The 144,179-nt window shown below is 35.3% G+C and overlaps 1 protein-coding gene across 1 annotated transcript; it reads right to left on the reverse strand.

Moving 5' to 3' along the window:
• Nucleotides 1-33,984: 33,984 nt before the first annotated feature.
• Nucleotides 33,985-93,089, reverse strand: LOC141489988 (protein unc-93 homolog A-like). The gene is made up of 9 exons (XM_074190298.1): nt 92,281-93,089; nt 73,396-73,595; nt 64,068-64,249; nt 63,058-63,287; nt 56,689-56,814; nt 52,385-52,596; nt 50,227-50,362; nt 47,692-47,823; nt 33,985-35,209 (listed from the first exon to the last, which is right to left on the reverse strand). The coding sequence occupies exons 2-9, from the start codon at nt 73,480-73,482 to the stop codon at nt 34,944-34,946; spliced, it is 1,371 nt and encodes a 456-aa protein (XP_074046399.1). The 5' UTR covers nt 73,483-73,595; nt 92,281-93,089; the 3' UTR covers nt 33,985-34,943.
• Between the last annotated feature and the right edge of the window lie 51,090 nt (nt 93,090-144,179).

A 144,179-nucleotide genomic window follows, 5' to 3' on the forward strand; every position in this document is an offset into this window, starting at 1 on the left:
CCTTAGCTTATAAAGGTCATGGTCTTCCACTGTATCTTGTGACCATTGCCAATAGTTTTGACCTATGTTTTGCCACTGGACTCCAACGATTCTGGAGGAGTGAGGTTGATGACTTCATACAGCTATGCCTCACTTAAATCCAGTTCATTTGCAAGTCAAGAGATCACCATCCAGATGACATTGGTCCTCTTCAAGAATGAAGGATAAACAGCAACGGTAAGTGGGGAGAAAGGAGGAATGGTAAAACTCTCCTGGAGAAGAGGAGATTTAAGCTGAATTTTGAAGGAAGTCAGGAAAATTAGGAGGAAGATATGGAGAGTAGTGTTTTAAGACAGCAATATTCCAGTGCAAATATACAGTTGAGAGAATTAATATATTTAAGAAAGAACAAGTAGACCAGTGAAGCTGAATTGTAAAGTGCATAGACAAGATTAAAATATGAATAGAAAGGTCATTCAATTATTACTTTTCCCACTTAATGAATGATTCTAAATCTTAAAGAGTTCAATGACTTACTCAAAGCCACCAAACAAGTAAATGAAATGGGTGGAAGATGATTCCAAACCTCCTGGATCTCATTCTTCAACATGCTTCAGGTTGGTTGCTGGACTTTGCCCTCTACTGAAACTCTTCTTTCCAAGTTTTCTCATGACTTCCACATTATATACAGTTACTTTTTCCCCCCCAAAAAAATCTCAGCTTCTTTGACCCTTGTATAGCATTTGGCACCAATCTCTTCTCAAGATTTCTGTCATATTTCTGTTAATACTCTCCTTGTTCTCTTGTAAATTTCTAATTGATTTTTTTCTTGATTGACTTTGTTGAGCAGGTAAAGATAAGAGAGCAAGTTTCCTGTGATGAGTTCAATTTACCTGGGTCAAAAAAACTTCAGCCCATGGTACCAAAAGTGTTGGCAGACTGGTGGTGCAGTGAATAGAGCACTGGTCCTGGAGTCAGGAGAACCTGAGTTCAAATCTGGCCTCGAATACTTAATATCTACTTAGCTTGGGCATGTCACTTAATCCTATTGCCTTGTAAAAAGAAAAAAAAAGAAAAAAGAGAAAAGTGTTGGCAGATGATTCACTGCTGGTGATTTTTTTAAAGTTAATGAAGAACGAGAGAAATGCCAAAAAATGTATAGAGAAGGACAGATTTTGCCTCCATTTTTTTACCAAAAGAAAGAGAATGTGGCTAGTCTGTTTCAATTTGATTTCTGGAAAAATTCTATAAGGTAAAAGCAGTGTATATGTGTACATGTAGAGAAGTGATCCACAATGATCCAGCAAGACTTCATAAAGAATATGATCATGCCACATTATGCTCAATTACTTTTCCAATACATTTATTAAACTGTATAATCAGGGAAATACTGTAAATAAGTGGTATTAAACTCAAATAGAAACAGATAACAAAACCATATATGATTCCTAATAGGCAGTATTTTGTCTTAGAAAACAATTTTATCTGCCTCACTTAAATCTAATTTGTGCAAAAGTCAAGACATTGCTCTTCTGATGTCATTGGTCCTTTTCGGGAATAAAACACAACAATAATTATATTTCATTGCATTTTTATTTATTTTTTTAAAAAATATTATCAAATTACATTTTATTCTGATATATCTTACTCTTGGGACTGTTATGTTGTGATCCACTGGCTGTGTGTTTAACACCTCTGCTGTTGGTGATGGCTTAAATTTTATTGCCGAATTTGATAAAATTTATCACATTTGTTGGAAAAGTGATTATATGTGATATTGATGATGGTATAAATATGTGAACCAGAGTATAGTCATTAATGAGTCCATATTAATTGAGAAGGTCTTCAAGACACCTCAGAGATCTGCCCTTGATATTGCAACATTTGGCATTTTATCCATGACTTGAAAAAAAGGATTAAATGATTACCTTATCTTTGTGCAAATGGTTTTGGTATGGATAACTAACATTGGATAAATAGTCAGGATTCAGAAAAATTTGGATTGTAAGAAAATTGGACCAAAAAAGAAATGAAATATGACCAAAAATATATGTGAAATTTCATCTTTAGGCTAAAAATAATCAACTTCATAAGTATAAGACAAGAGAGGCATGATTAGACAACATTTTATTATTTTATAGTAGAAAGGATTTCTAAAGCTGAGAAACTGAGCAAATTTCCAAACACAGAAATTTTTCCAAAATTCTTAAGATTAGCATAATTATTCATAAGACTCCAGGCCTTTTCATGATAAACAAATTTTGGTTATGCAAATTCTCAGGAAAGTCATTTGCCAGTCATAATTCACACAAATAATAGAGAAAAGCATCCTGCCAGTAGTTGCTATCCTAGCTGGCCACTGAATAGGACCATAGGCTCACAGAGTGTAGTGCTGGAGAATTAGAGCTCGATCAGCAGATGTATCCGAGTGGCAGAGAACCTGAGTTTGAATTGTGACTTTCCTATTTACTACTTGTGTGAAATTGAGAGGTTACACATATATTCTATGCCTTCCTTTTCTTTTTTGGGAGAGATATGGACTACATCATATTTGAAGTCCCTTCTACTCTAAATCTATTTTTTATCCTTTGATCCTTTATTTTTGTCTGACCTCTTCATTTTTCAGATGAGGAAAACAGGGGCCCAGAATGTCAAGGTCATTCTTTTTTTTGTTTTGTTTTTTTTGTTTTTTTAATATTTATTTATTCTCTTTTTGTACAAATAATTTTTATATATTAATAAAATATTCTTGTTTAAGAGTAAACAGAATACCCCCTCCCCCCACAAGATATATACTCACTTGAACGATAAAGGGGAGAGGAAAAAAATTAAAATAAAAAAAATAATATGGTGGCTAGGTGGCGTAGTGGATCAAGGTCATTCTTGAGGACATGCCTAGACTAAATAATTTAGGAACTCAAACCCAGATTTTCTGACTCCTAATCTATTGTCATTTATTCTACTGCCACCCTGGTTCCTGAAACCATTTAATCTGGAAACCACTTGTGATTACCAAAAATAAAGTTGTTCAAACTTCTATATTTTATGGATATCTTCAGAAACTAGACTAATATTTTTGTTGAAAAACTATAGTCACCAGAAATAGGGGATCCCTAAATAGTTTTCCCCTACCTTCATAATATCCTCTTCTTTTCTCTTGATACTGCTACCATCTTAGTATAGGTCCTCATAACTTGGTGCCTAGATTATTACAATAACTTTCTCAGTGATCTCCCTGCCACAAGTCTCTTCTCCCTTTAATCCATTCTCTAATCAGCTGCTAAGATAATCTTTCTAATAAAAAGGAAAATAAGCTGGGGTACATTTATTCTATCTGATTTAGCAAATAGATATCACTACTTTATATTTCAACTTATCATTGATGCTATCACTTCTACCATGACAACCTAGACTTACAGAAGGCTCAAATTGACTATGAACATCTACAAACATACTAGGATAGAGTCCTGATACTGGTATTGTGGATGGCCAAACTGGTTATTATTTCTAGACTTTATAAATCCCTTCTGTTTTCCGGATGTCTCCATGGATGAAAAAAAAATAAGCTTAAAAGTTGCTGACCCTGGGTTCAGCTTTTTTCCCATGTCTGACCTTAGATCAACCTAAAGAAGGAATTTATGTGACTTCTCTAATCCTTCTTATCTGAGTCAGTCACCTGAGCTATCATCATTGTTAGAGAAAGTGTCAGGGACTCTCATCTAATCAACAGAATTGATGTCTTTTACTCTTGCTTATCAAGAAGACTGGCATTGTCTTTATGGGACCTTGAGAGTAATTTTATAGACTGGAAAATTGCCTATTCTTTAATCACTTGATTTGGAAGGATTTTCCATTGGTCTATTTTATTTTTTATTTATGTTTATCCCTGCTTACCAAGATCTCTGAGCAGAACTCTATTATTTTGTCATAGGACTTGACAATGGTGTTAGTCTATCATTTGTTTCTACCAGAAATTTTCTGAACTTGGGTTCTAGCTAGTCAGCATGTCTTTCTGTTAGCCTGATCTCTCAGTCAAAGGGTGATTTCATTTGGAGAATTCAATTCTCTTTTGATACTCTCTGCCACCACTTGCTTCTAGTTTCTTGGAAGCTTTCCCATAAAATGTATGAATTACTATAGAATTGAAATATTGAATCCTAGACCACTGCCTGCCTTATTCATCTACTCTCTTGAATAATGGTATTAGCTATTTTTTTTATTTAGGGGTTTTTTGGCAAGACAATGGGGTTAAGTGGCTTGCCCAAGGCCCAAGGCTAGGTAATTATTAAGTGTCTGAGGTCAGATTTGAACTCAGGTCCTCCTGAGTCCAGGGCTTTTGCTCTATCCACTGCGCCACCTTGCCACCCCAATGATGTTAGTTCTAATCAATTCTGTAACACCAGAAATTGTTTCCAAACTAAGATCAAATTAATGTAACCCACATATGGGTAGTCCTTTTCACTCACACCACAGGGTCTTGACTCTAAGTAAGCTATAAAAGTATCTTTTACAAATGTTTACTACAGTAATTAGAATATAATTGTCTTGAAATCTACTGACAAGATCAGAAGAAGAATAACACATCTTTAACTCACACAATTTATTTCTGTATAAGGCATCATGAGTCAAAGTATATATAGATTGTGTGGATGGTTGTTTGGAGGTTTTGGTTAAATTTAATTTAAATTAAATTTTTTTGAGAATTTTTTCCCTATAGACTTCATTTGTAAAGGAGGGGTAAAACCATTTTAATAAAAGTGACTATGTAAAAGCAAAACAAATTTCTAGATTGATGGAAGGGTTGCTAATAAGATCAGTCTTAGGAGATTCAGGTTCAGGAATAATTTCTGCCTCTGACCCCACCATCCCAAGTTGGGTCACTGGACAATAGCTTCTTCCAAGTGAAATATGTTTTCACCTCTCTATGACATCCAACATGCAATTGATAATCTAGGACACAGCTATAACAGAAAGTAATTTTGCCTCACTGACTATATTCTGCTAGTGTTTTAGCATCGACCTGATAAGGCTCCTAGTTCCAGAATCCTTTGTTGTTATGAGAATAGCAGTTCTATCCTTTGTTTTATTTGTTTTTCAGCAACTCTGGACAACTAAAGGCAGTATTTTGCCTTCTTTTTTTAGCCCAAACAGATGAAGATATTCTGGATTTAATTTTATCAGGTTCTTTCTGAGAAATTAGTATTTTTGCTCAAATAATCATGAATTCAGGAGGCCTTTATCTCTAATCTGCTGCTTCAACAATCCAAATACAATAAAAGAACCTTTAAAAAAATAACAACAAACTGCCTTCTACCTCTCAAATCAGTGCTTACCTGGGACTAACTTCACATCATCTTTCTTCTGACTTCACAATTCCCTTGACTATTAGTTTTCAAAGCTTTTTCAGAAAGATAGACACTCATCTTGATCCTAACAAGTGCTTGGGGAATTAGCATAAACTGACTGTAGATTCTCTGAAGTGCCAAGTCACAATTTCAACCTTCAAGAATTCTTTTATTGTAGCACTGAGGTGGTCTCGTTTTTTTTTTCCCAGACCACATACCAGATCTAAAACTGGTCCTTTAAACTATTCAGTGGTCTCCTGTGTTATTTCACCTGCTATAATCACCTGCTACTGATGTAATGTCTCTGAGGCATATTGTATGGGGACTTGAATGATTTCCCATCAGTGAGATGAGGCAGATTTTCCTGAAAAGGATCATAACTTGCCATAGGAAAGTCTTTCTTTTAGCTTTTAATCAGTTAGTCAACTTTTTTGCACTTGAGTCAAATGGAATATTAAGGGAATCTTTCCCTTTGCAAGAAGGCCTTACCTTTTATTTCTATTCTTCTTTAGTGTGAGATATAGAAATTGGTTTCTAAGTATTCTTCCTAATTTATATCCCTGGTCAGTGATTTAAGGAGCTTAAAGACTTAAAAAAGTGAATCTCTCTGTCTCTTTGAAATGTTTAACAAGTATTTATCATCTTTCCAAAACATTCACTAGTACTCGTAATGTTACTTTTATTAATTTGTCTCCAGTACACATATAAGCACCCCTATTATTAAAAGTCATTGGTGGGATTCCAATTTTAAAATTTCACTCCACTGGTGTAAAGTTTTAAAATCCATACTAGGGGACAGCTAGGTGGCACAGTGGATAGAGCACCAGCCCTGAGTCAGGAAGACCTGAGTTCAAATTCAGCCTCAGCACACCTAGCTGTGTGATCTTGGGCAAGTCACTTAGCCCCATTGCCTTGCAAAAAGCAAAACAAAAACAAAAACAAAAAAACCAATAGAATCCATACTAATTTTTAAGATCAAAATGATCAGTTACTTGAGTGATATTTGTGGGACTTGCCATATGTCATCATTATCTTTAGGCATGAGAATTTACCTTTAGAATTCTTTATTTTCATATATTTAAATGAAGCATAGTCAACTCATGTCTAAATTCCCCTTGTGAAACAAATTATTTCTGAGTGTTGTAGAGAAGAAAGGAGTGTCTCTCTGCCCTATTCATGGATTCTCTGAAGTATATGTGCAGCCAACATCATATCAAATGTCATTTAAATTCTTGGGACCTTATTTCCTGAGGAATTGAATTTGGGAAGTGTCCTTGCCTTGAGACAGAGTTGGAAAGTCTAAATGTAGGGGAGCAGCTACAGGAGATACAAAGATTGGTATCACTGTAACTAGGCAGTTATTGACTCTATGGTCTCTTGGGATCTTAAGATTTAGAGCTAGAAAGGGACTTTAACAGATTATTCGTTTGATATCTTTATTTTATGGATGAAAGACCCAGAGATATTACATAATTCACTTACGATTACTAGGGTACTAAATGGTAGAACCAGGATTGAAAGTAAGATCAACTGATTTTATATCCAGTGTTAATATATGATACTGTCTTCATCTTTCTTGCTGGGTATATGTTACTTATATCCATCTGAAGGAGAGATGTTGCTTCTTTTGGAAAGTACAGATAAAAACTCTAGGGTTTCCATATTCTTTATGAGTCTTCATGATAGCAATAATTTGGATTCAATGGTGTCTGTGAACAGGTGGCTATCCATGGTAGCTAAGATCTTGAATAGAATTGTCTAACTCTTACAGTCAGTAAAATATTTATTAACAAAGTTCCATAATATCTCTGAACTAAGAGAATAATCTGTATCTGAATAAAAATCCCCTCTATAATATAATATGTTGTATAATATAATATGTTATATAATATAATATGTTATATAATATAGTATAATACAATGTAATGTAATATAATTAATATAATATAACATGACATGACATGGCATAATATAATATAATATAATATAATATAATATAATATAATATAATATAACTAATATAATATAATAATGCTTTGGGGGATAGCTCCAGGAAGTCTCCGTAGCCTCCTTAGATTAGTGACTATTTCCCTAAACACTATTTAAGGAATGCCCTAGTCATACTTCATTATCTCTTCTCTGGCTATCTTTCTGCACTTACCTCACTTAATCAGGCTTACCCTTTCCTCTCCCTTCTTTCTTTATCCCCTCCAATTCTGAAACCTTGAACTATGATCATATCAACATTGTGTTTCTGACTCTCCTAGGGTTACACTCATCATCCCTGTAGCTTCAAAATCAAAATTCTCTTTCCTGGATATCACTTAGTTATGTGTGTTGTTTTGCTCACTAAAATACAAATTCTTTGAGAGCAGGAAATAAATTTTTTTTATTTGTATTCCATGAACTTAAAATAGTTCTCAGAATGTAGTAAGTGCTTAATAAATTATGAAGTTCTTTGATTATCCATTAAATTGTTCATTAAAATTTTTTCCTTACATCTTTTCCTTACCTGAAATTTACCGCTTTGCAACTTCTTACCATTGCTCCTGGTTTTGGCATCTAAGATAAGTAGAAGTTGAATACTTCTTCCATATGATAATAACTCTTTAGGTATTTGAAGACAGCTATCTAGTTCCCCCCTATGTTTTCTGTTCTCCAGGCTCACTGTCCCCACTTACTTCATATGATTCTTATATGACTTGAACTCAAGATCTTTCATCATCTTGATTGTTTCTCTTTAGTTCCTCTCCAGATGTCAGTGTCCATCAAAGACTAGCATATACCTAGAACTGGACACAGTGCTGCCCTTGCTTCAGACCAACCTGAAATTAGTTTTGCTGTTTTTTTATCTGTCATATATCACTTTTGACTCATAGCTGAACTTGCAATGCCCTAAAATGCCTTATAATCCCCTAAATTTATAAATTAAAATGGATTTTAGAGATTATCAAGTCTAATTCCCTCATTTTATCTATAATGAATCTGAGGCCCAGAGGGTCATGGCACTTGCCCAAAGTTATGGACAGAGAAAATTTTAATACATTTTATGATTCTAAATCCAAAATCCTATCCATTGTTCTAAGCTACCCTCCAATCCCATTCAGATGAATTGATATCCAGACTCACCACCTTAATTTTGAACTTGAGTAAAGGGAGCTTTTTGAGTTCTAGTATTTGATTTTATCTTTATCCCTACTAAATGTAATCTTTAATTCAATCCACTGTCTTAGTCTGTCAGCTTCTTTCTTATCATCCAGTGTATTAGCTATCCCTTTTAGCTTTGTGTCTTCTGCAGATTTGATAAGGTTGTCATCTGTGCAATTATCCAAGTCATTGATAAAAATGTTCAACAGCACAGGGTCAAACAGAAATCCCTGAGGCAGCCCATTGAAGACCTTACAAATTCACATCTAACCACTAATGGCTGCTACTTGACTCTGTCTATTTAAATAATTTTTAATTATACTATCTCATCTAACTCTCATTTCTACAACTACACTATAGTAATTTATCATATACTTTGCTGACATTTGGTAAATTAGATATACTACATTCCCCTGGCAAATTAATCAACCCTATTGGAAAAGGAAATGTGATTAGTCTAGGGTGATCAATTTCTTGATCAAGCTATGCTGGCTCTTTCTCATCACTGCTTCATTTTCTGGATGTTCATTAACAACTTATTTAAAGATATTTTCCAAAATTTTCCCATGAATCAAAGAGAAGTTGCCTGGAATATGGTGTTCAAGATTCATGCTTTTCCTTAAAAAAACAAACCACAATAGAATATTGTTTGCCCTTCTCAAAATTTATGAAATCTTTCTTATTGGTCCAGTTCTTTTAAAAATCACTAAGTATGGCTCAATAATCACAAATTCCTTTTATATCAATATTCTAAGAAGAATTTCATTTGTCTGTATTGACTAAAATTTATCAAGAACAATTAGATTATCTTTTTTTCTACTTAGCTTCCTTATTTTGAAAACCTATTAGAAAAGCTACTTCATTTTCACCCTTCTTCTGCTTGATTCTATCTCAATTCTCTTAAAATGAAATTCTAGGTCCTTCATCCTAATCTATCAAAAGTGGCTTCTCTGAGGCTACACAGGGAAGAGTTCTAGGTGTCCAAATATTTAGGAGATAGCCTGTTTTCCAAAGATAAAGTCTGTGCCCTGAGCTTGGCATGACAATAATCTTTTGTGTTCTGAAATAATTTCATCCTTTGCCAAAGATTATAGCTTAGACTAGCATTATAAACACCAGGTGTCACTGATTTAGCTCTTCCTATTTCCCAAGGCCATCCATCACTTGTTCACAGTCTCTGTCCTTTGTCATTGATGATATTACACTCCTATTTCCATTTTAAAAAAAGCCCTCTGGTTTTATATCGTACAGGATGGCCATGACTCCCCCAAGACTTGAGATAATGACAAAGGCAATGAGACAGTTTCCAAGGGAATACTTGCATTGTTTCAAGAAATGCTAATCATGACTTTGGTCCAACATATTAAGCCCTCTTTCTTGGGGTAGGGGTTCCATCTACAGGCATCATTTTCTTCATTTTGACATTAATTAATCTTTTGTTTGTGTACTGACTCTCCTGCCTCTTGTCTGCTCTGTTTGGGCTCTGGTCAAAGTTAGAGGCCAGATCCAGTAGAGTTAACATTAATTGGTGTCAGATGTGGGGTGTTACATGGAAAAGTGTTAAATGGACCTTCATATACTAGTGGGAATGGACTAGGTGCCACTGAAAATTTATTTCTCTGGTCTGACACTCCCATCATCTGATGAATTCACACCCTCAAATCCTCTGGCTTAACTTTGACTGACCTTAGCTTTCTTTGTGAGGAAAACTCCAAGACCCTTTCTTGAATGAGATCCTCCCTGGTCAAGAATGAGGAATACATTTGTTCTTTTTCTCTCTACATGCCTCATGGTTTATATCAAGAAATGAATTGCTGGCTACGAACTGCAAATTTTATAAGTGTATATCCAGCTATGGACTGTGAGTCCTTTTCTTTTTTAAATGCATGTCCAGTTATGGACTGAGAACTCTTTTTTTTTCCATTTGCATCTATTTTTATCTGTGTATCTTTATAAATTGCATAATGTCTGTATTGTGTTTGTGCTGTGAGCTAGATTTTATTATTAACTTGAAAGACTTAAAGTACAGTCATAGCCAGAAAAATTTCTAAGGACTGTAACCAGAGTTGGGCCACTAGGAAAGATTAATAAACTTTACTAATCCCTTTTGACTTTCTGTGGGGAATAGGTTATAATAAAAGAGGAAAAATCTATAAGACACTTTTTTTCTGAGGTCCTAACACTTACCATGTTGGGACTGCACAAATAAAGTTAGATAATTAAATTGTAGAACAGCTAAAATAATCGTATTAGATTCTGGAGGTTTTGCGTTAAGGAGTTTGTAAATTAATCATATTAAGATTACAAGAGAAAATTCCTGAGATTTGGGGAGCAATTGCATGAACTTACCCCCTTCTGAAACATCCCAGTAAGTTTTCAGTTATCACTCTATAGAATTTATTTTAAAGAAAAATAAGATTAAATCTGATAAAAAAAAATTTCTTCTAAATTTTTTAAAGTAATAGACAAATTAATGACTTCATTGTGCTAGGGTAGAAAGCCCAGAAATGAAGAGAGTAAAGGAAAAAATAGGGTATATAGCAGTATTTGGAAGTCCCTTCCTTGACTTTTCAGTTTTTGCCCTATTTTGTTATAGTTCAAGTCTCTCAGTTAACCTCTCTCATCTCAGATCAACTTAAGGAAAGAATTGTTGGGAAACTTGATTTCTGCCCCACCTAGTAGAAGTGGGGAGGGGCAAGGGCAGCAGTCACCACAGTAGGGTCTCACACACCTGCCTTAACAACTTCTCAACTCCAGTCTTTGCAGCTTTTCGGGGATGAAGAGTGGAGAACTAGTCTCTATGATCAGCATTCCCTGAGCCCTACCACCAGAAACAACCACCAATGGAAAGGCGCCATCACCAATCACCCCAAACCCTACCCTCTGCTGCACCACTCCCAAAGCTTAGTCAGTCAGTGTCTCCAAGGTGAGCCCAGCCCTTGGCAGATCCTGCCCAACTGCTGCCTGGGAGAGGACCAGTGTCTCTGGCAGCACCTAGTGTGGCAATATGAGGTGGGAGAGTTAGCCAACCTCTGCCCTGGTGAACCCACCCTTCTCTGTTCCAGTTGTGGAAATGTATTAGCTGTGTAATTATTGCAATTATCTCTCTCAGTTTCCTGATTTGTAAAGAGAAAAATAAAAATGTTATTGTGAGATCAAAATGATATAATTATTGTAAAGTTCTTAACAGTGATGGACAAATGCTAAACACTGCAGTATTATGATTTCTTTAAATGAATATAATTCTATATTTAATAACTTTAAAGTAGTTTTTAAAATGCCAAAAGAAATGAGATCAATGATTCTTATAGGTGATAATTTAGAAATGCAATTGATATCTGAAGTTTCTTGTTTGTGTTATTATGTCTTCTAAAATTATATTGTAAAATTCAAGAGACCATTATAAAATAAAATTGCTGTAAGACAAAGTAATTTTAAGTTGGAGGTTGTCGTACATGAATCAGACTTTCAAAAGGAGGGATAAAAAATGGATATTTGAAAATTTAATGAGTTATATTTAGTTACTAACAGGTCAAATAAAAATAATATTTATAATAATAATAGATTTTATTTGAAAATTTTGGCTATTATGAAAGTGTATCAAATGGTTTAAAAATGTAGCTTTAACATATTAGCAATAAGTTTGTTGGGTGCCTGAATTCCCAGAATATGGGTAGTTTCAAATTATAAATAAAGGATCAATGAAATGTTAGCTATTAGGGAACTATCAAGGAAAGATATTCAAGCTCTAAGCTGAGGTTAGTGAAATTTTGCTATTTAAAGTAAAAAATTTCTGAAACTATAAATTTACTATTGTTTTGAGTTTTGATTGCCAGTTTTTGAATTGTCATAAAGCTAATTGTAGAAAATGTTATATTTGGTAGTCTGGGGACTGCTCACTTAAGGTGGAAAGGTTGTGGAATGACCTCAAAGTCCCATTGGGCTATTTATTTTCAGGAAAAAAGAAAATTGGTTAAAATTGAACCTTGACTTTAATTCTGTGTGATTTCATGATTGGCTGCAGATGTGAGTCCTACCTGAAATCAAATAGAACTAAGGGAATTTTTTTTTCCAACAGAGCTAAAGGAGTTTATCTCCCTCTTTTATAATGTAACTATGTCCCTCCTTTTCCTTTTTTATAGCAAATTTCTATACTCAAGAAAAATTATAAATATAGCACTAAATCTATCAAATAATATTATTGATACTCAGCTATTATCATAGGATTCAATTATGAACATTCTTATCATTTTAGTCTATATTTATGGTTAAATTACAATGTAGGAATAATGTTGTCCAAAAGAGAAAATGATTAGACAAGGTAATAAAATAAAGATGAAATGTAAAAATTTTCTAATTAAATGGATAGCAAATTTTGAGAAAAGTAGCAGTATTAGACTGTTTTCTCAAAGAACTACTTAAAGGTATTCATGATTGACTGACAAATTTATCAATATAGAAATTCAGATTTTAAATATGTTTTGGTAATTACAAAGTTTTATTAATTAAGGATTAATTGGGTTTTATATATAAATTATATTAATGATGGTACAGAAAGTGAAAATATTTTCCCATTTTTAAGTATTTGATAATTTTAAAAGGCAGAAGAATAGGTCATAAATGAATTTTCTAAGAAAAAGCACTAGAACCAGGCTTGGAAGTGAATCCTTTTTTTTTTTTTTTTTTTAGGTTTTTGCAAGGCAAATGGGGTTAAGTGGCTTGCCCAAGGCCACACAGCTAGGTATATTAAGTGTCTGAGACCGGATTTGAACCCAGGTACTCCTGACTCCAGGGCCGGTGCTTTATCCACCGCGCCGCCTAGCCACCCCTACTAGAGCCAGACTTGGAAGTGAATCTTATCAAATACTATATAAATTTCAAAATTTAGCTAAGGATAGTGACAGCAAATTATATAAACTGAAAGTTTCAAAAATTGGAGAACCAAATTTAGATGATTGTATTAGATTAAGTCAGAACCTCTAGATTTGAAACTGGAGAAACAATACCGATTTAAGAGTTGTTCTAAGGGGTGGCTAGGCGGCACGGTGGATAAAGCACCGGCCCTGGAGTCAGGAGTACCTGGGTTCAAATCCGGTCTCAGACACTTAATAATTAGTTAGCTGTGTGGCCTTGGGCAAGCCACTTAACCCCATTTGCCTTTAAAAAAAACCCCGAAAAAAAGAGTTGTTCTGAGATTAAAGATTTTAATATTTGTTTTCTTATTCCCCTTGTTGACATGTCAATCTCCCTTCTCAGAACTAGTCCATTTTGAGCCCTCTGAATAATTTGATCTGTAGCCGACAATGTAATTATGCAATTATGTGAATTGTGAGAAAAACTTGTTTAAACCTGGATCATCTGAAGTAAACCCCATTTCTGAATGGACAGATCCATGAGCAGCCAAGATCCAGATGAGACAACTGTCCCAAGATCCCAAATGAGAAGCAACAAATTACATGGCACATAGTTCCCTAATAGGTCTCCTCTGGGCATTATGCCAGGTTATATACCTGCTTCTCTTTTATTGGCCAAAAAGGTAGGGATTGTCTCAGACCAAGTCCCTTTGACCAAAAGAGGGAAATGTCAAAATATTTTGGAGATTTCCTGTTTTCCAGCTAGTAAGATGCACCTTGAGCTTTGCAAAGCAATAATCCTTTGTGTTCTGGAATGATCTCAGTCTCTGGCAAAGAGAGTGGGTTGGACCAGTACCAGGTGCTCACTCCCCATATTTCTCAGGACCATTCATCTCATAGTCACAGTCCCTATTCCTTGACACTGACAGGTATTTCATGACTGTTCCCATCAAAGAACTCTGGTCCTGCACCCCAAAGAATGACCATGCCCCTGCAACAATGACTGCTTCCACAGGATCCAAGAACACCTGTATTGTCTCAAGAAATGCTAAACATCAGAAATGTATCAACATCTAAGAATGACTATGCCATGTCCAGTCCAGTATATAAGACCTACCTTTGTTCCAGCACATTAAGCCATCTTCTTGGTATAGGAGAGTAGGGCATGATGCAGGCATCATTTTCCTCGCTCTAAAATTAAACTTCTATCCTTACTCTCCTGCCTCTAGACTCTTCTCTTTCGACACTCCCAGGTTTAGAGGCCAGTTCCAATCCAGTTGACAATAGGTGAATAATTAGATGTTTTATATCTTATTTTCTTCCGTATTTATTAGATGTCCAGATAAATTTATTCTTTCTCCATTCCTTACTTATGACATCTCCAATCTCATACTGACTTTTTCACATCCATTTTTTAGAATCTCTCAGTTCCTTCAAGATGGAGCTCAAAAAAAAGTCTTTTCTGATCTCTCTCTCTCTCTCTCTCTCTCTCTCTCTCTCTCTCTCTCTCTCTCTCTCACTCACTCATTGCCAGTACCTTTCCTCCCTAAATATCTTGTATTTATTTGGTATTGGCTCCTTATGATTTATTCTATGCTGAGTAGTACAGTAGAGATAGCACTAGACCTGGAGTCAAGAAGACCTGAATTCAAATCCAGTCTCAGATAATTACTAGTTGTGTGACGTTGGGCAAATCATTAATTTGTCTGTCTCATTTTCCTCATCTTAAAAAATCAGAATTGGGGCAGCTAGGTGGTACGCTCTATGGGGACAGAGTACTGGCCCTGGAGTTAGGAGGACCTGAGTTCAAATCTGAACTCAGACACTTAATAATTATCTAGCTGTGTGACCTTGGCAAGTCACTTAAACCCATTGTCTTACAAAAAACAAAAAGAATTTTTAAAAATTTAAAAATAGAATTATAACAACATCTGACTGACAGTGTCATTGTGGGAATCAAATGAAATATTTGTAAACTACTTTACAAACATTTAAATGTATTACTTTTGTTGTTGTTGTTAACATACTTCCTTTCTACCTCAACTGAATTTGTTCCTTCAAAGCAGAAAAAATTTTATTTTATGTCTTTATATCCCTAGCACCTAGTAGTGGTGCTTTTCATATGGTTGGTGCTTAATAAATGTTTTTCTTTTTATTTTAACTTTTTTATTTATTTAAGGTAATGGGGTTGTGACTTGCCCAAGGTCACACAGCTAGGCAACTATTAAGTGTCTGAGGTTGGATTTGAACTCAAGTCCTCCTGACTCCAAGGTCAGTGCTCTATCCACTGTGCCACCTAGCTGCCCCAATAAATGTTTTTCAATTAGTTGATTTCCTGATCAGTCCATAGTATAGAATGGGCAGTGAAATGCTATCCTAGAAAGCATTTTTAGGACATAACTTCATTTTTTCCTGGAATTTCTCTAATATTGACTCTATGTGGGTTCAATAGAAAATACAATCTGAAAGAATTATTTAATTCAATCTCTTTTATCTTATTATGGATATTGTTACATACTGGATTCCAATATGTTCTTTATATGAAATTATAGAAGAAGCAAAGGGTTGGAAATTGGTGAACACAAACCACAGAATCATTAAAGCTAGTTTAGTCCTATCCTTTGGACATTGCCCATAGATACTTGACCTTGAAGCAGAAAGGATCCAGGTGGCTCCTTCCTAGTAGACAGCTGTTTCTAGGCATTCTTCAGATTTATGTGGATTTGAATTTGACCTGTGGTAAGATTAGCCAGACTGTCACTGATTCTTAACTTGGAATGAATGGATGAAAAGAAAAAAAAGGACATTATAATCACAGAAAGCAAGGGAAACAAGAAATTACTATCAAACAAGGGACATACATGTAGAATCATTCCTCTTAAAATCCAGCAAGTGGGTCACTCATCTCACTCAAGAGGCAATTTTCTTAGACACAACCCCAATTACAGGAACAAATGGGATAAACCAGAACCTTCTGATAGCAAATGTCCCAGGGCCCAGTTCACCTTCACATATGTTCTATGGGATGGGATGACCCCAACTCTGCAAATAGGGGATTAAATGAACCTACACATCAAAGGCTACTGATTGGTCCTCATATATCCTGGAATCTAAAGGTTTCATGAATGGATGGGCTAAAGTCAAATTATCAGAATGGTAAGAAGCAGTATGATTAAAAAGCACCACAAAATTCTTCTAGGTAAATTCTGCTAGATAATATACTCTTTCTACCCTTGACCTATCTCCATTAGTAATGTGTATTTCAGGAATAGATGGTACAATGTACATAAATGGCAGATAGCAAGGTCCTATCATGGTGTATGTATAAGTAGAGTTCTTAACCTAAGGTCTGTGAACTTTTACTTTTAAAAAATATTTTAAACAACTGTATTTCAATACAATTGGTTTCCTTGTCAATTCTATATATTTTACTTTATGTATCTAAAAACAAAACTGACTGCCAAAGGTGCCCATGTCACAAAAAAAGATGAAGAATAGCTGATCCAAAAGAACAATTCTTCAAACATGCTATTCCCTCCTCCCAATGTACCTCTATTCTGCCCAAGGGAATTTAAATTTAAATAAAATTAAAGAGAACTTAAATTTCCTTAGGTCAAGAATTGTTCTATTTTTCTTATGGTTCACTGTGTTTTGAGAAGTAGTCTAGCATAGAGAGTGGGTCTCAGAGACAGAGCCAGAGTCAGAAGGACTTAATTTAAATTCTCCCTCTGACAAAGACTGACTGTATGATCCTGGTCAAGTCACATCTTCTAAGTACTTTGGAGTATTCACTAAGATAGTGGTTGGTCTAGCTTGGTAGAGGAAGATTCCTCATCTGGGAGTTTCCTATTTCAATAAAATCACAGGTCTAGTTCTTAAGGTTCTATCTTATCCCTATGGGTCTCCTTTCCTTTACCCCCCAATTGCTCCTTGAAATCAGTAACTGTTTGGATTTTGGTAGGAGTAAGGAGTAAAGTTAACCTTTTTGTATGTCCAGTACTTATCACAGTGTTGGTACATAGTAGGATCTTAATAAATTATGGCTGACTGGCTATTACTGTAGAACAATTCATAATAAAACAGTAACAATATAATAACTAACATTCATATAGTTATTTCTATACTATTTATATTAAATAGTGTGTATTTTTATATAATGATGTATCCTGTTAAATAATTCATAAATATCTTATTTCATCCTTACAACTCTGGGAGGTACATACTCTAATTATGTTTATTTTACAGATGAGAAAACTGAGGGAAACAGAGGTAAAATGACTAACCCAGGGTAACCCATCTAGTGATTGTCTGAGGCTGAATTTGGATTCGGCTTTCTGATTCCAGGGGTGGGATCATATATACATACATACATATATATATATATATATATATATATATATATATATATATATATTCTGCACAACTCAACTGCTCCTATAGAATTAACACTAAATTTAGAATAATGAGACATAATTTTATGACTCAGTGGATAGAGTTTTGGTTCTGCAGTCAGGAAGGTCTGAGTTCAGATCTATACTCAGGAACTTACTAGTTGTATGACCCTAGGCAAGTCATGTAACCTTTGCTTTAATCCACTGGAAAAGGAAATGTCAAACTCCTCCAGTATCTTTGCCAAGAAAACCCCGTGGACAATATGCTCCTCACGGTTGTCAAGAGTTCGACATGACTGAACAACAATCAGTTACTTTTGAATGAAGTCACTGAATGTGGGGAAAGCCATCATTTATTTCTTAGTGGTTTCTGTTCTAGAAACTACTGAAAAGATTTCCCTGGTGAGATATGAGAGTGTTCTCTCCTTGGTTGAACTGAGATTTTATCTTGTTCTCTAGAAGCTCAATTATTCTTGTATGTTTTTCGTGTACCCTAATGTGCATTACTTCTACAGTTTCTGTTTTGCAACTTGTTTAGATAAAAATCTGCTTGAAATTTCTCTTTTGTAATATAAATCTAACACATAGTAGGCTCTTTAATGCTTGCTGCCTGTCAAACACGTGGTGGGAAGGAGATAAGTTGATCAAGAATAATCTGCTACTCTCCTAATTTGGGGAAGGGTGACATCATTATCATCATCCTGTAATAATTATATGTAATACAACATAATATATAATTATATAATAATAGCTAATATGATTATATCTAGATGTGTAGAGTACTTTCAAGTACTTCATACCAATACCTGATCTTCAATGTTTTCTCTTCCATTAGCTTTTAGAATCATGATCTCTCTTGGTTTTCTTCTTGCTTTATGATCTTTCTTAGTTTACTTTACTAGTTTATCTTCTTCCTCCTCCCTCACCTAAGTGTTGGCGTCTCCCAATGTTATCTCTGACCTTCTTTCTTTCTAGAAATTCTCCTGGTAATGTCATTCACTATCATGATTTTTATTGACCATCTGTATTTAGATGATCCTCAAATCTCTAAAATTGACTTTTCTTCTGAGCACTAAGCTTAAATTTCTAGTTGCCTGATGGATATCATCTGGATGCCCCACTGACACTTCAAAGTGTCAAAACAGAACTCATCTTTTTCTAACATTTTCCCTTCTTTGTTTCCATCTGAATTGTCCTAGGAGGCTTTTGAAGATTATCTGGCAAGATAAGGCAACACTGAGGTCCTTTCTTGAACTAAACTGCCAAACATTCAAACTCTGCTACAGAGAACACAACTTAGATAGACTGGCTATGTTGTTCAATGCCAAATGAACATTTGCATAAATGACTATTTTAGGGAGAACTCACACAAGGAAGATGCTCACATGGTCAAAAGAAGTGATACAAGGGCGAATTCAAGCTCTCTCTGAAGAACTTTGGAATTACCTTCATTTCATGGGAGACACAGACAAAGCATCTCCCAGTATAGCAGGTCCTCATCAAAGAAGGAGCTGTTATCTGTAAGTGAAGAATTATAGCAGCTCAAAAGAAATGTGAGATGTGTAAGTTTAGAGACATCTCTGCTCTAAATGGACTATTTGTAGAGCTTTCTGAGCTTGTATTGGTCTGATTGGTCACAGTCAGACACACTGTACCTTGACAACATAGTGATGTCATTTTGGCCTTTTTAGAAAATGAAGGACAACAACTAACCTTCCACAGGCAATTTATTTCCAAAGCCTGACAAATTTAACTATAAATTGTCATTTAAATCTATGCCTGCTTTTCCATTTTTACTGTTGCCATTTTTACTTTAGCTAAGGCACTTATGATGCTCCCCTGAACTAGTCAATGCTTCCCAATCACTCAGTCTCCTTGATTGCAATTTCTTCTCTCTACAATTAACCCACTATGAAAATGATCTTTCTGATTCACAAATGAACCAATCATTCTCCTTCTCAAAAACTTTTAGGTAATGTTCATTGCTTAACGAATAAAACATCTGACTTGACTAGATGTGCTGCAAGCTGAGTCTAGTCTAGGCTCCCTGTCCCCTCCTCTCATTTAATACTTTAGCTAAACTAGCCTCCTAATTGTTCTCTGAGTTCGACCCTCTTTTGGAGTCATGATTTCTAAAGGAACTCACTGTCATTTCACTGATTTCTCAGTACTAAAGCATGAAAAAGAGGATTCTTTTAGTCTATCTTCTTTTCTTATTCAGAGTGTTCTCTGATGGGTCCAAAATTCTTACAGTACTTTTCACCTAGGCAATTGATTTAGCAAACTAGACAGAATGTACAATCAATGAAAAGAAAAGGAATTTAGAAATCATCAACTCCTACCCCACCCCATTTGACAGATGAGGAAATAAACCCAGTGATAAACGAACTTACCAGATTCACACAGTCTGATGCAAAGTAAATTTTAGCCCATAGAATCATAGATAAGATATTGAGTAGTAAGTATCCTAAACATCATCTTTTCCAATTCTCATGTTGTAGATAAGGACCTACATTAGACCAGAGTAGTCTAGTGACTTGCCCAGATTCTTACAGGAACTAAGTAGAGCCAGAATTTTACTTCAGGCAGTGGTCAATGTTTGACAACTCACTCTCTGGAGGAAATGTACTGATGACAGACTTTCAATGTTTTCTTAAGTTTAGAGTCTATGCAATCTACAATAAAACAATAACCAAACCCTGATTGAAAGGCTTTGCCCATTTCTGGTCACATTTCTGTTCACATTGAAAGAAATGAAAATAGGCAACGAGGAAACAAAACTTCCTTCTTTGCAGATGATATAAGTATACTTAGAGAATCCACTAATGAATCCAATTAAAAAAAACTACTTGAAACCATTAACTGCTTTAGCAAAGCTGCAAGAAATAAAATAAATTCACATAAATATAAAAATTTCTATACATTACCAACAAAGCCCAGAAGCAAGAGACAGAGAAATTCTATTCAAAACAACTGTAGACAACATAAAATATTAGGAAGTCTAACTGCCAAGACAAATCCTGGTACTATATGAACATAATTTCAAAACACTTCACACAAATAAAGTTAGATCTAAATAACCAGAAAAATAACAGTTGAGCATTTACATAAATGACTATTTTAGGGAGAACTCACACAACTTAATAAAATAAAAATGACAATTTTACCTAAATTAATTTACTTATTCAGTGCCATCTCAAACAAATTTTCTAGCATAAAGAGAGAAAAATAAATTTATCTGGAAGGATAAATGATCAAGAATATTGAGGAATTAATGAAAAAACCTTCAAAGATAGATGGACTTGCCCTACCAGATCTCAAACTGTATTATAAAGCTGTAGATCTGTGGAATAGGTTAGTTTTACAAGTACTAGCAAATAACTATACTGATATTCTATTTGATAAACTCAAAAACTCCAAATTCTGGGATAAAAACTAGCTGTTTGACGAAAACTACTAGGAAAACGGGAAAATAGTATGGTGGAAATAGGGCACAGAATAACATTTAACACTATCAAAATATGGTCAAAATGGATACATGATTCAGACATAAATGGTATGTTGGACATAAATGGTCTGTCGGACATAAATGGTATTCAGACATATGGTATGTCTGAAGCCAATTAGAAGATCAAGGAATCATTTAGCTGTCAGCTCTATGGAGAGAAGGAGAATTTTCGACCAAAGAAGAGATAGAGAACATCATGAAATGAAAAATGGATAATTTTGATTACTTTAAATTGAAAAGCTTATGCACAAACAAAACCAATACAACCTCGATTAGAAGGAAAACAGAAAGCTGGAAAACAATTTTTATAGGCAGTATTTCTGATAAACATTACAAAAATATATAGAGAACTAAGTTAAATTTATAAGAATAAAAGTAATTTCCAACTTGATAATTGGTCAAAGGATATAAACAGGCCTTTTTTAGATGATATTAAAGTTATCCCCAGTCATCTGAAAAAATGCTGTATCATTATTAAAGAAATGCAAATTGAAAAAATTCTGAGATATCACTTCACACCTGTCACATTATCTAATATGACAGAAAAAGGAAATGGTAAATGTTGGAGGTGATATGGGAAAACTGGGGAACTGATGCCCTTTTGGTAGAATTGTGAACTGATCTAACCTTTCTAGAGAGCAATTTGGAACTCTGCTCAAAGGGCTATAAAACTGGGCATACCTTTTGATACCACAAAACCACTACTAGGCCTGCATCCCAAAGAGATCACAAAAAGGGCAAAAGACTGACATGTACAAGATTATTGATAGTACTCTTTTTTGTGGTGGCAAAGATTTGAAAATTAAGGGAATGCCCATCAATTGGGGAATGGTTAAATGAGTTATGGTATATGAATATAATGGAATATTATTGCTCTATAAAAAATAGTGAGCAAGCAGATTTCAGAAGAATCTGGAAAGACTTATATGAATTGAGGCTAAGTAAAGTGAGTAGAACCAGGAGAACATTATATACCTCAACAGGAGCATTGTGAGATGATCAACTATAATACAGACTTAAATCTTCTCAGCAATACAATGATCAAAGATAATTCCAAAATACTTGTGTTAGAAATGCCATATTCATCCAGAGAAAAAAGTATGGAATCTGAAGCATACTATTTTTCACCTATTAAAATTTGTTTTTTGCATTTTTTCTCATGATTTTTCCCCTTTTGTTCTGATTCTTCTTTCATAGCATGACTAATACAAATATATATGCAATATGATTGTACATATATAACCTATATAAGATTATTTGCTATGCCAGAGTAGAGGGAAGATGGAAAGGAGAAAACTTTAAAAAACTTTAAAAAAATGGATGTTGAAAAGTACCTTCACATATAATTGGAAAATAAATAATTAAAAATATAAATAAATAAATATTCACATTGAAAATTCAGGAATTATTTTTGTAAGTGGGTAAGAGCTTGCTCCAGCATGCCCATCAGTTCAGATAACTTTCCATTTCACTCCTGTTGATTCATTAGCAACAGATAGAGCTATGACTCTTAGTATCTTATATCTTGATAAGACCTGGAAAATTGATTAAAATTCCTCCTAGCTCATTTGGAGTTCAGTGTTCAAGTATTTCATCTGGTGTAGAACTAAGGAAAATTCTGAAAGAATTCTAATTTTTAATGGAAGTTCTGTCAAAAAGGAAAAAATACTGGCAAACATTGGGAGAATGGTGTATTGGTATAGTTGATTAAAAAAGGAAGATCTGAATTCAAATCCAGTCTCAGACACTGGCTATGTTACCTTGGCCAAATCACTGAACTTCTCAGTTTCCTCATCAGTAAAATAGGATAGCAATAATATCTATTTCCCAAGGCAGTTGTGTGTAGAAAATGAATTAATATGTGGAAAATACTGTATAAATGCTTTCTGTTTATTAAACATGCTTGATGAAAGAATTTAGGAATCTTTTTATATGATGAAAGAGTTAACACCTCACCTCAATTATTATAGGAGCTATACCAGTCTATAATACTATTACCCACTATTATTTACCTTTCTATATCAAGATCATATTATATATAGTCATGTAAAAATTTGGTGAATCTCACTACTTTAATTCAATGGTCAAGTTAAGTTGTACGTCAGGGGCAGTAATAAATGTTCTTAAATGATTGTGGCTTTGTCTCAACTTCCCACTCCCTAATTTTCTTGTTTCGACTCTTTAGAGTTTACATGTATAAACAATTTGGAGCAACACAATAATGGAAGAAAAAAAGATCTGCCTACAAAGGCAGCCTGCAGATGCATTAATTATTCCGAAAGAGAGTGTGATATTTGATTTAATAATAATAAATGGAATTTATATTGCATCTACTACATGCTGAACAATGTGCTAAGGAATCTGTAAGTATGATCTTATTTTAGCCTCACAAAACCCTGAGAGGTGATGCTATTTACTATTCCCATTTTGCAGTTGACAAAATTGAAGGAAAGAGTAGGTAGTTAAGTGCCTTGCTCAAGGTTACACAGAGATTAAGAAACTGAAGTGTTCTCTCCCCTATATTACCCAGCTACCTAGATTTGCCCACCATGTATCTCTCTTCTTGAGTAGCCACCAACCCAGTAGCCATCTTAGTTCCTCTTTGGTACATGTATGGTGTCTCTTCCAATAGCACTGCTGCTGCTTCATAATTACTGGAAGATAGTATATAAATACTTAGTCTACTCTTCAATCTTCATGGCAAATAGCTTTAGTCAATAAGGCTGAACAGTTGAACTTTAATACTACCTGGTGTTTTTATTTAATTTTGGCTAGAAGATAGCCAAATTAGTCTATAAATATTTAAATCACCATGTGCTGGTCATGTTAGCACAGGTTCTGTGCTAAGTGAAAAGTAAGGTAAAACAGTCTCTACTTTCAAGGAACTCAGAGTTAAATGGAAAAGGAAATAACCAAGTGGTTATGTACAATCTACAAATTGGGAAAATCAAGGGAGGGAAGGTACTCGAACTGGTGGGGATCAAGAAAGGTTTCTTCTAAATGTTGAATTTTAGAGGGGACTCGAAGCTAGGAAAACCAGGAGGCAGAAATAGGAGAGAAGATTCCATGTATGCATAACAGCTAGTAAAAATATCCAAAATTGGGAAATATAATAACATGTGCAAGGAATAGGAAGACTAGTATTACTGGATCACAGAATTGGTGAATGAAGTAGCAAGAAGGGTGGTGGTATAAAGTGTAGGAAGACTGGAAGGGTAGGGGGTAGTGAAAGACTTTGAATGCCAAATAGAATGCTATTTGATCCTGGAGGTGATAACTTTAAGAAATTGAAAGTTATTAAATAATGTAGTGAAATGGTCAGACTAGTGCTCTAAGAAACTCATTTTGGCAGCTGAGTGGAAGATGGAATGGAATAGGGAGAAATGATGCAGAGGCATTAGTTAGCAGGCTATTACAGTAGTTCAGGAATGAGCTGTACCAGTGTTGGTGGTATTAGAGAAGGGAAAGGGGAGTAGACCAGTTATATCACAAAGATTTTTTTTAAACTGACAAAATTTGACAACAGACTAGATGTAGGGTAGAGCAAAAGAGTGAATGAGAAGTCGACCCTAGTTTGGAGAGATATACCTCAAAAGTAGTAGGAATGATGATGGGAAGAGGGAAAAGCTATAGAGAAAAGTTAATGAATTTAATTTTGTACATGTTAACATGCAAAGGAGATTAAAGGGAAATAGAGGATCTTATTGAGCATTGTCTTCTCAAGATATTTATACATAAAAAAGAGGAGAGATATGAGATGATAGTGAATGAATACAGACAGATTAAGTGAAGGTTTGGGGTGGGGGCTTAGGAAAAACATGAAAAGTTTGTAGGCAATAGGGAAGCAGCCAATAGAGAAGGAGAGATTAAAATTAAGTGAGATTATGAGAGCAATGGGATTAACATTCTGCTATTTTTTTGGTATCACTGTACATATAGAGACATTTTCCTTGTAAAAGGAAAGAACTACCTCTTTGAGGGAGATAAAGAGAAATGAGGATATAATGCAGAAGGCATCTGGGAGAAATTAGTTGAAGATGAGTATGGATAAAGAGGAACAAGCATAAATATGGAATACCCCTCAAAATTTTGCAAATCTAAAATCTGTCACTCTTGAATTCCTATCCCATATACAGAAATTTCTCCATCTTTAAACCACCCATATACTTATAGAACACACAGGTACTCAACACATTTTGGTCACAAAGTTCACAATGCAATAATAAAAATTAAAAAGTTTCAATGTGGAGTAGCCCACCTCCAATCATCTCTCCAAATGTGTCCCCACTTGTCCTCCTTCTTCCTTATAGGGAGAATATTCCAAACCATTGTATTCTGGTAGATGACAAAAAAGGAATAATAGAATGAGAGGAAATGAGTCCAGGAGCCTAGCTCTGGACCAAGTAGAGTCTTCCACCTCCTACTCACCAGGCTTGCAGAAGTCACAGGGCTCATTTAGACTCTCTCATTCTAGTCTTATCTCTTCCATAGGATCTGAATGACTTCTGCAATGCCATTCTCTGATATCCCAATCCCTGACCTATAAAGTCTGAAAACACAACAGTTTGAAGCCACCACAGCTCATAGTTCCATTCCTACTTACTTCATAGATTTTCACCATCTTGGTCCAAGTGCAATAACAGCAGCTTGCTTCCCATGCCCATAGTTACATCTTTAATAAAACAGAAGGATGTTTACATCTTTGAAAGAACAGAAGGATGTTTACATCTTTTAAAGGAACAGAAGGGAGATGGCATCCTGGATGCCAACTTCCTGATTTTTCTCCATTGATCATTATGCAAGCACTATTTTTCAGAGTTATATAGTGTCAGATCTCTCCAATTATCATAACCTTGTGCCAGAGGTAAACAATTTTAAAGAGATAGGAGGGCATGATGTAGACACAGTGGCAAACTATTGCTAAAGGTAAAGAGCCAGATAAATCCCCATTGGTAATTCTCCAGAAAATGCAGAACTACAAAGAAGTTGAGTCAGCAAGTAGATTTATGCAGCCACAATTAGTGCTCTGGGACAAAGCTAATGACACAATTATAAGGCCAGGGTGGTGAAAACATCATTGTGTTGACCTTTCTTAGACGTCTCTCAGTTCCTGGTATTGAGAAGGGAGTTCCCCTAAGGATCTGGCAATGACCTTGGTTGAGAACAGAAGAGGTGTGATCATGGTGACATTTCTAGCCTTTCAGGGACCTGAACATGAACCTACCTTCTGTCTCATTGGATATCCAGAATTTGTGCCTATTATTTTTCTCTTTCTTCTTGTCTGGATTTTGTTGCTTTTATTCTTTTTTTCTTCTAAAATAGAAAATTTGTATTCTATTTTAGAATAAGGTATTCTATTTTAGAGTTTTCTCAAATATTTCTGGGGAAAGATACAGTGACTACAAAATTATAAAGAATAATAATAAAACTTCCACCATGACTGTGATGAACCAGAAGGAAAACATATAGTTAATCTCTTAACTGAGAAAGCTCCCCAGGAAGTTTTGCAACAAAAATGTTGCATAGTAATTCAAATTGAGTGAACATTTATTGAACATATGTGCAGAACAAATACGAATCTGCAGTACTTGTCTAAGAAGTTGCCTTTTCATCCCCATGGTTAATCCAATCATATTTCGGCTTATGGATTCCCTGGACCTAATGGAGCTCCCAGAGTTTGCACACCTAGACTTGAATTAATACAAATAATGAATCTATCACAGTGGTTGCATGCATTCAAATTCATACCATTTGAAGTTATAATTATATAACAATGATAAAATTGAAACACATGATGCAAGTTTAAATAATGTTACCACAACAAGGAATTCATTATTTGCACTGAGACTGAATTGTATTTATGTATCTGTACTCAAATATTAAAAAATAGAAAGGAATTTAATGTGAAAGGAATTTAAACTTTAAAAATTCAAGATAAAATAAGTGATTGAGAGACTCTTGGAGTCCTTAAAGAGTTCATTTGAAAAGTTTACAATTTACTCACTTTTAGGTCAATTATGATTTCTATTATTAGTCATCTAATTAAATTTCTTAGATTTAGAAGTACTCTGCTACCAATTAATCATGATTTCTATTTCAGAGTTTTAGTTTGTTCCCATGTGACCTATTTCCTTCTCATTACCATTTGGAGTTCATTTTTAAAAATGGAAGCTCAGAATCTTAAAACTCTTTTTTAAGTTTTTTGGGGTTTTTTTTTTGCTTTTTGGCAAGGCAATGGAGTTAAGTGGCTTGCCCAAGGCCACACAGCTAGGAAATTAGTAAGTGTCTGAGGCTGGATTTGAACTTAGGTACTCCTGACTCCAGGGCCAGTGCTCTACCCACTGCACCACCTACCCACCCCAGAATCTTAAAACTCTTAAAAATGAATTTGACTAAGATATGATTTGTATAAAAGAAGACTCATTTAAGTGTACTGCTTCACAATGTGGATCTATAACCATTATTAGATTCCATATTCCATAATATACTTTGGAATTGGAATAGGAGAATGAACAGAGGACTGTGAACATAGCTATGCTTAAAATTCTGGGTTGTTTGCCTTTTCATTTTGGTTGCTCCTTTGATTTCATTGGTGTAGAGAATTCTTGTGAGGAAACACCTTTGCAATCAATAGTCTTAGAATTTCCTAGGATATTTAGAGGTTAAAGGATTTAGCCAAAATTAATCAATCAATATGTATTCAAGGCTGAATGTTCTAACTCCCTTGTTGGCATTTTATATACTATGTCATTTGACCTCTCCCAAGATAATAATCTTGCACAACTTGGTGGCATAATAAAGTACAAGACTTGGACTCAGAAAGACTCATCTTTCTGAGTTCAAATCTGGCTCAGACTATTAGTAACTATCTGACCCTGGGCAAGTCACATAGTTCTGTTTGCCTCAGTTTCCTTAATTGTGAAATGAGCTGGAGAAGGAAACAGAAAACCATTCTAGGATCTTTGCCAAAAATAGACCCATTGGGCTCATGAAAAGTTGGACACAACTGGAAAATGACTGAATGGCAAGAATAGTATTGCTGCCCAAATATAATATTTCCTAGCATGCCCATTATGTACTTCTTTATTTTTTCTGTAATATTAATTAAACATGTTTACTCATTTCTAATTATATGTGAAGCAGTGTGCTAGAGGCTCTTAAAAATGGGAAAAAAACTTCCTTGTCCTTTAGAAGTCCATATTCTAACAGGAATGTAGTATGTATGGTATTAAGGGCAGCTAGGTGCAGTGGATAGGGCACTGACCTTGGAGTCAGGAGGACAGGAGTTCGAATCCTGATTCAGACACAACTCTTATTCACTGTGTGACCTTAGGCAAGTCACTTAATCCTGATTACCTTACATCCTGGACCATCTCCAGTCATAGTGATTCATAGCTGGCCACTGGACTCTGATACCTCTAGAGGAAAAAGTGAGCACACCCCACCTCCTCACAAATCCAATTCATGTGCTCGTCATGGCCTCACCTCCCTGACCTCATGGTCTTCTTTGAGAATGAAGGACAAACAGCAACAACAGCAGCTATGGTATTAGTAAATAAGTTCTTGGAGTCATTGCCTTTGTGTTGATTACAGGACTCAAAAACTTTATTGCAATTTAAGTATGAATTGAGAATTCTCAACAGCTGTAATCAGTCCTCCTTTGATGCCATGTTTCTTTAAAAAAAATCCCAATTTATAAGGTTTTTAAACAAGAGTAACCTAAAGCAAATTCTGAAGTAGACATTCTTTGTCTTAATGTTCCTTATCATCCATGTCCTCCCTCTTCTCCCCCTCTTTTAAAAAATTCTTCCCTATATTTTCCTTCTTCCTTTTGGGTTCCTAGTATTTATATTCTTGTCTTTCCCCATCAAAACCACAAAAAGACTGACAAACATTTATACTTTATATATCATATAAATATGATATATATCAGTATAATATCAATGATTTAAACTTTGGTATGAACTCAGGTCAAATCTTACCCTAAAATAAGGTAAGATTTGTAATAAGAGCCTAATCAATCGAAGCCATTTTCTCAGAGGTGTGAGAAGGAATGATTTCTGATGATCTCCTGTTTCTTTACTTCATGGTTAAGGGAACTTGACTGCTGAAGCAAGTCTGAGAGAGAGAGAGAGACAAAAGATTCCCCAAAGGGGAACTTGACCTCTTTCCTGACTGTGATTGAGGGAAGTCTTTAGGTGGAAAGATATGCCTTGGACCTTAATGTCTTCACCCAGGTCCACACATGACTATGACTATGTTTCTGTTCTTTCCTTCTTCATATGGTTTTTTTTTTCTGGATCTTAGGTGAAGGAGTATTGACTAAACTATGACTTGTTAGCTTAGAAAGGTCAGGAGAGAAAAGCACCCAGAGATCCAGGAGTTGGAGTCCATGACAGATGCTCAAATCTTATGAGGAATGAAATCCTAAGCAACTTGCTTGTTTTGATATAGAAACGGATTGAAGGAAACCTAAAGAGAGTGATGGCAGCTCATCCATCAACTATGTCACATCCAGAAAAGAACTCAATGGGGTGAATGCTATATAGAAACAGCTTTAATACAGAGCACATGCTCCCCACAGATTGAGATAGCACAAGAAAAATTATGTCACTGCTTTGTGGGGTTGTACCTTTGGTTTCGCTATGTTTTCTCAGTAATCTACTTTGTAAGATTTTGATTCCCCTTCATAAAAATTGATATTAATTGGTTAATGATGTTGAGGATGCTACTCAATGGTATTGATTATATAAGAAAGACACTAAATGTAAATGACAATTGACATTGTGTAAAAACATACTGTAATAAGAGTTCAAAGACCCTCCTGGGTAGCCCTTGTCTTCTTAGTGCAAGTAGAGATTGGGATGAGGATTCTCAGAGTTTATATGACCTAAATTTTAAAACCTTATCATTATTATGAAATAGAATGTATTATCACTTTTTCATAAATTTTAAACACAGCATATCTTTGAGGCAAAAACTTTAATAGAATTTCCCAAAGCCCAGGAAATCAAAGCAAGCTATTTAATAAACCTGTTTTAGTTGAAGAATTTGGCCAGGTTTCTAAGAATTCCCCTACTGCCTTTAATAACTCATAATACTCAAGGTCCTCTCTTCTTTGGCAGCTAATTGTGAGGCAAGATATGCAAAGGAGTTATTGGCAAGTTATGAATCATACACAAGAATGGGGAGAAGTGATTGCTGTCTTAACTACTAAATAAGTTTCATGGGATCATAAAATGTCAGAGGTGGATCACGAAAGATCATCTAAATAATGTGGGAGAAAGAACAATGGATTTGACTGATAACAGAGGACCTCAGTTCAATTTCTGATTTGAATGAGAAAAACTAGAATGGAGGACACATGATGTGGAAATTGCCCAGAATCATTCTGACTTTTCATTCTGGATCCTTGGTAGCTTATCAATTTCTTTTCTAACATGGATCAACCAGAATGGAACACATTAATCCAGAGACTCTGACCAGGACAGAGTATATGAAGAACTATCAGGGCAGCTAGGTGGTGCAGTGGATAGAGAACCGGCCCTGGAGTCAGGAGTACCTGAGTTCAAATCCGGCCTCAGACACATAATAACCTAGCTGTATGGCCTTGGGCAAGCCACTTAACCCCATTGCCTTGCAAGAGAGAGAGAGAGAGAGTGAGAGAGAGAGAGAATGAGAACTATCACATCCCTAATCCTCAATATTATGCTTCTCTCTTTGTTTTTTTTTTTTTTTAGGTTTTTTGCAAGGCAAATGGGGTTAAGTGGCTTGCCCAAGGCCACACAACTAGGTAATTATTAAGTGTCTGAGACTGGATTTGAACCCAAGTACTCCTGACTACAGGGCCAGAGCTCTATTCACTGCGCCAACTAGCCACCCCTATTGTACTTCCCTTAGTGAAATGAAAGAGTGTCTTAATTTTCTTGACTCCCAAATTACACTGTTATATCCTGTTTTGACCTTTCAAACTGCTAAAAACAAAGATTAGTAAATGAAGTCCCAGAGTCAATCCTTACACAATGACTATTTTTGTACAGCCAACAAACATTTTTATATTTTGTATTTAAAAATGTAAAAAACAATTCTTAGCTCAAAGGAATAAAAGAACAGGAGCTGGATTTGACTCTAAGATCATAGAATACTAAACAAAAGATTTTTTTTCCAATGAAACTGTTGTTTAGCTATACCTTTCCCAATCTACACTTGTAAAGTTGATTTTCTTAAACTCATCCAAGATTTTGCTTATCTGCTCAAATGCATATTAATCACATTTGATATTCCTTCTCTCTTTTTGATTTATAGCTAGGATAAACATGTCACCATTGCCATCATCTATGCATTGATAAAAATATCAGGTTTTTGCTCTCTCCCTAGAGATACTGGTGTAAGCCTATGTTTTCCAGAGGATATAATATCAAATTTCCAAGCTCTCACTTTCCCCAAATGATCATAGCCTATGTCCAGAGATAGATAATAATTCTAAGAAGATGAGGCCATGATATGGACACAGCAGGGAAAGATTAAGAATCTGATTTCCAGAATTAGTTGCTCCAATCTCTCTTCAATTGACTAAGATATAAACATTCTAGTTGTCACAGTGACAAAATAGGTAGAGACCCAGATAAATCTCTGTTGACAATTTTCCCAGTACCAAGTACAGATTCTTGGGGCATTCCAGCAAAGAATTTTTTTTACATTGACATTGCCCATTAATAATTCGTACTAATCCCAAATCCCCTTGACGACTCTCATCTCTCCATCTCGTATAGAAGTAGAGTATGATTAACTTTGTCAAATGTGGTGTAAAACCTACATAAATATGATTTATATAATTCATCTGAGGAGCTAGTATAATAAGCTGTACCAAAAAAAGGAGATGGGGTTAGTATGGTTTAATGTATTTCTGATTTAAAAAATCATACTGTCTCTTTGTCATCTCTGCTTCCTTTTCTGAATCATTTATTCAACAGTATTTATGAAAAATCTCTTCTGAGCCAGCAAGGCACTAGGTGCTGGAAATACAAATATAAGAATGAAACCCTCAAGGAGCTTGTGTTCTATTAATATTGCTTTTAAAATACTGTTTCTGATTTAAGCAGGAATCAAAGTCCAGTGTCCTGGTCTACTGTTGTAGACTCTATTCTCCTCCTGTTTCTTGAAAATAAGGACAATGATCTTCCTTAATATTGTAAAATCTCATTATTTGTATTCTTTTCAAGATCACAATCAGTGGTTCAGCCACTATATCTTTCTTAACTTTCAGTACTGTATAATCTCATTCATTTGTCTCCATTACCTAGAGTTCTTTGAGTCTGCTAAGTTTTAACTTGAAATCTTATGTGCCCTCCTTCCCATTAAATCAACCAACCAGGATATATTAAGGCTCTACTATATGGCTGAGGATAGAAAAACAAATATGAAATTGTCTTTATCTTTCAAGAGGACAAAGAGGGTGGAGGGTCGAGAAAAAAAAAAGCAAAGAGCTATGCTAAATTCCCTTGGATTGGGTTATTACTCTAACTTTCAAATGAAAAAGTTCTTTTTAAATGTTTATCTGTGTGATTGTTCAGTCACATCCAACTTTTTGTTGAAAGCATTTGGGGTTTTCTTGGCCAAGATATTGGAGCAGTCTTCTTCTCCCACTCATTTTATAGCTGAGGAAACCAAGGAAAATCAGGTTAAATGACTTGCCCAGGATCACACAGCCATTAAGTGATTGAGGTTATATTTGAACTCAGACTTGTGACTCCAATTCTGGCACGGTACTACCTGACTACCCAATGGCTACATCTAGCTTCCCCTTTAATTTTGAGATTTATTTAATACTGCAAGTGAGCAAGAGTTATAATGTAGATCTAAGTTCTTGAATGCAAACAGTGAGAGAGGGGAATTTATCCTTTAGACTTTTTCCCTCTTCAACAGAAGCTTAGGATGGAGTTTAAAGCTGAGAGATTGTAAAATCTAATTTTCTTTCTGAATACAAATGAAGAATTTATGTATACTGTCATTATTATTGAGAGAACATGGAGAAGACAAAAAGGAGATATCTTCTTTTCTGAAGAAACTGATAACATTTTCATTAGTATTTTAAATTTGTAAAATGCTACATTTTTATCTCATTTGATCCTCCTAACAACGACCCTGTCAGATACAATAGGTACAATTATTAACTTCATTTTTCAGTTGAAGAAACTGAGGCAGATTTAAATGACTTCCTCAGGATCACACAGCTAAAAGCTGTCATCTTTGAACTCATTTCTTACCCAATGCACCACCTACCTAGCTGCCTCATGAAACCGAGTACTGAGAGAAACTAACTGATATAGGACTGTGCTTTCAAATGTTAAGAGAGGATAGTTGTGGTTACAGTCACAGTTTGAGTTGACTTGGAGTGACATTCTCACAGAAAAAACACTATAAACGATTTTTTATATTATCATTGCTTACACTGTTAATCAACTTTATTGCTAATATATAAATATGATATAAAAATACAGGAGATGAGTGGTTTTTATATATAACCATTCATTTATTGGAAAAGAGATTTTTCTAGTTTATTAAAAAATAATATTTAATGAACTATGAGGAGGCTCAAAGTACATAATTAATGAGAAAGAGGATACAATTTATAAATTACAAAGAAAATATCAAAACATATCTGGATGATTTTAGAGATCAGGAGAACAAAATTGAATCAAGGTAAAAGTCAAATAAAAAAGTAAGAAGTGACCTAAAAATGAGTGTGGCCATCTCAGAAACCTTGAAGTTACAAACACACACACATGCGCGCGCACACACACACACACACACACACACACACACACACACAGCCTGAAAACTTCTCTTTGTGGATGATCTTGGTCTAATTTACTAAGCCCAAAAATAATATCATTCCTTCTCATCTAGATATGTGATTATGTAAAAGACTGGCATAGCAGCCTCTCTAGTTAAAAAAAAAACAAAAGAATTTTTATAATGGCTATTTTTATAGCCTTTGACAAGAAATTAGATGGTTAGTCCATTAAGCTAATCCTCTGGTCTCTACTACCACAAGCACTACAGTTAGATGATGAGTTCAAGTCAGATTTGAATTGGAGGAAAGGAAAATATTATATTGTTATTTGGAAAATTCATTAGCACTTTAATGATGCCAAGCTATTTGTTGGCATCAAGACTCAACTCTTTTATACAACATTTCTTTCAGAGAAGCTGTATAGTTTTGAATCGCTTAACATGGCAATCTCTAAAGAATCAAAATTTTCAAGGATTGGCCAAAATAGACTGAAGTCCATTTCCAACAATGGCCCATGTGCAAGAAGTGGAATGTGAAATACAACTGAAGAATTGTAACATAAAGGAAGTGGACCAATGAATTGAGAGAGAAGGATTATAGACAGATAACCCTAGTATTATACTACTGTTCAACCCCCCCCAATATAAAAAGATCAAGAGTAATGTTCCAGAACATTGCACAAATTCCCTATAGAAGATCTATGGAAGAGTATGAACAAGAATTTCCCACAATGAAAAGATTTGGATGGGTTGTGACCTGTAGCAATGGAGGGAAAGAATATTCTCATCCAAGAAATCACAGATACATTGAAGTATTGTGACCAGTACTGAAATTGTTCTGAGGAAACTAATACTTTGCTATTGCTACAGAACAAAAACCCTCCCGAGGCCTTCTTATTGCTTCTCTTCAAGAACCTTGGGGTTTTTATAGATTTGTTTGAATAACTACCTCTCCTATTTGACTTTCAATTTTTTCAGGAACTGTCTCAGGTGGTTTCCTATGTTCCAAGTACTCAACACACCCATAGGAAACCATTGACACCAACAGTACTGTAAGTAGTATATAAAGCTTGATCTTGACACACAAAAATGTGCTGTATCCAAAAGCAATGACAAATCCAAGGGACTCCCAAAGGCGGTAATTGGCAAATGCAGCCTCCTTGTTCTTCACAAATAAAACTCCATAGATGGCTGCAAGGAAAAAAAAGAAAGAAATGATAAATTTATTCTAAAACCATGCTATTTTTTTTATTTCTGAGACTAGAAATCCATACATCACCATTCCCCAAATATTCCCATCAAACTGTGTGTGTGTGTGTGTGTGTGTGTGTGTGTGTGTGCTTTTAATAAATCTTCCATTTTGGTACTAGAGATAAACAAATTACTGTTATATATTCGAGCTATTTTTTTCTATGCTTCCCTGAAAATGAAAAATAGTAGCATGCTGTTATTAACTCATTACTATTCGGTTCAAATATATTATTTCAAAAACAAGGACAAACAAAGGAAGCAATAATAACAATTAGCACCATCCATCTATCTTTTCACAAAAGTAGGAATCACCCACACATTCCAAGTTTAGAATTTTGAATTTCCTTTATCTGATCATCATCTTTTTATTTTTGCATTTTCCCCATGTTTTATGACCCAATACCCTGGTCTTTTGTACCCAGGAACAGTTTCATTAAATATATATAAATGTACATATATATTCATATACATATATATTGCATATATATGTGTATATATCATATTATGCTGTCCTTCAAAAAAATAATGTCTCATCTAAAATAATGTCTCATCTCCCTGATAATTTAGGACAAAAAGAGTAAGTATATTTTCCATTTTGGTGAGAAACCACGAAGAAAGCCTTTTCTGGGATGGTAAAGGGGACTTATTAAAACTTGGGACTCCTATTACTTTACCAGTAATAGGAGTCTGTTTTGAAAGGAAAAAAAAATTAATCCACCATTTAACTGAGATATAAACAGGTTGATTGACATTATAGATAAGAACCAGTAGAATTGGGAGATCACTCCCATGAAATAATAACCTCTAAGAACATAATTTCTTCTAGGTGTTCCAAGACCACTAAAGTAGACAGATAATACATCTATAAATCTCTTAAACTTTGCTCTTGATTATTGTGATCCTTTTGTGAAACTCTTTTTAAGTTCCAACACTGATGAAAATGACTTACAAGAGGTAGGATAACGTTAATAAAGTGATTATATTATAGGATTTCTTTTCATCCCCACAAACCTATGAAGTTGATGCTATTATTATTCTTACTAACCAAATCCCAAACTATCTTTCTTGCTTCATTAGCCATTACTCATTCTGTCATACTGTATGATAGGAGCAAACCATCTCCCTTCTCTAGCAGTTGTACTGGCCAACCTCCCATACCTGGAATGTAGTTTCATCTTAATATTTTCTCATAAATGACTTTTTTTAAATGCCTTCAAACTTTGCAAAATATTTACGTGTGATTTCATTTTATTTCATTTTATTTTCACAATCACCCCAATCCCCATTTAAGAAAGTAGGAAACTGGAATTGAAAATGCTTAAGTGACCTATCCAGGGTCACACAACTAGTAAGTATCTAAGGGGGTATTTTAACTCGGGTGTTCCTGATTTTTAAATCTAGTACTCTATTCACTGTATGGCATAGCTATTTTTTTCCTGGACTTTAAGGGAATAAAGAAGAACACCTTATCTTATCACTGGCTTCTGTTTGAATGAACATAGGTTGTCTAAGCACTGGCATATAGTAAATGGAGTATTATCTTTTTGCTTTCATCAATGTTTCTGAAATAGCGGAAATGAGCCCTCTCTTTCACAACTCTCAGACATACCTTCCTAAACAGCAGGTTGTTTTTCCTCTCTTTGCCTTAAGGCACCTGCCAACAGACTACTTAGCAGCTGTGCAACCTCATATCTTAAATGCCAAAATCTTTTGAGAATTATCTAAAAATAATCAAATGGTGCAAAGTACTAGGATTAGTATACCCCTGGGAACATTTTTTTTAACTGCTCTTTCTTTTTTTACAGAATTCTTTAAAATTTAGACTAAACACAGAAGCAAAGAGGGGGAAATTTTAGTTGAAAGCCTTTATTTAATATTGAAATTATTATATTTTAATGCCATTTTCCTCTTTATAGTTTATAAGAGCTCAAACCAAATACAGTAATTAAAGTGGCAAAGTTGATTTTTAATTTAAAATACTCTTATTTTTAAGTGCAATGATTGGTTTATTTTTAAGTGCAAGGATTGATTTATTAAACCAAAATTTAAACTGTGTGAACAAGTCATTCAATTAAGACAAGATAAGGTACTTCCTTGACTCTCTTGTTCTGTCTACCAATGCACAGAGTCTAGAATGTGAAGAGATGGGTTTATAAGTCTAGGGATCTGAATGATAGTCTAGCTCTGCCATGCATGGTTACTGAAATAAACCTTATCAGTCAGTCAATAACAAATAACAATAAGTTCTTATTCTGTATACCAGTCAACACGTTTAATCTCTTTGAACATTTGATTTCCTTATGAATGGGTATTAGAGTTGATTTCTCAGGTGCTTTTTATCTCCAAAATACTGTTACTCTTTGGTGATTCTAGAAATTAGTATCTATAAAAAAGGACCTCAGGAAGGGTAAGGAAGAGCAAGTGTCAGTTACTTTGAGATCTTTGAATTCAAACAAATATTTCTGAAAGAGAGGAAAACAATTAGTAAGTAAATTAAGAAAGGGACTCTCTGCCCTGTGCCTTGGAGACTGCATGCCCCTTAATGACAGTTAAGAAAGAGAATTGATTGAGTTCATTGGTGTGGTTGGTTGGAAAATGTGTGGTCAATGTCAAGTTAAAAGAACTAGAAGCTATCTGAAAGATATAGAAAGGGAGGGAGGATGCAAGGAGGACCTGGTTGTGAAGTAAAATAATTTCACAATATTAGTTAAGGAATGAAAACTCTCTGAGATTTAGTAAAGTCTACTCTAAGAAACTGATAAGCTTAATTTCTGTGTATTTGCACTTGAAAATTAAAAATATATTTTGAATACAGGTATGACAAGTGCATTTGATATGTTTAAACCCAGTTAAGGTTTTCATTGTACTTCCCCCCCCCAGCTAATATTCTTATTATTTCATATCATATATGATGCAGCAGAAAGATGACATTTGTTGAATTGTTATTTGAACTTATAAATTAATTAAAGTTTGATATCAGTGGATAAGTCATAATTCAAGAATCCGTAAAAAAAATGTAACAAAAAGCAAAGAATACCACCCTTCTCTATCCTCCCACAAACTGAAACAGTAAATCTGTTTGGCCAGGGTTTTGGCCAGAGAGAATCTTCTGAAGAGAAAGAGGAAAGAACCCTTTATATCCTCTTCCATCTGAGATAAGAAATTGCCACTGGTTTATAAGAAAATATAGAAGAAAGTTATGAAGAATTATATTAATCCACTTCTAGGAAAGTATATGAGTGACTGATTGTATAGAATAAAAGAGATTTGTGAGGCTAATAACAAGTGAAATAATGAATACTAGCCAGTAGAAATATCTTACACATAGTAGGCACTCAATTAGATTTGTAGAAAATGAATAAGTAGATTCTCCTGAGATTCATAAACAGACCAGTCTTGCTTGGTTCAATAACCCAGAAACAAACAAATATCTTCTGTCAAGTTGATTTGCAAAGGAAATTTCACTGGATTAGGAAATTTCACTGGATTATATCATGGTCGCAAAAGAGACAGCCAAATAGGAGAAGAAAAGGAAACTTAAAAATAGTGTAGCTCTCCCGTCTGTTTATCTATCTCATGTTCCTGTATAGGCAAATAATTGAAGTGTGAAAGACATAAAATCTCACTCCAAATTTCAGGGACATAGAAAATTTCATCATAAGGGAAACTTTGGAGACATGTCCTGGGAACTCAAACACTCAAGTGGATTTGTGAACTCATTGATTTGAATTTGTTCTGAAAAGCACATATTAAATATAGATGACAAGGAAACCAAATTTTTGGAACCCATCAGTTCTGAATGATCCTTTTCAGCAGTCTATTAGGCGAAGGGATATTTGTAGATGGTATTTTTGTATCTTACAAGTAATACCTCAGCCCATGAGAGCTTCCATGACAATTTTGCTCATCTTTTATTAGCTATTGAATAAAGAGATTGAAGTTGTCACACCCCTACTCTAAGGACCAAAGAATTTCCAAAGCGCTGTGAGAAATAATAAGTAACTGATTCTACAATTGCACTAATAAGGGCAATCCCCTTTCCCAATTTTTGTTCATTTTACTTCTGTCTGGAGATTCATCTCTCAGCTGATCTTTGAGAGGTGATGATTGAAAAGGCAAATTAACAAAACACTTTATCTGAATATTTAATTATAGATAATAGGATATATGTTTTATTTTCTTTTTAAAAAGCCCAAGATAAAAAAAAAGAATTGTAAATCTGACAAAATTAATTAAAAAGTAGGGAGATTAAAAGGTAATTTCAGAGAGTTGGAATAATGACAAAAGTTACATGCAATTTCTAATGCCATATTGACTTTACCCATTTCTTTTTAATGGACACAAACTTACAGAAAGAACAAAGAGATCAAAGTTCAATTCAGTTATTAATTTAGAAATAAATCAAAATATAATCTGAACTAATATTATAAGTAGAATGTTATTAATAATGATTATTTATTAGATATTACTGTTTTTAAAAAGTAGATTTTTGTAATTAAAGATGGGAAAGAATCTAGTACCTGGGGAAATCAGAAAATCATGCTTGAGTTGAGTTTTGAAGGAAGCCATATTCTAAGAGTTGGAAGGGAAGGGTTTTACAGCAAAATTGTATGCTGAACCTGGAATCAAGAAGACCTAAATTTAAACCCAGTCTCATAAACTCAGTAACTGTGTGAACTTAGAAAATCATTTAACCCCTGCTTGCCTCAGCTTCCTCAACTGTAAAATGAGATGATAATAATATCACCCACCTCTTATGGATGTTGTGAAGAACAAATGAGATAGTAATTGAAAATAGTTACCACAATTCCCAGTCCAGAATAGGTACATTGCAAATGCTAACTATTTTTATTCTTGTTATCATTATTATTCTGGGCAAGGGAAGGTAAAAATGGGAGCAGCCTGTGCATTGAAAAAGGGAGAGAACTGAGTCAAGGAGATCTATTTGGACGCAACTACAACCATCCAGGAGAAAGGTGAAGAGGGCCTCAACAAGATCAATAACTCTGTGAAAGAAATTTACAAATGCCAAGAGATATTGTGGAGATAAAATCAATAAGATTTAGCAACTACTTCTGTAGGTGGGGTGAGAAATCAGAGATGACTCCTGGATTGTGATACAAAGACCATCCCTTGTCAAGTCAAAATGATTCTTCCCTTTATAACCAAACTTCATATTCCTTTGTCCTTTAATCCCTTAGTTTTTGCAAATCTAATAGTGGAGACTTGTATACCACAATAGCACTACACCACTATAGTCCAGATAATTCAAGAAAAAGAAGATCAGATTACTCTGGTCTCATACACTGAAGGTATATGTTACTGAATTTTTTTGGTCTAAATTATATATTCATTTGCTTTCATTTTCAATGTTCTTGTAAAGGAATAAACACTTAACCTATGATTTTGATAATATAGGAATGTCATAGATGAAGAAATTTCATTCACCAATGAAAGTCAGAACTTTCTCTGAAACTTAAATACTTAGAGAATTGCCTTAAGCATTAAGGAATTAGGTGACTGGTCCAAGGTCACATAACTGTCTGAAAAAGACCTATAATCAAGAACCTTCTTGGCTACTAGATCAATATTCCATCCACTAAATTGGCCCCAATATTCCATCCACTAAATTGGCCCTCTATTCTTTGAAAAATGAAAGAAAATTGTGATCACTCAGGGTTCATTGAAGCCATATCATTTTTTCTGTATCCTTCCCCCAAATACATATAACACCCACATAAGTGTGCATGTATGCATTCACACACACATATATACACACCTACACAGAATCTAGAATAGAGCTAATATTGTGAATATTCAATAAAAGTTCAAGCTACTTCAGGAAGTTAACAGGATACTTTAGAAATAGTGGACAAATTAGGGATAAAAATGAAAGAGCTTTAAAGGACTTCAGAGATCATCCAGTCCAAATTCTCTTGTCACAGGAAAATAAATGAGTCCAGCAATGGTTCAATGTCTTCCTCTGGGTCAAACAGGTAGCTAGTAAGGGGAAAAAAGTCAGCTGAACAGTCATTGTGAAATGTATCTAGGATTAAGATGTATATGAATAGATAGTACTTTATCCTTTTCTTTTTGCCTAAACCAATATTTGTTTTTAGATAGTTTTCCAGGATTGTGAAAAGACTTGCAAGAAGCGTTTCATTCTTGTGCCAAACTAAATAAATTATGGCATCTAGCCATATGTATTTGACCTACTATTCTGTAAGTAACTTCATTTAAATGTTCATTCCGTATTTATGTCTAAAACAAAACCACTGATATCTAAGAGAATGTAAATTGGCATCAATTGTGTGTACTCTAGGGAAGTCAAAGGCCCTTTGTTATCTGATTTATTACTAGTTTAGGTACACTGAAGGCATAAACATGTTCTGATCATGAGAACATGGATAAGCCCAGAGAGCAATAGTTAATTCATGTACCTTTAAAGTTGGAAGAGATCAAAATATCTTTTAGTCTAAATCTCTTCTCCACTGACTTGGGAAAACTGAAGTCCCTAGAGATTAAGTACTCATAGCTGCATAGCTAATGAGTATTATAGCAGGTACTTAGGTTTCTGACTTCAAGGGCTAGATATCATTCTGTAGAATCCATTGCAGTTTTGCAACCTTTTAGGTGGAAGTAGGAAAAATAGTAACTTACAACTTCTAGGGTCAATGCTTATTGACCTAATTTCATGAGAACTTAATTCATGTTCCTAAATGGGTTCAAATAAGAAAAATTATTTTGGAGTTAAGGACACAGTTATGGTATTCGAAGGGATAGCAAAGATTACGGCAGTTTGGGAAGTTTCTTGATTTGTGGCAGCTCTTCTCTTATTGCCAACACAAGCAATAGTTCTCATGACAATATTAATTTCTAAAGATTATTTAATAGGAATATTGTGTGTGAATATGTGTCTGTGTGACCATGAGCAACCTATGCCTCAATGTTCTAGGCAAGTCTCAAAAACAGTAAGCTACATAGAAGATGACAACTTGCTTTGGTACCAACATCTAGGTGGGACAGTGGGTAGTGTGCTAGACCTGGAGTTAGGAAGACCTGAATGAAAATCTGACTTCTGACAATTATTAGCTCTATGACCCTCACTCAGTCACTAATATTATCTGCTTCAGTTCCTCCAATCTGAGATGTCATCGTCAATAGTTGGTGAATTCCTACCTGATAACTTGAGGAGCTTCAATCATGTTTACTATACTTCCTATTTGCTCTCTGTTCTTCTCTCTACACCATTTGTTTTGTGTTTTGTCATTCTCTATTTGAATGTAAACTCCTACTCCTCATGAGTAGGGACTGTAAATCCTGCTTTTATGCCTCCCATAAGCAAAAACACTTAATAAATGCTCTATCTGATTCATTATATCACTCTTCTTAGAGGACAAAGATCAACATCTGTTCTATGAAGATCTACAATATCTTTTAGAAATAATACACACACACACACACACACACACACACACAAACACACACAAAGATGTCACAATTATCATAAGGATTGGAATGCTAAAGTAGGAAATCAAAAGAAAATTGGAATAACAGACAACTTTGGTCCTAAAATACAAAATGAAATAGGAGAGGGTAGAGACGATTACAATTTTGTTCTGATAACTGGCTAATCATAGCAAACAGTCTTTTTCAACAAATTAAAAGGTGACTCTTCAAATCAACATCAGCAAATGGTTAAGATTAAAATCAGTCTGATTTTCTACTTTGTAGCTAAAAGTGAAGCAACTCTCTCAATCTGTTAAAACAAGAGCTGGGGCCAACTGTGGCTCAGATCATGATTTTCTTATTGCAAAATTCAGACTTAAAGTGAAAAAAAAAATAGGGTAAACCTTCCATATAGATCATAGAGATGTGACCTAAATAACATCCCTTATGGATATCAAGTGTAAGTAACAAATAGATTTAAATGATTAGATATGGCATATCAAGTACTGGAAGAACTTTGGATGGAAATTGTAACACAGTAGAGGAAGTAGCAAAGAAAAAGAATTCCAAAGAAAAATAAAATCGAGCAAAATTTTACAAATAGCTGAGATGAGGAAAGAAGGAAAATGAAAGGAAAAGAAGAAAGGGGGAGAAATATACTTAACTAAACACAAATTAAGAGAATTAGCAAGGATTATATCTCATTTCTTAAATGAACAATGTAAAGAAATAAAAGAAAACAGTAAAATGGAAAAAAATCCCTTCAAAAACTTAAGAGATATCAAGGAAATGTTTCATGTAAAAAATAGGCATGATAAAAGACAAAAGTGGCAAGGGATTTAATAAAAGCAGAAGAGATGGCAAGAATACAAAAAAGAACTATACAAGAAAGAGTTTAATATCCCCAATAATCACCATAGTGTGGTTACTGATATAAAGTCAGATATCCTGGAGAATGAAGGCAAGTGGACCTTGGGAAGCATTGCTTACAATAAGTCTAGTGGAGGTGATAGATTCCATTTGAGCTATTTAAAATCTTAAAACATGTTGCTATTAAAGTGTTTTGCTCAGAGCCATTTGGAATCATGCCCAAAAGGCAACAAAAATGTGCATCCCCTTTGATTAGCAATACCACTACTGAGTCTATACCCTGAAGAGATCATGAAAAACAGTAAAAATATCACTTATAAAAAAAATTCATAGCAACCCTGTTTGTGGTGGCAAAGAATTGGAAATTGAGTGAATGTCCATCAATTGGGGAATGATTTAACAAACTGTGGTATATGTATGTCATGGAACACTATTGTTCTATTAGCAACTGGGAGGGATGGGAATTCAGAGAAGTCTGGAAAGACTTGCATAAACTGATGCTGAGTGAGATGAGCAGAACCAGAAGAACATTGTACACCCTAACAGTAACATGGGGGTAATGATCAATCATAATGGACTTGCTCATTCCATCAGTGCAACAATCAGGCACAATCTGGGGGTATCTGTGACAGAGAATACCATCTATATCCAGAGAAAGAATTGTAGAGTTTAAACAAAGACCAAAGACCTTTAATTAATTTATTTTTTATTACCTTTAATTTAAAAGAAAAACCATTATCTTATTATGTAATTTTGATATCTCTTATACTTTATTTTTTTCTTAAGGTTTCTCTCTCATCACATTCAACTTAGATCAATGTATACCAGGGAAACAATGTAAAGACTAACAGAATTCCTTCTGTTGGGGTGGGGAGAAAGAAGCAACATTGGGGGGGAAATTTTGTAAAATTCAAAATGACTAAATTTTTAAAAAAATAAATGAAGTGATTTGCTCAATATGCCAGAAAATTTGGAAAACTCAAAAGTGGTCACTAGATTGGAAAAGATCAGTTTATGTCCCAGTCCTATAGAAGGGCAATGCCAAGGAATGTTCAAATTTAACAAACAATTGCGATCATTTCACATTCCATCAAGACTATGCTTAGGATTCTGCAAGTTAGATTTTAGCAATATATGAATCAAGAATTACCAGAAGAATAGAAGGCTGGTTTTTGGAGAGGCAAAGATACTAAGCAACAAATTACCAACATTCATTAGATTTGAGAAAGCAAGGAAGTTTGAGGAAAAGGAAAAAAAATATCTACTTCTACTTCATTAACTACATGTTTGACTACATGGATCACAACAAAACATGACAAGTCCTCAAAGAGATGGGAATATTAGATCATCTTATTTGTGTCCTGAGGAATCTGTATGCAGGCCAAGAAGCAATGTTAGAAATGAGCAATCATGGACATGATTGGTTTAAGATTGGAAAAATAGTACAATAAGGTTGTATGTTGTCACCTTGTTATTTAACTTATATGCAAAGCACATAAGAAATACCAAGATGGCTGAATCAAAAAAACTGAATTAAGATTTCCAGGGAAAATATCAATAATCTCAGATATGCAGATGATACCAATCTGATGGCAGAAAGGGAAAAAGCATTTAAAAAAACCTCTTGATGAAGGTGAAAGAGAAAAGTGTAAGGGATATCTACAGAAAAACATTGTACACCCTAACAGCAACATGGGGGTGATGATCAACCTTAATGGACTTGCTCATTCCATCAGGGCAACAATCAGGGACAATTTGGGGCTATCTATAATGGAGAATATTATCTGTATACAGAGAAAGAATTGTGGAGTTTGAACAAAGACCAAAGACTATTACCTTTAATTTAGAAAAAAAACTTATCTTATTATATAATTTTGCTGTCTCTTATATTTTATTTTTCTTCCTTAAGGATATGATTTCTCTCTCATCACATTCAACTTAGATCAATGTATAATATGGAAACAATGTAAAGACTAACAGACTGCCTTCTGTGGGGAGTAGGGGGAGGGAAGCAAGATTAGGGGGAAAATTGTAAAACTCAAATAAGATATTTCTAAAAAAAATTTTTTTTAAATGTAAAGGGTATCTTGAAGCTTAAAATAAAAAAAGCCTTAAGATTTTGGCAACTGGTCTTATAACAATCTGGCAAATAGAGGGAAAAGAAAAGGAAGCAGTGTTGGATTTTATATTCTTAGGCTCAAAGATCACTGCAGACAGTGACTGCAGCCATGAAATTAAAAGATGCTCCTTGGAAAGAAAGTTATGAAAAATCTGGAAAGCAAACTAAAAAACAACAAAATCATCTTGCTGACAAAGATCCATATAGTCAAAACTATGTTTTTTTCCCAAAAGAATTGGACTATAAGGAAAGCTGAGAGCCACAGACTCTGCACTTCAAATGTAGTACTATAGAAGTCTTTAAAGAGTCCTTTGGACAGAAAAGAGATCAAATCAGAAGAAATAACTAAGACTATTCAGTGGAATGTCAAATACTGAAGTTGAAGCTTAAACTCATATTATGAGAAGACAGGACTTGCTGGAAAAGATCCAGCTGTTGGGAGAGATTGAAGGCAAAATGAAAAGGGTTCAGCAGAGGATGAGAAGGACAGATAACATCATGGAATCAACAAACTTGAACCTGGACAGTGTTTGAGAATAAGTAGCACCTGGGATGCTATCTTCCATGTCACAAAGAGTTGAACTTGACCTATCCAGGTCACAAAGAGTTGGACATGACAATGATTGAAGAACAATAGTAAGATATTCTAACAATATTAAGCTATTTTTCTATCTCTCTTCTTTCTCAGTCAGACTGAGAGAAAGCTTCCTACACTCATAACTTCTACGTCCTCTCCTTTTGTTCACTATTAAACCCTTTGCAATGTGGGTTCTGATTACATCACTCAACGGAAGCATTTCTCTCCAAAGCTGTCATTGATTTTTTATAATTGCAAGATCAGAAAGTCTTTTTTTCTTTATCCTCATCCTTCTTGAATTTTCTACTGCATGTGACTTTTTTTTGCCACCCTCTTCTGCTAGATACTGTCTCCTCTCTGGGATTTCATGACTCTAATCTCACTAGGATGTATTCCAATCTGTTTCTTCCTTCTCAGTTTACTTTGCTAGCTCATCCTACCCTCTATAGTATAGTCTATACCCTTTAATAGTGAATATTCTTCAGATGCTAATCTGGATCTTATTCTCTTCCTTCTATACATATTTTCTTATTAGCCAGCTCCGTTTTCATGGATTTAGTTATCATTTCCATGAAAATAACTCCCTAGTATATGTATGTGTATATATATATATATATATATATATATATATATATATATATATCAAGCAGTAATTTGTCCCTGAGGTTCAGTCTCATATTATCAACTGCTTATGGGATATTTCAAACTAGCTGCCCCAGACACATCTCAAATTCAACATGTACAAATAACAATCATCTTCCCCTCCCCAAATCACTTTTGTTTCAAACTTTTTCATTTTTTGAAAGACCACCATTCTTCCTATTTCTCAAGTTTATATCTTTGATAACATGCTGAATTCTGGCCCTTTCTCATACTATGTATTCAATCAGTTGCCAAATCCTTCAGATCTATCATTTCCCTAACTCAAGTAGTTCCTTTTGCATCTAAGTTATTGTATAAAGTCTGTTTGACTTTTAAAGTCTTTCTGACCTCAATGTATCTTTCTAGCTTCTTTGGACATTACTCTCTTTCTGCACTCTGTGATCTAAGCAAATTAACTTTCTATTCCTCTTATATGTCATGTTATTTCCATTCTCTTATAGAATCACTTTCTCCCTTCAAGCCAACCACCACTTTACACATAAAGCCTTTCCTGGTCATCCTTTAGTGCCTTCTCATTCTAATTATTTGGCATTTAACCATCTTGGATTTATTCTTATTTATTCTGTATATAATGTATGCATATACTTTTTGTTTCCCAATGAGAACCTAAGCTAGAATAGGGATCATTTCATCCTTTGTTTTTGTATCTCAAAGGCACTTAATAAATGATCATTATTTTATTTCTCAGCTTTGCTTTCCCTCCTAGAATCCTCCAGTTTTCATAGTGTGAAGAATGGGACTTACCATTGTTTTGTGTCTGAAAAACAGCATCTCCAACTCCCCAGAGGGCAGCAATTACAAAGAAGAGAGTCTGTGAAGAGGGATTAGGTCTCCACAGCAAAAGGAAAATTATGCTGGTGATGTGTATCCCTGCCCCTATGAATTTGAAGGAATGAGAAGGAAAATTAAAAAGGAAACGTGATCATTGCAAATGAGTGAAAGAATAGGAGGTAGAATTTAGATATGCAGAAGGAACATTTTCCCTGATCTTTTGGTTTCCTTGATTTGAACACCATTTCCTTAAAATACCCCTAGGTGTTTTCTTTGTCCAGTTTATGTGTAGGTTAGTGTGTAACTACTTCACTTAGTCTAAACTGTAATTCAGGCTTTTATAAGCCTCCTTTTGGTATTAAGACAAAGCATAGATGCTCCTGGGATGAGGAATTTCTTATCAGTACAAATCCACCCTAGAGTTTCTAGGTCTTCTTTGGGTATCCATGGATTTCTTTGTCTTTCTCTTATTTGTGTTTTTTTTTCCTTTTTTTGTGTACTTTTAGCACTTAGAATAGTACCTGGTACATAGTAATCATAGGGAAGGTTCTTGATTGGTTGGCTAATTGATAAGGATACTGTCTCTGAAGGCTAAACTGAAAAATACCAAAATGGGAAATTTGGGCCTGAGACACCCAATGAGTTACTAAGGATCAGACCCAACAAGAGAGCTCATCAGAAGTATATTCTGCAATTTTAGTACATAGGATAGTTGCCAATATAGAGTACAAAGTAGGAAAGCAAAGGTAAATTAACTTATCAGAACCGAAAAATCTTTCCAAATTGAGAGCTCTTTCTATTATATCATGCTACCTCACAATATTTCTGACAATTGCATCTTCCAAACTATGTCAACATCATGGCTTCCTTTAAACATCATGGCTCTTTAAAATGTAATAATCATGTCTTTGGAACAGGAAAGTACTGGTCCACATGCCTTACATAGAATTTCCCCATTCTCTAATTCTTTCAGGCCTTGATTACAAATATTTTTGGTTTTTTGGGGTTTTTTTTTTTTAGTTTTTGCAAGGCAAGGGGGTTAAGTGGCTTGCCCAAGGACACACAGCTAGGTAATTATTAAGTGTCTGAGACCGGATTTGAACTCGGGTACTCCTAACTCCAAGGCCAGTGTACTATCCACTGTGCCACCTAGCCACCCCTAGAAATATTTTTAACACTATAGTTTAAAATCCTTGGTTATTATCACATATATTGAGCCCTGTTCTCTTCACTCTTGTTGCTCAAATCAAAAGACTATTCACTAACAGTAACGGATAGAATAAAATTGATCAAAGTAGAAGCCTTAAATAATGTGGAAAGGAAGTATGCAATTTCATGGCAGGCTGGAAAGGAAGTCTATCAACATTTGTCAACATAGAAACATTAATAAATGGATTTAGAATTGATTTTAATGATGTTTTAATAAATCAGCCTTTTTCCAATTTCTACATCAATAAAAACAAAAGCAAGAAAGGGAAAAGATCCTAGATTCAGAGAAAAAAAAATACTACCTTTGGTGAAATTTTTTACCTCTAATTCCTATCTCTGTGACTACAGAGAAATAAATCCCTTTACTTCCTAGGCCTCAGTTTTTTATCATTAAAGTATTCAGGTAGATAGATGTTAAGGTTCCATCCAGCTAGACATCCCCTAAAATCACCTCTAGATTTCTCCTCAGTTTTATTGGGGTTCTACAGCATAATACCATTATCATATATTTTCAGTAATATCTAGATTAATTTTGTTCCTCCAATCCTGGTTCACATTTGGCAAATTTATGCTATTGACTATGAAGTGTATCAGTTGGAATTTCAAGTGTTTCCATGAGGATCTAAAGAGTTAGTTGATCAATATAAAGTGCTTCATTAAAAAAGTGTAATTTCACAGAGAATTACAAAGTACATCTTCTGTTGTTATAATAATCCTAATATAAGTAACATATATAGATGAACATGTGTGCATATAAGTATGTATAGATAAGTGCTTGCTAAACAACATCCCTGAACAATAGTCTCCTAAGAATTTAGAATTGAATGGTATTTCATTCAGAGGGACCAAACTAAGGGCCTATGAGGTATGTGACCCCTCAACACTCCCAAGTGCTGGAGAAACCAATTAAAATATAATTGAGAAATATTTATCAAAATAAATGAAAATGTAATAGAACATAAATGATGTTAATATGTGGTTTTCTAAGTCAATATGCTACTACAGGAATCCATATATATAGTTTATTTGTCCCCATTTGTATTTAAGTTTAAGCCTAATGACCTCATCTAAAGCCCCCATTTTTACAACTGAGAAAATCAAGACTCAGGAAAAAGAGAGAGAATGGAGGTAAATGTTTCCCAGTTACATGAATTGTAAAGGACCTAACAAGAAGCTAATTCCAGGTCTTCTAAATCTAGGACCAAAACACTTTCTAAGTAAATGAATAAATGAATAAATAAATGAATGAACACATAAATAAATAAATAGATAAATAAATAAATAAAAAGTATAACAAACCTAGTGCATACAAAACCATTCTGCCAGTGTACTTGGAAATCTTTCCAAATATCAAAGAGCAAAGGGAATTGATGGCTGAAAAACAGATCATCACAAATCCAACATAGTGTATCCCCAGGGCACAAGTAACATATGACTGAAGAGAAAAGAGACAAATGTTAAAATGATGTTTGTACTTATGATTGTTCTTCTTTATGGATAGGGACTGAACCTGGGATTTCATGGCCACAGAGAAGCTCCAGATGAGAAGTTGACCAATGCAACCTAGCTTTTTCTCTATAACTTACAATCCTAAAAGGTTACTTAAGCCTTCAAAAATAATTTGCCCAGGGCCATACAGTCAGGATGTGTCAGAAGCAGAATTTGAATTCACATCTTCCTGGTTCCAAGGCCAGATCCAGCCACTTTGTGGCTCCTGACTTGTCACAGACAATTAAGCTTTTTTTCCAGACGAGTTCTAAATCATCTTCTAAATCCTTTTATTTGATGGATGACATGGTAATTTAGCCTGAAATTTTTACTATTTAGGTCCTTAAAGGAAAATGTTTATCTTTGCATTTGAAATCTTTTTTGGAGTTAATGGAAATAAGGCGAATTTAGAGTTCATTGACAAAATTCAACTCAATTCTCCCTGTCTAAATAAATTCACTTTATTTTCTTCAGGAGTTTTGCTGCAAAAATGACTGAGAGAGAGATAAAGAAATAATAGCTTCACTCTATTTGTTTTGCTCTTTCTTGAGTCCAAACTCTGGAGGTTAACATTTGTCCTTTATTAGGACAACTGTAAAAGTTAACACATTTTTAACCTAATTATTATTTTTAAGGCCAAAATTCAGTGAGGACTGCCCCCTCAGTACTGAATAAATGTTAATTGAATTGAATTAACCCCAAGGAAAAATGGAGCGGAACAATTATTTCCCTATTTCTCTCAAGCAGGCCAAGACTTTATATGACTTTCCTTAAGTACCCAAATGGTAACAGACCAAAATTCCAGGGGAGAGAATGGGAGATGGGAAGGTATGAGATCTTCCAGATATCCTCACATTGTATGGATAGCAAAGGAACATGTGGACTACCCAGCCCTCATTTTTAATTAATGACCTGCCCATATTTCTTCTAATATCCACATCATCTCTATGTTCTTGACTGATGTTGTTAGAGTGTATGCATACCTATTCTTTTACCCCTTTGGATAATCCTCAATCTTAATTCTTCAATTATAGTAGTATCACATGGTTCACAGTCAAGCATCACCATAAGAATATTGACAACTAAATTGTTAAAAAAAAAAAAACTGGCCCTGGAGTTAAAAGGACCTGAGTTCAAATCCAGTCTTAAAATTTTAATAACTGTGCAATCACTTAAATTCTTATCTACCTCCTTTTCCTTATCTGTATAATGGAAGAATAGCAGCACCTTCTTCACATGGTTGTTGTGAGGATCCAATGAGAAAATATTGTAAAGTGTTTTGCAAGCCATAAGGCATTATGTAAATACTAGCTATTATTTTTATTATTATTGGAGTTGTTAATTGTAATAAATGAAATGGAACTTATCTCAAGAATTGCTTCAGGATCATTAAAAATGCTTCTTAATTTCCCCCAAAGAAACCCAGTCTCCTTTTCTCCTCTTATTCAATTCAGGCTGCATTTCACTGTTTGTGTAGGGTGTCTATCCAAACTATGGTGCTGATGGTCCTAATCTGTGAGTCTTCTATTCAACAGTCTATCATAGTTTAGTAGGCATTCTTTATCTACTTTTTTTCCCTTATGATTGGTTCAGTCAAAAGTTTTCAAAGTAATTATACTTTTCATGAACAATAGTTCAAGTTTCAAAGCAGTGAGGATGTTATCCACAAACAAAACCAAGTGGAAGATCTAACAATTTATGATAAATCGCTCTTCCATTTTGGACAATACATAGAAAATTTTCCATGACCATGTCAAATTTCTTTGGTGAACCTCTGTATCCCTGTTTGTTTCTTCACATGATATTATTAGATAAAAAAACACATTGAAGACTAACAGTATCCCCTATATCTGCCTTGTATCTCAGCAAAATCCTCTTACATTTTTGATAGAAAAAGCACATACATCACCATTATACATATACTTTATATAGCTATAAATACTAATATAGTTTTCATTTTCTTCCCTACCTTTGTATAGTCACCAGCAAGGAATCCTTGCTCAAATCCACTATACATTGTCTGAGGAATGAGGAAACACTGCCGCTTATCTTTAAGATGCCGGAAAGTTGCCAGTAAATGGGACCAAATAGGTTCTTCCTTTTCTTTTTCATTTTCTTCTGAATCTTTTGAAATTGGATCCAGAAATATAGCTACCAGTAATACTGCCAAAATACCACTTCCTATGGAGAAAAAAGGTATGTAATTTGACAAGTGGGTTCCAAATGTGGCTTTTTTTGTTACATTTTTTGACTGTCAGAGAATATTGGACCCACAACTTTAGAACAATTGAACTCTATCCAACAGCAAACTGAACAACCTGGAGGTATGTGAAATAGCTAATAATATACAGAAATATAATGTACACAAACAGAAGCAGCACTTTGCTAAAGAATTTCCAATGAGATCTCCATAACAAGAGGATCTCAAATTGGAGGATGAATGTGAACTCATTGGGGAGGTTGTAGAAGCAGTTTTGCTTGAGGAAGAAATTGGGCTCTTCTGTCTTTAACATTGTAGAAATCCATGGTACTATTTTTCTTCACCTTATTCTTACTCATACTGAAATATATTTACTCTTTTTCTTTTTTATTATATCTGTGCATAGATGCATAGATATATGCATACATAGATACATATATGCTGTAGGCATGTATTATTTAATATATACATACATGTGTATAATATATACCTATGTATGTATACATATTTCTTCCAATTTGTTTCAATAGGTTTTACATTTCACTACTTGGAAAAGCTAGAGTGTGAAAGTTTTCAGATAACTAAAAACTATATTTCAGTGATTGTGGTCCACTTTGAGAAACTCAAAATTCAATATGACCAGTTTCACCCCTGCTCTCTGAGGATCCACATTTTAAAGCACTGCTTTCATTCATTCCTACTCTGTCACTTGTGCTTGAACAAGTCAGTGAGTTATTCATTACCAAATATATCTTTACCACCTCTCCTACCTACATGTCTTTTCAAAAATCATATTAATTCAATAGTGTGAGCGAATTAGAATAACATATAACCAAGGACTATTTGGAAGTCTCAAGGGATCTTGTCCACTGTCATTTCACTAATCTAGCATCTTTATAATGCAAAGTTATTAAATTTTACAAGTTGTAGAATGAAGAGGTTTCTTTTTTAGTCCTATCCTTGAGTTATTCACAGTTCTCTTTATAGATTTGCTAATTATTACAGTACATTTCTAAGATAACTACATTAGCAGATCTCTCATTCATAAACATTGAGATAGAATTCCATTTTCTTCACCTATTGAATAGAATTCTCTTCTCATGGTTCCATCATGCTATTAGAATCCTTAGTTTCAAAATTGCTTTATAGGATGTTGAAGAATTCTCCTAAAAAGGAGACAAAGTGAGATATAGATAAAACTTCCAGGGATGTTACATATAAATATGTGGAGTCTCAGATCTGTCTGCTTCTAGTTAAAGTTTAGGGCCACTCAAAGAACATGGTCAAAAGAGGAAAAAAACATACATTATATGCCTTAAAAAAAGAATGACTTCTTGAAAGTGACTGTCATAGGAACGCAAGGTTTTAGGAGACGGAAAAAATGTTTTTCTCATGATGACATACTCATTATTTTTCTATTTCCTAAGTATGACTTTTTAAAGTATGACTTTTTTTAAGTATGACTTTTTATTATAAATATATGTATCTTCAGGGAAGTTGATGACTGAAATTAACTCAATAATAGTTTCTTTTTATTTTATGTTATTTCTATTTTGTACTTTTAGACTTTAAAAGTCAATAGATCTCTGGATTTTTCTAATCTGAACCAATCTGTGGCCTAGGGTCACCTAAAATTTTTTTGTTGTCTATTAAACAGACCAGAAGAAGCCATCCAGGAAGGTATTAAAATTAGGACTTGGGGATATGCTCTTCAAGCAAAAACAAAGTCACAGTGATTCATTTACCATATTTCCCCATGTATAAGATGCAGCCTTTTTCAAAAAATTGGGGGTCTAAAAACTGGGAGTATCTTATACAGTGTTTGTAGATCTTTTTTTACTTGCATTTCCTGTTTTTTCTCACTTGTCTTTGTGTTCTTTGTTTCACATTTGTTACTGGTATATTAGGTTATATTTTTCTACATTATGCCAAGAAATGGCTCAGAAAAGATTTTCAACCAGTGTTGAATTCAAGTTCAAAGTGATCCAGTTTGCAAAAGTCAATGGAAATCGTGCTCCTAGATGAAGTTTGGTTGATCACCAGCTGAGAAAACAATCCAAGACTGGCTACAGGAGGAAACCCAACTGAAAATGCCCCATGAGAGGCAAGTCAGTCAAATGGCCAGATTTGGAGGGAATTGAAGAGATGGATTGAAGAGCAAAGGACCATTGGAATTACTGTGTCCACCAAGATGGTTCAGCAGGAGGACAGAAGAACTGCTGATGAAAAAGAAGTGACTGGTTTCAAAGGACACAATTGGTGCTTCAGGTTCATGAAATGGAATGGACCGAGCATGTGTCTACACACCAGATTTGCCCAGGGAGGGCTTGTAGTCAACCCCAGACCAGTACACAGGCAGAAGAGCCATCAGATCCTCTCCTTAGATAAGCATTCGTCATCAAACACAGATGAGGATGAGCTGATGGGTGGAGTTTTGACAGTGATGAGTTGTATGAATTTTATGATGAATAAAATGTGAGTTCAATAACTTAATGTGTTACATTTTTTTAAATTTGGGGCCCCAAAATTAAGGTGCATCTTATACATGGGAGTGTCTAATACATGGGGGAAATATGGTATATTCAGGGAAGAAAGGAAAATAATGGGATAGATCTCTGTTAACAATTAGGAGAGTTAAAAAATGAACTCACTGTAATAGAACAAAGAAGGAAAACATAAAAACACTAAAAGCAAGTATGCACAGAGGGTTTGAAGAGATTTTAGAGATCATACTATCATAATTTTAGAAATGTAAACTATTGTCGAGGTTATCAAGTGCAATTCACTCATTTTGCAGTTGAGAAAACTAAGGTCTAGAAAATTTGGGATTTCCCTAGTTTCCAATAACTATCTAGGGGAAAGGATAAAATTGAAACCCAATCTGGGCCCATCCCATTTGTACTTTGGTTCCATCTTACCCCATGGATACCACAAGAAACAAAACAAAACATTTTTTACAAAATATTTGAGAAACACTGAAATGTGATCTTTTCCTTATACATCCTTTTTATGTGACTGACACAAAAGCTACTACCTTTAGCCAGAGAGATCAGTAGAGATTTTTATATGACTATATATCCAGAATTACTGGAATTAGAACAGGATCTTAGAATGAGTGATGAATTATTATCTTATTATGCTTAAAGATCGCAATCACAGAAATGAAACATGGCTCCTGTTTTCTGATTATGTGGATAATTTATCACCTCTGTTTTCACTGTCTAATCTCAGGCAAAAGTGGGACCTCAGAAAACTATCTCACAAAAGTCTGCTCTGAACACTTTGCAAGTGTTTGTAAGTATTGACTCCTTGACTCTTATTAGTAATTCCTGAGCCCTCATCATTTAACTTGTTTAGAATAATTCTCTGGATCCTGTAAACACCACCTGGCAAGCAGGAATCTACAGGGCAATTCTCTGAAGACACAAAAGGTAAAAGTTCTCCTATGAACAAGAGTCCAAGATCCTGGATGGAATACAGAAGAGAATGGGTACAACCATCAAATGCTACAGGACTAAAATGCCATGATAGATTGAACCTATTTGTGAACTTCTGGAGCTACAGAGAGACTACCACCAACTGTAAAAGCTTTGGCTCACTGAATCTTTGATTCCTTTAATCTAATAAATCAGTGGGCTTAGCTTTGCCAACAAACTGGAATAGAAATAATTCTGATATCTCTAACTTCACTTGCAAAAGACTCAGCAAAGAAAATCAGCCCTTCACAACATATCAGATCTCTTCTAGGAGAGAAATAATATAATTTGGGGGAAAAGAGGGTGACCTTTTCTGAGTAAATACAAGGAGGAGGAAGAGAATTTCCATTGCCCAGCTTCCTTTCTAATTGATAAATGGTGAAGTAAATAGAGCACCAGCTCTGGAATCAGGACCACCTGAGTTCAACCTAACTTGATACCTTCTAGTTATATGATCTTGGGCAAGTCACTTAATTCTTATTGCCTTGAATTCAGTTATACAATTCACTGGTTAGTCATGGTATCCTCTCCCTGATATCATGGTCTTCTTCAAGAAGAAAGGATAAAACATCATCATCTTAAGCTCTAGACACATACCAGTGAAAATGCCCACCAGGGTGTAGATTAAATCATTTGCTGGGCGATTAGTACTATTTGAAGATAGGTTAATTTGAAAACAATCTTGTGCTCCACAATTCATCAACTGGTCTTCTGTGATTTCTCCTGTAAAATAAAAACATAAATACATTAGACAACTGACTATTGTCCCACTGGTATTAAGTAATAAACAAAGGAATAAAATCTCTAGAATTCGGCAATGTTAGATTAAGACCCTACGTAATCCCTTGACACCAATATTTCCAAAATCCTCTTAAACCACTTGTAATTAAACAATCACTGGGCTATCACTAGAGCTCTCTTCAGATGCCTCATTATGGTTTGGAGATGATCTTGGTTCATCAAAGACTATGCCAACCAACTGGAAACTCTGGCACTCCTCCAAGTACTGCCCATAGATCAATTTTATTGGCAATTCCCTTATCCTTTGAATTGTTTCATCTCCAAATATGGGACAACTGATAGATTGCTTATTATCTGAGGACCATCTTTAGCTATGATTTATCTCCACAAAATTCTCTAGAATTTATTTTTCATGTGTAGTCTCTCTGCTGTCTCAAGGTATAGAAGACAGAGACCCTAGGTTGTAGTTGAAGAATAGTTTGTAGACATGGATCAATCTGAACAGCATGTAAACAAATCTTTTGAAAGGGATAATATAGAGGCAGCTGGGTGCCATTGTGACTAGAAACAGGAGGACTTGAGTACAAATCCAGACTTATACATTTAATACTTGCTTAACTGTATGACCTTGGACAAGTCACCTAACCCCATTTCCTTGCAAAAAAAGAAAAAAGGATACTATGTAGCAGGACATCTCTGAGTCAAGGTCAATATGATTTTTTGCTTTCTGTTTTACTTGGAGATTTCTAAGCACATCCTGGTTGTAGCATTTCCATCATACGTAAACTAAAAAAATTCATTTAATCTCTCCAGGGCCCTATTTTTTTAAGGGGGAGAGGGAACTTATATGGTTTCTTCTTGTTCTAAGTCTATAATCACCTTCAAAATGTTGTCCTCATAAGATTCTAAAAACCAGAATTTAAACTAAATTTTGGAATGATTTCTCAATAACTGGATCTCACAATTGAAAAAGTGCTAAATCTGGAGTCAAGAGAAGTTGGGTTCACATCTGGTCTCAGAAGCTTACTGTGTCACCCTGTGCAGGTCATTTAATCTCTGTCTTCAATTTCCTCATCTATAAAAAATAGTGATAAAAATAGCACCAAAATCTTAAAGTTCTAAGCATATCTGTTTGTGTTTGTGTGTGTCTATGTGTGTAGGAATGTATTTAAGTGAGAAAATAGTACAGTAGAAATATTGAGGAAAGTGGATTCTCTTTCTTTACTCAAATTTCCTTCTAACCACTCTGTCTCTCCTTCTAATTTTTTTGAGTCATAAATCCAATAACCTTTTCTCATTCTACTAATTCCAAGGCAGCTGATTAACCTTTTGAATAACTCTAAATTGCCTAAATTTGCCATTTGGCAACTTCTATTCCTCCAATTCTTCCCTTGGTATCTAATCAGAACAAACATAATCCTTCTTCCATGTGCCAACCTCAAAAACTTGAAGACAATTGATGATTCTCTTCCTAGTCTTCTCTCTGCTTTCCCTCTTCTGGAAACATTCTCCAGCTGATCAATATCTCCCTAAAATATAACACTTCAAACTGAACTCAGTAGTCCAGATCTGGTTTGATTAGAATAGAATATCTATCATAGTATTACTGAATATTAATTTTTTTTCCTCAATCAACCAATCAATTAAGCCTTTTCCAGTCATTATGCTTGTATTCCTAGGGATACAAAAGCACAGAAGGAAATAATCTCAAAACTCAAGGAGTTTACATCCTAATGGGAAGAGAAATTCATTTATAATTATATACCAACAATGCAAATGAAAGCAAAGTGATATAACACATGACAACAGGAAAAGTTTCACAAAGAAAGTTCTCCTTTCTTGCTTGAAAGAAGAAAGTGACTTTTGAAGAAGGAATCAGGAGGGAGGAGCATAGTTACTGCAACTGTATGGAGGCAGATGTTGTGGGATTATATATTAAGACTGGGGAGAAAAGCAGTTAGTCCAGAATGCAAACTAAGGGAAAGAAATATATAATGAGATTGGAAGATTGGACCCAAATTTTAAGTAACTCTTCAAAAAGTGAACAAAGAAGTTTATATTTTGTATCTGCAGCCATAGGGTGGAATTGATTGAGTAGAAGAGTGATATGACCAGATTTAGTTTATGAAAAATAACTCTGACCTTAGTGTGGATGATGGACTGGAATCCATGTCTAAGATCATGTTATTATCTTTTTAAGTTCACTAAAATTCATAAATTTTTTTCTAACAAAATGCTTCACATTTTCTGAAGCACATATAAAAATATTGTCACAGTATCAAATCCAGATCTTTGGGGTATCCCTATAACTTTTCAAATGAATATAAACCCATTAATGACTGCTCTCTCAGGTTCTGGCCATTCAGTCATTTAAAGTATCCACATATTTTTATTTTTATCTATCTCATATCTATTTACCTATTCCACAAAAACATATTGATAGACTTTATCAAATGAGGAGAGCATGGTATGGTAGAAGTCATGAGAAAAAGAGAGGATTAAGAATTAAGGGGTGTCAAATATTATAGAAAGATCAATGAGCATGAGACCACCAAAAAGGAAACAACTGGATTGTGCACCTTGGAAGTCATTAGAAAGTTTAGAGAGAAGAATTTCAATACAGGATAGGTCCAGGAGAAAGTCTACAGGGATTTGAGGAATGAGTACAGTGAAGTGGAAAGAACATTGAAACTTAGACTAAGGTTAAATTCCAGCCTTTGGTCAAGTCATTCAGCATCTCTGAATCTCCTCTAAGATCCCTCCCAGCTCCAGGTTTAGGACCTCTGGATTTTCTTGAGTGTGTCCTGAAGAATTGCTACCTGTCAAGTGGAAACCATACTTTTTTCTAATGCTTCACATTTTCTGAACCACAAATAAAAAAGTTTAGAAGTGAAAGCAGGAGGGGGCAGCTAGGTGGCGCAGTGGATAGAGCACTGACCTGTGAGTCAGGAGGACCTGAGCTCAAATCCAGTCTCAGACACTTAATTGCCTAGCTGTGTGATCTTGGGCAAGCACTTTAGCCCCATTGCCTTGCCAAAAAAAAAAAAAACCCACACAATAAAAGAAGAAGTGAAAGCAGGAAGAATATTTTAAAGGATGGCAAAGTCAAATGAAGGTTAGCAATTAAAAATATTCCAGGGTACAAAGTATGGTGAGGTGAGAATTAGACGATGAGTCTAAAGAACTAGATTCTATTGACAACTGCATCATTATTTGTCATATGACACTGAACAATTCACTTTTCTAGCCCTCCATTGTTTCATGTAGAAAATAAAACAGATTGACAGATATGATTTCTCAGACCTGTTCCAGATTTTTATTCCTTAATCCTCTAAAAAATTATGCTCATCTGTTTGAATGTTGATTAAAAATGAAATTTCCTTTCTACCAATAAAAGTATAAATACCACAACGAATGCTATCAAGACTATGAACTTTAATCTTAATTTGGATTTTGCTATTGCAATATTTATAGACAAAATGATATAAAGTTGATTTTTAGTCAACTACGTAGAAAGTGATACAGCATGTCTCACCATAATGTGAAGCAGCTTTCTATCTATTAATTAAGAAAAAGAAAATCTGAATAGTCTCTCTTTTAAGTAATACTGCAAGGTGTCACCCTCTTAGACGGCCCAGGTTTATGAAGGGATATGCTTGAAAACTTTAGGCTGAATTCTATGTCATGATTCTATGGCAATGTGAGGGTGATGAGAAAAGGAAAGGAAGTGTTGAGGGGAATATATTTTGATCACATTTTCAAATGTTTAAGACAAACTCATGCTTCCTCTTTTCCAATTCTTCTTGGCAGATGACCAAGCACCTTCATTAAAGTACAAAGGGAAAAAACCAAAGAGTTATTATCCTAAAGCATTTCCAACTTGGCAACATTATATGTGGTCACAGCAGTGTGAAGTGACAAATGTGTCACTTTCTTTAAACCTATAAGTTTTAAAATTCTTCCATATGCTTCTGGCAGCAGCCAGGTTGGTATAACAGAAAGATCCCCAGGCTCAGGGCCAGAAGGTTTGTTCAAATTTCAGCTGTCATTTCCTAATTGGGGGCTAGGAGAACATTGCTAAAGCTCTCTGAGTCTGTCTCCTTATTCATTAGGTAGATAAAGTAATTACTTGACCTTTCTAGTCTTTTCATACTCATCAGGCAGGCTACAATTCAACTACACTGGTTCACCTGCTATTCCTCAAATATGACTCTTTCACCTGAGATGATTGTTCTTTCTTGAAGAAGATCATGACATCAAGGAGATGATACCATGGCATGCATGTCAATTAGATTTGAGTGAGGGATTGCTGTGTTGAGTTATCAGCTTCACTTTCTCCTCTGGAGTCATCTGGATCCAGTGGCCAGATATAAATTGTGACAAAATCAGGGTTAAGTGACTTGTCCAAAGGCATACAGCTAGTTAAGTGTCAAGTATCTAAGGTCTACTTCTGTGTACTACTTAGTAGCCCCAACTGCTCCCAAATGTAGATTTTCTTCAGAATCCCACAATCTTGCAATGCTCTCTTTTTAAGCCTTCCTTGTAATTTTCCTGGCTTCCTTCAAAACAGTTTAAATCTCATCTTCTGCAAGAGGGTTTTATTATTCCTCCTTTCTTACCAATTGCTATTCTTGAAGAATGGGTGATGTCTTGACTTGCAAGTGAATTTGTATTTAAGGGAGGCAGAGCTGTGCAAAGTCATCAATCTCACTCTCTCCTCCAGAGTCATCAGAGTCCAGTGGTAAGACATAGGTCAATACTATTTACCATGGCCCCAGATATGGTGGGAGACCATGGCCTTTATAAGTTAAGGTCATTTCAGGGACTCAATTTGATGGAGGCAATATCCATTCAATAATAAAAGCCTAAGGAAAAATTAAGGCAGTTTCTCATTGGAGTTTCCCTTTGATTTTCACTATCTTTTTCATGCATGGTTAATTATATGTTGTTTCTTCCATTAGAAGAGAAGTTTCCTTGAAAGAGGGAACATATTTTTTACTTTTTTTGGTATTCATAAGTACTTCATAAATAAACTCTTGATGACTTACTGACAAGATTTTGATCCTGGGATGAATAAGAGTGTGGAATCCAGGATGACAATGAAATTATAAGGGTTGTGCTATTGGCAATAGGCATTTACCAGTAGACCATGAGGAAACATATCCATTAGATATTTTTTTCCATTGGAAAAGGCAAGGTGGTGATAGAGATGGGGAATAGAGCAAGATTCCCTACAGTCTCTCTTTTAAGGGGTTATTAAATGAAAAATATCTTAAAATGGTAAAGTATTATACATTTAAGCTATTATTACTAAATTAACTTCCTTTATCTTTGAATTTTAAATACAAATGGCTATAAAATCCATAATACAATCAATTTCATATCTAGGTTGTGCAAAGACAGTTGACAATGGATAAAGTAGTAGAATTCATCAAGGAGAAAGTTTGATATTGAATAACTCAGCAGTACTCTTCTTCAAGATAATTGGCAGGCTCCCGTTCTTAATACAGTCAATAAAATACCCAGTTGATTTGAAGATAACGATTATGTGTCCCTTAAACCTAATAGAGATGCTATTTGTGTGTGGAAGTGGGGAAAGAAACTAATTTTATATTGTGTAAATGTCTGAAAGGGCAAACAAGACTAAATAATCCTCCAAAAATCACTGTCTTATTGCACTCAACATGGATGGAAATGGAAATAAAGAAATATCCTGAGACAATTCTCTAAAGAATAAATTGTCAAAACTCAAAAGCAAGTACTGTTCAAAGGAAGAAATCCAAGCTATCAACAACCATAATTCGAAAATACTGTCAAATCACTAATAATCAAACAAATGATCAGAATGGCAAAGATGACACAAGTGGAAAATAGCAAATGTTGGAGAGATGGAAGGAAAACAGACATGCCAAGGCATGGTTGGTGGTGCTTTGAATTATTTGGAAAAGTCATTGAAACCATGTCCCTAAAGTCACTAAACCATACATACTATTTTATCCAACAAGGGAATGTGTTTTGCTTAACTATGTGAATTTGTTATGAGAATTTTAATTTCCTTTTTTGTCATTTTTTCAATCAGAAGAGTAGAATAGGAAAGAGAAATAAAATAGATATTTGCTCATTTAAAATGATAAAATTATTTTTAAAAAAAATTGAATCAACATGTCTCCCTTCTCCACAGAAGAGCAGCCATTTTTGCAAAATATTTCAACCAGCTCCATTTACCTATGGGAGGTTCCTGCTGAAACACCAGAGATGAAATCAAATTCCCCCAGACGCCAGAGGATTGAAATATGAGATAGAAGATGCCAAAATAATGGTTGATGACATCTTTCTCAAGTTTTCCTGTCTTCTTTGCATGAATATTTCCACTTATTGTAAGGTAGGTAGACTCTGCAGACCACAGTGGGGCACCTGCTATACCCAAAATGACAGCAGTGGAGATCATAGTATACCTACAAAAAAGATAATCTGTTAGTCAACATAAATACTGGTAGTATCTTTGAGAGAAATCACGTAGCTCAACTCAGCTTTGTTTGAACTCCCAAGTTGCCTGTCCCAGGATAGGCTTGACTATTTGAAATTTCATCAACATTCCAACTCAGCCTTGAACACTCAGCATCCTCCCAAATTGCTCAGCCTCCTTTCTCCTCTGATTGTCAGGCTGGAGGGTAAAGGAAACACTAAACTTGATTTGACCTGCCAGAGGTCAAGTTATCCCCTGCTATTCTTGTCCTTCCCTTTCCAACTACCTCTTAGATTATAAACTCCTCAAGGGCAAAGAATGTCTTTCATTTTCTTATTTGTATCCCTAGCCATGACCACAGTGTCTAGTATAGAGTAATGTTTTTAATAAATATTTTTACAGTTGAATTGAAAAGATAGACAAATCATTTACCATTTTACTTAAAGAAATGAATAAGCAACCTATATTTTAACTGAGGTATATGGAGAGAGAAGTCACTAAGTGCTACTGAGTTCTGGTATTGAAAAGATCAGTAGATAGTTGCCAGGCATTTCAAATAAAAGTGCTGAAATGATAAGAAAGCCTTAGTCTCCTAGGCTGGAATACTGTATGATGGTGTTAAGAATACAAGGAGGAAGGATACTCTGAGACAACTCATCTTTTTCTGGCATCCTCCATTGCTGACCTCTCCATATATTTGCCCTATACTAGAGAGCAACAGAATGCAATTGGTTGATGATGAGAGATTTTACTAGAAGAGGAAGCATACCAGTTGGCATAGAAGTTTCCCACAGAAAAAGTGATATAACAACACATGGAGGCCATAATGGTCCACTTGCAGCCAAATTTCTTAATAAGAAGAGGAGGAAGGAACATGGAAGATATGATAAGCGCTCCATAGACCACACTGAGGGTAACCACCCCTAGTCCTTCAGCATTATTAAGGCTGCTCTGTAAAAATGAAACAAACAAAAAAAGCTAGTTAACACAAATTCAAGAGAGAGGCAAAAGAAAAGAGCATTGTTATCTGGGGATTTTTCTGAAAATCAAAAATTGTTACTTTTTTTCTTTTTTAATATTTTATAGAAGGGCATCTAGGTGGACAGTGGAGAGAGTATTGACTCTTCTTGAACTCAGACACATAATAATTTCCTAATTGTGTGACCTTGGGAAAGTCACTTAACCCCATTGCCTTAAATTTAAAAAATTTATTGTTTTATATGCATTTAGAATCTTTCCTTCCCATTGTCTCCTCCATCCCCAACTTAACAAAGAGGTACCTGATCATAAATCTAGTTTAGCAAAACAAACTTCCACATTGGCCATGACTAAAACAAAGTCTTTAAATTCATCAGTTCTCTGACAGGACATAAATGATATCTCCTTCTCTCAAGTTCTATGTGGTAGTCCAAAAAAAAAATACCCACCCAAATTTTATATTCTTATTTTTGTAGTAGCAAAGAACATTCTGTTACCACAATTTATCATGAATTCATCTTATATATTAAAAGGATTTCTAAGACCTTAAAAAATCATACAGGGAATGGAAAATTTGTGCTTTATTTGCATGGATACTCTATTATCTGCATCATCTTAAAACTGTCTTCTATTTTCGTTATTGAAAATCACAATCTTTAGGCTTTCCTTGTACCTTTCCAACTTTTCCCCCCCCTAAGTTTTATTTATTTTATCTAATAACACAACCAGCCTCCTTTACTGTGAAAAATTTCCATGATGCTATCCTTGGTCTTTGGTTTTCCATTCTTTGCACACAATTCCCCTGAGAGTTCAAGTACTCTCGTAACTTTAATTCTACTCTATGTCTCATAGTTCCTCATGGACAGTCCCATTTTCCTCTTAGCTATAACACTTCAACAATATGCCCCTTGCCTTTAATTAATCATATCCAAGATTGATCTCATCATGTTTCTGCATCAAAATTGGCTATAATTCTCCATAATTATCTCAGGAATCATCTGTGATTCCTTCCTTTTGCTGCTCCCTCCATATTCAGTTAGTCACTAAGTACTGTCAATTTTTCCTCCATATTATGTTTGTAATTTCCCTCTTCTTTCATCAATACCATTGCCACCATCTTGGGTAAGGATATTTCATCTTACACCAAAGCTGTAGTATGATTCTATTATTTTTGCTGCCAACCTCTCCCAACTCCAATTTGTTTGGCACCATTGCCAGATAAATCACCCTAAAACATGGAGAAAAATGTTTTGGTAGAATAAAAAGCATGTGGATCTTGGGGTCCAGAGATGTTGGTTGAAATCTTAACTCTACTAAATAATACCTGTATGTCTTTTACCTATCAAACGTCTGCTTTTATACCTATAAAATGAGGTGATTGGAATAAATGGTCTACAGATCCATTCTTATTCTAAAATCTTGACTCTCATTTATGTCTGTTCCCTATTTGATAAACTTAAATGGCGTTCTAATGTCTGGATAATAAATTCAATCTCCATAATCAACAATTTAATGCCTTCTGGAATGTAGCTCTAATCCATGCTTTGAACTTTTCCTAAGTCTGTAAAATTTTGCAAATAGATTTTTCTTTTAAAGTAGTGCTACCCTTGGTGTCTGGCTAAAGCAATTTCTGGGTTCTTTTAGCTGCTTCCTTATAAGAATGCCACTAAGGTTGACTAAACTTGCTTTTATAGAAAATGATGTATTCTGAATTTGGTTCTTATTATTTACTGTTTCTTGACATTAGCTATTTTTCATAAGTCTATATGTCTTAACTCTCAAATTAGATTATAAACTCTTTTTTGAGGGCTTATAAATCTTTGTATCCTACACGTCTTACACATAATAGATACTTAATAAACATATATTATTTAATTGATTGGCTAAAACTGTGGGCAAGTCAGGTCCATAGAGGAAAAAGTCAATCATAACTTATGTTGGCACAGCACTTAAGCCTTCTCAGAGCAAGGCAAAAGAAATAAATGGAAGAAAAGAAGACCAACAATCATAATTAGCCTAAAACTGTGGGCACAAAGGAACCTTGCCATACAAAAATCACGTAGATAAATCACATAGTAGCAATTTACATTTTATTAAGTATAGTCTCACATATATATTGGGTTCATTGGAGTGGTTAGCACTAGTAATATTGCCTCCATTTTACCAATGAAGTAACAAATTAAAGTTCAAAGTGAAAAGGATTGAAAATACTCAGGGTCACACAATCAGATTCACAGCCCTGATTTCTCATACTCTTCCATGTTGTTTCTATGGGGGTGGGATAGGGAAAATGTGCTAATCTTAATTTATTATATTATGAATTGGGAATAAAACCCAATATTGGGAATAGAGCCAGAGCTATTCATACTTAAGACTGGTTTCCTATTCTTGAGGATTAGCTATTGAATTTATCCCATTGTATGCTACTGAAAAGCCTATACTATTTCACTAAATTGATATTTTCTTCATCACCCACACCTTCCCCAAAAAAAGCTGTATTTTGGTCATTTGAGTTCAATTACAAGTGGGTAATAAGAGATTTCAATCATTAAAAGTAAAATTTTAAATGCTAAATATACTTTCTGTGTGAAAGAGCCCACTGATATTGAACCAATATTAATACTGGAAATATTCCATCTGATAAGACTTGAAAATACAATTGTAGAAACTTCTTTCTAGATTGTTTTCTATAAACAGACCTGGGACCTTGAGCACATAGAACTTCATCTCCTCTCTTTTGGGCTCTTCCTTTTAGTCTTTTTCTTGCCATATTCCCTTAATAATTTCAATTAGTGATATAGCTTGTTCAAGCACTATTAAGTGTTTGCAATGATTCATGTGCTATGCTGAGCCCTGGCAAAACAGATAAGGAAAAAACAGTTCCAAGATCATATTCCAAAGGGAGAACAGACATGTAAATAAATAGGTACACAAAAGATACCCCCTATGGAGAAGGCTCTATAAGCTGTTTGTTTAAAACCCAAACTATTTAATTAAAGTCTCTGGTCATTACCTAGACCCTTTCTCTTCTTAGGAGTTTTTGCTTGGGACCTCCCCTTACCTTCTGTTTATTTAATGGTTATGGGCCTCCAAAGCCTAGCTATACATGCTGACTCATCCAAGCTTCCTGTTCACTGCATGTAATGAAAAGAAAGAAAAGCAAAGAAACAAATAAATAAAGAAGCAAAGCAAAGAAACAGTAACAAAGAAAGAGGAAAAAAAACAAAGAAACAAAGAAACAAGAGAAAGAAAGGAAAGGAAGGAAGGGAGGAAGAAAGGAAAGAAGGAAAGAAGAAAAGAAGGAAGGAAGGAAGGAAGGAAGGAAGGAAGGAAGGAAGGAAGGAAGGAAGGAAGGAAGGAAGGAAGGAAGGAAGGAAGGAAGGAAAGGAAAGGAAGAAGGGGTAGTTAGGTGATAACAGTGTATAGACACAGGCCCAGGAGTCAAGAGGCCCAGAGTTGAAATTCAGTCTCAGACACTTGGCACTTAACTAGCTGTGTGACCATGGGCAAATCACTTAATCCTATTGCCTTGTCACAAAAAAAAAAAAAGGAAAGGAAAGGAAAAAATAAACTGACTGTGCTGATTAGTGCAACCTAATGACTGCCAATCCTAAATTAGGTTTTAGAACTGGAAAGGCCTTTTTAGATTATCTAGTGCAGTTCTATTCTTTTACTTCACAGATTAGGTAAATGAAGCTAAGAAACAAGTCAGGAAGGAATTCATTTGCAGAGCAAGGATACATAGACAAGTCTTTTGACTTCTTAGTTTTTATTGGTCTGAAGTTCTTGGTGGTTTCAGCAAATTTTCAAGTCATGAGTTATTTAGAGGGCAACATAGAGAGACACATGGTTGGCAGTGAACTCAAGCTTATTCCCAAGGAAAGATTGCCTCCAAAAGCTTCATTTCATCTAAGAGTTATAAAGTCTGAGAAGCAGTTGGGCTCATTACATAAGAAGAGCAAGAGATCACAGAAATATAGACCCTGTGTAGCTAGCTGGCATGTTTGGTATAGTTCCTACAGTCAGGAAATCCGGAATTCAAATATGGTCTTTGATGCTAACTTGCTCTGTATTTTTGGTCAAGTTATTTTACTTCTCTTTATGTCAGCTATAATAATAGCTCCTCCCTCTCAGCATTGTAAGGATGAAATGAGACTATTTGTAAATCACACAGTACAGTGTCTGAACATTATATGGGCTACATAAATGCAAGGTATTGGTATTATCATTAATCTCTTGATATCTATACAATGTCAAGAGAACCAGAGGCTTCTATCAAGTTATCATCTTGGGGAAGATTTATAAGGAGATGTTGGCAAAGGCCCCACAGGATGAGTCATAGGCAGTGATGGGCAATACAATCTACAAAGTAGATGGAAAGGAGTGTTCTAGACCTGGGTTGCAATGATAAAAAGAATACAATCCCTTATTTCAAAGATCTTCTAATCTAATAGAGGAGATGATACCACAGATAATAATTCATCAAATTATAACATGGTTAAGTGTGTAGCAGGTCAAAGAGAATTGACCTCTAGAATATTCATAGAAAGAAGATAACTTCTTGCTGGGGGATAGGGAAAGGCAGACCCTGAGGGGTACAGAGAAACCTTACCCCTTAAGTCAGAGCAGCCAAATAATGGCCCCAAAATCAAGCATAATCAGTGAAAATATTAATGCTGATTCTAGTTATGATAGAACTTTATTTTGAATTTTAAATCCAGAATCCTCTGCATTTTAAATCTAAATTTAAAAATCTAAAATCCAAATCTAAATCTGAAGCCTATTTATTATCTCTCTAAGCTCAATTTCTGGGGAAAGAGATAAATTTGCAGTATCATTCATACCTAGTATCCATACCCAGACCTGACCCATATCACAAAACCAACTCTATTTGGGGATAAACTTTGTTATTTCAAGTAGTTAAAAGGGACACTCATATCTCCCTTATTCCATGACTACCTTTTATAAACTTTGCATCCTGTTAACATGGGCCTATACAACATTAGACTCAGTTTCATTAAAGCTAACAAAAGAAAAAAAATACCTCATTCCTTAGACATGGTTATTAAAAGAAAATATCAATACCTACTTTTATATTGCTAAATTTTAAATAGGAAAGTAACTTTAAAAACTTTAATAGAAAGGCATTTCTGGGAAATTGGAGCATTATTTTTTAAATAACTCAATATTATCTACTATAGTTTGATTCTTTAAATTTAAGTGAGATAGCAGCCTAGAACTAAATAGAAAACAGGTGTTCACAAACTCAAAATTGAATTTGAATTTCTTAACAAATTGATTTCCAGGTTTTTTTCTTTTTTGTTTTACATAATAGGAGGGAGAGCATTTAGGTTTTTGCCTCCCCAGCTCACTGTCACTGAAGTTCCAGATTCTGAACAAGCTCCCTGACTCAGTGTTTGTGTCTTCTAAATAGTTCTTTGCATTTTCCTTTAGAGTCTAATAAAGTACTTGAATGTCATAGTCCAAAGCAGTAGTCTCCAAGGTGGGGGATGTACATCCCACTGGGTTTTAGGGGATGATCCAGCAGAGTGTGTGAAGAAAATATTAGGGGATGGCTAGTGGCACAGTGGCCCTAGAGTCAGGAGTATCTGAGTTCAAATTCGACCTCAGACACTTACTAATTACCTAGCTGTGTGGCCTTGGGCAAGCCACTTAACCCCATTTGCCTTGCAAAAATCCAGAAAGAAAGAAAGAAAGAAAGAAAGAAAGAAAGAAAGAAAGAAAGAAAGAAAGAAAGAAAGAAAGAAAGAAAGAAAGAAAGAAAGGAAGGAAGGAAGGAAGGAAGGAAGGAAGGAAGGAAGGAAGGAAGGAAGGAAGGAAGGAAGAAAGAAAATATTGGGACTGAGGATAGTAGTTCTAGCTGCTAATAGTTATCATTCACCTCTTCCATTCTCATATTCTCATTCCCCTACCTGTGCCCCAGGGAGAAATTACAATAAGCTAATAGCTACCTGAGCTCCTCTAATAGTACTCCTGACCCCAACCATTAACTGAATGATCATGCTAAAGTGATATGATCTTAGTTTTGGAGCTAAAAAGAACCTTAGAGGTCATCAAGTCCAACCCCATCCTTTTACAAGTGAGGGAACTGAGGCACAGTCAGGCTAAGAAACTTAATTAGATTCATATATTAGTAAATATTTTATAATAAGTATCTGAGGTGGGGTTTGAACACACATCTTGCTAATTCCCAATCCAGTCTCCTATCACTATGCTACATTGCTATTCAAGCTTTTGAGTCTCAGTTTCTCTCACCTGAAAAATTGCAATAATTCTTGTAGTTACTACTTCAAAAATTTGTGAAGTTCGAATGCAATGCTTTTAATGCTTTGAAGTCCCATGCAGATGTCAGCTATTATGTTGCTCACTAGATCATGATATTAGTGAGCACAGGAAATAACAGCAGAATCCCTTTTACCCCAAACTACCTTTCACATTATAATACTAACCCTCAAAAAACTCAGTTGTCATTATAGTGTCAATGGATGTATCAGTTTAAGCTAAAATAGCAATTAAACTAAATAAAAGCTAAAAAAACATTTTATTTCAGGGATACCTCGAAGAGGCACTGCTTCAAATGACATCTTTTCAAATCTCTTTCCTACAGAAGTATTTGAAATATCTTTAACATAAAAAAAACTTTCATTGAACAATCTTTAAGGAAAAAAATCAAGCAAAGCATATGCCCCCAGAAGGATATTTCATTTCTTACTAAGAATAAATGACTGATATATCTTTTACTGCCAGTAAGTAGTTTTTGATAGAAGAAAGTATTAGGACTGAAAGAAGGTATAATGTGGAGGTCACAGAAAGGATAAAATAAAGCCTTGAAATAAAACTGTATCTGCTTCACACGTTTTCAGATTAGTGTCTAATCTGAAAGCATGATCTAAATTTTATATAATTAATAGATTCACATAATAGAATCTGACCTCAAAATCAAGTGATTCAAAACACAGGAAGATTCATAATGATTTGTTTTACTTGTATTAAGTGCTGTGAAAGAATGGGGCAAAATTGTATTCCAAATCAGTAATCCTTGGTCTTTGCAGTGCCAAACCCAAGAGTTCAATACAAGTTATTTCACAGATACACCAATGCACTGATGGTTGAGTTATGAACTGGTCCAACTATTCTGGAGAAAAATTTGGAACCAAATCCAAAGGGTTATAAAACTACATATCCTTTGACCAATCAATACCACTATTAGAGCTATACCCCAAAGGGAAACAAAGAAAAAAGCAAAATAGTGCATATGTACAAAAATTTTACAGTGCTAATTTTTATAGTGGCAACAATTGTAGACCTAGAGGATGCACATCATTTGTGGAATGACTGATTGGTCATGAATTCCTATTGTGTTATAAGATGAAAGTGATGACAAAGTGAAGTGAACAAAGCTAGAAGATCATTGTACTCAGCAATAGCAATATAATAATGATAATCAACTGTGAAAGGCTTAGCTACTCTGATCAATACATATTGTTGCTATTGTTCAATTAAGTTGTGTCCAAGATATATTACCAAGTCTTTGGGCAAAGATCCTACAAGTAATAGGAAAGAAGAAAAAAGAAAATAAACAAACAAAGCAAGCAAAAGGTTGTTTGTCCTTCTTTCTCAAAGTAAACCATGACAAATCAGAGAGATGATGCCATAACTTGCAAGTGAATTGAATTTAAATGTAAAGTCACAATCTTCACTTTCTCCTTTGGAACCATCTGGGTTTAGGGTTCAGATGATGATAATGATGATGATGGTTGTCTTTCATTCTCAAAGAAGAGCATGACATCATAGAAGTGATGCCATGAGAAGCACCTGAATTGGATTTGCATGAGGGGGAGCTGTGCTAAGTTATCACCTTCACTTCCTCCTCCAGAGCCACTCTAGGTCCAGTGACCAGATTTGAATTAGGATGACTACAGATGGTACAGCATGTGAGACAGAGTTAAAATGACTGCCCAAGGTCACATAGCTAGAAAGTGTCAAGTGTCTTTGAATTCTCATCCTCCAGTCATCAAGGCCGGTGCTCTATCCACTGCACCACCTAGGTGCCTCAGGGGTCAGATACAGTCAAGAGGACTGGACATGGCCCTGGATGTAGTGGGAAATCTTGAGCTTTTCAACCTTTTTGTATATCTCCTTCCTCACTTAAATCCAATTCACTTGCATGTCATGGCATCACCTCCATGATGTCTTGGTCTTTCTCAAGAACAAACGACAAATACCAGCAACAACAACACTTGTGTCCAAATCTTTGTGATCCCTTTTAGGGTTTTCTTGACAAAAATACTAGAGTGATTTGCCATTTCCTTCTCCAGCTCATTTTACAAATGATGAGGCAAATAGGGTTAAGTGACTTGCTCAGGGTCACATAGCTGAGAAGTATTTGAGGCCAGATTTGGTCATGTCTTCATTACTCTTTCTATTGTGCCACTTAGCTACCACTTTCCTACCCCCTGATCAATCCAATGATCCTTGACAACTCCAAAGGATTCATGATGAAAAATGCTATCCATTTCCATAGAGAGAGGTAATGAACTCTGAGTGCAGATTGAAACAGATTTTTGTCCACCTTATTTTACTTGGGTTTTTCCCCTGTAACATGCCTAATGTAGAAATATGTATTGTATAACTTTATAAATACCATAGGTCTGCCTTCTCAATGGGTGGAGGAGAGGTGAAAGGAGGGAAAGAATTTGAGCCTGAAAATAAATTTTTTTAATTTAATTTTTTAAAATGTGATTTTTTTGGCAACACCCAGTGAGAATGTAATTGGGAAAATAAATAAAACAAAAACAATTTCATCTTAGAAGAGCTTAGAAAAATGAAAAGCAATTCAATTGAAATCTATCCCATTTCATTCTGTCCATGGAATATTGTTCTCCCCTCAAGTTAAGATTAGTTCTAGTTACATCTGATACTATCTGTGTGACCATGGTCAAGTCACCTTGATCCTTAGTACCTACAGGTACTAGAGGTACAGGGACCAAGCAATGGATAGGTAGACATGCCCTTTGAAGACTTCAAGTTAAATATATATATATATATATATATATATATATATATATATATATATATATATATATATATATACCTACCTGTAGATTCTGAAGAGCTCCATAAGCTGTAAATAGAAACAGGAATCCAAAAGCTATGACTAAAACATTCTTTAAATTCCTTTCCATTTTGTTGATTGAAAACTTTCAACTTTAACAGAAGGTGCAAATCTGTAGCTCTTGAACTTCAGTAGGAAAAAAAATGGAATCTGGGCTTTGAAGAGGCAGCTTCCCTTCTTTACCTAAAGAGAAAGAAATTGTATTAGCCATTGGGGTCAGTTAATAAACTTTCTTATGATGAATGCATAATACTACCACACAACACTGTTATTCATTCATTCACTTTCTTTAGAACTCCAATAGGAATTTTCCCAACAAATGAGATCATGACTTTTGATAAATGGTATGTTCTTTCTTTCTTTTCAAGTATACAGTCAAATAATAAATTTCATATTGTGAAATGGCTCAGATGGCATCATTGTATTGGGCAGAAATTGGTATTATTCATAAAATAGTCAGGCGGTAAATTGAAAAACTATTGATTAAGTCCCCTGCTATGAGGATGCTTCCATGGAATATAAGGTCTTCTGTGGTTGGCATGAGTTATTGCTAGAGTGCAGTGTTATTATTCCAATAATGGTAGCTCACATTTTTAGACAACTTAAGGCTTATAAAGTGCTTTCCTCATGTTAACCCTGTGAATATTGCTAGTCAAAGATCCCCTTAACAAAGACTCCTTTGTCTTACTGCCTTGCAAAGGAGGGAACTTCTTCACAGAACTCCTATCTAGTATAGTCATTACTTGCATGTCATGGCATCACCTCCATGATGTCCTGGTCTTTTTCAAGAACAAAGGACAAATAACAGCAGCAACAACGACAAGTTATGTCCAACTCCTTGTGATCCCTTTTGGGGTTTTTGCAGATACTGAAGTGGTTTACCACTTTCTTCTCCAGGTAGCATATAATATAGTCATTATAGAGCCCAAGTTAACAAGATTACCTTTCTGAGACACAAGAGGTTAAATGATGTGCCTTGCTCATATATCTTGGGATTTTTAGGGCTAGAGAAGTAATTGGACTGCTGTTTGAACCCAGCTTTCTTGTAACTCTTACTTCTAATGTTCTTTCCACTATCCCTTGACACCTAGGTAGTATAGTATATAGAATGTTGGTCCTGGAGTCAAGTGTTCAAATCCAGTCTCAGATACTTAATAATTATCTGTCTTAGGAAAATTCATTTAACTGATATCCACCTCAGTTTCCTCAATTGTATAATGGGGAGAGTCATAGCACCTACCTCCCAAAATTAATGTAAATATAAAATGAGATCATAATTGCAAAGTATTTAGCACAGTGACCAATAATAAGACATTAATGAATCCTTATTTCCTTCCTTTCACCTGAGATAATTCAGAACAGCAAGCTGTTCTATCATTGCAGCCTATTGTAATGCAAAAAGAACTATGTTTGAATTTTAAGACTTGTTAAGTCATTCAGTTGTGTCTGACCCTTGGGACCCTATGAACCATGCCAATGCTGTCCATGGGTTTACTTGGCTAAGATACTGAAGTGGTTTGCCATTTCTTCCTCCAGTCTCATCTTTTGTCAGAATTTTCCCCTATGACCTGTTTGTCTTGGGTAACCCTGCATGGCATAGCTCAGAATTTCATTAAACTCCACAAACCCTTCTGCCATTACAAGGCTGTGATCCAGTTGAACAAAGTTCAAATTATAGCTCTACCATATGAATAATGAGCAACCTGACTAGGTCACAGTTCCTTAATCCATAAAATGAAAGAGTCTGTCTTTTAGCTCTAAATTCGTGATTCTATGGCTAGGAAAAAGATATGTATGTGGTTATTTTTGTCATATTTACATTCCCTTTTAGATCCCAATAATTAGTGGAGTATTAATAGAAATGAATCATTGGGAATATAGAAGCCTAGATTTGGAAAAAGACTGAATTCATGTCTCTTCTGGCATATCCTGATTGTGTGATCAGAGAAGTCATAACTTCTAAATGATCTAAGCAACCTTTTCAAGACTTTAAATGGATAGTGAGCTGCTAATCTTCTTTGGCAAAGAAAACATCCAGACCAGAAAATCCTTACGTTGAAGAAATCACATTTCCAAATGCCTTGAAAACCAAAAAAAAAAAAAAAAAAAAAAGTGGGAGGAAAAGGAAAATGCCAATAAGTCTGCAGGAAAAGGAAGGAGATGTAGCTATAACACATTCTAAAAATTGCAAATATTAGCTGATAAGTGATCTCTAGTCCATGAATCATAAGTTTTACACAAAATTAAAATTGAGGCACCTTGATAAGAATAATATCCTAGACTGAGACTAGGAGCAATTTGAGCACAAAGACTAAGATTTTTTTTCAAATGGCACCATAAAGGAGAAAGTTCAGTATGCCTGAGAATTTCTCTCAAAGAAATATTCTGATGCAATATGCTAGGTAATACTCACCTGCACTCAACTGAAATTAGCTGAAATTACAGAGAGAAATGTGATTAAGTTCATGAGCTGGTCTTTAAGTGATCTTTTTTATTAAACAAAATTTTATTAAATAAAATCATGTAAACATTGATTCAACACTATTCATCTAGGTTTATATAGTAACCATAAGTTATTCATCTAGGTTTATATAGTAACCATAAGTTATTCATCTAGGTTTATATAGTAACCGTAAGTTATTCATCTAGGTTTATATAGTAACCATAAGTGCAAATACTATTTGGAACAAGATTTTAATTACTATAATCATAGAATCTAGGCTATAAAAAGACCTGAGAAGTCATTTAGTCAAACAACTTAGCCTATTTAGGAATCTTCTTTACCATATCCTTTATAAGAGGTCATCTAATGGTCATGATCACAAGACTTTCGGGGTAGTGATCTCACAAGGCAAGTCATTCCATTTGATGGAAACATTAATTATTAAAAATGGGGTTGTTTTATGTTGACTCCAAATTGTTTCCCATTTCCTCCCAACTGTACTGCTTTGAGACTTCTTTGGACTCGTCAATCATACCTTATTTTCCCAGGAAACTTACCATTTGGAAATCTCATTGTGCTACAAAACTGTGCTCCGCTGATTGGACCCTCTGGTTGGAGGGCAGGGCCATGAACTCCAGTCTCTCTACTTAAGAAACAGACTAATCACAGTCTTCTAACTATATCACACAGGTTACACTAGATACTAGGATGGTTTGCCATTTCCTTCTACAATTCATTTTATAGATGAGGAGATAGGATTAAGTGACGTGTTCAGGGTCATACATGTACCCAGGGGAGGCTAGGTGGTGCAGTGGATAGAGCACTGGCCTTCGAGTCAGGAGTACCTGAGTTCAAATCCAGCCTCAGACACTTAATAATTACCTAGACGTGTGGCCTTGGGCAAGCCACTTAACCCCATTGCCTTGAAAAAAAAAAAACTAAAAAAACTAAACATACATGTACCCAAAGATTAAGAATGATGAATCAAAAGTAAAACTATTTAGTATATACCAGCAAAAGTAAATAAATAGGAAAAATCCTATTTGAGCTCCAAAATAGATTGTGTTCCAGAGCACCTGACAGAGGATTACTCCCCAGATTAATTCAGATCCTAGAGCATTTTCCTAGCTATAAAAATCCTTAAAGCTCCATTTCTCACCAGCTGTACCTCACACCAGTTTTACTCTTTAACTGTTGTTCCTTTCTATTGTTGCTGGTCTGTAGAGCTGTTGTTAATCTGTTGCTGGGCTGCTTCCCTGCTGACTTACTGCCATCTGCTGACCCTATCACTAGCTGCTAGGGTTTCTGCTTTCATTGGAATGCAAGTAAGGACTCTTTATGTGATGATATTGCACTGGTTAAAACTGCCCTAGAGAGGAAGCAGAGCCAAGGTAACAAAGAAAAGGCAGGGACATGTTTGGGCTCTCCCCCAGACCTTTTCAAGTACCTCTAAATATTGCCTCAAAATAAATTCCAGAGCAGTAGAACTCAAAAAAAGGATGAAGGAAAACAATTTTTCAGTCCTAGATAAAAACTTTGAAGGTCAGCAGGAAAGGTATATTACATCAGGGTGAGACTGGAATCCTCTCAGGCCAGCAGTGGAGTCCAGCAAAGGTCACAGGGCAGACCCGGACCCAGCAGTTTCTGCATTAAATGATCAGAGGGCTTGACATATGAGAATTACCTACCCAGCAAAAGCTACTATAATTCTTCAGGAGGAAAATGGATATTCGGTGAAATAGAGGACTTTTGAGCATTCCTGATGAAAAGACCAGCATAGAATAGAAAATTTGACTTTCAAATACAAGACTTAAAAGATGCATAAAAAGGTAAACAGAAAAGAGAAATCAAATGTGTAACATCTAAAAACTTCCTAGTTATTAGGGCAGTTAGAAGGAAAGCACAGGGGGTGGCTAGGTGGCACAATGGATAGAGCACTGGTCCTGAAGTCAGGAGGACCTGAGTTCAAGTTTGACCTCAAATACTTAATAATTACCTAGCTGTGTGGCCTTGGGCAAGCCACTTAACCCATTGCCTTGCAAAAACCTAAAAAAATCAAAAAAAAGAAGGAAAACAGGTGTGTGCTAGATATGATGAGATAATTATATAAAAAAATTTAAGGGATGAGAAAGAAGAATGTACTGGGAGAAGGGAGAAGTAGAATGGGGTATATTGTCTGACATAAAAGAAGGCTGAAAGGGTTTATGGTGAAAGAGAAGATGGAAGAGAGGAAAGCACATGAACCTTGCTCTCATTAGAATTGACTGAAAGAATACTATGCACTCAGTCGGATGTACAAATCTATCATTATACAGGAAAGTAGAAGAAAAAAGAGGACAAGGAGGGATGAGGTGCTGATAGAAGGAAAGGCAGATAGAGGGAGGTAAAAAAAATCTGAAGCAAAACACTTGATAATGGAGAGAGTGGAGAGATACAGAGAGAGAGAGAGAGAGAGAATGGTAAATGGGTGAAATAGGATGGAGGGAAAGACATAAATAATAATAGTTCCAGAAAAAATATTTCTAGAAAGTCTCTCTGATAAAGACTTCATTTCTTTTCTCAAATTTAAAGAAAACTGAGTCAAAATTATAGAAATATCATCAATTGGTAAATGGTCAAAGGATATTAATAGGCATGTTTCATACAAAGTAGTCAAACCTATCTATAATTCTATGAAAAAATGTCCTAAATTGCTATGGATGAAGAAATGCAACTATCCCTGCATATCTATCAGATTGGGTAAGATAACAGAAAAGGAAAATGTGAAAGGTTGGAGGGAATGTGGGAAAATGTGCTGTTGGTATAGTTGTATGCTGATTCAACCAATCTGCAGACTAATTGAGGAATGTATTCAAAGGGCTTTAAAACCATGCATACTTTTGATCTAGTTATACCACTAATAGGTCTGCATCCCAAAGAGAGAAAAACAAAAAGGATCTATATGTACAAAAATATTTATAACAACTCTTAATGCTGACAAAGAATTGGAAATTGAGGGTATCTCTATCAAACAAAAAGCCTGGAAAACTTATCTTAAATGAGGCAAAGTGAAATGAGCATTTGGAAGAATTTGGAGAAAATTGTGCACAGTAAGAGCAATATTATACTATGATCTACTATGAATAATTTAACTATTCTCAACCATACAATAATCTAAGACAATTCTGAAGAACATATTTTGAAATGTACTGTCTATCTTCCTTTATTTTTCTTGATTTTTTTATTTCTATGCCTCATTTCACAGAATAACTTAAATGTAAAGGTTTTGCATGCCTGCCTACACATGTATATCCTATGTCAAATTGCTTGCCTTCTCATTGTTAAGGGGAGAAAATTTGGAACTCAAAATTTGAAAAATTGTTAAAAATTGTTTTTACAAGCAATTGGGAAAAAATATTAAATTGTTTAAAAAAACAGTTAAAATTAAAAAAAAACCCTAGGACTCAGAGCTATACTTTGATGAAAAAGGAAGAAGTCCTGGTTGAGATCTATTTTTTTCCCATGCCCCCCCCCCCAGCATGTTCACTCCCAGATTTGTTCAATATTTAAGTTGAAACTAGGAATTTCTATTAAATCCTCACCTTTCTCTTTGGAAGTACAAAAACTTTATGCAATTTCATTAAGTAACAAAGGAGCACTTAGAAATACTGGTGAGGGCAGTATTCCTTCAGGTCAGATCTCTTTCCATCTTACACATCTCTTAACTATTGTTGCTAGTGCAGCTCATGGATCTATAACTATAAAATTTTACATCTCCTTACACTAAATCTCATTTATTATCAATTATGGCAACTTCTTCTACCTTCTTTTCTACTTTCAGAAAATTTTTTAACCCAAACATTCTGGCCATTTTCCATCTCCAAAGACTTAACATTATCATTTCCCCAAATCATTCATTGCTGCATTTAATATTTCCTTTATTAAATTGTCTCAAGTGTCCTTAATACTCCTAGTATTAAAGGGTCATTGGTGGTATTTCAAGTGTCAAAATTTTCATCAATATAACAAATTTTAATATCCATACCACTAATTTCCCATGTCATAAATGTCAGTGAGCTGGATCACATTTGTGGGACTTATTACATACTGGCACTATCTTCAGGTATTGGGAGTTGAAAAGACCAGACATAGGGTATCACTAAAAAAATAGGAGATTTAAAGACTGATCACTGTAATTGAGCAATTATTGGCTCATTCAATATTACTGAAATGTCCATTATCAAAAGTGTTTTGTTTCAGGATTTAAAATTAAAGAATTAGAGTAAGATCCACTGATTTTAAAACTGAGCAGTTATTGGCTTATTCAATATTACTGAGGTATTCAGTAGCATATAAAGGATTTAAAATAAATTCCATTGATTTCAAATCTATTTTCTCTTTACTGTCCTGCACAATCTTTTATCTTCCTTATCATAATTGTTCCCTTTCCCTCACCATGGATTGGGCAACACTTTCCATGTTATGAGTTGTTTTATCTGTCTGCAGGAGACATAATGTTTCTTGTAGACAATCACTCTGGGATTTCCAAAAGTACATTCTTTCATTCTGAGCCCTTCTAATAGGAAGAATTTAGGTTTAATAGTGTCTGTGGTAGCTGTCCATGGTAGATAATGTCTAGTACAGTTTTGTTCAACTTTTCCCCATGATTTTTTTTTAGATTTAATAACAAAGTTCCACAAAATGTCTGACCTGTAAGGGTCAAAACAAACAAAAATTCCCTCTATAACATACTTTTGCTTGAAGACCTCCAGTGATGATGAATCCCTTACCTTCTAAGGAAAACTTTTCTTCTTTGGAATAACTCGTCAGCCTCCACAACCTCCTTAGTTTGGTGACTTTATCCCTAAATATTATTTCCAATTCCTCAATCAGGCTTCACTATTTCTTCTTTGGCTACTTCAAAACCAATTACCTCACTTAATTAGGCATACCTTTCCCTCTGACTTCTCTCTTTACCTCCTCCAGTTCTGGAACCATGAACTATGATCATATCAACATGGTGTTTCCCAGACGAAGTGTGGCATCTACTCCTAGATGTGTCATCATTGCTGTAGCCTCCAGAATGAAAGCGCTCTTTCCTGGATACCACTCACTTATCTGTGCTATTTCACCCGATAGAGAATACAAGCTCTTTGAGAGCAGGAACTACAGTTGCTTTTATATTCATATTCCAGAGACTGAACATATTTCTATTGGGACATAGTAAGAGTTTACTAATGGCTTTTGGGGGGCGGGGGGAAAAGGGGTATCATTCATTCATTTTTCTGAATTTTCCCCTTCAATTTCCTATCATTGCCTGCAGTTCTGCCATCCAGGACTTAGTAAAACAAGTTGAATACCTCTTCCCTGTGATAATAGCTATTGTATTTTCATAATCCCTGTATTTCTTCCAGGTTAATTATCCCCATGTCCTTCTGATTCTAATATAACATGAATTCACCATTGTGATCCACTCTAGATACTCTCCAAATATTTCCATCAAAGCCTATAACATCCCTAGAGATAAGATTGCTCTTAATTCAGCACCAGTTAGCATTAGTTTATTTTTTAATCTGTCACTTTTGACAAGTGTTGAATTTGCCATTCCATAGATTTATAAGCTAGATTTATAAGCTCCCTTATGATCTCCTAAATTTATAAGCTGAAAGGGATCTTAGATCTTCTTATTTTATTAATGAGGCCCAGATTTCCAAAGTTAATTCTGAAAGTCATAAAGGAGCTATGAGTTTAACATAGATCTTTACATTCTAATTCCAAAGTCCTATCTATTGTTCTAAGCTCCTAACTTACAAATCTTACTCAGATCAACTGATGTCCAACTACACCACCCCCATCTTGAACTTGAGAAATTGGGTTGTATTTTTTTAGCCCAAATATAAGATTTTATCTTTTATTAAATTTAATTTTATTTAATTCAGCCCACTGTTTTAGTTTGTCAGCATCTTTCTTGGTCCTGATTCTTTCAACCAGTGTGTTACATATTCCTCTTAGCTTAGAGTCTCCTGATGAGATTTCATCTTTACAATTATCCAAATCATTGATAAAAATATTAAACAGTACAAAGCAATCAGAAATCTCTGAGGCAACACACACACACACACACACACACATAGAAACACAGAGTAAACATCTTCTTCCAAATTGTTATTTAACCATTAGTGACTACTGTTTGGCTTTGGCAATTTAAACAATTCATTTTTCTACTTAAATTATAATCATCTAGTTTCATTTCTACATTTAAGCTGTAACAATTTACCATATGCTTTGCTGATTTTTTAGTAAATAATATTACTATATTCCCTTGATAAATAAGTCAATAATCCTATTTAAAAAGGAAATATGGCTAATCTGGTATGATCAATTCTTGAAGAAGCCATGCTGGCTTTTTGTCATCTCTAATTCATTTTCTGAATGTTCACTTTCTTTTAAAAAATATTTTCTAGGGGCAGCCAGGTGGTGTAGTGGATAAAGCACCCGCCTTGGAGGAGTACCTGGGTTCAAATCCCGTCTTAGACACTTAATAATTACCTAGCTGTGTGGCCTTGGGCAAGCCACTTAACCCCATTTGCCTTGCCTAAAAAAAAAAAACCCTAAAAATATTTTCTAGAATTTTTCCAATTATCAAAGTGAAGTTCATTGGACTATAATGTTTAGTCTTCATCCTCTTCCATTAAAAAAAAATAAAGATGTTTGCCATTCCCCAGTCCTTTGAAACCTATCTTATTGTTCAATATCTTTCCAAGATCACTGATAGTGCTTTAGGAATTATACTATCAATGCCCTAAGAAGGAATTCATCTATCCCTATTGACAAAAATTCATTAAGAACAACTAAGTATTCTCTTTTTCTCTCCCTATTTACCTTTTTTACTTTGAAAACCTATATATTATGAAGGTTTTTTCACTTTCTCCTATTTACTTCTATCCCATCTCCCTTATATTTAATTCTGGGTCCTTAACTCTAACCTATCAAATGTAGTTGCTACAAGGGTATGTATGGCAGAGAGTCCCTAGGTGAATAATGCACATGCTCTAGATGTTATTCCCATCCCTATAGATTAATGTTCGGCAAAATTTGCTTTTTCCCCATTCATCACCCCTGAGCTCTTCAACACTTGCTTTTATATTCACCTTTGCACCTAAGTCTCTTAGAATCCCTCACTTTAAGACTGAAATCAAGCCTTATTTCTACACAAAACCTTTTCTGATATTCATTAGTGCCCTATCTCCCAACTTGTATTTATTTTGTATGTATTATACAATACTGAATGGTGCAGTGGATAGAATGCTGAACTTGGAATAAGGAAGGCCTGAATTCAAATCTAGAACCAGATAGTTATTTACTGTATGAGGCTGAGAAATTCATTTAATCTGCTGCCTCATTTTTCTCATATATGCAATGAGAATAGTAAAAATAGTACCTACCTCCCAGGGTTGCTGGAGGGTCAGATGAAATAATATTTGCAAAGTACTTCATGAACTTTTAAGTGTATTATCATTGTTTTTATTGGTAACATACATGTTGTCTACCTCAGTTGTCTGATGTAGCATAGTTATCTACCTCAGTCCACCTTGAGAATAAGAAGTGTTTTATTTTACGTCTTTATATTCTTAGGACCTAGAAGGATGCCCATCATAAGGTAGGTACTTTCTAAATGCTTTTTGATTAGTTAACTGACTGAACAACCACTGAATAGGATGAACTGGGAAACAATAGGATTTGACTTAATTTCTTTCTAGTGTTTTTCCTTTATTGACTTTAAATAGGTGCTACAGAAAATGCAATCTGAAAGGATCATTTGATTCAACTGCTTTGGTACAATAGATGTTGGTACATGCCGTATTTCAAAATGTTTTTATATAACATTATAGAAGAAGCAAACAGTTGGAAATTGTTGGTGAACAAAATTTTTGGATCGTTGGAGCTTGGTTAGCCTTATTTTCTGGACTCTGCCCACATACTTGGTCAGGTAAGGGGTTGGGGGTAAGTGGGAGAATATTCCAAGGAGCTTCTTGCTTTTTCTAGGTATTCCCCAGGTGGACATTATCTTCAGGCAAACTATACAGAAATTCACTGACTCATCTTTGAAGGGACAAGGATAACAATGCAATTACATAGATTGAGGAAAGCTAGAACTCACTATCCCAAGATAAGGGTATAAATGTATAGTCACTCATTTTAAAGTCTAGCAAGTGGGCCATTAGTACTGGTTCAGGTGTCAGACTTTTACACAGGCCATATCACAGGAATACATGGAGATAAAATAAGAGCCTCTGATGGAAATGTCTTATAGCAAGATGTCAAGGCCCAAGACCATTCCCTTGTAGTAAAAATAGAAAAATTATATTTACAATGACAATATTAATTGAAAGGAAAACAACATAACATCCAAATTTGGAAACTATATTTACCAGTGGAAAATATTCTGATTCTCTCCACCCCCACCCCCCACCATCACTCAGCTTTTGATGAGCTAACTTAAAAAATAAACTTATTCAGAGAGTTAGATAAATTGTTAAGGGTTATATTATAGTTCCAAATGTATTAGAAAGAGCAGAAGAAGAAATACCAATTGATGGGGCAGCTAGGAGGGGCAATGGATAGAGCACCAGCCCTGGAGTCAGGAGTACCTGGGTTCAAATCCGGTCTCAGACACTTACTAATTACCTAGCTTTGTGGCCTTGGGCAAGCCACTTAACCTCATTTGCCTCGCAAAAAGAAAAAGAAAAAAGAAATACCAATTGAGTGAGAGAAAATGGAATTCCCTGTTGACATAAATTCTTTTCTACATACAGTTTTAAAATAGGTCTACACAGTAAAGTGGGATTGTTAAATTATCCAATGAATGTACCAATAAAAAAACTAAATGATTATTTGTGAATTGTACAGTGCTTTGCAGTTTACCATTATAAGTCTTATCTTAGGAAGAAGCATTTTGTTGCTGTGTGAAGAACATTTAATTTGTTGTCAGTGTTTCAATCCCATCTCTTTTATTTATGATCTATGATACTGGACATATCACTTCAATTCTTTGGGCCTCAATTTTCTCATATGGAAACTGAAAAAGTTGGGTTAGAATCTGTTCTTCATCATAGGACTATGAACTTAAAAAAAAATTTTTTTTTGATAGGGTAGCTCAGGACATGGTGGGTAAAACACCAATTCTGAAGTCAGGAGGACAAGAGTTCAAATCCAGCTTCAGACAATGAGTAGAAATTGTGATCCTGGGCAAATCACTTGATCCTGATTGCCTCCAAAAAACCCTTCATTAACAACTGTATTTAAATAGAATTTGTTTCCTGTGCAAGCACAAGTATTTTATTTTATACATGTAACAACTTTACTTGAGAAGGGTTCCATAGGCTTCACTAGATTGCCAAAGGAGTCCATGATGTAAAAAAGATTCAGAACCTCTGAATTAGATTATTTCCTGGACTTTAAAACCAGAAGTAGGACATCATATAAACACTGAAAACACTTGCTATAAGGGAAAATTTTCCTAAGAAATAGAGCTATAGAAAAGTGAAACGTCTCAAGATGTAGTAACTGAATTTCCCAACTATCAGTAGAGGTCTTCAGGTAGAGACTAGATGATCAGTGCATTTTTCAGAAATGATTTTTACTTGTATTTGGAATGAAATAGATGGCCTCTCAGGTGCCTTCCTACTCAGTTTCTATGATTCTTCTTCTTCTTCTTATTGTTTCCATTTTACTAGAAAGAGAATCAAGGTAATAGAGATTAAGTGAACCACTTCCAGGGACACAACTGATAAAGAGCAGAATTTGGTTTGAAACACAATGCAGTACTCTTTCCTCATAGCCTGGCTACTTTTCTTCAGACAAATAATACATCAATAAATGAATGATTAAATGGATAAATGGATGGTGAATGAATGGATTATAGATAGAAAGATCAGCTCTTTCCTGCATTAATCGATTTTCAGTTATTTGTGTAACTTTCACAACCTTTCACTTCATTTTAATTGTGAAGATAGTTTTTGAGAAACTTTTTTTTTAATATTCCTTTGTAAAAGCTAGATGGTAAAGAAGTCAGAGTATTAGATCTCAGGGTCAGGAAAACTTAAATTCACATTTAGCCTTGGATGTTTATAAGCTGTGTGGCCCTGAGCAAATCACTTAACCTCTCTCTGTGATAATAATAGCTCCTACCTTTCCAGGTTTGTTGTGAAAATAGAAGGAGACTTTTTTAATAAAGTAGTTTGTAAGCCTTAAAATTGTAGGTAAATATTAGCTATTGTTGCTATTCCTCAGATCTTGCCTAAACTCTGTCTAGCTTATAAATTGCCTGCATTTCAGAGCTTTATTTTTTTAGTTTTTTCCAAGGCAAATGGGGTTAAGTGGCTTGCCCAAGGCCACACAGCTAGGTAATTATTATGTGTCTGAGGCTGGATTTGAACTCAGGTACTCCTGACTCCAGGGCCAGTGTTCTATCCACTGTGCCACCTAGCTGCCCCTATTTCGGAGCTTTTAAAAGGAAAAGCTTTTATCAGTATTTTGTTCTTTTTTTTTTAAGCTCTCAATCTCAATATTTTAATTCTCTTTCTCATTCTAAGCTAGGATGGGAGCCAAATGTGCCAGAGAACCAACTTGGCCTGCTGGTCATTGAAATACTCAAATATGGAAACCTGCTGGGCCAGCAGCTGTAATTGTCAAATGAACAGGAGGCAAGGAATATTATCCAAGAGAGAAGACTCTCCCTATACCTCAACACAAACTTTTCTGTTTTGAAGAAATATGTGATACTATGAAATACAAATAACTTGGCAGGTTGCTTTAGACTTGTCTCAAAGACAGGCATTTTGAAATACAAAAGGACATAAAAGACAAATTCCACTTAAAATATCCAAATATGACATCATTTAGATCTGTTGATATATAAAGTTTCAAATAAGAGTATGACAAACAAAAAAATCCTCTGGTGCTAAATTTCATAATTTACTTTGTTATACCCTGCAACCCTAGTTAATATTTGTCTTTCTTTTTTGGAGATGTTCTAACTGTTCATTAATCTGATTTACTACTGGTCAAACAATCAATTTGTAGGCATTGACAAACTGTTCTTCCTATCCTATTCTTGAATAGAGTCAGGAATGGAACCTGCTACAGAATGCAACCAAGCGTGAACACTTTCAGGAAATTGATTGAAGCTTGACTGGCAAAAAAACAGGGAAACTCTCAGTAACATGTAGAATCTAATGCCCTAGAATGCTATGACTATTTTTTTTATTTGTATACCTATTGCCTCATTTTTGGCAGATGATTTGTAAATATGTAATGAATTGAATTGAAATGAGCCAGGAGGTTCTTACTTGGGAAACTGCCCAAACTATCTTGCTGGTCATAAGGATCCACAGGGGTCAATTCTCAGATAACCCAATGCTAATCTTGGAGAGGGGGGTCTAAAAATAGGAGGTGGTACCCATTTGTAAAAGGAAATACACTGAATCTGGACATTGAAGACCTAGGTTCTAATCCCAACTCTACTTCTTACCATTCCATTACAAATTCCTCAAACATAAAATGAGGGGATTGGACTTCATGATTTCAAAGATCTCTTTCCAGATACCACTTTCTGAAGGTTAATAAGATAACGACAATGTATAATAGATAAACAATAAAAATGAGAAATTATTTCTTTGCTCCTCTGTTCTCTATTAAAAAGAAGCAGTTTTTACTAGAATGATTAGAGCAATTATGTCTAATATGGAATTTATGGTCAAAATAAAGAAATTTTTAAAAATAAATAAGAAGCTGGTAAGAGAACACCTTGAGTAAAAAAAAATATCTAGAATGTATTACCAAACAGACGCTCAATGAGTTTGTTTTAAATCTGAAAATTTCAAGTTGAAACTTTTAGTTTTCTATGTGATTGAAAAATATATTTCTCTAGAACACTCACATACACACATGAGTTTTTGTTAAGAATTATACTCTCAAATTATAGAAGTCATTTTTATAGATATACTGAGCTAAAAATTTTCCTTAGTGTCTGTCTCCTTGCAAGTCTTAAATAACTCTTCGTATCTTACTCTTAAATAGAATCTGAAGTAAGAAAATATCAAAATTTCAACAGTTTAATAGGTCTTGTTCAAGTTATACAGCAAGTGAATGAGGGATCTGTTTAAGGACCAAGACATCTAGGAATGGATTATGAATCGAGGATGTGACCTTTTTGCAAAGACATAGAAATAATTCCTATCCCTCAACCCTAGAGCTGATTCCCCCTAGATTCATGTCAGTTAAATTCAAGGCAACAATTTCAAAATAAAAGTTTTTACAAAGTGCAATTGCATATTGATTTGAATGGGCATTACAACTGATGATCCACTGGAGGACTGATCTTTTGTTGTATGTAAAGCAAATTTAACTTAGAAATTCAATCACTTTAGTGATTCATTGCCCCACAATTTACTTCCACAACTCTGCTCATGTCAATACATTTAGTAACATAAATCTGAGGAAATGCTGAAGAAAGGATGAATAGGAGATCACCATGTTCTGAACTTACAGTATAAAGGTAGAGGAAAGAGGAAAATGGGATCCTATCTCAATAATAACTGAAACTTTTTGATCCTGAATCCCATATTACCTTATCTGGGATTTTATTGTTTGCTTGCTAGTTAAATTGAATAGCTAGAGATTCTAGACTAAATTGGTGAGATGATAAGACTGTAGGATATTAGGTGAAAGGAATTACCTCATCAATTTGATGAACTTTCCTACTCCCTGAGTAATCTAGATACTAGTGTCTTCCTAGAGTAGAGTGATGGGTAACTGGGAGACCCTGGGAAAGATTAAAAATGACAATTCAAAGTTAAGGATGATGAGAGTACAGGTGAGATTATTACAAATGGAAATCAGAGTATGAGTATAAAGCAGCTACTGTGAGACTGGTGGGTCACACAGCCACTAAGCCTCTGGAGAAGCCTTCCTTGAGGTTCTATCTAGTACACTGATAATAAGGGAGAGGCACACCAAAAAGACAAGTGGTATAATAACAGAAGTATAGGCAATGTCAGTGTCAGTATTTGGGGGGCTTACCCAAAAGGTCACACAGTGGACCAAGATGATGGCTCTTTGAAGAGATGTGTGATGTAGAAGTTGGTTAAAGAAGCTCCAGAAGTAATAGTCTCAGCCAGTGAAGGGAAATCATGAAAAAGGTTCCCACCCAATTCAGGGCATCTGGTAGCAAGCCCAGCAATTGTTGAGGTTGGTAGCCTGGGCAGTTGACTTCAGCAAAATAAATATGAATAACCTGTGAGATCTCTTATGACAGTGGCCACAAAAAGACTTAAGTCTAATTGGAAGAAGGCAGGCACTGCTGAAATGTTAAGCAATTCAAAGCAGATGCTTATAGGTTGTCTGGTTGGTGAATCCAGGATGCAGTGAGGAGCAGGAATGGTGCAAAAGAGAGTTCTCTAAGGCCACTCAGCAGTAAAAATCACTCTGCTACTGGGGTCTTTTAAGTCTTATGGGTGACTTGGGGAGTAAAGACAAGAATAAAGAATTGCCTTAGGCAGCTTTCTAAGAACATGTGATCTAAATAACAATTGGGACTTCCCACTTAGATAAAATCACAGATCTGGGGCCTAATTAGTTCTCAGTGCAAATGGAGATAAAATATAGATCTATAGATACATAGTTTTAGATACAGATACATATTCAATTACCCCCCACATAGTTTGTTGGCTCTTTGAGAACAATCTATCTAGGCATCACATTGGTTCAGGCCTTACATTTGCTGAAACAGCTTCCTTACAATCTTATCCCCATCTCTAATCCATTCTCCATCCAGCTACCAGTATGGGGCTGATGATGATACTCTTCCACTTGATAATCTTCAATGTTTCTGGAATTAAGGACAAACTCCTTTGTCATAGAAAACTCTTTACAACCTGACCCCATCCCATCTTTCCAGCCTAATCACACATTATTACCCTTCAGGATTCCTACTACCCTTCTCTCCATTGTGTCTCACTCATGGCTCTCTATCTCTGAGCCTATGCCCAGGTCATCCTTATTGCTTAGAATGCTTTCCCTCCTCACTAATCACCTTGAATCTGTTTTGCACAAATATGCACCAAACTGTGTCATTTCTATCTCTGTATTAGCCTAATTTCTAAAACATAGTAAGTTCCTATTCAGTCTTTTAATTGATTATTAGCAACTGGCATAATACAGAATATATAGAAAATGCTAGATCTTATCCCCTCCCAATTTTTCAATGTTGGTGTAGTCATTAAGTTCACATTTAGACAGCTAGGTGACAGAGAGAGAGAGAGAGAATAGAGCACTTGACTTAGAGTCAAGAAGACTTAAACTCAAACTTTGTTTGTTGTTTGTCCTTATTCTTGAAAGGGATCATGGGATCATGCCATCAGGGAGGTGATGCCATGACAGGCAAATGAATTGAATTTAATAATTCTTCAGAGTCATTTTGGTTCTATGGACAGATACAGATTAGGACAACTGGAGATGGCCCTGCATGCAATTGGCCTTTTTAAGCTAAGATCTTTAAAATGTCTCGGTTTGACTGAGGCAATGCCCATTCAGTGTTATAGCTAGGCAAGAAAGAAATGAGGCAAATGACCTGTTTTACCTACTCAAAACAAAAACAAATGTCTATCTGAGAGCAGAAGATCCTTAGGGTTCCTGATTAAAATAGAAACAATTACTATTTCCTTTCATTGTGGGACTTGATCTGGAATCTATTTTTGGCCAATCATGCCATTCCCCTTCCACCTTACTCACTTCCCTTCTCCCTTCTCCCCCCCCACCTTTTTGTCCTTTCTTTACAACATACCTTGGATGGATTTCTTAAGGACCATGCCTTCAACCCAAATCACTCTACCTCTCATTAATTGGCTAGCAATAAACTCAAAGATTGCCTTAGGCAATTGTTTACCTGAATAACCCTGGCCAAAATTTTCCCATATGTCAAATCAAAGATGATAACAGTACCTATTGCTTGAGATAATATACCTAAGATAATCTTAAGATTCTAAATAAATGTGAATGTTCTACTAATCCAGAGGGAGAAAAAAATATTCACTTATTTTTTTAAAAATTCTTCTGAACGAACTTTAGGACTTTAAGGACTGTCCAAAGGACTTAGTACTTTGCTTGTCTGTCAGTGATCCTCCATGATTTTGAACAAAACAAGAGTATTCCTCACAAATTTTCATTGATCATGCCAAGAAGTGTACTAAAAACCATGGCTTATTGTATATTTAAAAAATAAAAACCTACTGTACAGTTTTGTGTACAATTCTCTTTTTATGTTCTAATGTTCACAGAGAAATGTTCATTATATTTAGCATTTTGTTCTCAAGATAAAAATAAATAAGATTTTTGAAGTAAAATAATGGACAAGTAGATATTTATAAAGGTTTTTGATCATTCATTTTGTAGTACACCCCAAATCAGGGTGTATTTTAAGATCCTCAAGGTCATCTGCTGAGCCTGGAAGTAGCCACCAAGGTTGGGTCAACATCCTCACTTTCTTTTACTAATTAGTTCAAAATAGCCTTTGCATTTAATCTTTATAACCCTTAACTGTACCACACCCTTGTGACCATCATTAAAACAATACAATTAGCACAACTAGATGGCATAGTGGATAAAGCACCAACCCTCAGAGTCAAGAGGACCTAAATTCAAATACAACCTCAGGCATTTTTAAATTTATTTGCTGTGTGTCCTGGGGCATGTTACTTAAATCCATTACAAAGAAACAAACAAAAAATACCCCCAAAACAATACTCTTACTTTTGTATAGAGCATGACAATTTTTGTGAAATAGTATTTCATGAACTGCATTTTCACATCCACAGCACATAATCTTATTAGTGCCTCATCAAAACCCTAGTAGAGAGGCAAAAAAAATGAATCATAAGCATAAGATTAGAATAAAGTGCTGCATTTGTGGGCATAGGATCAAAGGAACAAAAAAGAATGAGAGTTCCAACTACCTCATTTTCACTTGAGGAAACAGAGTAAGGTAGTTGACTTGTCCAAAGTTATGAATACCAAAACTTTCTTTTTTTAAATCTCTGACTACAAATCTATCATTTTCCTCACTTTGACAGGGTGCCAAAGGAATAAACATAAGAGGAGTAAATGCTTCCTCCTCTCCTCTCTAAACTCCCCCACAAGATATGCTGGTTATCTGAAACCAGGGATGTGAGGAGAGTGACCATTTGACACCCTGCTCCTTAATAGAGTCATAAAAGTCTGGATTCTTGGCCCTCCCTTCAGTCTGAAAGATGGGGAGCCCCACAGCTAGATAGTACAGTGCAGAGAGAACCATCCCTGGAGTCAAGAGGACCTAAGTTCAAATTTGACCTCAGATACTGATATTTACTAGCTTGTGTGGACTTGGGCAAGTCACTTTTTAATGATTACCTTGCATCCAAGGACATCTTCAGTACCCCCTGATTCATATCTGGTCACTGAACAAAAATGGTTCCAGAAGAGAAAGTGAGGCTGGGTGATTTGGTACAGCACCTCTTCCTTCACGCAGATCCAATTCATTTGCTTCTCATGGCATCAGCTTTCTGATGTCTTGGCCTTCTTTGAGAATGAAGAACAAACATCATCAGATGGGCAGGGAGTCTATAACTTGGAAGGACTGGTGGGAGGTATCTGATTATTATTGAAATGTACCAGGGAAGGGAGGGAAGAGAGGAGAGGCAGAAAGGAACAATGACTTTTCTTCCCACCTGAGTTCTTAGCCTTGAGACTGACCCTTGCTGGATTTCTCACCTTCTGCAACTCTCCACCAGCTACAGCAAATTTTCACCATGTTAGTTTTGTTTTGTTTGTCTTTATGTTCAATGGAAAAGTAAATTTTGCTTTAAGATATTCAATAATTTTGAATAAATAATTTGAACATACTCTGCACAACTCTCTCCCTTCCAACCTCCAGAAGACTCTGCCCCAATCGATCCACATCACCATTTAGAAATTCTGCATTAGCTTGTGACAAGTGTTTCCCTCCACAAAATCCTGAATTTCCTCAGTAACCCGAGGTCATTTCTGTAACCTTGAAAAAAAGATAAGCAAAGTAAATCAAGTTCTCCATTCACAAGATAAGTCAACTAGCTTTTGTGGGTATTCTGGGCCAAGTGTTTTTACCTATTTTGTATGTCATGGAAGTTTGTGAAATCCAGAGTCCCTTTCAGAATAATATTTTAAAATACATAAAATATACAAGATTTCAACAGAAATTAATTACATTGAAATATATTATCCAGATATTTTTTAAAATGAAGTTCACAGATCTTTTATTTTTAAAATGAAGTTAAGATCTCCTACACTAAGCGAGAAATTCCCACTGCAATATAGAAATACTGTAGAAAGTCAAAAAACTGTTTGAGTAAGATTTTTTAAATTTAATTTTTATTTTTCATTTTCAGTTCCAAATTCTCTTCCTCCCCTTTCCCTTCCCCCATTATTTGAGAAGACTATACCATCTTTCGCAATTGATCATTGTTACAATATTGGTCTTACTTACTGTGTACAATATTTTCTTAACTCTGCTATTTTCACTTTGCATCAGTTTGTAAAAGTCATCCTAGATTTTTCTGAAGTCATTCTCTTTATGATTTCATATGATACAATAGTATTCTATCACAATCATATATAACAATTTGTTCAACCATTCCCCAATTGAGGGCATCCTCTCAATTTCTACTTCTTTGTCATCACAAAAAGAGCTACTATAAATATTTTTATATATGAAAGTCCTGTTCCTTCTTGTTTTAGCTTCTTGGGGTACAGAACTAGAATAGGTTTTACTGGGTCAGGGGATATGCAGTTTAATAGTCCTATGAGCATAGTTCAAAATTGTTTCTTCAGAATGTTTGGGCTATCTCAAAGATCCAATGGACGTACATTAGTGTACTTATTTTCCCACTCTTCCTCCAGTATTTGTCATTTTCCTTTTCTGTCATCTTAGTCACATCTAATAGATGTGAGGTGGTACTTTAAGAGTTATTTGAATTTGCATTTCACTATTTTTAATGATTTAGGACATTTTTTTAATAGGACTATTGATATCCATAATTTCTACTTCTAAAAACTGCCTGTTCATACCCTTTGGCCATTGGGGAATGGCACTTATTTTTATATATTTGGATCTAATTCTCCAAATACTTTTAAAATTAGACAGCAGCTTGACATGAAATTTTTCTTTCATTTCCTGCTTTCCTTCTGATTTTGACTGCATTTGGTTTTGTTTCAGAAAAACTTTTTAATTATTCATTTTACCTCCCATGATCTCTGTCTCATGACTATATGAATTTTTTTTTCTGTTCCCTTAATTTACTTAGAGAATCTCTCTTTATGAATAAATCACATACTCAGCATCACTTCCAACCAATGGATTCCATGGCAATGGCAAACTCAGCTGCAGAGGCCAGGATTAGAGTACCAGTGCCGAGAGAATCTGAATTGAGATGACCCGGTGAACCCCAGGCTGTATCTCCCCACTGGCCAGATTAGCAAATCTACCTCTGTTCTTTGGATAATACTGATTCCTCAATGGAGATTATTCAATCCACAATGAAGACTAAGAAAAATTCTACATTCATTATGGTTGGCTTTAGCCCAGGAAGATGAAAGGAATTCTACATACATTGTGTGGACTTTAAGCCATTACTGGATGAATAGATGGATAAGAATTGACTGATCTTGACCAAGACAATGAAAGAAGCTATTTAGAAAAACTCTGAGAAGTATCTAAGTGAGCTGGCAGAGCAACCTGAGTTGCAAGATCACACATAACCAGAATTTCAAGCATTAGATCAACCATATGCAGAAGACCTACTCAGCAATAGAAAATGAACTCACAGTGATTACCAAGGTGAAGTATGTGGATAAGATATTGGAATCTATGAGATTGATGCCTGGTACTTCTTCCTATTACCAGAAAATTATAGGGAAACAGTTCAAACTTTGGCTGTGTGAATACTTCCTGAAGTACATGAAGTTTGAGAAGAGCTGCCATTTCCATTTGGGGCAATGCCAGTTTAGACAGAAACCTGACAAGAAAATCTATCAGATGAACATCATCTTGATCCTTTGAGGTGTTATGAGGTGTTGTGAGGTAGATGGTAAAGACCATAAGATTCATTTCCAGAACCTGTGTCTTTTAGCCAATTTCTTTCGGGACCACAAGAGTCTGAAAAATAGATAAATGAAGAAATAATAAAGTAGGGGAAATATTAGGAGAAATATGTTCTATAATTAATAATCAATTGCATTGAGCATATTTCTTACACACTGAAACTGATTACCCCCAATTCTTCCCATCGTCCAAGCTATAAGATGAAGTCAATGAACTTTTAGTGAAGTACCTTGCCCTTTCCTGTTCTACTAGTGAATCCTTGCCCCCAGACTCAAAAGTCCCTAAAAAAAAACCCCAATAGATCCCTGCTTTAGCCAGAAAGGAATAAAGTCTTTGATCTACCCCCCCCCAATATACCTCTCTATATCTGCTGCAATCTGAGCTACCCACACCCACCTAGGTCTCTCTATGTCTCCCTATAGGTGGCCAGAGGACAGACCATTGGCCTTGGAGTCAGGAGATTGGGAGTTTGAATCCAGCCTCACCACTTGATACTTACTTGATACTGTGAGCTTGGGCAAGTCATTTAACCCTGATTGTCTCATATCCAGGGCCATTTTCAGGCATCCTGATTAGTATCTGGCTACTCGATCCAGATGACTCTGGAGGCTGGTGACTTAGCACAACAACCTCTTACTCAAATCCAATTCATGTGTTTGTCATGGTATCACATCCTGATGTCAAGTCTTCTTCAAGAACAAAGGGCAAACATCATCATGTCCCCCTAGTTCACTCCATAGTTCATTTGCTTATTGGTGGATTCAGACCATAGCAACTTCAAACAATTCTCAATCTTACCTTGGCAACTGCAAACAAATTACATCCTCCCGGGAGATCCCAAATGACTCTCGATCCCTAAGAAAATCATTACCCCCCCCCTTGCTGCTTCTTATATCCCATATCATGCTACCCACTACTGGAGTCTGCTCAGATGCAGCCCATTGTACTTTCTCTTTGCATTTACTTTCATTTGTAATACAGTCCTTATGCTGCTATCTCATATTTTGGCCTTTCATTTGTCTTTTTGTAAAGCTAGTCTGCTCAGAGGGAGTATGATCCCCTGCCCCTGTGCCCTTCTTTAATATTTATCCCCTGATTTTTTGCCTTCCTTCAGAGGTCAGCCTGCTCTGGGCATGGGTGATCTCACAATGCTCCAGCTCCTATACCTTGGCAGTTTATTTAGGTCAAGGGTGTTTCTTTCCTTTAGCATCCTTATCTGCTTAGGGATCAGTGGTTTTCTGCATTCGAATTAGTCTTTCTTTGCCTTAGGTTCTGCTAATCACAGTATAATCTCTTGCCCCTATTACCCTTCCTTCCTGCTTATACCTGATGGTTCCTCTTCCTTTGGGGGGCAGCCCACTCTGGGAGAGCATCACCCCTATACTCCCCCATCATCTTCTCCATGCACTTGGATCCATGTAATCTCATTTCCATGCTACGGAACCCACATGACCCTAGCTCCATGGGGCTAGATCCATGTTAGCCTAAGCCCAGTCATTGTCTTGTGGCTATTTCCTTTCCCTTTCCATTTTTTTCCTCTTTCTTAACTGTCTTTGCTATTCTCCCTAGCCCAGCTTGCAGCTGTCTTCTTTCTTAAACTTACTAGCTTATTTAAAAACTCACTTTCTGGAGGGAGCAGCTAGGTGGTATAGTGGATAGAGCACTGGCCCTAGAGTCAGAAGGACCTGAGTTCAAATCTGCCCTCAGACACTTAATAATTGCCTAGCTGTATGACCTTGGGCAAGTTACTTAACCCCATTTCCTTAAATAAATACAAATTAAAAAAAAAAACTCACTTTCCTTACCTTGTTAAAGAACCTGACCTCTTTGTACTAACCTGTGAACTTTTGCAGCAACCTGTGAATTAAAATCTATGCCTTTTCTTACCTTCCTGAGTCAGAAAGCCTGGTGGTTTCTTTACCCCAAACAAACCTATGTTGATCCTTAGGCCTTCTTTTCCTAAGCCCATTTCCTCTCATCTTCAAAAAAGCAAACTCAAAGGGATTGTGTTTTGAGTATGTCCTTTAATTTCTAAGTTTCACTTTCCCCATCTGAAAAGTTAATTGTTATAATAAATTGGAATTGTTATCATAACTTATTGTTATAATTGTTATAATAACCTAGGCTTCACCTAGGCACCCAGCAACAATAAAGTTAATGGATAGATGAATAGGTAGGTAGGTAGGTAGATAGATAGATAGATGATAGATTAGAGAGAGAGAACTCATGTACCCATTTTTAGCTATTTTTGTCCTAGCCATAGTTTTACTAGACTATTTCCCTGTCACCTCAGCAATTTCTATCAATAGTGAGTTCTTGTCCCAATTTCAGTGATCTTTGAATTTATAAATACCATTCACTGTGCTCATTTCTGTAAACCATATTGATCAACTATTCTATTTCTTATTCAATATAAAATTGTTTTGATGACTACCATTTTGTAGTATAGTTGAAATCTAGTACTGCTAGTCTTCCTTCCTCCGTATTCTTTTTCATTGATTCCCCCTGATATTCTCAACCTTTTCTTCCTCCAGATGAATTTTGTTATAATTTTTCTTAATTTTTGTAAAGTATTAAGTTGTTAGTTTATCACTGAATGGCTAAATCAATTTAAGTAGTTATTATTTTTGTCCTTGAGCAATTAATATTTCTCTAGTCATTTAGGATCTGTCTTTGTGTGGAATGTTTCATGTTTTTATAGATCCTGAGTGAATTGGAAGTAAGATTTTTTTCCTGATTAATAATGTCTCCTAATATCTTTTGATCCCAACTGTCAAAGGACTTGCTTAAATAATAACATAACAAAGCATCTAAGAAACTACCCTCTTCTTAGTTAATGAGGCTAATAGAAAATCTCAGATAAATATTCATATTCAATTACCTTGTCCTGATTTCAGATTCCTTTAAATAAATGTCAAGGTTGTAATTCTACTGTTAGATAAATTTGTTTACAAACACCTCTGCATTATTTTCAAGAAAGGAAGAAAGGATTTGAAGAGATAGTAGGAAGGATGAAAATAGCCTATTAAAAACAGAGCTCGGTGAGCCACCCCATTGACCAAATGGTGACCACTCTTTCCTGTAGGGTCTCTTTCTTTTCTAGAAATGCCACATTGGAAAAAAGCAAGCAAAACAAAACTCTGTACTGCATTCATTGCTGACCATGGGGATTAGAACCTCATCAGTTCAGGCCTCCTTGTGTTCTCTCTGTTCTGTCTTTATCAATTGTCCAAGATGAGTGTAGTTAGACCCCCTTTTTTGAAGCCAGGACTTGCCAAGTGGACAGAGAAGAGAGGGAACTGGTCATCAGGGTATGTCATGTGTGTCATCCGTGCCCCCCCCTTCTGTACATCCCCATTGCACGGAGGCTCTGAGGACACAGTCCAGGCACAAGCAGTATTAATCAGAAATCTAGTCTCCTATCTTTCCCTGTGTCCTGTTTTTTCCCCCACCCAAAAAATGTCATTGATTTGGGCCCATTCCGGATCTATCTCATTCACAAATCAGTATCAATTGTAGCTCTTCAGAGGTGAATAGTTCCATCTTGAAAAGCTCCTGGTGTTCGCCAAGTGTGCTCACCCGTGGCGCACTGATGTGAGTCTGGTTTTCACTGTGTAACATCCAGTGGAGACTGTGCACATTGACCTCTGCTCTTGCTTCCTCTTGTGAAAATTGCAAATGATCAGCTTACTCTTGGATCTGTCCAGTGGGGGATCCAGGACAGCCATCCACGCCGTCACTGCTGTGGTGCAGGAGCCGGTAGCCAGGGAGCTCGCCTGGCATTAATTTGGGTTGTTGCGTCCTTTGTGTGTTACTTGATTTTTTTTTCCTCATATGCCAATGTATTTATAGGTCTACTGGGTTTCTTTGTGGGGTGGGCTGGGGTGGGTTGTGGTAATACCTTGTCTTCCCATTCCTTGGTTAAGTTTTCGGTGAATCAACCGTGGAACCATCTGGTCAGTATCTTCAGTGTCAGGTTCTATAGCTGGATGCTGTTGTCATCATTATAAGTATCATTATTATTCGTAATCACAAAGTAAGCTTGAATTTGGGCTTGTGCTTGCATCTTTTGTATTTTATACATTTGGTTATTTAGACTTTGGGCGTCCTGTTGTTCGGTTTTGTTCCTGTTATGTCTACTTGGAGAATTAAGTAGACATCATCCGTGATGGTCTCTTTTGGATTCTGTAGCTCGATTTGGAATTGTGTTAAATTGATGTTTTGCATTTTGACTTCATCTTTCTTACATTAGTTTGAAGTAAATTATTTAATTTTTTGAACTTCTGGAATTTTGAACATTTACTGTAATTTGTAATATACCTGCTGTGAAATACGTGAATAAAGAGGACAAGAAAAACAACAACAACAAAAAAAAAAAAACAGAGTAGCAGGGGGGGAAAGCCTGAACACATTTTCCATGTGATGTTCTACTAATCCCTTTCTTGTACTTGGTATAGATTTCCATTCTGATCTTTGTTCTCATTGAGAAAAAGAGCAAATAACATAGAAACCATCTTTTCTTAGGATGGTGATGCTTTCCTTTTCCTTGAATGAAGAATATTCAAAAAAGTCACTAATTCAGAGAGGTTAATCCTGCTTTGTTAGAGAGTAGAATCATTTTGAGGCCATTCATGAACCAGTGAAAATACTAATCTGGCTTAAACTGCCACACTATTTGGAATAAATGAGGAAAGAGGCTTTAAAGTTAGAATGAAGACTCTCACCTCTCATTCTTTCCCCCCACCCCCAAACTATGACATTGATTCTTATGAAAGGTCTGGAAAAAGCAAGAGCAGAAATGGGGGGAATTCTAAGTAGACTCAAGGATTGGGTCCCTGGTTGACTTTTGTTCTTCTCACCCCAGACCCTGACATGCCTGCCCAGGGTTTTTGCTGCCAAGACTCAAAACTGAATGTCACTGAGAGAACTTAACTAGAAGGTCTAGCAAGCCACTAGCTCAGTTAATAAAGGTTATTTGCCATGACTCAGAAGTTGCCAAGGTCCCACAGGGGACTTCCTGAACCTTAGAGGAGAATATTCCATCTGGCACTCGAAGGATACTCACTGCTTAGAGCTCTGAGGATAAAACCTCACAATTAGAAATTTCTGTCTTGTTACTACAAATCCTCATGCATTCCAAGGTCTTATAACTCTTGAAGATGCACCCAGAATGCAACTCTGATCTAGCAAGATGTATTTACTGGAAGGAACAGAAAGAAAGATGAGGATATACTTTGCCCAGGTGGCCACTAATTTTTAATTGTTTTATTTTAAAATATTAAATGACATACACATTTAAAATAATATTTTTTAAAAAAGTAAAGTTAGAATGGGACCTGACTGAAAACCTTCGTATTGCCAGGATGAATTTGAATTTGACCCACCAGCAGTGATCAACCTACTGATTATAGGGCAAAAGTAAGGGATGAATTAATATCATAGAAAACAAAAAATAATTATGGATGAGCCTTGGCAGGGCAGGATTCACCCCTTTTAGAAGAGTAGAGAAGTATTGAATTCATGGAGTCATCAAATTAACTAAGATTCACTGAAACCAGAAATTGTGCAGCAGCAGCAGTAGTAGTAGTAGTAGTAGTAGTAATAGTAGTGGTAGTGGTGCTGGTAGATGTAGTAGTAGTAGTAGTAAATTCAACAGCAGCAACAACAGCAGGAGAAAAAAGAGAAAGAGGAAGAGGAAGGAGGAAAAGAAGAAGGGGAGGAAAAGGAAGAGGTGGGGTCTATATCATGATTATTTCTACTTCAAAAAAAAAAAAGATTTACTCCCAAATCCAGGTGTGATTTCACTAGATCATAGATTTAAAATTAGGATGAAATTTAGAGGTCATCTAATCCAAGATCCTTATTTTATAGATGAAGAAACTGAGTAACAAGTAATATAAGTGACTTGCCCAAGTTAACATAGGTTGCAGTACTTAGTTGCAGTACTTAGTTGCAGTACTTAGAATCAAACCCAACCTATCTGACTCAGAACCCTGCCTCTTCTCATTTGGGAGAAGGTTTTGGTTTGATTTGCTTGTTTTTTGACACCTCATCATCCCATACTTGATCACTATCAATAGTATTCAGTCCAAGTTATATCACTATTAGTAATAATAATCTATAGCTCATAATAAAAATGTATTTTTATTATAACAATTGCAATTTATTATAACAATTAACTTTTCGGATGGGGAAAGTGAAACTGAGAAATTTAAGGACATACTCAAATCAAGATCACAGAAGCAGAAAGAAATAATCAGGACCTGAAACCAAGCCTTCAATCTCCAAGTGGAATATTCTTTCCAATATAAAATACAACACAAATTGTTTCAAGCTGGACAATTCAGGGGATTGAATGAGATGGGGAGACAAGTATAAATGATATTGCTGCATTATCCAGGCAGTTTCTCTACTTCCCAGAATACAACAGCTAATTGGTTAATTTTCTTCACTACAGCTAGCATGGAAAATAGTCAAAGATTAATTCCCTTTAGTTTTTGAGATTTGAACCTTTGATTAATGGGGGGTTTTTAAACCTACACATTTCTACGAATTCTAAAAGAAAGGCTTTGCTAATCAATATCATTCATTTCATGTGCAAGCCTGCGTAAATTATGATCAGAGATACTAAAACATTCTTGTCCTAGATGTGAATGCTAAGCCTTCAGGTTGTATTTTAGAAAGGAAAAGCGCAATCACCAGACTGTCTGTTATCTCTGAAATAGAATTTCTCATTTCACTAGGTCAGCACCTGATGTATTTAAGAATAATCCCATACAGGGAGCCTGGGTTTTAAGGAGGTATATCCTTTTTCAGCAAACTGTGAAATAAAAGGTTTGCAACAATCACCCTTAAAGAAACTAGGTGGCATTATTTCTGGGCACTTATTTCTGCTGTCTAAGGATGCCTTTTGTCATGGCTTATAGGTTCATTAGTAAAGTCAAACCCAGAATTTATTTCTTATTGTAGGTGTATTTAGCAGTGATGGATAATTATGTGCCATTAGAGTACAATTTCCTTCTGGGACTGGAGAGAGACTTCATCAGCCTTATAATTATGTAGCTAAAACACTTCTATTATTAGAGTGAAGGGATGAATGACAGTTTTATCATGGTTTTCTGACCTTTGACCTATACAGAGTAATAACAAGGATTTCAGAAATAGATTGCTAATGTGTATAATGACAGAAAACATGGTCTTTCCAATCTTTATACACAATCATGGTGCCTCTATAGCAGGGGTTCTTCACTTGAAGCCTGAGGACTTATTTTTAAAAATTCTTTAGATACCATTATTTCTTTTCAAAGGAATTTTTTTTAAAAAAATGTGATACTATTCTAAATTTGCCTTATTTTTGAAGGTCACAGCTATTCCTTTAGTCTCTTTTTAGGATTAGTTATAAGCTTCCCCCCCCCTTCTAAAATGAGACTACTAAATTCAAGGTTGACATTTAAATTTGAAATTGTTTAGCACTAAGTCTCTGGAATTTATAAAAATGGAAGATAATTGGGGTGGGGAGATGGGAGGACTATAATTCAGAAAAGAAAAAATCATTTTTGATTACATTAACTTGGATAATATGAGTGAAAACCAGTAAACCAAGAATTTGGACTGATTAACCTAGATAATTTTCTTCATTATCTATTTTGATTTGATGATTGGGACAAAGTCACCAAAGCCTGACTTAATCTCCCTCCTAGAAGCAATCTCCTCAACCTGAAGGTTTGACCTTCTCCAATGGTAGCAGCAACAAGAAAAATAAATCTCGTTACTAGATAGATCACTATGGGAGCTTTGATTTAGAACTTGTAGGCATCTAATGCAATGCACTCATTTTTACAGATAGAGAAACAGAGATCTGAAGTAGTTAAATGACTTTTTCCAAGATCCCCAGTATATCTTGATGAATCATTTATCCAAGGATATAGGATAATATAAGTTATAGATTAGAGTTGTGTAAAGTTTTTGAGATAAAGGAGGCTATGATGTTCTCTTAGTAGGGTAGAGAATTGTTTTACTGGATATCAGACTTTGTAACTGTTTCTGAGTGTGATTCCCTCATGACTAAGATAAATACATCTCACCAAGAGCCTTGAGAATTTCATCAGTATTTCTCCTATTTGTCTCTTCTCTACTTCACACACACACACAAAAAAAACAGTCTAGTTCAGGTCTTCATCAAACCAGGATCAGACAGCTAATAAATGAGTAAAACTAGATTTGAACTCAGGTCCTCCTGACTCCAGGGCCATTGGTCTATCCACTGAACTCTAGCTGATCCTGATTTTTTAAAAATTATTATTAAAATTTCTCTTTAGGTTTGCTAGACTGCAAATACTATATTTTCATTCATTAGATTTTATTTCTTTTTAGAAGGAAAAAAGCATAGACGGGTGCTAATTTTCTAGATCTTTTGAGAAACTATTATAACTTTGTCAGAAGCTTTAACAAGACATGAAGGGATGAATGATTTTACTCATTTCTCTGGCTGCTCACATTCAACAAGACAACCAGAAATTCCATTATACCATGCCAAGTAGAATATCATCACCAACTCTTCTCATAATCATTTGGTTCACAAGCCTTATGGAATCAATTATTTACAGGTCAACAACAACAAACAGAACTCATATCAGGGCTCATGAGAAATAATTACATGCACCCGTGAACAACTCTTCCCAAGATGCCTGTATAACTCCAAACACTTATATTTACTTCCTTGATAAGGGCTCCCAGTGGGTATTGGTTCTAGTTTGATTCCTCAGTACATGTCTCCTACTGAGGCTATTGAGCTCATCATTTGTCAAAAGATTGTCACACTGCCAGGTCATAGCAAAGTTTTGATAAAGTCCCAAGAAGTTCATTATCATTTCTTTATTGTATTTAAAATGTAGGACTCCTACATTTGTACAAATATGCTTAGAGACTTTGGGAACAATGCCATATTATTTTAAATGATTTTCTCAAAATAAATTTACTTTCAGCCTTTATATATAGATATTTTTATGTTTCCTACAAAAAAAGAAATTGAAAATCTATATAGTTTCCAACCTCCCATGCATAAATGAGGAACTTAAATCACATATGTGATAATTGATTGAATGAGAAAAGATCACATTTGTAAGTTACATGGTTGGAATGAGTTGAAATGAAAAGTCACCATTTGAATATATGAAGACTTCCTAGTTTTTTTGAGGACATAATTATGATATAATTCCTTTTAGTAGATTTTCAGATCTACTAATCACATGTATGACAAAAGGTAACTTTATTTCTAGTGCAAAATGAAGCCAGTGAGGTATAATACAATTCTGCCTCATGTAGTAATAGCACTAATGAAGGGAGGAGAGATAAGGGAGAGGAACAATCTGGAAAAGTATAGTCTATATTAGTTTTAAGTCTAGAATTGTGTCATTGTTTGGGTTATACATTTGAATCTAGTTGAACTCTTACACTCTTAAGGTTTGGAGTTTCAAAAACATGCTATGTTCCAAATATCCTTGGTATCTCTCTTTACTCTTTAAAGGAGTGTTTTTAGCTTCCTTTATGAAGCAGAGTGTGGATGAGTCAGTTATTTTCGCTTATCCTGAATGTATTTACATGTATAACCAATTTAAGGCTGTCTGTAATCAGCTTTGCCCCTGAAAATATCCCTTTAAAAGAATGTGAGATTTAGCCTGAAGGGGGGAAAAAAAGCTCTCAACAGTAACAAAACCCAGAGGAGTGGAAGGAGAGAGGGGAAAAATGAAAGGATTTGATAGGATTGTCCCAAATGATAATGTTCATACAATCAAAGGCACTCTTTCCTAACTACCAGTTCACAATTAGAAAAATTCTAAATACATGTAAAAATTTGAAGGCTGGAAACATCAGTTATAAACAGGTATAGATATTTATTTCATCTGGGATTTAGAGCAGCCACCTGACAGTCACTTACTATTTTGTGTGACCCTTGCGTAAATTATTTAATCTTTGTGGGTTTCAGCTCCTTATGTGTAAAATGAAAGGACTGGATTAGATGATTTATAAAGTCCATTCTGGTTCAAATCTATTATTCTATGTAGTAGCATATGATTACCAACCCTATCTGTTAAGGGCAATGAAAAGGTGATAATGAACTTCATGGGATTTTATCAAGATTCATAACATCATAGATTGAGATAAAGAACCTCAGTGGCCAATCCACCTCATTTGACAGATGGGGATATTGAGACTGAGAGGTTGAGCAACTTATCTAGTTGCTATCTCTTAAAATAAAATAAAAATTAACAGTTATAGACTCCTTCCCTAAAGAGTTACAGGAACCAGGAAAATAATTTGAGTTACTGGGTTAATTTTTTAAGAACACGAGCACTGCCAGAGGTCCTGCAGTTTGAGCCCTGTGAAAAGCAAACACCAACTAGAAAGAACGTTGTCACTTTTCTTCAGTAGTAGTATTCCCTCACCCTCTGTCCTATACAAAATCCACTTATTTTCTACTTGAAAATGCTGAACCTGGAATATTCTCATTTTAACTCAAAAAAGGCATTATTTGGACTCAATCAGCTTCTAAAAAATCCCTAAAAGGGGTGGCTAGATGGTGCAGTGAATAGAGCACTAGCCCTGGAGTCAGGAGTACCTGAGTTCAAATCCATCCTCAGACACTTAATAATGACCTAGCTGTGTGGCCTTGGGCAAGCCACTTAACCCCATTGCCTTGAAAAAAAAAAAGCCCTAAAATAAATAAATAAATAAATAAAAAATCTCTAAAGCAGACAACTGGTAAAAGATTTAGTCAGTGAGAAGGGAATACTGGAATATTAGTTTAAATCCCATCTCTGTTACTTACTAGCTTGTGACATTGAGGGATTCATTTAACTTCTCAGTACTTGAGACCAGAAGTATCAAATATGCCATCCAAAGGTCTATATGGTTCACAACCAGATTAGTATGGTCCAAACCAAATTAAAACAAATTGATAAATATTTAATAAGATAAATAAAAATGCAATAAAACATAATGTCAATATGTGGTTTTCTAAGTTAATTAGTTGCCCATAGAATACTTGTAAACAATTTAGTGGTCTCCATTTCTCTTTGATATTGATACCAGGGTTCTAGGCAGTTCAAAGAATATAAGTTACAGGAAAGACTCAATCATCAGTAAAGAAAATTTCCTCTTTCAAGAGTTCCATTTATAAATTGAATGACAAGTCTAGTCCCTTTCACCTTTATTTTCATAACAAAAGCTTTCTGGAACATGCAGACATGGGACCAGCTTTATAGTAAGCAGAATTGACATGCCCTTCGTGATGAAATCCAAGTGCACAAAGGATTTCCCCTTTTTCCCAACATAATAAAGCTCTACTGACTTATTTATGCCTGAAGTTCCCATAGGCACAATTTCATTTGGCTCCAAACTGATATATTATATCTTTGTTAAATTGCAAATCCCTAGGAAGAGGAAAGCTTTATGTAGATTATCAATTATTTAAAGATCTGGAAGAATAAGTAATGTGTTTTACGCCTGTGACTTAAACCACTGGTCATGGTTGGATCATTCTAATGTAACAAAAATCATGATAATAACTTCCTTGAGATGCCAAGAATATGCTTTATGGAAATATTTTAAAAAATCACATTTCATTTGGAGGAAGAAATAGACCTAAGTATCATTCCACTTCCATCTCATCTTCCACTCAAGAGGCATTGCACAGATTTAACTACTTCACCTCTAGAGGCTCCTTATCACTTCCAGAATCAAATCTAAAGTTCTAAGTTTAATATTTGAGGCTCTTCATAATCATGTCATAATTTTTGTAACATTTAACATTCATAACTTTTTCAGTCTACTCATACTTTACATCCTTCCATGAACTCTACTATTTAGTGAAATCAACTCATTTGTTGTTCCTTATAATGGAATGCCAGGAATACAGGATGCAAGAATGCCTGTCTCCATGATTTTTGCATTGGTTATTCCTCTGCATAGAATGCTTCCCCTACTTTCATCTTCCTCCTGACAGACCTGGCTTCTTGAAACTTGAATTTGAATACTCATCTTCTGTAAGAGGCCTATTTTGTTCCCTAGTCACTTGAATCTTTTCTTCTAACTCTTCTTTCTTTCAACTTTGTATATATCTTGTTTGTATCTATTTTTCTTTTTTATTTTTATTTGTACCTATTTACTTACATGCTATCTTTTCCATTACTGTTTAAGTTATTTGAGAGCAGGAACTATTTTGGATTTTTGCCTTTCTTTGTAGCTCCATCATTTAGACATTTTTGGCACACTATAGGCCTTTTAATAAATGCTTAAATTCTCAATTGATTGGGGGGGGTAATGATGATGTAATAACACTTCCAGACTTCTAATTGTATCAGGAAATCATAAAAACAATTTAGTCCTGGTTTAAAGAATAAAGAAAAGTATGAAATATTAGATAAAGAAGAATAAGAAAAGACCAAAGTCAATAGCCCATTATTTGATAAGTTCAAAATCATAATCTTCTTGAGAAAGAACTTGATGTTTGACAAGAAACTGGGAAACTAGAAAGAAGTTTAACAAAAATTAGATTTAAACCATCATTTTGCAACACATACCTAAGATATTCTATGAAGGCTCACTAAAAATTAGAAAATAAACTTTCACAATTATGACCAGTTAGAAAAATTACTGACTAAAAAAGAGAAAAGAGATTACAAAGATAAAATAAGTGAATAACTTTTACACAAGCAAAATCAATGCAGCTTGGATAAGAAGGAAAGCTACTAGTTGGAGGGGAAAAACCTTTACATCAAAAATTTCTGCTAATACATTCAAGATATGTAGGTAATTAATACAAACATATAATATGTAGAGTCAGTTGGCATTGAGGAAGAATTAAAGGAGATGAACAAAAGTTATTAAAAGAATTGATAACTACCAACAAGCCAAATAAGCCTTGGAAGTTTGTTAAAATGGATTACTTAAAATCATTCTAAATAAGTCCAGTCTGGAAAGTTGGACATTAAGCTCATAGTCACAAAAACTTAAACTCCAAGTCAGATAGAGTTTTGGAACAGGCACTCCTTGATGAGAAAAGAAAAAATGAAAGTTATATAATGGATTCAAAACTTGTGGAATTCTTTAGCAGCAGTCTCTAATAGAGCTACTTAGCTGGCTAACTTCTTTATGCTCCATAAAATTTTTGTTCCTACAGTTAAGGAAATTTCTTTTGGAAAGGAAATGCCAATCAGTTTGTGAATTTCTCCCTAGTCCTATACCTGAAAGAATGAGAGCCCTGTCATTCTGTGAATAATAGTATAAATCTCTGGATTTTAAGCTAAAAGAAAGATGGTAGAATCCATTCTTCCTTTTATAAAGAAGAGAGACCCTTCTGTAAAGAATTCTCATTGAAGCCAGAAATTGAAAGCAGAAAAACTTTCATTATCTCCTTTTCAGTGGAGTCATACCTAAACCAAAGAGACCCAACCTGGCATAACTCCTGGCAGAAACTATACACCAAAACCAAACCCTTTAGCATTCTCCATTGCAGACAACATACCATGCAAACCCAGTGAGGAACAAACCTATTTAGAACAGATAGCTATTATTACAAGGGATCTGTATCTCTGCTTCACTGGAGACAAGAGTTACCCTTCCATATATATTCCCTGACCACCTGTATTTCCTCTGTATGTATTCCTCTGGGTGTACTCTTCCACCCACTTATGCAAAGTGTCCCTTCTTCCTACTAATGATGTTTATTTATGGGAGAGAATTTATGGTGGGAATGTTTTACTACTATATATATATATATATAATATATATAATATATATGTATATGTATGTATAAATATATACATATAAAGAAAGACAAAGAGAGAGAGAGACAGAAACAGATACAGACAGAGAGGAGGGAGAGAAAGAGAAAGTGCAATGAAGAAAGGTAGATACAAATCTCTGAAGGACAATTTTGGTCATTATAATTATATAGCATTCAATTTCATTTTTTTCATTATTTCTAATTATATTGTTGAATTCATTATACCATATATGTGTATATGTACATATATAGAGTTTTCTTGCTTCTACTTTTTAATTTTAATCAGTTCATTTAAGCTTTCTCATACATTTCTGTATTGTTATTTATTGTTTATTATGGTAGTGTAATGTTTTCTTATTTTCATATACCACAATTCATTCAATTACTCCTCAGCCATGGATATCTACTTCATGTTTAGTTCTTTGCTATAATAAAAAGTGCTGCTTTAAGTATTTTGTGCACGTGTATATATCAGATCTTTATGTCTGACCAATTTGAAAGTCAGAGTTGAGTTCAAATCACCTTTGAACTAGGCAACCACCATTGTTTCTTATACCAGAGACCATGACCTAACAAAAGAAATCCAACCCACTATCCTGATTAGTGAATGTCTCTCCTGGACCAATATTTAAGGAAAGTCCTAGTCATCTTGGTTCACTCTACTCCCTATTCTGGCCATTGCCAGTCACCTTGCCATACTCTTAGTCTTTGTTTTGCTCTACATGACCAGTAGATTATACATTTCTATGAGAAATTCATAAGTTATGGCTTTGAATAGATACGTAACCTTAGACTACCTGAAACCAGAGGTAGCTGTTCTGGGAGGAATCATGTAATAATCCAGATATTACACTGGAAATCAGTGGAAGAATCATTCTAGAGACTTTCAATTTCCTTTATATGCAAAATGATAAAAAGTTCTGCCAAACTCCTTCACAGGGATGTTAAAATATTTTATTCATGTACATTTGCCAAAATCTGGGCTCTTCTCAGAGAAAGGCACTAAATATATATTGTCATTTTTCAAAAATTAGATTGTGATATATATATATATATATGTATATATACATATATATATATATATATATATATATATATATATGTCTTGATATCCACTCATCATGAAAACACATTCTCTATTCTGAACAAAGCCAGGCAGAAAAATAAATTCTCTGTGGAGAAATTCTCTTCCTGTGTCCTAGCCAGACGTTTCAGCCCAGGCTGCCGTTGGCCTGGCAACTGACTTTGAGACTGAGCTCTGACAGCCATTGGCTAACATACTGCTAAGGGCAGAAGCCTGTTAAACATTAATGTCTCTAAATACCTAGGGTACCCATTAAGTGTTTTGTAGAAGGACTAGCCTAGATGTTGCCATAATCTACAATACTTCTGGATTACTTTCCTTATTATGGTCAAAAGTTTCTCTAAACTGCCAGTGTTCTCTCGAGGCCAAATTAAGCCATCTGGATACATTACATAAATTTCCTCTTGCCCTTCTCAGGCAATACCAAGTCAAATGGCATTAGCACCAACAGTTTCCTAATGGGTGGGTAGTGTTAGAGCTCCCCCTTAATTATTTCATAATATTCTTTTTTTTAAGATGTTTCAAGGCAATTGGGTTAAGTGGCTTGCCCAAGGCCACACGGCTAGGTAATTATTAAGTGTCTGAGGTTGGATTTGAACCCAGGTACTCCTGACTCCAAGGCTGGTGCTCTATCCACTGCATCACCTAGCCGCCCCTATTTCATAATATTCTTAAAAAATTTTTCAATATTATTTTATCAGAAGGGGTGAATCCTCCCTAGATCTTTAGTTGAAAAATAAAACAAAACCAAAATACAAATAAAGAAAATCACACAACCCTGCCCAAACTGTGATAATTTTTTTTGAAATAATGAGAAACAGATTGCATTTTGTAGTTATCTCCCTTCCCACTGTTGCTGACAAACAAACATGAGGACAACAAGAAATACAACTCTCCAATTGTACAGTGAAGGATCTGAGAAGATACAATCATTCTGGTGCAAATTGTCTGTACTCCAGTCTCAATGTGCCACAAAATACCAGGTGGCTGAGGATTGCTCTCACAGCCTGTGAGATTTGGGTCACAGTCTGTTGCCATCAAAAACAGAAGTTGGAACTTTTTTGCTAGCTTACATAGCCTTTGATTTCTTAAGTCCAAAAACTCTGAAAAACACCTTTGGTTGCAAGCCAAGCTGCCTTCTTGGATTAGAAGTGGGGGGGTTCACAACTCATGGGATACAGTTCAAAATCAAGTGTTGTCATCAGTGTATGGTAACAGTAAAAAAGTATTTGGTGTTTTAATGGGACCTTTTGCTCAAGGGTCTTTGAACAAGCTAAACATTATTCTTTGCAAATGGAGAGAGCATGACCTAGGGTTAAATGGCATCCTTAGAGCCAGACATCAAAATAGTGACAGAACTGAGATGGGACAACAGGCTTCCAGTTCCCTGGCTCGAATTCACTCTTTTGACTGTCATCACTTTTAATCAGCCCTTTCTGGGCTGAATTTGCTTCCATAAATTGTGCAGGAGATGTCATGTCAGAAACATATTCAGGTGAGATCTTTTAGAAGGCAGAAGAAATACCAGTGGGTTTTGCCTCCAGAGGAAAAAAAAAATCAAGAAATCTTTTTGTTGCTGTAGTCAATCTGTTCCTGAAACAGATTTACTTGGAACTGATTCTTAAGAAATGGAAAATTTGCTTATAAAGTAATTGCAATTGGAACATTATGGCAACTGTCATTATAATCAGTGCCTTATTGCACCTGAAATCCCTCTAAGTGGCTTTTATCATATAAGACTATTTTTTTTCTTAATTTTAAAGTACCTGAGAGGGAAGATTCTTAGAGAAAATAGCTTACATAATGTCTACTCATCACACAAGAAAAGTTAACTAGCAAAGCAGAGTCTCTTATCTTCTAGGGATGAAAAACACTGAAAGATTTTCCTGAGGCAAGAAGTCTACATTCTTGAGTTTGGATATATAGCAAGAACCCAAGGCAAAAGTAGGGTCTGGGGGATGGTAGGGAGCCTAGTTTGTCAAATTCAAAAACCAAGTGGATAATGTTATATTTCAGAAAGAAATGTCTGTGGTAGATGGAGTATTTTTAGTATTATCAGTTCCCACAGAAAATAAAGCATGTCTTTGTTGTTCCCAGGACCCTTCAGGGATCAGAATCTGTCCTTGTGCTCTTTCTTAGCTAGTCATGAAACCTATACTTTGAAAAGACTGAGTGACATACTGATCTGGACTGTTGAATTTCTTTGACCCGGCAAGTAAGTTTGAAACTTAAGAAGGCAACCTGACTTTGTACACTGTGGATGGATATGAATTGAGAATCCGCCTCTGGCATCATCTTGTTCACCATTATGATGTTACTTACCTTTCCAGGGCCCCTTCAGTAAATGCAGAATGATACGATAGAGGTTAGTGAAGCAATGATTGATTGAGCAACTTTGACTGATACTAAAAGTTAATCTTGCTTAATGGATTTCACAGGGTCCTGGGGGCAGGAATTAGTTCTGCTTTTTTTTTTTATGATTACCTTCAAATGCCCTAGCACAGTGTTCCCTATGTGGTGGGTGTTCAGTAAAGGCTAATGATGATGACTGACAAGGGATCCTGTTTGTCTTGAATTTGGTTATTTTAAATGTTAGGTTAATCATTATCCCACTGAGTTTTTTTCCTTGTCTCTTAGAAATGCTAAGTAATTTTTTATTGTTAGTAATATTGTGATTAAAAAGAACAAACTATTTTTTGTGTGACCCAGACCTTAGTTTTCTCTGAGAGGAAATTGTGTTATAAGGAGTGAGGCTTTTGGATAAGGTCCTTACAACTATGTATGTGCTTCTGGTTGTATTTTATCTTTTCAACTAGGTTTCAGTTTCGAGACTATCTTTTATGATATACTTCCATCTCCACTCCTATCTCTAGTTCATTTCTAGGTTCACAATACATGCTTAGCAAACAGTTAACAAGTAAACTAAAAGATAAAAGAACATATTTATGTTTTGACTCCTATTTGCTTTTCTAAGTCAGTGTCTGACAGTGTCTTGAATAAAGGATGTAACCAATATTTGTTGAATCGGTGAACAAATGAAAGAATAGCTCAAAGTTCAGCTTATCATAGTAGTAATTTTTTTTTTTATTAAGAGAAAAGTCAATTAACCAGGGAAAGAGAGGTAGTATATCCAGACAAGAACAAGAGGCATCAGTTAATTTTTTTTTAATTAGCACGGACACATCATTTGTATCAAAAGTGCTGGATTCTGGATAGTAAAGAGGATAATGGAATCTTCATGTGACACAATGATGCAGTTTCATTTTCATTTGCTGTGAATTAATGATGAGATAACTAGTAACTTCTATTCCCCCCTTCCTCCACTACTCTTTACCCCTCCCTAATAGTAAAAAAGATGCCAATTTCTTTCTTTTTTGATTTTTGCAAGGCAATGGGGTTCAGTGACTTGCTCAAGGTCACACAGTTAAGTGTCTGAGGCTGGATTTGAACTCAGGTCCTCCTGACTCCAGGGCTGGTGCTCTATCCACTGTGCCACCTAGCTGCCCCCCAATTTATTCCTAAAATGTTCTTAGAGGTGCAAGCTTGGCTAAGTTTACTCATCTGCATTTCTTTTCTTCCAGTTCTTAATCTGTTTTAGATTTCTCATTCATGTGGACTAGCTTCAAGGCAGGTCAAATTTGATCAGGCCTCTTTTATCTTATGTTCTACCTACAAATTTCTAAGTTTGACATACTACATCTGGGGAAGATTCCAGGTCCAGGAGCTAGTATGATGTGGCATACTAGACAGGATAGAAAATGGGTCTTTGAAGCAAATATTTTTGAAGAAATGAGCCTTGACAGCTGACTATTTAAGGAAAACTCTGATTGCCCTCACCTAAACCAGGCTCAAGCATCACTAGCAGAAGAAAGAGAAATGAAAAGATGATGCCAGCGTGCAAGGATCATGGGACATTTAGATTTGTAGAGCCTCAGCAAGAGTAGGAGAGGAGCTAGTGCCATGGGTTCTTTTCAAGCCTTGCACTCTATAATGTATCACTTAAATTCCCAACACTAACCAAAAAGCATTAAATTAGATAGGACCCCCCCATATGAAATTGAACAATTAATAATTTCCATGATAAAATCAATAGCTCTTTCTGTTTATCCATAGTATTATTAATATAGGACTAGACCTGAACTACAACTGTCATAACATAAATTTGGTGGGGCTTTCCCAGAGGCAATATGCCTTAACTATAAATGTCCATTTGCCCAGAGGCACTTACTTCCTCTATAGCTACATAGGATTAGAGCAGCTTTGTCAAATTTTACCTAAACAAAAAAAAGTGGGGGGCAGGTAGGTGGCACAGTGAAAAGTGCACCTGCCCTGGAGTCAGGAGGATCTGAGTTCAAATCCAGCCTCAGACACGAAATAATTTCCTAGTGGTGTGACCTTGGGCAAGTCACTTAACCCCGTTGTCTTGTAAATAAAAACCTAAAAAAAATTCACCTAACCTCCCCAGGTCAAATTCCTGCATCATCATGGGACAGTCATGGGTCTAAAAAGGGGAATGAATACTCACCAAGTCAATGAGTCTCACTAATCTAAAACAAATCAAGGGATCCTTAGTGGTAGCATCAAAGTCTGGTGTGAATATTCAATACATTTTTTTCTCTATTGTGAATGCTACTTTGCTGCCTATCACATAAATGTGGTTTTACTGATATGGATATGCATCTTTCTCTTTTTTTTAAGAATTTTTTTTATATAAGGGGCAATGTGGTTAAGTGACTTGCCCAAGGTCACACGGCTAGGCAATTATGAAGTGTCTGAGGTCAAATTTGAACTCAGGTCCTCCTGACTCCAGGGCCGGTGCCCACTGTGCCACCTAGCTGCCCCCATGTGGATCTTTCTGAGAGAAGTGACTGGCCCTAGTTCTAACTTGTGCTCCAGATCTAGCATTCCTTTCATTAAATCTCAGCTAAATCATTTCCCCATAGAGCCCTCAGTTCCCTTTTCTGTACAATGAGAATGTTGAATTCAATGACCTCAAAAGAGCCTTAAAACTCTGCATCTAGGTGGTGCAGTGAATAAAGCACTGGCCCAGGAGTCAGGAGTACCTGGGTTCAAATCTGGTCTCAGACACTTAATAATTACCTAGCCGTGTGGCCTTGGGCAAGCCACTTAACCCCATTTGCCTTGCAAAAAAAAAGCCCTAATCTATGACTATGATTATAATCTGATCCCTCCCAAATAATTACTTGATTTGGGAAATAGGAAAAGATTGACAGTAAAATGTCTGATATTTAACTATTGTCCAGTCAGACACATTAATTACCTTATTTTCTTTTGCCAAAATAGGAAGCATGAACTATAACTGCCGGCAGATTTATTTTACTTATAAAATGTAGTAACATGATAAAGCCTTTGGCTTTTCCTGTGATATGTTATGGATGCCCAACGCATGGAACAGCACAACCACCATATTTGAAACACCTTCACAGCTCAGTTTAGGTCCACTTCAGAGATGTGGATAATTGATAGACAGATATAAACTTTTTTTCTGAAGATAGCACAATACATAGAATACTGGACTTGGAGGCTAGAAGACCTAGATCAAATCCCACCCCAGATACTGTTACTCTTGACAAGTCACTTAACCCTTTCAGCCTCAGTTTTCTCATCTATAAAATGGAGATTACAGGGTTATTATGAGGATCAAGAGGTAGCACACAAAATATTTTGCAGATCTTAAAACACGATTTGAATGTATTTCATAATAAAATTATAATAATATATAATAATTCCTATTTTTCTTATTCTCCCATTCCCATTAAAGACATAAGCTGAAAGAATAACCATCTTCCCCTCACCACTACATTCTTACTTTATAATCCATTTGCTGTTTTCATAGTTCCTGAAGGATTCAAGATTATTTTGCAACTAAATGTAAAAATATCCACTTTACATGCAGAATTTTTTTCTCAAAAAGACAGATTGTGGTTCAAAAATCCTGTAGTCTGGTATATGCAATTTCTGCTCCAAACACAGACTGGAGTTGTTATCTCAACACTTAAAATCCATTCCTTGATACTAAATGTTGGTAAGAGTGTGCATAAAAAAAGAGCAGCAGACCACAGTTGCCTTCCAATGTGACTAACTAAGCTCAGAATGTGTTTGGAAAATTCCAATATATACTGCTTTTTTTTTCTCCCTTTACTCCTTCTTATAAGCAAATCATGTCTTTTCTTGTAAAAAGAAAAAAAGATTGACTCACAGTGAATCCAGACCCCTGGTCTCTGGATACCTGCTATGCTGAACATGGATTAATCTATCTGTTTATTTCTGGAAAACTTTTAAAAGCAGATAGTTGAATAAAGTCAGGTGATCCTGATGGAAAGTAAGCCTGGGTGAATTAGATGGGCAGCCCTAACCAGATGTCTATACTAAAGACCAAGCATAAAAGGCAACAAGGTATAAGGGAAAGCATACTACTGGAATAGGCAATGAGAGAGACCAAGATTCTAGTCATGGTTCTGCTGCCACTTAACTACATGACTTTGGGAAAGTCACTAAACCTCTCCAAATGTCTGTTTCTTCATTAGTAAAATAATGGAGTTGAAGTAGATAATCTCTAGCTCTATAATTCTAAATCTTCAAAATCTCCAAGCTCTCCTTTCTATAGAAAGGATCTGTTAGAAGGGACCCCAGAGTCTGCTCCACAACCTACCCTGAAAATGGACATCTAGACTTTGATAGAAGACTCCTGTAACCTGTTCCACTTTTTGATAACTCCTGGGTTAGACTGCCATCTCCATGCATGTGACTCCCAATTCCAAGCAATCTGTCTTAATTTTTCTCTTCATCTATAGCTTCTCATTACTGTCTTCTAAACATCTCCACCTGAATATTTCAAAGACACAAACTCCATATGATCAAAACAAAATTTGCTATTTTTTTCCCTTAAATCTACTACTCCTCTGAACTTCCCTATTTCTATTGGGACACCACTATTCTTCCAGTTATTTGAACTTTTCCCCTTCTTCCTAATACCACATCCTATCAACTGTCTAAGTTGGCTCCTGCAATATCTATCATATCTCTCCCCATCTCTCCATTCACACAACCCCCTCCACCCCTATTTCAATTCCTCATTAACTTTTACTAGAATGATACAAATAGCCTCCTAATTAATCTCCTGGGATTCCATTCTCTCCCATTCTCTATCCAGCACATCACTGACAAATAATCCTAAATCACAAGTTTGGCCACATCATTACTCCACTTGAGAACCTCCAATGGCTATATACTACTTTTAGGACAAAATACAAAGTCCTGTTTGGGATCTAAAGTCATTTGCAATCTAGCTCCCACTTTTCTGTATAGATTAATTTCACATTACTACCATGTGTATACTCTTTGATCCAACCAAAATTCTCTATTTGCCCTGTAAATGATATTCTCTCTTTTGTTTCCTTGCCTTTCTACACACTGTCTCTCAATCTATTTATAATCTATAATTTTTTATTTAGTCCTGACTATGTCTGTGCTAAATATTGGAAATTTTTAAAAAAATGAAATATTCCCTGCCCTTGATGAGTTTACATTAGAATACAGAAGAAAACCTACATAATAATATATAATAAATAAAATATTTATATATTATCCAAATATATATAATATATAAAAATTAACACAAATGTGAGGCATTATCTCTATAAGGTATTTTCCTTTCCTCCAAGGCAGTTGAATGCTTAGAGAAACTGAAAAAAAAATTAGCATAAAGCAAAAGATTTGAGTCACTTAGTAAAGGATGTGGGATCAAGCCTTATGTGAATGGGAAGTTAAGTGTTTTAAAGCAGTAGCAAAATAACTTTTATTATTTATCATGTCACTTTATCATTTATTTATTATTTATTTATTAAAAGCTGAAAAAATTGAATATCAAAAAATTCATTTCAAAGACACAAAATGTAATGGAAGGCCCTTTTGAAAATTGACTGCTATTGGGTATTAATAGTCCTTCAGTCATTTAAACATAACTGCTTTTATATTTCAGAGGCTAAAGGGAAAAAAAAAGTCCTATAACTGTTGACTTAAAAATAGTTAAATAGGGCAGCTAGGTGGCGTACTGGATAAAGCACCGGCCCTGGAGTCAGGAGTACCTGAGTTCAAATCCATCCTCAGACACTTAATTACCTAGCTGTGTGGCCTTGGGCAAGCCACTTAACCCTGTTTGCCTTGCAAAAAAAAAAAGAGTAGTTAAATAAGGACTATTAGTTTCATGGGAGAAATTGGGTGAGTGAAACATGAGTCATTTATGTTCTGATTTATATCACCAAGCATAGAGATAACAGAGATAGAAAAATTACACTATCAAAGAAAAGTGGGATAACTTGGTGGCATAGTGGATTGAATATCAGGTCTGGAACCAAGAAGACCTAAGTTCAAATCAGTCCTCAGACACTAGCCTTGTGACCCTGGGAAGGTCCTCAGTTTCCTCATTTGTACAATAGGGGGATAATAATTTCTCCTATCTCCCAAAGTTGTTGCAAGGATCAAATGAGATAATTATTGTAAAACATTTAACATGGTCCTGCCACATTTGTTTTCTATTATTAATTATAATGGCAGTAAAGGAATATTCTATGGGTAGTTAGATGGCAAAGTGGAGGAGTGATAAACTTGGAGTCAGGAAGTCTCATCTTCCTAAATTCAAATCTGGTCTCAGACCCTTCCTAGCTATGTGACCTGGGCAAGTCACTTAACCCTGTTTGCTGCAGTTTGCTCATCTATAAAATGAGCTGGAGAAAGAAATAGCCAAACCACTCTAGTATTTCTGCCTGGAAAACCCCAAATGGGGTTACGAAGAATCAAATATATTGAACACTAACTGAACAACAGCAGGAGGAAGACAATTCTGGTATCAAAAAGTCACTTTGTCAGAGATACTGAAGAAATCAATAGCAAGATCAGTTAACTGATGCAGTGGATAGAGCACTAATCCTGGAGTCAGGAGGACCTGAATTCAAATCTGGTCTTAGGTACCTTGGGCAAGTCACTTAAACCCATTGCCTTGCAAAAAAGCAAAAAAACAAAAAAACCACCACCAAAAAAAAAGAGATACAACAGAGTGGATGGGATTTCCTTGGGCATATATTATACAAATTAGCTTTGGAAGGGAGTTTACTAGTAGCTGGGGTGATCACAATGAGTATCATATATTATTTATATTTTAACATGATTTACAATATGTATAACTTTCCTTATGTTGAACCAAACCTAAATTCATTGCAGGAATTCATCCTAGTCATAGAATATAATATTTTAATATGTTTTTGTAGCCTATTTTCAAGTAATTAATTTATTTTTTGTTAATGTTATTTGTTTTGTCTTTTTAGGTTTTTGCAAGGCAAACGGTTAAGTGGCTTGCCCAAGGCCACACAGCTAGTGTTAATGGTTAATGTTATTTGAAATATGTGCTCATAATTATTTTCTCTTTCCTTTGTCTCTACCTGGTTTAGCTATCAAGATAATTTTTTTTAATCAAAGATAGATTGGAATGGTGATTGCTACCCTGCCTTTTTGAGTTCATGTATGTAAATATATATAATATTTAGATTTTGTTCTAGTCCCTTATCTTAACTTTTTGGAAATCTTTAGGTTTCAAATTTGTTTTTTTTAATTTTATTTATGTTGAGTTTTACAATTTTTCCCCCTAATCTTACTTCCCTCCCCCCCACCCCCCCACATAAGGCAATTTGCCAGTCTTTACAATGTTTCCATAGGATACATTGATCCAAATTGAATGTGATGAAAGAGAAATCATATCCTTAAGGAAGAAACACATAGTATAAGAGATAGCAAGATCAGACAATGAGATATCAGGTTTTTTCCCTAAATTAAAGGTAATAGTCCTTGGTCTTTGTTCAGACTCCACAATTCTTTCTCTGGATACAGATGGTATTCTTCATCACAGATAGCCCCAAATTATCCCTGATTGTTGCATTGATGGAATAAGCCAGTCCATCAAGGTTGATCATCACCCCATGTTGCTGTTAGGGTGTACAGTATTCTCACTCACCATCAGTTCATGAAAATCCCTCTAGGCTTCTCTGAATTCCAATCCCTACCCATTTTTTTAAAGGTTTTTGCTAGACAATGGGGTAAAGTGGTTTGCCCAAGGCCACACAGCTAGGTAATTATTAAGTGTCTAAGGCTGGATTTGAACTCAGGTCCTCCTGACTCCAGGGCCGGTGCTCTATCCACTGCACCACCTAGCCGCCCCATCCCTCCGCATTTCTAATAGAACAATAGTGTTCTATGACATACATATACCACAGTTCACTAAGCCACTGCCAGATTGAAGAACAGCAAATTTGTTTCTTATAAACTACATTTTGTTGGACTCTGTTTTCCAATGCATTTTACTCTTATATGGTTGAGTTCATCCCATTCACATTCATAATTATGATTAATAATTATGTTTTCTTTCTTCCTGCCTTCTTACTATTTCCTTTCTTTACTCTCACACTCCTTTACAAATAAGAAAAGATAAAATAGAACTTGATTGAGTTTTGTGGTCTATAAATAAAATGATCTTTTTCCACTCTGCTATAACTCTTCTCTTCACCTTGTACTCTTCCCATTTCCCTAATTCTTCTCAAATCCCCGATTTTTTTTGCAAGGCAAACAAGGTTAAGTGACTTGCCCAAGGCCACACAGCTAAGTAATTATTAAGTGTCTGAGACCGCATTTGAACCCAGGTACCCCTGATTCTGCTTTATCCACTACGCCATCTAGTTGCCCCTCAAATCCCAAATTTTTAGGGTTTTTATTTTCTTTCTTTTTTGTTCCCCTTTCACATTCACTTTTTGAGATTTGAGCATACCTTTGCTTTTCACTGTGTATATGTATATTATATATATATATATGTAAGATTAAATATTCTTTTGTCTTATGAATCTCTATTCTATGAAAATAGTTTTGTTCCCAATTCTCTATTATTCCCCAATATATTACCCCCCTCCCTTTGATGGTCCCTCTTCTATGGTGCCTCTTATTTAACTTTATTATCCTTAAAGAAAATAGGGTTCTGAAAAGACATTTTCTTTCCCTACTATTAGAATAAAAATAATTTATTTCCATATATTCCATTCTAATTTTAAAATTTGCATGTTTTACTCTTTTCTCTTGGCTCCTGCATTTCCATTTCATAATGTGTGCTCAGTTCTGTCTTTTTCAACAAGAATGTTTGAAATCTAGTTCATTAAAGATTCATTCCCCCCCCCCATAGAATTAAACTTATCCTTGTATAATCCTAGACAAGCTATCTAATCTCTCTATAGCTCAATTTCTTCATCTGACAAATGGGACTAATCATACCAATGTAAAGAGTTGTAATGAGGAAAGTACTTTGCAGACTTTAAAGTTCTATATAACATATAGTATATAATTTTTATTATCATGGATATAGCAAGTCTTCCCCTCAATATGTCTTATTCAGAAACAGAATTGACTGTTTGGAGAAAGAGTTCATGTTTTTAGAGGAGGAAAATGGGCATTTTCTTTGGTTCAAACTCAAAATTTAATTTTGTTGTCCAAGTGCTTTGTATTAACATTTAAGGCTAAGTCCAAATGGATCATCATACAAAGATTGCCTGAAGTTGAACGGTTTACTCACCATCTGCTCCAGAAACATAGCCCTTTAAACAATTCTTAAAGTTATCTGCCATACTTTAGCTACTGTGTAAATGAATTAGCACCCTCGGTCAAGTCCTACCCTTCTTTATCTTCAGAACTTAAAATTAAGAATTGGAGACCAAGAGGTCTCAGAGCAGGAAAAGCTTCACTGCTATAGCAGATCTGAAAAGTGTTGCTTCCAGTAATTGATATGGTGATTTAATTTCTAGTTTCTCAGTCACTATTTTGTTGCTGTTGTTGTTTTAGGTTTTTGCAAGGCAAACGGGGTTAAGTGGCTTGCCCAAGGCCACACAGCTAGGTCATTATTAAGTGTCTGAGGCTGGATTTGAACCCAGGTACTCCTGACTCCTCCAAGGCCAGTGCTTTATCCACTACGTCACCTAGCCATCTCAGTCACTATTTTATATAAACATCTTATGCCACTGATTAATTAGGGGTTTTATTTAAAAATCAATCATGACATCACTGGAATCTTTATAACAAAATTAAGTGACTGGTCTCTTAGCTGAAGGTTCTTTTTCCCTCAAATCTAAGTTGTTGATTTTTTAACTAGGAATTAGAGACAGGAAAATAGTAATAGCTAGCATGCATACAGTGCTTTGAGAAAACTGAGACTGATTTTCCAAAGGATCCCATAACTACTAAGTTTCTAAGGCAGAATTCTAACTCTGATATGAAGTGATTAAGTATCCTGGTTCTATATAAATCAGAATTTCTGATTTATGAATAATCCAAATAAGACATGAGAGGGAGAGAAGGATAAGGGTGTCTCTATTAATAGCATAAATTCAATCTGTTCAATGCAATGGAATTCCATTTGTCACAACTCTCAGAGGGTTGAATTTATTTTATAACCAGAGGATCAAAGAAGTAGATGGAAGGGTAGGTGGGGTGGATGAGCTGATAGTAACTGACAACAAATAGAAGGCATACTTTCTTGATTTTTATCTTGCTTCTGTTTAATTGGCAAGGAGAGTAGCACTTGGACTGGAAAGAACAGAACAAATTTGACTAGCAAGATAAATAAGAAGATAGTAAAAGAACACCTCATTGTCCTTGAATTCCAGTGATCTGGCCCAGATAAACCAAATATTCAAGTACTGAAAGAACCCATAGATGATGACTGAATCTCTATATAAAAAAAAATTGTGAAAAATGGAAGAAATACCCTAACACTGAAGAATTCATTAAAAATTTCCTTATTTTCAAAAAAAGAGAAGAGAATTAAAAACTAAAGATTCTAGTTTGATTCCTGGGAACAATTCTAGAATACAGTACTAAACAGAAGGTTGTTGGACAACTAGAAAGGAAAGCAAAAGTTACAAAGAACAATTTCCTTTTTTTATAGGACTTCCAAACTGCTAGATCAAGAGAATACTGTAGTCATAATTGGCTCCAAATTTAGACAAACTGTTTGAGAAACTATTTCATTCTACTGTTATAGAAAATATGAAGAAATATGACTAGTATAAAAGCTAATATTAGATGACAGATGATGAAGCACAAGATTTGGGCTCAACTGAAAAAAAATAAAGCAACAACAGCAATGCTTTGGTCTTTCTGATGGCACCAGATGAAAGGGTCTGTTTCAAGGGAAAACTTCTTTTCAGAGTGGGGTGTTTTTTTCTGATAAAGGTCTCATTTCCAAAATATATAAAGAACTAATACAAACTAATAAGACTAAAAGTTTTTCCCCTCTCAATAGTCAAAGAATATCAATAGGAAGCTTTCAGAGGAAGAAATCCAAGCTATCATCAGCCATAAGAAAAATGTTTCAAATCATGAATAATCATGAATAATTGGATAAATGCCAGTTAAAACAACTTTAAAGCCACTCATACCTATTGAATTAGCAAATTTAACAAAAATAGAAAAAATGACACATGCTGGAGAAGCTGTTGGAAAACTGGTTAACTGATGCACTGTTTGTTGCAGGGGCTGTGAACTAGTACATCATATCTAGAAAGTAACTAGAACTATGGCCCCATAATTCCTAAATTGAAATTTGACCTAGCAATACCTCTACTAGATTTCAACTCCCCCAAAAATCAAATGTACAATCCTTGTACAAAAATATTTATAGTGACTCTTTTTTTATGATGTCAAAGAAATGAAAAGTAATGGGGAGTCCATCAATTGGGGAGTGGCTAAACAAATAATGGTATATGAATGTGATGAAATAATTTTATGCTGTAAGAAATGAAGGGGGTTGTTTTAAAGAAATAGTTTTTCCATTTACCTGGGAAGACTTGTATAAACTGGTGTGATGAAGTGAGCAGAAACAGGAGAACAATTCATACAGCAAAAAATATTGTAAAATATAAAAAAAGTTTTGAAAGGCTTAAAAGCTTTCATCAACACAATGATTAACCACAATTCCAAGAGGACTCCTAATGAAGAATGCTGATGAATTTTGATTTCAAGTTGAGCAGAGTGAAGAATTCAGGGTCTCAAAGGCAGATAAGTTTATTTATACATAAGCAAAGGTATAGCTTCTCCAGGCAGGCTGCATTCTAGCAACTAGCAACTTGTGAAAAGATAAACAGACTTTTGAAGGGAAAGACAAGGAAGGGAGGGTGAATTGTGAGGGTTTGGGGAGAGTTTAGGGGGGGGATGCTTTCTAAGCAAGTATGGTTTCGGGAATCACATAAAAAATAGTCATGGATTGTTAGCTCCTTACTTGGGCAACATTATGAGCTAAACAATCCTTATGTGCCTCAGAGGCCTAGATGGTTCTGGCCCTGGCTGGGGCATGACAACTTTGCTATAAGGCATAGGGAAATGTTTACAGGATATAAAGTGCATGATATGGAAAAGTTTCTAATCAGATACAAGGTAAATGATGTATTCTCTATCAGCTCAAGGACAGGGACAAAAGTTTTCCAGAGATGTTAGAAAACCTTAATTTTATATAAGATGGTCTTTGAAAGGGGAAAGTCACCATGGAAAAGTGAACTATTTGCTTTCTGCCAGGTCTTTCCACTTTATCAATGCAACATACCTCCTGACAGAGGTGATGGATTCAAGATATAGACAGAGACTACACACACACACACACACACAAACACACATTTGTATTTGTACATATAATGTACAACACAGAATTTCATTTTGCCTTACTCTGAGTATTTGTCAAAAGAGTTTTGTTTTTCATTCTTTTTCAATGGACGTGAGGAGGTGAGGAGAGGTGAATTTTCATTCCTAGAAAAAATATTGAAATAAAATAAAATAAGAAGCAAGAGATTAACCATTGAACTAAGAGAAGTAAATTTTAACTTCTACTCCCTTTTCATCTGCCAAACATGCGGGGACGCAGTAGTTGATCTTTCCTGAGCTTTCCAAAAGGGAAAGGAATCTCTCTGCCCCAGCAGTAATGGTAGTTACTTGGTAGTTACTGCACACATATCTACTACCTAGAGTGAGCCGAACACTAGATCTTGGATCCTAACTCTAGGATCTTCTGCTTTAGATTTCTTTTCCTGCACGTGGGTGACTGAACAGCAGTTCTAAGATGAACATTAATTACCAGCCTTGAAATCAGTCTTGTGACTTTGAGAGTTAAAATCAGATAACATGCATTAATTAAGCACTTATGAACTAAGGACCCTGACAGAACTCAGTTGGAACCCGAGGGTAACAATAACTTTCTGTAGCTATGCCCTTCTCAGAGATGCTAAGAATAGACAGGACAGTCATGGTCTTATCACTTGAGTATTTTGTCTATTAAATATCTTTTTTTCTTTTTGCAAGAAGGAAGTAACTATCTGTCCTATACTTGGTCTACCTTGGATGTTGTATATCTTTCTGTGCCCTTTAGACATGACCCAATATAAACTTTCTTTATTTTTCCCTAGAGCTCTGAGATCAAGGTATAGAGACAAATACAATGAGGAGAAAAAAAAGGAACTTGATCTTTTCTTTTTTGAGGTCTTTGCTGAGCAGTTAAGAATTCCCTGGTCCCCCTCAGACAATACAGTTCCAAGGTACTACTTTAGTTGTCCCATCCATGACATTTCTGAATAAAGGCAAAAAGACCCTCTGAGCTCACATTTAAAGTATCATCTCCCTCAAGCAAAAGGAGCACAAAGCTTCTAGAGTCCTCCTTTTCCTAATGCCACTTTTTTCTCTCTGACCCTTCCTTCCCTTCAGCCTCTTCAAATTACCTCTCACCTCACTCACACTGCCCTTAAAAACTATTCTCCTAAATCCTAAACTCTCAAGGCTAAATATAAAATTGCTGCCATCAGGAACTCATTTTGGAGGAGTAGAGGAGACAATCAGGGTTAAATGATTTACCCAAGTCACACAGTTAGTACATATCTGAAGCCAAATTTGGACTCAGGTCCAGTGCTACTATATCCACTGTGTACCTAGCTGCCCCAGCTAACATTACTTTGAAGAATCCTATTAATAACCGCAGGTAGTATTGTTTCTATTCTACACGTCTTAATTTATTTCATTTGGAAATTAAAATAATTATTTTGACTTCTACTTGGATTTCAAATCTCAATTTGAAGGCATCTGGTCATTCTCAAAGGTTATTCTCTAATCTATATATGGGCTCTTTCATTCCTCTGTTCTGCCTTATCTATAAGTTAATGAACTTCCCTATTGAGAATATTCATTAATCACTCATTCGAGTGTGTGTCATCTCATCATTACCAACTTCTCATTGAAACATTTCCTACATTTATTCAGTGATAACAAACACCTCCTCCTACAGAGGAGGTTAGAGATGAATATTATTGCAGTTGTAGAGCAGAGGTGAGAAGGGGAGGAGGTACCAAAATGGGAAAGAAGGTAACTAACATTAATTTTAGTCCCAAGACTGAGAAATGTTTAATCCATTTGTAGGCTAGATAGTCAAATCAACAGCATCTGTCTAGAGAATCCAGAAGGAACTTAAATTCAAATAAATCACTCTTTATGCACCTATTTCTCTGTCAATAAAACAGGACCAAAAGAAAGTCTTTCCATCAGACTTATTAAATAAACTCCTATGTGTCCTTTAGCATGAGGCAGGCAATTCATGTATAGCATATATATGAATCAATTCTACCATACATAAAGAAAGTTTTCAGCCAATCCCTTCTAATCAGTAGACTACAATTTTGACTATCTTTCATATGCCTGTTTATAGGATGACCTATAATCTTATGGTAATTATATTCTTTTGAACAAGCAGTTTTAAATTCCAAAACATTTTGTGCCCCATTATTCAGGATAAATCATAAAGTGGTGGTACTTGCAAGATTGCTCATATATCCTGCAATTCTAAAATAGAGAAGAGAGTATTAGTAGAAATACCAGTGATGTATGGCTTGCAACAAGAGATTTCCAAATGAAATTCACCTAAAAAATCACTACTGGATAAAAACAAATGCCAACCCTAAGAATTAGAGGGAAAAAATGGGTATAAGTCATGAAGTAAAACATCTTATTTAAATCGTGTAGTAGAATATATGAATAGTGAGTCTTCAAGAATAAATATCAGATGATTCTCTTATATTATGTAGCAATCATAGATTCCTCCTAAATGGATTCTGAGAAAGTTCACCCTTGGAAAACTAAGTGTGCCTCTATTTTGAACTAATCCTAGTTAATTCAAGGCCTTTGATTATCCCTTTCTTGCTTTAAACTCATTCTCTATAAGGAAAAGAATTTGTGAGGTATGTGGAAAGGCAGATGATCTTCATTTTCAATTTGTGGCTCATTATAGCTTTCCAGCTTTTATTTTTTTGAGATCACAGCCTCCATCCCTCCTGCTTTTTCTTTGCACCATCTCTCTTTATCATTCAAAGATGCAAGAAGTTGCCTTGGAAATAACACCACAGAAGGTCTCTTTATTTGCCTATTCATGAAAAGAAAGTGAAGATAGGCATTTAAAACAATCTTCAGATTCAGAAGAAGAAAAAAGAAAGGAAATGGGTTTAATGACTTTTTTTTGCACACTAAATTGCATATAAGGTATAATGAAAAACAAAACAGTCTTCTCAAGCTAAAAATTGATTGTCCTACATCTAACAGCATAACCTGGATAATAATTTTTAAAAAATGGAATTATATAGTGTTAGAGATGGACAGGAACCTATCTGATAGTCCAACCTATGTCTGAAAGAGATACTACATAACCAGCAGGTAAGTGTTCATCTAGTCTGGGTTTAAAGAGAGCAATCATGTTTCTCAAGTCTTTTCAAATTACTTCTCCAAAACAAGTAATCAAATTCTGTCTTACTCTTGTCATTCTGAAATATTTCATTCAGTTCAGAAAGTTACATTTTTAGGAAGGACTGTCAAACCAGACAACACACCAAGAGAAGAGCAAGCAGGATGGTGAAAAGTGTCTAGTGAGAAATGGTTGGAGAAGAGCAGATTGAGAAGGGACATGAAAACTGCAAGTCTGTGAAGGTCTGTATGAGGAAGAGATTGAGCCAGAGGGCAAAATTAGGAGAAATGGTGGTCTACAACAAGATTCTAATGAATATCTTCTGCATGATTGATATTGTTGTGCTTCATAATCAAAGAAGACCATGACATCAAATGAATGATCACATGAAATGCACATTATGTTGATTAAAGTGAGAAGAATGTTGTACAAAGACATCCTACTCACTGCCTCTTCCAGAATCTTCCTAACTCAATGACTTGAGAATATAGGAAATGGAATTTCTTGGTCTGGATACAGTGGGAGACCTTGACTTTCAGATGAAGTCCTTCCCATCTAATTGAAGTACCACTGATATCATAATAACATTGAGCAGTGTGTCAGTATGGTATTTTTTAAAAGAGATACAAGGGTCAAAAGGACAGTAGATTCTCTCTGCTTTGAGATCTTTAAGGATAAAAATAGATAATCCCTTATTCATGATGTTGTAGATAGGTTTATTGTTTGGGTTTGTCTTCAATTAGCCTGACCTCCAAGATCTTTTCCTACTGTATGACCTTGGGCAAGTGATTTGTTTTTTTAAACTCTGAAAGGAGGATTAAAATAATACTAACCTGTTAAATGAGATGATATTTGTAAAGTACTTATAGCACAGAGCCTACTCTGTGTGGTTGTTCAGGTACAACTTTTTGCAATCCACTGGACCATACTATCCCAGGGGTTTTCTTGACAAAGATAATAGAGAGGTATGCCATTTCCTGCTTCAGTGGATAAAGGCAAACAGAAGTTAAGTGACTTGCCTAGGGTCACTCAGTTAATGAGTATCTAAAGGCAGATTTGAACTCCGATCTTGCTGACTCCAGGACCATTGCTCTCTCCACAATCATCTAGCTACCTCTGCCTAGCACATAGTAAGTGTTAAATTTTAAAAAAAAAAAACCCACCAGAAGCAGAGGAATTTAACAATACCTCAAAAGGTCGAACTGATTTTTGCATCAGTTTGCAAGTCTGCACAGGGAGTAGCAAAGGACATCATCACTCATTACCAAAACTTCAAGAACAGTTAGGAATTTGATTCCAATCTCTGCTGAATACAATAAAAATGCCACCTAGGAGATATGTGGCAATAAACAATACTAGAGGCAATATATTCTGAGAGCCTATGTACAGAGCATGAATATTACTTACAAAGGCTGATAAGGACTCTGGGAAAATTGCACTTAGGTTGGTGTTGGAGATCATTATTTCCCAAGAGTAGTTGTGAGCCCTAATTATTTTATTTGACTTGTAAATAAGACTTTCCATTGAGTCTTGAGATCCAAGTGCTTTTGGGGGGAGCTGTTAACAACAAACTGGTGTTAGTGAATCTCTCAAGATTGTTTAGGTGAGGATTAGAAACTCTTTGCCCTTCACACCCTAGGAAAGTCTCTGACACCAGTTTTACAATAGTAAATCCTATTTTAAGCACCTGACTATCTAGTTGGTGAGATAGCTGGGCATTAGAGTGGCCAGAGTTACTAAACCAGGAGTCAACAAAACCAAAGTTCAAATACTGCCTAAGACAATTTAATAACCCTGTGTCTTAGTGAAATCACTTAAATCTCTCTCTGCTTCACCTATGAAATAAGGATAACATCGACTTCACAGTGCCCATAAGAGTATCAAATAAGATGTGTCAAGAACTTTGCAAACCTGAATAAGAAGTATAAGTGATCATAGGAAAGAGTGCCCTCTGATTTTTTCCCTTTGGAGCCCCAGAAAGCTAATAGTAGAAATATAGAAAACTCAATAGGTGGTGCTAAATGATTGGGTCAAGCACTGACCACCAACTAAGATCACCAGGGAGGAACCGGCAGTGATCTCTAATTTCTAACCCTGGCCTGGGATACCACAGGTACAATATGAGCCACTGACCAGTTATATTACAGTTGTTCCTTCTCAGTCTGAAGGTCCTAGCAGGGAAAACAGAAGCAAACAACAGGAAATTACAGGTAGGTTTTCATGTTTAGATAAGATAGAGAGAGAGGAAAGACAGTAGTGACTGCCCCTGGGGATGTTGATATAAGAATGAGAGTGGAAGGAACAAGGGGTAGAATAGTACTTGGAGAGAGTATCAGGCCAATAGCCTTCCCACAGTCCATCAATAGGAGTTGGTATCTGCTTGCCCAAACTGCAAGACCTTCTAGAGTTTCTCAAGGCAGGGGATCACATGGCACTTGGAGCTCTGACTCCTTTCTTCCATTTGCTACCTCTTCTAAATAAACTTTTGAATTTGATTCCTCCTCTTGCCATCCCATGATTCTCCAACACAATTATATAAGTTCTTTTATTTTATTTTTAATTTATGAATAAAACAAATATTTCTATAACGTATGATAAAAAAAGATTGCACATGAAACTGCAAAATCTACTAGGCACAGCTTGCTATTCCTTTCAAATATATAACAGAATCATCATGTACGTTTCTATTTTTTCTTTGCTTTCACCTTCTGCTATCAAGATGACTATCATTAGAAACAAATAAGTATATATGTAAATATAATTATTCTACATATATTTCTATTTAACAGTTCTTCCCTCCAGATGCAGATAGTACCTTTTTTTTTATATGTCCTTTATAGTTAATTTTGGTATTTATAATAGTCAAAACAATTTATTTGCTCAAAGTTGTTCTTAAAACAATATTGCTAGGGGCACTAGGTGACACAGTGGATAGAGCACCAGTCCTGTAGTCAGGAGAACCTGAGTTCAAATCCAGCCTCAGACACTTAATAATTACCTAGTTGTGTGACCTTTGGGCAAGTCACTTAATTCTATTGCCTTGCAAAAAAAAAATAAAATAAAATAAAATAACCTACCACAATATTTTTGTTACTGTTTGCAATGTGGTTATATAAGTTCTCTTAGGAGCTGCTGCCAAGGATAGAGAAAAGACAATTGCATTGTGCTGAAACCTATTGACACTACTGTAGTAGTAAAGGTATGTAACCATGTGTATGAATTTGATTGTCTCAGGAAAGCTATCACTCTCACAGTGGTTGGTGGTAACAGTAAGTAGAGGCCAGAGTAAGGAGTAGAACAGAAATCCAACAAGGACAAATAGGTTTACACAAGGAAAAATTTAAGCTAAGAAATATTTATTTATCCTTTTAACCAAAAATTTGTTAAACATTATTCTAGGTCCTGAGAATGATACAAAGATAATAAGAAGCATAGTCCCAGCTGGATGGGATTTACAGGCTAGTAAATGATAAGGTGTATATAGATGTAAATTTAATATAAATTAAAACGCAAAAAGTTTTCATTCATCAACAAGCATTTATTGATAGCCTACTATATGCCAGGAAGGATACTAAGTTTTGAAACAGAAGTTGTGAGATGCAACATAGAGTTAAGAATCCTGGGTTCAAATCCTTCAAGCATTTACTAGCTATGGGACTAGTGACAAGTCACTGTCCTTACGTATAAAATGGAAATATTAATATTATCATTATCTAACTTACCAAGAAGTTTAGAAGAAAGCATGGTGTAAAACTTCAACTATTATATATAGTTTATTATTTTTCATTAGAAGATACTAAATGGGGCAGCTAGGTGGCGCAGTAGATAGAACACTGGCCCTGGAGTCAGGAGTACCTGGGTTCAAATCTGACCTCAGACACTTAATAATTAACTAGCTATGTGGCCTTGGGCAAGCCACTTAACCCCATTGCCTTGCAAAAAAAAAAAAGTAGATACTAAATACAATAGTATACAAAGTTTTATTGGATCAAAAGAGGAAAGATACCACATTCCAGGAGTATATACTGTCAGGCATCATTCCCTCAAGGGAAGTGGGAGGGAGAATAGTAAACTCAACTAATGCAATTAAATAGCATTTTCAGGCTGAATTTGAAAAAACAATTTCATTGATCCATCAGTCACCTCCACATTGTCCCCCACCTACATTCTTGTCAATGCTATCTCATTTCTAGTCTATAAGAATCTGGAGATTCCTCTTGTTAAAACTGGGTCTTGTACAAGTCCTAGACACAACAGATCAGGAAGGAACAGCAAGATGATCCTATTGGCCTTGGTGGGCCAGTAAGTTCAATGACTAGGGTGGGAAAAGAAATCAAAGCATTTTATTACTGCTCCCTATCCTCGCAGATTAAAGTAAGGTAGAAACTGGGATCAGATTTCTCCACAGACAAATTTCCATAATGACCTATCTGATGAAATTCTAAAGTTATTCCCATAACTCCAAAGACAAAAAAAAAAGTCAGTTCTCTGTAGAGTTCCTCACTTACTCAAAAAATACAAAAATATATTATGTTCCCCCTAAAGCAGGAAACATGAAGGAACAAATAGAAAGCTAAAAAGAAGGTAAAAAAGAGGACCAGATCCTAGTACCACCAAGGGCAAGAGGGAGAGAGATGTGCACAGTGGCAAAAATTTCAGTAGGAGTACATACTGAATGTAGAAGTCTGAGCACAAAAGTTATGTTTTTAAAACTGACTCTGTTAAGAATAGGTATTTTTAATCAGATACAGATACAATAGGGAAATTGCTTAGGTTACCTAACAATAACCAAGTTTTAAGTGGAAAATTTCCTTATTGGAACCAAAAATTGGCAATCCGAGACTAGGGATAAGGATGGCTCACTGTCCCTATAATCTGCTAGGATTCTCATCCAAACAGGAGTTGTGATTATTTAATTGCTTGACATGAGGTCAGACTAAGACAAGATAGTGGGAAAATAGAAACTTGTCATTGGTTACATGTTCATGACCACTAGAACCTCTTAGCTCAAATGACTCCATAATAGTGTTTTATCACAACTAAAACATCAAACAATATATTTCAAAAAATCACAGTGATCGCAATCTATTCTGTCGTCCTGTTGCAAAAGACCACTGGTTAATAATGATTACATATTAACCATATTACCTGTTTCCTTAAGAATTTCAGTATGGAAGAGTTCTAAAGAGTAACAGTGGAAATAAAAACCCCAAAATAAAAATAATCTCTAGTAGACTAATAGCCCAGCTGCTCCTGCCTTTCAGGCAGAATTAAAGAAGAGAAGTTTTGACCTATGGGTCTTGGGGTAGGGAAGAGTCAGAGAAGAGATCTTTTGAATATTCTTATTATGTCAGTTTGTTCCACCTGGAAAAACAGCCTTTGGGCCAATTTTTGAACCTTGTGAGTATTGTCCACCTGCATGCAATAGGTCAATTAAGTGATGCAGTGCATAGAGTACCAGACTTGGAGCCAGGAAGACCTGAATTCAACTGCATTCTGGGACACTTATGAAATGTGTAACCCTAGTTAAGAGACTTAACCTCATTTTTTTGCCTCAATTTGTTTACTTCAATTTCTTTATCTCTAAAATGAACTAGAAAAAAGAAAATGGCAAACTAATCCAGTATTCCTGCCAAGAAAACCCCAAATGGGGCTCAAAGACATACATGACTGAAAATTAAGTATTAGCAAATCCACACACACTTGGCTGGCCAGGACCCATGATTATATAAGCCCACATGTACTGGAAGGTGTGCTGGCTTTCAACCAGCACTTTCAGATTTTTATCCAGATCTCATATTTTGTCTTTCAGAAGCTGTGGCATAGCTATTTGGGCTTCCTTAAGAAACTGTTCTCATGAGTTAGCTTCATGCCAATAGAGGTAGCTAAGGCAATTACAATAGATACCTTTTTCTTTTTTTTTCTTTTTTTTTTTTAGGTTTTTGCAAGGCAAATAGGGTTAAGTGGCTTGCCCAAGGCCCCACAGCTAGGTAATTACTAAGTGTCTGAGGCCAGATTTGAACCCAGGTACTCCTGGCTCCAGGGCTGGTGATCTATCCACTGCGCCACCTAGCTGCCCCAATAGATACCTTTTTGCATGGGATTTTATGTTCCTGAAGTAGATTCGGAAATGATTGGGGTGTCCTGGGAATGGCTATAAAATGGCAGCTCCATGTTAAAGGTGGTAAGAAGATAGGTGAGCTCACTAGAAATGGCAATTGAGGTGAGAATGTAAATCAGTTTTTGTAAAACTGTGGGTCACAAGCCCACCAAACAACTGGCATTTTACCAAGTGACCCTCAAGCCTTTATTCTGGACTCCCTACAATCATCCTCTTATTATCTCCCATGAGTTAAATAAAAGCTCCCAGATCTTTTTATCCACACTTTCTGAGCTGTCATTTTATATTGCAAATAAATCACTTCATGGACATCTTGACTTGGAAATCATGTAGACATCTCAAACTCACATGTCCAAAATGGACCTCATCACCTTTCCCCTCAAAACCTTTGCACTTTCCAACTTTCCCATTACAGGGAAGAGTATCATTTGTCTTCTAGTCACTTAGGCTCAGGACTTTTGCAATAATCCCACATATCTAATCTATTTTTAATTTTATTTATTATTATTTTTACATTCATAACTTCTCTTGTTTATGTCTTGTTTCCTCTCACAGCCAACAGCCCTGATATAGTCACTTTTCACCTGGACTACTACAAAAGCATTCTGCCTCAAGTCTCTCCAATTCAATTTCTACTCAACTGCCAAACTGATTTTCCTGAAATAGCATAATAGGTTTTTAATAAAGATTGATTGACTGATTGATTGATGAAAGTGTGACTTTAGAGAGACCTGGAAGACTTGTATGAACTGATGCATAATGAAGTGAACAAAGCAAGAGGAACAACTTATAAAATAACAAATATATATACAAAATTACAAAAACAACTTTGAAAAACTTAGAAACTCATCATTGCACAAAACAATTCTGACTACCTCCTAAATAAAGAAATGATGAACTCATTGTGTAGAATAAGACAAACTTTCAGACATGTTCATTTTTACATTTTGTTTTACTTGACTATATAGAGTTAAAAGGATTTGTTGTTGTGGAAGTGGATGTTCTGCCAAGAAGGAGGGACTTCTAGCAATAGAACTATCAAAAAGAAAGAAAAAATAAAAGTATCATTAAAAGCATTTTTAATGCAGAGAAGCAAATGTATAGAAAAATAAAGATAAACAGGACAACTTTGAAAGACGTGTAAATTATATATTTAACAGGAAAGGAAAACGTGAATATAGAAAAGATCATTTGGCATTTATTAAACTCAACATAATTTTTTTTTTAAAACTAAGAAGTCTGGGACAGCAGACTGCTCAGTAGATAGAGCAGCAGCCCTACAATCAGGAGGCTGTGAGTTCAAATGAGATCTCATACACTACTGAGCTGTTTGACCAATTGCAACCCCCATCTATAAAAACAAAAACAAAAACAAAAAAGAACACAAGACTAAAAGAATTTGGGTTTTTTGTTGTTGTTTTTAACTTTCTCTAAATTCCCTTCCTGGTGTCTGTTTGAAAATAGGATTTCCATGTAATTTTTCATGCTCTTTATATAAGCTATTTTCTTTTTTTTGTTTGTTTGGGGGTTTTTTTTAGGTTTTTGCAAGGCAATGAGGGTTAAGTGACTTGCCCAAGGCCACACAGCTAGGTGATTATTAAGTGTCTGAGACCAGATTTGAACCCAGGTACTCCTGATTCTAGGGCTGGTGCTTTATCCACTGCACCACCTAGCTGCCCCTATAAGCTATTTTCTAATTATGATTCTTAGCTTCCAATAAAATGTTAATTGATCATGAGTAGTTGAGAAACATTGAACTAAAAAATAGATAAGGGAATTAAAACTGACCCATTGATCAGACTTCTATTCTGATTTAAGATCCCAATAGTTATGTGACTTTTATCAATAACATGTATTTTAATTTTCCATATTAGCAGGGTCATTTTGCCCCAAGATAGAAAATGAATCATTGTATAATCTAGTCCTTAAATCTTTAGGACCTGCAGCAAACTTCAGCTTCTGAAAGAAACAGAAAGATTAGGAAGTAGGAGGAATGACCAGAGACAAGGTAACACTCAATTCAAGAGGGATTAAAGAGAGTGAGTGAACTCAATTAACTTTGCTCCTCAGCAATGTCTAATAGCCATCTGGGATTTAACCTGGCCCTATTTGCCTTTACAAATAGGTTAATAGACAGCAAAATGTTACCCCCATTCCTCTTCTCCTATTGACCAAGTTCAAAACCCAGGAGTATAGATTACAGATTTTGGGGGGTTTTGCAAGGCAATGGGGTTAATTGACTTGCCCAAGGTCACACAGCTAAGTATTAAATGTCTGAGTTTGGATTTGAACTCATGCCCTCCTGACTCCAAGGTTCATGCTCTGTCCACTGCACCTCCTAGCTGTCCCAAGTTACAGATTCTAGAGAAATATACCAAGAAAACAATATCAGGATGGATGATGTCACTATTTCAAAAAGGAGACAGAGGATTTTAGGGTTTTGGATCACCTCACAATCTAAGAATCTCCAAACAAGTGAAATATATAAGGGAATCATGTTTGAGAACATTTTTTATTTGAAATCTTACTGAGGATTTAATAAGTGCAGTGAACCCTATGCTTGTGATCTGAGCACTTTGCATGCCCAAGGATAAATGATCTGTGTGGGTGGGAAAGTGAAAAATGTGCCAGCTCTGTTAGCAGGATCCATTATCAATCCCACATTCATTTCAACACATTATGACAACTTTCTGACATATGACTGAAATTGTCTAAAAATGCAAGACTTGAAGTCGACATTCCATACAAGTGTGGTATTTGTATTTTCTTTCTTGAAAAGATGTTTGGTGGCGAGGCAAAATACCTTGAAGTCTAATTTCTTCAGGCCCTAAATTTTGAGACTAAAGTTACCAAAAAAAATACTTCTGCATCTTAAGCTTATAACCCCATTATCTGATAGAACTGATAATATATTAGTATTTCTTTTGCAAAAGCAAATATGTTTACCCTGTAAAAATCTCCATTCAATTTATATTGAAGCATTCTTTTATTCCAAGGGATGTTATGAATTGACCTGATTGTTTGTAGTTTTTGTTAAAAACCAGTTACCATTAAGAATTTCATTTGACCAACAGAATTTTTCCCCCTGCTCTTTCTTACTCTTTCTCTAAGCTGTCCACAGCTCTTTTGGCAGATTGCTAGCCTAAGAGATTTCAGGCATCTGCAGCCAGTACCATTTCCTCCCTAATCCTTATTCTTCAATACAGATGCTCATAAAAACCACCACAAAGGAAATAGGAAGCAGATGAAGAACATGTCATTTATTATTTCTTTTAAGCTCATTATTCAGTTCTTATTAGATCTGTTTTGAGTTCTTTTAGATTAGTGGAGCAATATTTAATTTCATGGCAGTTTGCATACTATTTAATTCCATAGTATAGAAACAAGTAAAATGAACTTGAAATTGAGAAAACTGTGTTTAAGTCTTGGCCCTAATATTTAACAGTCATGTGACCTTGAGTCAGACTCCTAATCTCTCTAATTCTCAGATTTTTCATTGAGGGAAAAAATAGAAATAAGTCCTCTCAATGCTTACCTCACAGTTATCATAAGAAAAATATCTTGCAAATCTCAAAGCAATAAAGAAATGTAAGGTACTCTTTATCGAATGTTTTATTTTACTCATTCACCTGTAACATTGGACAAGGTAGCCAAATGATCAAAGCAGTGAATTACTAATCTGGAGTGCCCTGGATGCATGGTTCAAATTTCATTCTTGTGAGGGTGCTTTTTTCAGATACTGATATTTGGATTGTTGTAAAGGGGAAGAAATAGGAGTGTTTCAAGAGAAACACTGGACACAGAGAAAAGACACTTCCTAAGATAAAGATGACTAAAGTGTCCTGTTTCCAGTAACCAATTTGTATATGACCAAAGAAGAGAATTTTGAAAATAATAGTTAGGAAATCTTGATGCTAAGAACTGTATTGATAACTACTGGACAAATCCATATTGCCTCATTAAGGTGTAGAGGGCAGAGACATGGATTCTGGTTTATCACCATGAAATAGAGAACCTACTTTGGACCAGTAAGGGATAAATATGCTGAAATGAATAGAGCATAGGGCTTTGAGTTGAGAACTAAGAATTGAGCTAAGGAATTACTTTACAATAAGGAAATACACTACAATATGCTGCTGAGAAGAGCAAATTAGACAAATGGCAGCTTGTCCTTTGCTTTTCCTACATTGCTGCCTACTACATGAGAAGTGGTCGCTTTTCAGAAACCAGATTAGGGAACCAACCCTGAAAACTTCAACAAATTTCACCAATAAATTTCCTGATTTTTATAAAAGCATGTGACATTATGTCAGCAATCTAGTAGAGAAACAGCCCAATAAGAAGTAATCTTACCTATCAGTGAATTGTTTCACATATTGTTCCTGAGGGAAATAATGACCTCAAGGTCTATTGGTTCAGAACCCCTGAGCATCTATCTTTCCTATACTTGTGCCTCTTTACTATGATTACATAAATTTATGACCACTATCCCTCTCCAAAAACTATTAGTGAGAGAGGGTTTATAGGTTGGAATGTTGTGTTGTTATTACTCCTGCTTTGCCTTCAGTTAAATATGTATTTCTGACTAAGAGTTAATGGAATTCAACTAGCTGATTTGTTAAAGGGAAAGACACTAGTGGTGGTGGGGGTTGCTCAAGAACCAATAGGTTTAGAGTGTTAGGTATGTATTTCTCCCACCCCCACCCCAGAACTCTTAAGAGAATCTCTCCAAGAATCTCCTAACCTTCAGATTGGTTGAGCAAATCCAGAGAAAACTAGAAATAGGTAGGGATTATGGGCCATCCTTATTCTATTCTGGTCAATTATAACTCTTCTTTTGAGAAACACTGTGATATAGGAGAAACACTATCTTTGCTTTTAACTAGATGTACCCTTATTTAACTTTGAGATTTGGGATAAATAATAACTGACTACTTTTATCTCTAAAATATAATTATTATTGAAGTAGAAACTCCGAAAATTCTCCCTATCACAGACTGTAATACAGAGACTTCTCTGAAGTCAAAACATCTAATGGCAAGTAGCTACTAACTAACTCTCCAGGGTGATTTCTTTAGGTCTTCCTTGCTCTATGGATGTGAAATGCTAGCAAAATAATCAACTTCTCAAAAGCAACAATAGACATAAACTACTGAACTGTGGGGATACTCAGCCCCAATCCCATATGATCTATCATGTTATGTGGTTAGAATTATAAATCATACATTATACCCTCTTATTTTACAGATAGAGAAATTTAAGTCCAGAAAGCTTAAGTGATTTACCTACATATATTAAATAGTCACCAAGTAACAGAATCAAGAGTTGAATAGTGTGTGTGTGTGTGTGTGTGTGTGTGTGTGTGTGTGTGTGTGTGTGTGTTGATTCTATTTTTTGGTGTTTTCTCCTAGAGTGCACTCTATTTATATCCATAATGTATCTCCAAGTAAAATATAAGCTCCTTGAGGCCAGGGACAACTGTTTGCATTTTTGTCTTTGAATTCCTTTTGCCTAGCATAGAATTTTATGTTATGATGCTAAATGAGTGCTTTTTGAAAAATCATCTTATTTGAAAGAAGAAAATGAGCACATTCTCCAGTACTATTTACTAATAAATCCTAAGGCTATGTCTCATTCCTGAAGGTTCAATTCAACTTAATTTAAATCATGTACCAAGTACTCTGTTAAGTGATTGGAATCCAAAGACAAAAACAAAACAAACTCAATGGACTTAAAAATCTGTTGATGGACTAGGTGGTGGGACATATGAAACTAAACACATAAAAAAGGGGGAAGAGCCAAGATAGCAGAGTGAAGGAAAGAAATTTACATGGCTCTTCCTGGGACCATTGCAAATATCTTCAATGATTCTAATCAAACTCGAGTGACTGAACCCACAGAAAGATTGAATGAAACAATTTTCCAGCACAAAACAACTCAAAAGATCTGCAGGAAAGGTCTATTACATGGGTGTTCAAAAGGTCACAGTATAGCTTGGGCCATGCTAGCTGGGCCAGAGCAACCTGCTCCAGTCATCCAGGAACAGCCCACAGGGTTTCTGGGTCCATGGTAGCTGGGCAGTTTCTAGACCTCTCAGCCCAGGGGTTTCAAAGGATGATTGGGAAGGTCAGCAGGATAATTCTGCTGCACCAGAATGAGAGCAGAGCCCAGCCCAGCATAGGCCCCAGTGAAGACTTGGCCATCTCAGGACCAGGAGCAGTCTTCTGTGCCATTCCAGAGCAGAGAGAAGTACTTGTGGTCATCCACAGATCAGAGTTCAGATTAGGAGGGCAGTGACAGCCTCTTTTAACACCTTAAAGGAATTGAAGTCCCTGTGGGGTGTCTGAAAAAGGCAACTGCAAAAACCCTCAAAAGCTTGGGAAAGTTCATCTTCCACCCTGGAAGTAGAGCCCATCTCAATAAAGAGTTAAAATCAAGTCATAGGCTGGGGAAAGGATTAAATAACAGAACAAAAAAAAAATCTGTCCATAGGCAATTACTTAAACACACTTAGAAGATAACAAAGTCAAAGCTTCTATATCCAAAAACCTCCAAGAAAAATATTAATTGGTCTTAGACTATGGAAGAGCTTAAAAAAGATTTTGAAAATTGAGTAAGGAAGGTAGAAGAAAATTTGGGAAGAGAAATTAGAGTGATTCAGGAAAATCATGAAAACCAAGTCAGGATCTAGGTAAAGGAGATACAAAAAAAAAAACTGAAGAAAATAACATCTTAAATTTAGGTCAAATGGAAAACATGGTCGAAAGATCAATGAGGAAAAGAATGTCTTATAAAACAGAATTGATCAGATAGAAAAGGATGTACAAAAGCACTCTGAAGAGAACAACTCCTTCAAATGTAGAATTGAGTTAAGGGGAGCTGATGACTTTGTGAGAAATCTAGAAACAATAAAACAAAACCAAAAGAATGAAAAGCTTGAAGAAAATGTGAAGTTATCTCATTCGAGATAACTTGGAATCAGATCCAGAAGAGATAATTTAAAAATTATTGGATCACCTGAAAGTTATGATCAGGAAAAAAAAGCCTAGACTTCATTTTGCAAGAAATTCTCCTGGAAAATTGCCCTGATATCCTAGAAGCAGAGGGTAAAATAGAAATTGAGGGAATCTACTGATCACCTCCTGAAAGAGATCCCCCCTCAAAAAAAAACACCTCCCAGGAATATTATAGCCAAATTCCAAAACTCCCAAGTCAAAGAGAAAATATTACAAGCAGCCAGAAAGAAACAATTCAAATATCATGGCACTATAATCAACATTACACAGGATTTAGTAGCTTCTCCATTAAGGACTCATAGGACATGGAATATGATATTCTGGAAGACAAAAAAGCTAGAAATATAACCAAGAATTGACTGCCTAGCAAAACTGAACATATCTTTCAGGAGAAAAGATGAATATTCAATGAAATAGGAGACTTTTAAATTTTCCTATTGAAATGACCAGGGCTAACACAAAGTTTGATCTTTAAGTGCCAGACTCAGGTGAAACAAAGAGAGGGTGGATGGAAAGGGTAAGTTATAAGGGATTTAATAATGTTGAACTGCTTGTATTCTTTCATAGGAAGATGATACTGATAACTCATATGAACCTTCTCATTTATTAGGGTAGTTAGAAGGAACATAGATAGACAAGGCACAGGAGGGAGTTGAATATTAAGATATAATATATTGGATATAGAGTTCATGAGCGAGAAAGGAATGTACTGGGAGAAAGGGAAAGGAAAGTTGAAATGGGCTAAGTTATTTCACATTAGAGAGGCAAGAAAGAGCCTTCACTCTCATCAGAAGTGGCTCAGAGAGGAAATTACAAACATTCTCAATTGGGCATAGAAATCTATCTTATCCTAGAGGAAAATAGGAGAGGAAAGGGGGAAGCGGAGGAGGGGTGTAGATGATAGAAGAGAGGGAAGATCATGGGAAAAGGTAGTCAAACACAATGCACTTTTGAAGAGGGAAAGGATGATAGGAGAGGGAGAGAGAGAGAGAGAGAGAGAGAGAGAGAGAGAGAGAGAAAGAGAGAGATTAGAATAAATGGGAGTGGGAAGGAATAGGATGGAGGGAAAAACAGGCAGCAATATCAACTGTGGGAAAAAATATTAAAGCAATTTCTCTGATGGATTAATGATACAGAATGCTATCCATCACAAAGACAGAGCTGATGATATCTGAATATAGACTGAAGCACACTTTTTTCTTTCACTTTATTTTTCTTGAGATTTCTTCTCTGTTGGGGGAGCGGAAGTTGTTTACTTTTATGAGACTATTATAGTAATATGAAAAAAATGAATAAATAAGTTAAAGCTAAAAAAATAGTACATGCAAAATACCAAGAAAGTAAATTAAACAATAATTTCAGTGTAGGCTTAAGGAGAAGTCCCTTAAAGAGATTAGTTTAATATAGGCCAAGTATTTTACTAAGCATATTACAATTATTATCTCTACTTTGGAGGCAGAGACTATTATTGTCCACATTTTACACATGAGAAAACAGAAGCCAACAGAGGTGAAGTGATTTGCTCAAGGTCACAAGGCTAATAAATGTCTAAATCTGGATTTGAATTCAGGTGTTCCTGACCCCTTGCCCAAGGTTTTATCTGGACCACCTAGCTTCCACAAGATTGTTAAGAACAGTGACTAATTGTTAGAGATATGTATTTTAGAGAGTGAATTAAATGTCCTTTAAAGTCCCTTCTAACTTCAAGAGCCTATAAAATAATTATGATAGCTAGTATTTATGGGTAGTTAAAGGTTTGTAAAGCACCATACATATTTTATCTTATTTCATCCTTTCCATAGCCCTATGCAGTAGATTATATTATTAGCTTTATTTTGAAGAGGGGGGAAATTTGAGACACTGAACTGTCAAGTGACTTGCCCCAAAGTCCTAAAGCTAGTAAGATTTTGAAAGCAGATTTTAACTCAAGTCTCTGAATCCAAGTCCTGTACTACATCCTGGCTGTATCCTGACTTTAGTACAGAATTTAATATAACCCAGATCCGACTTGGATGTCCTCTGAAAGAGTTAATTTATATAAATAGAACTTTGCTGATAACAGCATCCAGTTTCCTGACCCAAGGTCTGTGTTAGAAAAGTTTTATTGCCTTGTACTTCATGGCTTAGGATACATCTTGACTTGTCTTATGATTGTTTAAACTGTATTTTGGGGAGCAAAACTCTGCAAGGTATGATAATCTCAGATAAAAGTTTACAGTTTAATCATGACTTGACATACCTTTAAATTGCAATTATTTTTAATTATCTAATCAATAAGCTTGGTCCCTGGAAGACAATTGGGTGTGTTTACATTGTTATGAAGCAAAATCATAGTTTCTGGGAGTAAAAGCAAGAATTCTATCCCCTTCTTTGTCACTTTCTTGGGGAAAAATGAAAACAAGGGAAAATAATAGGCAACCAGTAATATATTTCAATTGAGAAGACTACAGTTAAATGCTGTTTGTAGCTATCCTCCAGGAAGTCAGGCAAGTAGTCACAAGTGCTAGACATTTCCAGAAACCTTAGAGGTGTCTTAATATTTTTCCCACATAGCTAAGAGAATGTTTTAATGCTCATGGTTCATTAGGCAAAGTATTTATTATCTCAAGCCATACTTTAGCCAAACCTTCTGTATCATGTCACCTGTTCTATTTTCCAAGGTGGAATACCATGTTCCCTCCTTTACTAGCTTTTTTTTTTTCCCATCAGAGGCATGTGATTTCATAGGTAAAGGAATCTCCTGAGTGAGGAAATTCTCTCTATGAATGCAGAGCAGTAACTACCCTACAACTTTAAGATTTAAGAGAATTTCTTAGGGACCCTAATAGGTTGAGTGATTTATCCATGATCACACAATTTGTATGTGAACTGAGGTCTTCCTATCTTTAACACTGGCTCTCTTTTTACTATGACAGACTGCCTCTCATTCCCTTTCTTCAAAAAAGAATGGTTTCTGCAGCACCTTCCAACATTATAAGTCATTGCTAGTTTCCAAAATTGGCAAAGGGGGACTGAGGAATGGAGAACAGTAAGCTAAGATTTTCATACCTCCATGTCAATCTTTGAACAAAATCTGAAAGAATTTAATTAACTTAGATTTATATAATTTATTTATCATATATAGTATATATATATAATGGCATATAATTTATATACATATAATTTGCTTTATTTTATTCTTTAATCCATTGGATACCCACATTGAAGAACTAGACTGTTCTCTTTATATTATAGAAATTATTTAATAGCCCATATTTTGAGTTATTATTATAGGACAAATCTTCAGTAAACTTTCAAGCAATGGATAAACATTAGCTATTGGAATAATCATACTTATCAAATAGCTTTCTATTCT

This window comes from Macrotis lagotis, chromosome 5, assembly GCF_037893015.1.
Source record: "Macrotis lagotis isolate mMagLag1 chromosome 5, bilby.v1.9.chrom.fasta, whole genome shotgun sequence".
In the NCBI taxonomy this organism is placed as follows: Eukaryota; Metazoa; Chordata; class Mammalia; order Peramelemorphia; family Peramelidae; genus Macrotis; species Macrotis lagotis.

What these genes read in the sequence shown, in the direction of transcription:
- LOC141489988 (XM_074190298.1), bottom strand. Translation starts at nt 73,482, where the DNA reads ATGGAAAGGAATTTAAAGAATGTTTTAGTCATAGCTTTTGGATTCCTG. An exon ending in GGAAACTTCTATGCCAACTG is followed by an intron (nt 63,288 to 64,067) that starts GTATGCTTCCTC and finishes TCTTTTTTGTAG; the next exon opens with GTATACTATGATCTCCACTG. An exon ending in TTTTCAGACACAAAACAATG is followed by an intron (nt 35,210 to 47,691) that starts GTAAGTCCCATT and finishes TTTTCCTTGCAG; the next exon opens with CCATCTATGGAGTTTTATTT.